This window comes from Sturnus vulgaris, chromosome 5 (assembly GCF_052056855.1).
Source record: "Sturnus vulgaris isolate bStuVul1 chromosome 5, bStuVul1.hap1, whole genome shotgun sequence".
NCBI lineage: Eukaryota > Metazoa > Chordata > Aves > Passeriformes > Sturnidae > Sturnus > Sturnus vulgaris.
In genome coordinates this window covers 29,033,147-29,174,492 of record NC_142247.1, presented here as the reverse complement: position 1 = coordinate 29,174,492, position 141,346 = coordinate 29,033,147, and the positions used below count along the sequence as shown (strand labels likewise).

Genomic DNA, 141,346 nt, shown 5'->3' with positions numbered 1-141,346 from the left:
CGCGCCCTCAGCCCCCGCCCGCACCTGCCGGCGCCGGAGGGGGAGGGGGCGGGGCCATGGGATGGCCCCTCCCACCGCCCCCGCTCCTCCGGGCCCCTGCCGCGCACGCGCGCGGAGCAGGACGGGCCGATTCACGCATCCAAAATGGCGGCCGCAATGGATGTGGATACCCCCAGCGGAACCAACAGCGGCGCCGGCAAGAAGCGCTTCGAAGTGAAGAAAGTGAGGCCCCGCCGGCGCGCTCCTCCGGCTGCTCCCAGAGGGACGGGGTGGGGCTGGGGCCGGCCTGATGCCGGCGAGCGGGACGGAGAAGGGCGCGACTTCCTGCTCCCCTCACGGAGCCGGGCGCCCGGTTCCGCACCGGAGAGGCGGGAGGGGCGGGGCGAGGCGAGGCCTTCGGGGAGTCCTGGCGTGCGTCCTAGCCAATGGCTGAGGCTGGCCGCCGCACGTGCAGCGGGAGCTGGCCAATCAGCGGGCGCGGCTGGCGGGGGCGGGAGCAGGAGCAGGGGGCCCCGACAGGGCCGTGCCGGCCGGGGGATGCCCTGGTCGGCGCTGCGCCGCTCGCTCACCTCGGACGCCACCGCCCCGACGGGCATCGGCTGTTCCGTACCCAGAGCCTCCGGGCAGCTCGGGCCGGCGAGCAGCGCTGGAGTGCTTCAGCCTCCCCATCACCCCCGGCCGCTGTGGCCCAGCCGCCCGGGCTGCCCCATGTGCTGCGTAAAATGCTTTATACAAATGTCTATGACTGACTTTTCTTCTCCGTATTTAAATCGATCCATAATAACGTGTTAGTTAGCGAATGTTTTCATGCCACCCTGGCTTTGCCTCCTTTCTCAGAGCAGCCATAATATCTCTCTCCTATCCGGTGCCACCAGTTTGTCAGCTGGGTCACAGTGATGGTCCGAGGCTCTTCATGAGGGGATAGATTGTGTGGGCTAAGGTATAATTTGAGGAGAAGTGTCCCCTTGACTGAATATCAGTAAACATTTTCAGTGATTCCTGCTTGTAGATGAGTTTGTTTGAAATGCAGCTGCCATCAGTGATGGAAACCCCTGGATCTGTGCAGAAGGAAGTGTTTGGGTGACATATTTGTCATTTGGAAATAGGGAGAGATATAATGAGAGTGGTAGGAAGTGGCATAATTTATGTGTCAGTGAGATTCCTCCTCCCCAGCAAGATACCGAGACCTTTGTTGCACGTGTGGCTCAGTAGAGATGTGTGGGCCATCACATGTCCCATGATGGGACAAGAGATTAAGTACTGGAGTGTATGGGAGAGATAAGGGTGCTGAGAACTTTTATCTCAGCTGCCTTGAAATATGGATGAAGTCCATGAGAGATGAGTACCTCAGCCAGACTTGAAGTTGGAAGATTGGGAAAAAAACGGGATCACTACTGGTGCATGTCCTAAAAGATGTAGTGGTATTGTGAATACTTTTTATATCGGTACTAATGAAAAATTGAAGAGCTTATCAAAGGCGATATTGCCTATCAATACTTGGAAGTCGGCATTCCTCCTTTAGTGTCTCAAACTCAGGGAAAGCAATGAAAATCTTGAGATTGAAATGGAACACGGTAGAGAAGATTTACTATACTACAGTCAGTGCAAATATATACTGAAAAAATATAAGGGGAAAAAAATCTATATTACTTAAGTGTTGAATGAAGATTATCCTGATTACCAGTACAATATTTTGGATTGCTTTGGATGTTGAAGGCAGGCCCATTTTAAAAATGAGTTTACAAAAGACCTGATTATGGATTTTGTCTGGAGGAATAAAAAGGTACCATGTTTTTTTCTGCATAGCTTGCCCTAAAGTCCTCAAACCCTTCCCCTGAAGTAGCATGGGACAGTGCTATTGCTTTTTTATATGTATAAAGTAAGTCTTTGAAAGGTTGATTTGGTAGTACTTTGAAATTTTTATATCCAGCCTTGTTGATAGATTGTTGCTTATCAACCTTTTGTGGGGAAGATTATTCAGGAGTCAGTGGAGAATAGCATTAGAGATTTAGTTATTGACCCCAGCTGCTCTGAAGGGTGATTATTAGAAGAACTGCTGCAAATTATGAGAATTCCTCTTAACAAAAATGGCATCTGAATTGGTCTTTCTCCAAGGGACTGTCCTTTCCTACAGAGTTGGGGATTTGGCATGAGCTGCATCCTTTGGATACATTGGATCTTGAATAGAAATCCAAATGTTTGTATTCCTATCACAAAAAAAAAAGGGGGGTGGAGACTGTGGGAGTTACCTTGGTTTTGAAGTGGGAAGGAGACTTGTATCTGGGAGGTTTGTGAGGGGAATGTACCATTGCTTCCTAGTACCCTGAACTCAGGATGAAGAATGACTCTGGACTTCTAAGATTTGTTTTTTCTTAAATATCCCAGCTTTTCTATTTCAAAAAATACATGGGAGCTTGAAGAATAAGCGAGGATTTCTGTCCACTGTAAATTGAATGAAAACTATGTTTTTCTTTTTTCCCCCTCTCTCCAGTGGAATGCCGTAGCTCTGTGGGCATGGGACATTGTGGTTGATAACTGTGCCATTTGCAGAAACCACATTATGGATCTATGTAAGTAAATGGGGGTGGGACACAGTTTGGACTTGTATGTGATGAGCAGCTGAAATTACCCCGGCTGAGGATATAATTCAGCAAAGCTTTCAGTTAGTAACTAACTCTTCTGCTAATCTCTATTTTATAATACTGAAGTCTCATAATCTATTTTTGTGACCTCTGTCACCATACTGCTTCTTCCTCACTCTCTTCTTGTAAAGGGTAGGATCACTTGATGCCAGATCAACAGACATGATGCTGCTGAGTGTGTTTTAAATGCAACAAAGAAGAAAAGGAGTAATAATAAAGAGGAACTGAAATTATTCAGGGTTGGCAGGCATTACTTAGAAAGAGAGGATTTATATTTCGGAGTTGGGGAGGTTGCTATGAGTGTCAACTTCTCAATGACACTCATTAAGATGAAATCTTGTAACACTCTCTGTGTCTGTTCCTGGCAAGGAAAGGCATGGACTAGCAAATTAATTTGATTCTTCATTCTATGAAACTTACCTTGCCTAACTAGCTTAGTACATGTTATAGTAGGGGGAATTTTGTTGCTGCCTAGAAAATTATTTGTTCACTTACAAAGGAGGATAAGCAAATGCCAAAGTAAAAAGCAATATATTGTTAGTATTGGTTTGATTTTAATTTTTTTTTCTGTATAATCTTGATGGTTCGTTTCTGTCATGAAATAGGTCTGTATGCATGAAGTCACTGTTTTCAGTCCCTTAGAGTATTGGTAATGAGTACAAACCCATTTTTTTTCCTCAAAAATGACAAAGTACTGTTGGCACCCTAACTGTCCATCTTGTTTCAACCATGAAGACCTTTTAACATAACCCAGATAGACATTTGCCTATATTCCTAAAGTGTGAGGCTGGTGGAACCCCCCAAAACAAGACCCAGTCCAAGGACAGTACCTGGGCATGGCCTGTCCTGATCCCATTGGAATAGTTTTGTTGTATTTTGGTTTTATGCAGTTGCCCTTGGAACCAATAGTATTGGTAACTTCCTGTCAATAAGACTGTATGGAAATAAAACACTTCAGAAAAATGAGACTTCAAGTTTATAGGAACAGCTACTGAGAGATGCACCTGATTTTACTCCATATTTAAATAATAATTACAAAATCACTTTCAGAAGCTTTGTTTGGTTTGGGGTTTTTTTTGTTGGTTTTTTTTTTTTTTAATAAAGAGAAAACACACCTTAACACACTGGTCTGAAAATGGGTTAAACAGGTTCACTTCTCTTCCTGGGGACAGATATGTTTGTATTTTGAGCCATCTGCTGCCTATCCATGCTTCAGTTTATTCTTGGTTATTAGACAGGGGATGATAACACTAAAAAGAGCAGGGATTATGAAATAAGTTGAGGTTCTTTAATGTAAAGATTTCCTTTTTAAGTGCCTCTAACTTGTACTATCTTGGAAAGAAGTTTCGAAAGAAGGTGGCCACTGGACTGCTAATTAGTCTCTCAGGTTTATAATATATTAGAGAGGAAAGCCTTTTACTGACAGGCAAGTAAAATTTCAAAGATTCATTAGAACATAAGTTACATTTATAGAATTTACAAATGTATAGAATGAATATATAAAATCCTGTAATTCAAGATAATTATTCATGATAAGAGGGATGTATTTTAAGATTGGAGATGCTGGTGTGTTTCATTCTATCAATCTGCCTGAAAATTAATTGTACCTTCCATGACAGACCAAATGCAGTCTCATATATTTGCTTTTTTTTTTTTAATAAACAGCAAATAGGACATATGGGATGAAGGAGAGTTGTGGAAGAGCTGGAAGGAGAATGGACAATGCTATTTTTCAGTAGTAAATTTTGTTTATCAATTTAAAAAAAAAAATTTAAAAGTCCTACCAATATGTGGGTCATGGTTCAGAGTATATAGCTAGATTAGGAAAAACAGTAAAGGAAAAGGGCATAGGTAATTTTTTTTCTTTGTTGAGTTGCTCGAGCATAACATGTTATTAATTTGTATGGGCAGTTATAAGGAGCCTGGACTGCAAATGACAGAGTAAAATTGACAGCATACAGAGTAGAAGGGATATCTAAATTGGTATTCCGAGATCAGTGTTGGCTCTGGATTTGCTTACTTCCTTGTTACAGATCATTAATGTTGTTAAAAAACTCTTTAATTAGATTTTCAAACATAGGATGTGAAGTGATGGCAAATTGAGAAAAAATTAATAGAATGTGCAGGGAAGAATAACACAAGATTTGATTTGATAAAATGCAGGAGACAAATGTCTCCCACTCCTAGCAATGAAGAGAAACCTAGAATGGGAAGACACTAGAAGAATGATAAGTAATGCCAGTCATGGTAATGAAAGTTTGTTAACGTTGTAAAGTCAGGCATCAATGTTAAGGTGTCATGCAGTTCTCCCCATGCATGTGCCTTATGACTAAGTAATAATGTGATTCAAAGGATCCCCTCTGCCCTCCGTTTGGTTTGTATTCAGTGTACAGAAGGAGTGAATAGATTTTCAGAGTTTCAGTTTCATTCTTCTCTGGAAAGACAGATTCTGTTCAGATTTTACTTCAGTCTTTCTTCAAAGGCTTGCTGTCTGGTGTTGTCACTGCAACATGGTAAGTTGGAGAGTGTTAACAGTGTGTTTAGTATATTGGATTATCTTCTGGTCTAAAATGTGTGATGTCTTATTGTAAAAGATGACCAGTATAGCTTTGAACTGCAAAATGTGCCATCAAAATCTTGTCCCCTTGCTTTGATGGTAACATACCAAGTACCATGAATCCAGCTTCACAGACATAGATACGTTACATAGAATCCCGAGAAGAATCTCAGGATGTTTATTAGATGGAATGGGTTTGGATTTTTTTCTTGGTGTGTAAATATACAGGTGATTTCTGCAATAGAAAATGCATAGAAAGTGGGCTGGTTCTTACAATGTCAAGATTCAGAAGCTGCCATTATATAAGATGCATTTCTGCAACTCCCTGAGTTGAAATGCTTCCATTGCATCACAACTATTTACAGGTATTTCAGGTTTTAGCTGTATCTTTCTGTCCTCACCTGCAGATACTCTGTCAAAAGCAAGGCAACAGAAGAGTAATTCAGATTTGCTCCAGTACCTGTTACTATGTGACTCTTAAGGCTTCTTTTGGGTCAGCAGATGGTAAATAGCTTCTCTTTCCTACAAGAGCCAGGATCATCAGCTTTCATTCTAGGATGGAGATTGTCCATGTGGTGTTTTTTGGTTTTTTTTATTTGTTGATATATTGTCTTTTTCTGAAATAAAGCAAGTACAAGACCAGAAAGTGCTTTGGCTTTTGGGAGGTCCTTTTTTGGTAGCCAAAGGCAGCAGTGCTAGAAGTAGTCTCCAGTGTATTTCATAAGGGAGCTAAACCTTGGTGTCTTTTTGGAAGGGCTTTCCAACACCACCAGAGAGCTCCTTCTCAGCCACTTCCACAAAAGTTCATCTGTCTCTTAAACTTTTGGGACTGTCATGCTTTAGACTGTCAATGAAAGTTTAGGTTTGTCAGTGAAGGTTTGAGTAACACTGAAATGAATGTCAGTGCTGCTTCTTTTCCTTACCTAAAACATCTTTATTCACTCTCACTCCCAGGCAAAATACAGAGTCCTTTTAATCCTGAAAAATTAAAAATTGTGTTCATGCGGCTCTAATGTTAGGGCCTCTTAGAGAGGAAAAAAAATAAGACAAAATAACATAAAAAGTGGGCTAGATGGTCTTCAACTCTAATATGCCCAATATTTTGTTTCCAGCAGGGAAAGAGAAAAAACAAGATAAATATATTGTGTGCTAGAGTATTTTCCTTGCTTTCAGCAGAGGCTTTCTGAGTTAAACTTAGCTTACTCTGACTTTTCTCTCTTCAGATGAATTTCCTCATCTTTTCCTACTATTCATCTTCTCACTATTATCTGTTACTGTACAGACTCTGGCTAGATATTTAAAAGTTAATATACTATGTCCCATGACCATGAGTCCATACTGCAGTAAGAGTAAAATTGTTGCTACAATCTCAGGTGTAGAATTTTATACAATTATCCAAAGTAACTGAAGTTCTCCAAGGGTCTTGAGCATCTTCCATATTCTTAATCAGATTTAGTTTTATTGCTGTATGTATTGAGAGATTCAGGAATTGAGATATCAGATCTTTCAGAGGTACTGGATTTTGTTTTCTTCTATAGGCAGGCAAGGGATTGAGCTTTGGACTTCCTGCTGTGGTATATCATATCTTTGATGTAAACCATATGATAAATACAAGTTCATTCAAATCTTGCAGAACAGCTGTTGCTACTGAGTTTCTTTAGACATCACTCTTGTTTTGAGTAGTTCCTCATGACCAAGGTTGATATCTCTTGCATCTCAGAAAAAACGGGCCTTTCTTTTATTTTGTGCACCTCCACACCTAAAAAGTGTGAAAAATGGAGAAAGGGATGAATGGAGAACAAATAGAGATCACATTTTTCAGCCAAACCTGTGGGATTTGAAAGTTTTTGAATCTTTAATTGGTGAATCAAATTCCTTTTCCTCTAAGCATATTCATGCACACAAAGAGTGAACAGAGAATTGGAACTCATTCAGACATCTTCTTTGCCAGGAAAAAAAAAAATCTGTAAAACAAGAAAAAGCAAGCCCGTGTATTGAGTTCTAAGATGATCCTCTATAAGCAGATCTTTTAAAATCGTTTAGGCTTGACTCTTAAAGTAGGCATCCTTTAGCAAGAAGTAAAATTTTAGTCTCATAGGTTTGTGCTGCTGATGGTGGAGGAGTTGGAAATACTTTTTTTACTTCTAAAGTTTCTTCTTGAGCTGGTGCAGAAGTGAATTGTTCAGGCTTTAGAATGGAGATTTATTTTCTCAGTGTTGTTCTTCTTTCCTCACTCTTTTTTCGTCTCCTTTATCCACGCTATCTGACAGAAAAGCCCAAAACAGAACCCAAACTGCTAACTAGTTAGGGTTGGGGATCCTCCTGGGTACTCAGCTCCAAGATATAAAAAGTCCAAGCCATACTGTACTTCCTATTCTGGATTTTTGGGATGTACTTGCCCATCACAAGACTATAAAATAAAGACAGGCAAACTCCAGCATTACATGAGCAAATTAATTTGCAAATGAAGTTGAAATGTCTGACAGGGACATAGAAGACTTTGTATTGAGAGAAACCCGAGTAAGAAGTTAAGGTAAATGTACTGTCAACTCGTCGTCAAAAGACATCTCTGTGAGCACAAGAGATAGAAATGAAAATATTTATCCTTGAAATTTTGGAAGCAGACTCATATTTCCAGCAGATGAGCTATGTACTCTTGCACTCTGAAATTTTGGAATACTAAAAAAGTAGAGGAAGGAGGAAATCAGGATTAAGTATGTTTTGCTGTTATACTTTTGAAAAAACAGTACACATTAAACCATAGCCCTTGATACTTTCTGGTGTGTTAAATACCACAACAGAGCTCCTCCTCCCCTGCCTACATTTGCTCTTAGGAAGGAATCTTCCAGTTATTGTTGCATGTACTTCTTCAACCCCTGTGTATATTTGTTCAATCTTTATTTTCACAGGCATAGAATGTCAAGCCAACCAAGCATCGGCTACCTCTGAGGAGTGCACAGTTGCATGGGGCGTCTGCAATGTAAGGAAAACTTTTATTGTGGAGCTTGTGTGGGGTGATGCTGTCCTCCTTTTTTGAAGATGTGGGACAGAATGAGTTCTGTAGCATGTTTCACATAATCCACCAGAAATAAGAAATTTAAAGCCCTTATGTTTACTAGAATATAGAAAGGAGACAAAGAAGAAGATGAAAGATGGAGAGATGTAATAAGATACAGAAGAAAAGGGAGGAAGATTTGCTTTAATTTTTTTTTTAAGGAATAATAGATCTTTCATTCTGAGCATGATTTTCCTGATCATGGTTTGCCTAGAAGTTATACCTTTTCCTTTCCCCTGGTAATAGGATCACTTGGATGTCAGCCTGTTTGGTTTGTCTATGTGCAGGCTAATTCAGAGAGTCAGTCTGGGGTAACCAAGTGATTAGCTTCCAGTTTAGGGTAAAATCAAATCAATTGGTTCCACTAGCATGCGAACTCCAAACACTCCAAACTTGAATACCTCTTAGCTAGCCTGGACCTGAATTGGAAAATAAACTATTCCATAGTGAAATAACTTCCTGATCTTCAGTCCCATCTGTACTGTGCTGTGGGATTGAGTTATAACATGATAATGCTGGAACAGGACTATAAATGTTGCAATTCTGTTTGCAGAGGACAAGAACAAAATTTTAAATCATGTCAGGATATTCTAGTGTCAAGATTATGTTGTTGTGTGTGAGAGTCACCACAAATGAAACCTTGGTTTTAAGTAGCTGTATAGGTAAGAGAAAGGATGCCCTTATTAAACACATAAATGAGAATTTTTTTTCTTTCTAATTTTGCAAACTCTTTTTTATTATTTTTATTATGCAGGCTCTGGTATCTCCTGCAAACTGACAGAAAGCTTCCTTCAGCATGTATACATTCATATCATCCCTGCTACTCACTCTGAAATCCTCTCTTTTCTTTCTGATTGTGCTTCTTATCAGCATCTGCTTTGCCAATTTTAGCAGCTGCTAAACTCTGCACTCCCTCCTTCATCAGAAGTCAGTCAGTTGCCACTGCATGCACTGTGGAACAGGCTTTCTGCTGCTGTTTCACTAATGTTTCCTCCTCTCCAAAAATGTGGATCAGTTCCTTGGTGTTGATCAGCTAATTGAGTGATCAGTTGTCCCCACCTTTGCCTGCAGACTCTTGCTATTCTCTTTGATGCTTTCAGTGGTAGTTTTCACATTGAGATGCATTCATGCATTCTGAAATTATGTGATCTGAACTTTGTCTTCCAGCACGCTTTCCACTTCCACTGCATCTCTCGCTGGCTCAAAACTCGCCAAGTGTGTCCGCTGGACAACAGGGAATGGGAGTTCCAAAAGTACGTATCCTGCACAGATTTCAAGATGAAAAGTCCACTTGTCCTGTAAATATAAATGATCAATGTCAGATTGGTGTGTCTGAGGACATAGTTGTTGTTCAGAGAGGTTCTTTCCTTAGTCACCTGGTTCTAAGCGAGCTCTGAAGGAAGTCTAAACAGCTGTGGAATATGTGGGAGCTGTTGAAAAGTAGTGGTTTCTACTGACATTCTTTCTAAAGAATGGAGAGCAGGAGAGAAATGGCATTAGGTAGAAGTGGAGTCTCAGGTGAATACTGTGCTGCTGCATGAGCAATTTGGGTTTAGAGGATGACCTGAATTCAGCTGTTCGGGTTCCAAAGTGTTTCTGCTGAGGTGCTAGACATCTTATTGGGTCCCTTTTTTATCTTGATTTGGTTTATAACTCAGCCTCAGAGATTAATAGAGCTGATTTCCTAGCATCTGGAAATCAAGTGTCCATGTAGCCATTCCTGCAGTTTTGGCCCATTTATTTATAATTGCTGTATTGTTTGTTCTATTTAATATTTTTTAAAGGTCTCATGTGAAGAATAGTGGTAGGAGATCCAAGAATGGGTTTTTGAGGGATAATCATATTTTGAGAGGTAATTGTCCATTGAGAATAGTTAGGAAGTTTGCCTACCACTTGCTTCATTCTGCACCACTGATCTAGTAATCTTTTCTTAACTGTGGATTGTCCCTCTCCTCACCTACTTTAAAAAAAAATAAATTAATTCTAGTCAGAGTCCAGATTTAAACAAAGCAAAATAGGTATTATAACTGTTGAGGATTGTGTTTGGGCTCTGATACACAGTCAATTGTGCAAATCATCATTTACATGACAACTGAAGTACCATAGTTTTGATATTAAGATGTTTTCCTGAACAATGAAAACTGAGTCCATGTTGCCTGGCTAATCACTTCATATTGCATGGGCAGCATGATGAGAAACAGAAACATGAATTAATATCTTCTGATGTGTGCTCAGTGTTACTTCTGGGGCTGTGACAAGCTTTGGCCTTGTTTCATGCCAGATATATTTGAAGTGGGATTCAGGGTAAAAGATAACTGGTACTGAGATCTATTGCACATGGTGTTGTGGATTCCTCAGGCTCACTTCTAACTGGTGTCTGGGTAGCCTTTTGGGGGAAGTGAAATGTGAAGAACTTCCTAAGATTTCCTTAGCAGCATTTCACCTTCATCTCATTTACATGTTAATTATGCTGTGGTAGAATGAACATAAATCCACCCAAACCAGCACTCCTATGAATTGTGATTTTTAAAAAAGCATTAACATGTTATCTATTTGCAGGTATGGACACTAGAGAGATGGTCACACGCTTCTTGTTATGTCATCGAACTCAGTTGTTCTTGTCGCTATGAGTTTGGTTTAGTGACTTGGAAAGTCAGTAATGTATACAATTCTTCTTTCATGCTAATTTCTTCCTATTGTATATCATTGAATAAAGTCTTGCTGGAGCTTCCTGTCAAAGTCTTTTGTCTTGTGTTCAGGAGCAGGCAGTCAGAGCATGAGGAAGGAGAATTATCTGCAGACTGGGGACCTTATGCTAAGCTTAACTCTTCAGTGGGGCAGTGCTTCTTTTTTGCTGTGCCAGACTTTTGACTGTGAATTTAGTCCTACTCCCACACGTCTGAGAACCACACCTTTGGCTCATTGAGGTTGGTGTTAAGCTCATTGTGTAGTGCAGTGTGTGCAGGACTTGGCCTGGCTAAGAGTAGTTTATGTAAATAGCTTTTTGTGTGGACATGTTTATTACAGCAGAGTTGAAATGATCTATACAATTATGGGTTGTGTCATATTAGAAACTGTTCTCTCACTTCTGGTCTTGTGTTTGACTAGACCACCTCCCCTGCAGAGGAAATTTTCACTAACTTCCCAGTTCTAGCTGTTTAGCTTTGGGGAACAGAAACAGGATGTCACTTTTTGTCAGCGTTCATAAGGCACTTTCATGTGTTGAGTGAAAGTAAACTCAGGAAATTCATGTGTTAGATTGACTGGAAAGCTAGAAGTAAGCAGTATATAAGCAAACCAATTCTTGGTTGGCTTTCTAGTGGTATTTTTCCCAGTTCAAGTCCAACTGGCCAAAAATCATTCCTTTGAAAACTATGTAGTGTTCTGTTTGGTGTCTCCTCTGCCAAATGGCCTGGTATCCTACTCACTGCATCAATTTTTGCCCTCTATGTCAAGAGCCTCAGCAGATGCTGGGAACTGAAACTGCATCCAATAAATTCTTCCTGCTATAAAAGGCTCCCTCTTTATGTCAGCAGTGGTAGTGGCAGACATGGTAGATTTCTGTCCTTGGCTATTCATGATGCCATCTTTGGATGTCATTTTTTTACTACATACTGAGGATGGGAAATTTGATAGCTGATATTAAACATTCGTGTACTCTAGTGATAGGGAATAGGGCCATTGACAGAACCAAAACTTGCAGGTTTTTCAGTAATTGCTGGGGCTTTCTCTAATCTGCAGCAAGCAAATGTCAGGATTATTTTATCAGTTGGTGTCATTGCTCTGAAATTACATGGCTCTCTGTTTTCCACCCTTAAGAAAAAAGCCAGGAACAAGTAGGACTAAAAGAGTTGATAGCTAGACAGCTTATTCATCATGTTTCTTGATAGAAAACTCATCCTGAATTTGCCAGGTAGTTTTCGTGATGGAGGCAGGAAGGGAACAGAAGAGGAGAGGGAAGATGATCTCAACAGTGGTCAAAGTATTCATCCAGGCAACAGGGTATCCAGGTTAAATGCCATTCCCTGAAATTTGAACTCCTATTTAATGTCCTGTCGAGATGAGTGAAATGTCAGATGTCCCTGTTTTTGATTGTCCATTTTGTTTGCAGTGTTTGGTTTTTCAGGACCTGGTACCCAGATGCTCACCAATTTATACCCTTGAGAACTTTGTTTTGGGTCCAACTACATCGGTCTGATTCATCCTCCTTTCATCTGTGCATATTGCCCTGAGCATATTTTTTTAGCTGGGACAGAAACGTTTTCCTCTCCTCTGTGGCTTCGTGTGCATTTGCTTGAGGCTGTGCCGGCAGAAAGACAAGGGGGTTTGGTATTTTTTATTGCCTTTTTTTTTTTAATGTACCCTCCAAACGGCTGGCTACAGGCACTCTCTCCTAAACACCCTTTGAAACTCTGTTCTGCTGCAGTGCGTAAAACTCTGCTAAATTTGATTTTAGATTTCCTTTGTAGTGTCTATCCCAAACCTGGTTTTCCCAAATGGAAAAATACAGAGCGTAAAGCACCAATTGCTTACATGCCCAGGTAAGAAAATCCTTTTTCAGCTGCTGCCCGTTGCAGTGGCCCTGCTGCCACTTGCCCTGCTGCAAAGGTGATGGGCCACGGCTGCTGCAGCTCAGGGCTGCTGGTAGCTCTGTTTTCTGTAGTGCATTAAGGGCTGTGTTTGGAGAGACAAGGAAAAGCTTCAGTGGGTGAGCTCAGAGAGAAGCTGTGTGGCATAGGCAGCACCAGGTGAAGGTACAAAAGATCTCTTTAATCCAAGGGCACAAAGTGCCCCATTTCTCCAGGGAATGCCTGCTTGCTCGGGCTGGTATCGCTCTTTCCTAACTTTTACTGTTCAGCCTCTCCACCTCTGCTAGATGTGGGAGAAAGCCCATTTATTCCCACTGCCTTTTTTCCTGAAGCAACAATCATTTTTGACTGCAGCTTCCCCTTTTTGCAAAATACAGAGAGCTTCTTGGGGAGGAAGGAGGAATAGGGCACATTTCTAAGTATCCTGTGGTGAAGATAGGTGCACAGGGGAGAAACGACCATGCCAGTGTGGTTTGCCCATCCTATAAATGGAGAATGCATTTGAAAATAAAATCAGGAGAGAATGACAGTTAAAACTGCAGAGAACAGTGTATCCTGCAGCTGCCTGGCTTAGAGAAAAACAAATCACTGGTAGACCTGCTGTGGAGCAGAAGGTAATTTTGACATTTCTGATTCTTTCTACAAGTCTGTCAGCTGAAGCAGGCTGCATTGCTGAGCAGGCCATGGCAGAGAGCAGCCAAAATGACCAGACAGTGACTTCCTTCTCTGCCTTTTACACAGGAGACAATGAGCTCCAGGTGCTGTGTGCCATCGGCTGTGCCTCGTGCTCGAAATCCCTCAGTGGTCTTGCATTAAAATGCCAGAATCAGGACAATGTGACCCCAGGATGACACAGCACTTTGGGCTGTGTGGAAGTAGGAGGGGATGGATGGGAATTTTCCTGTCAAAATTGCTACAGACTGTACATTAAAAAAATGCCAGGCTGTCAGGAGTCTGCTGGTGGAAAAATGTCTGATGTCTGAGAAAAATGGATGAAGCCTCAACCAGTTTCCCAGGCTTGTAGTGACACACTATGGAGTGAACTTCATCATTATGTCCTCCTGCTGCAGTCAGATAGGGAGGGGTACCTGTGGAGATGCAGCTGTTTTGACTGGGATGAGGAAGCTTTGCAATTGCTTTGTGTAATCCTGTGTGCAAATACCCCTTGCAGGGGAGCCCCAGAAGCTGCTCCCACTTCTTTATGGTTAGGTGTAATGGTGAAACCACAAGCACACGTGAGAAAATACACCTTTGAGTGTGGAGTTGTCTGTGTGCAGGTAAGAAAGAGGCTCGCAGCTATCAGCCCTCTCCCATGTCTCCTAATAAAGAAGCTAATGGCATCCCCAAGTGGTCTGGGACCACATCAGCAAAGCTGATGCAAAGATGAGCTAAGCAGCACTGGTAATGTGAGCTGCAGCAAAGCCTGTGCAGGCAGAGAGCTGAGCTTCCAGGAGGGGAGCACCCACTTGGGAAGATCTGCACTATTTCTGAAAAACTTCCTCCTCCAAAGGCATCAGGGCAGAAAATGGCAGTAATGCCATTTCCCTGACTGACTCTGCCATGAGTTTCATTCCTTGAGCTAAAAATGAGCAGCCAGGAATGGGGAGGAAGATAACTCAAAGCTGGGCAGAGGCAGAGACCAAGACTAAGTCTCTGTGCTTGCTCCATTGTCAGGCAGGCAAGGAGATGTTCCAGAGGATGGGGCCTACTCTTGGTGAAGAACACAAGGTCTTCGCTTTGTCAGTGTAGGGGTGATCCCACGTTGTATTTGGGCAGCAGGAACGTGATGCTGTTGTGGGACAGCAGAAAGGCACTTGCAAGGTGTGGAGGTGATGCCTGTGAAGCATTGCTTGGCCAGCATGCTGCCAGCCCTTTTCTGGACCACCATGAACTCCCATCCTTCTGCCCTATGGCAGCTGCTTTGCCATCCAATAAAGGGATGAACCTCTAGGCACAGTAAGAGGAGGCACTGGTACCCAGGTTGCTCATCCCAGCCTGGGTGACAGCCATCACTGCCTGGAGACCCCTAGGCCATGGCTGGAGAAAACGAGGGGGAGGTGACACTGCTGGGTATTTTCCTAATGCAGGTTCCTCTGGGGGCTGGAGAGGAAAAGGAGGGTGAACGTAGAGAAGCGTCCTTTGTCTCCCTGCTTTGCTCGCCACCTTCTCCCCACAAAACCTGTGAGAAGAGCGAGCTCTTCTTGTCTGCTTTTGCTTTTCCTCACAAGCTCCCTCTGCCAATATCGCTGCCAGTTTAATCTGCTGTGAGGAAACACACCATTCCCCCACCACAGGCTCCAAACATTGCTCAGTTTTCCTCCCCAGTGCAGCAGGCTTTGCAGTGAGCCTGTTATTGCTCACCACAGGGCACCTTGGTGCATGGATCACCCCATCACCACCCTCTCCCCATTCCCACTGCTCACTCTGGTCTGCTCTCTGCTCTCCTCTTTCATTTCCCCTCTCTCTGATGTGGTTCCCATGGAGATCCAAGGTACCAGTAGTGCCCTTCCTCTGCAGCCTGAGGGAGGGGGTTAGTGGGATGATTTTGGGCTCACCTGGGCTGACGTTGCATTCAATCCCAGAAGTCCAGCTACAAGGTGCTAGAAGTTCTGGTTTGTCTCTCTGCTACTTGACTCCTTCACAACAACTGGGCATTGGCCTGTTCTTTGCCTTTTTTAGCAGCCCTCCAGCCTCTCTCCATTGGACATAGAAGGGGTAGTTCACCTGTTCTTTGCATCCTGCCATACCCAGCAGTGGTCCCAGTTGTAAAAGCAAAAAAAAAAAAAAAAGACATTTGAGGTTTGATTTGAAAATTCATGTGGGGATGCACCACTGCCTGTTGCCTTGAAGAATTTACCCACTCCACTGCAGCAGCCTGGCATTTGTCTGTTTGCTACCTTTTCTTTACATATGACTGTGAATATGACTCAGTCACCTGATTTCTTGGTCCTTGCATGAAAGGTGAATCTTGACCTCACTGCTCCAACACATAAACCGGGAACATAGCAGAGCAATTTCCTCTGGAAAGGAATCAGATGTACCAGCATGGTAGGTATCAAAACTCAGGATGGGAATGCAAAGTGCCAGGGTACTGATGGTGCCCTTGAGAATGAGTCCTTTTCTTCTGGTTATGCTGTTCTTACTCTCATGTCCTCTTCATCTTCCTATGCTGGATCTCAAATGGATGCTTATTTGCTGGGAAAGGAATTAAGTGGAATTTTCTTCTCTTGAGATGCAGCCCGCCTAATATCTTTTTCATCCCCCTTCTTCTCCCATGTCCTAGAAGTCACCATTTTCAATGCAGATCAAAAAGGGCATTCATCTGTCCACTCACAGTGAGAAGTGTTGTGCTGCTGGATCAGTCTCTTCATCACAGTTATATTGGATGCATTGAAATAATTCATTTTGATATTTTAGACATGAAACATGATTTTTTTAATGAAAAACACAGGCTTGGATGTTTTGTGTGCTCCTCCCCCTCCCACCCTTCACCAAATGTCAGTATTGTGGAGTTTTGAAGGGCATGTGCTTGCCAAAATCTATCCTAGATCTGCAGCCTTTTCTGTAAAACATGAGTTCAGTTTTGCATGGTTTCAGTGTACAAGTCATTATGCTTGTCACAAAACCCTTTTATTCACGTTTGGTTTTGGGGATGAGAGATGACTCCGAGTGCCAAGGCTCTCATGTCCCACTGGTCCATGCAGAGTGAGTGGCCATCCATCTCCCTGCTTAGCTAAGTGGAGACCAAACATTTAAATACTCATAAATCACCAGTCTGTATAATGTTTAGAGATGAAAGTCTACAAAGAAAGACAACAGTTCTGTGAGGATTGTCCTGAGCCTCTGGTTTCTACAGAAACCTTCCAAGACTCCCTAAAGGGACTAGTGTGAGAAGCAACACAAACTTGTCCTCAGCAGATATTTTGGGTGTCTCTTGGTGCCACTATGTGCCTTTCCAGTGGGGCAGGAAGAATGGCAAAGAAGTGTTGCTCCCAGGTAGGAGGTAAAATGAGACGCCCCTTCCTTTTTGAGCCATTTTAGGAAGATATAATTTTATCCATATGGAATCTTCTTGAAATGTTTCATGTAAATATGCATCCAAATGAGTCTATTGGACACAACTTCCAGGAGGGTAAAATTCAGAAAGCAGAAAGGCCCATGCTGGATTTGCTTCAGGGGATTTTTACCTATTTTCCAGACCTTGTTCCTGTGCCCCCTGATGTCACCCATGAGCCTCAGCTTCATTTCAGTCAATAGTTAGCTGATGATAAACTCAAACCACAGTCTCTTTTTGGTCCAGGCACTACCTACCTTTAAAACCTGAGACCAGCACCCAGAGCTGCTCCTTCTGCTCCCATATTACATACGACATCTCTCTCAAAAATTGCTTTTGCTGTTTCTGCAACCACTGTGCTCATACAATATTTCTGTCCTGGGTTGTGACTGCCTCCACCACCTCACTGACATGGCTCATCCTACTTACAGCTGGAGACCTCCAAGGGGTGGGAGGGCATCCATGGGAAGGGACACAACAAATCCTCAAACTCACAAGCAGCTGCAGTGTTTGTGCTGTAAATCACTGTTAGAACCTCAGCTATTACTTGTTTTGTGGCCATTTCCTCACCTATGCTGTAGGTTGCATCGGCAGAATGGAGCCACAGGTGATGACAGTGGCCCTGGATTTGAGGCCACTGTTGATCAACCATCTACTGAAGCACTAAGAGCAACTCCTGGAAGATGAGGCTGCCTCATTTTCTTTCTCCTTTCCCGCTTCTCTTCTGGGATCAGAATACTAGTCTGGGCTCTTTCTCTTGAGTGTGTTGTCAAGCTCTTTGAGCTGTCTGTAACTGCAGTATCTTCATTAGTGTTTCATAATCCCTGGTCATCCCTGAGCAGCAGCCCATGAAGATGTCGTGCTTCTGACAGGAGGCACCTATGGCTGGTCCTATCTATTGTGGCAGCACGTGCTCATCAGAGCTTTGCACATAGAGTAGATGTGCCTGAGGAGGGGATGATGAGCTCAACTCAGCTCCTTTCTGCTGCCCATAAATCACATTAGAGTAAATCAAAGCCTTGAACTGTCAGCGCTACCTAGATGTAAATACCATAATTATCCTAAGTAAAATTAACAGTTTATCAGACTTCCTGTGTTGAATCTTTTTATTACAGTTTTTTTTTTTTTTCATCACAGATTTGATTTGCCATAGAGCTTATGTGACTCTGGATTATGAATCTCTGGCTTTCAAACACTACCTGACTACAGCAGCTAATTGGCAGCTGCTCAGAGGCTTGTTTTGCTGAGGAGAAGGCTTCTCCCCTGACTACCCTGAAATTTTCTGGTCCTTTTCAAAAAGGGTTTTCCCATACAATAAGTGGTGTTGGATCCTTACCAAGGCCCAACGGGATCCAGGCACGGATGCAACCCTACACAAATGAAGCAATGAGCCTGTGCCAAGGAGAACATGGGGTGACAAGTGTGTGGAGCAGAAAGGGCTCAAGCCTTCCTCCACAGCAAAGCAGAAGGCGGCAGCGTCACACAGTGAACAAAAGGATCGTCTCTCCAGGCCACCATCCTCACCAGTGACTGCCATCACGGGCTGCCTCACGTTAGGGGAGGCTCCTGACAGTGGCTGCCAAGGTAGGAGCTTCAGAGAAGCACCTGCACAAAGCTGTGCTAATATCACAAATTATTTAGAACACATTCAAAGCTTCCTAATGATTGTAGTGGGCTGCACAGTTCAAGTCATATGAAATAACCTTTTTTTCATCCTATCAGGACAGCCATTGAGCAAAAAAGGGAAACACTTGACAAAGTCCAGTGCTGCATTTTCCACTGCCCACCTCCCTGCAGCACAAGACAGAGGAGAGTCAGCACAGGCATTTCACCACGAGTTACAATTGGTAAAAAAAAGGGGGAGCTGTAGTTTGAACACATTAAAAAATGAGCCTTTTTCCTCACACACCTTTGCACAGCACTGGGAGACAAGGAAGGTTATTGCTTTTATCCCAGTGGATCCTGGCATGAGAAGTTCATCTGGTGTTTTTCCTGCCTGTTCAGTGCCTTTCCACCAGATCCATACTTCCTGAAGATGATTCAGAACATGAAACGTGACAAAACAAAACTCATTGTAATAACTTGTCTTGGCCAAAGCCAACTAGGAATATAGCTGTGCTATTATCATGAGCTGGAACACAGAGCTATTTACTTCATTCACAGGAACAACAAAATAGCAGCCCGTGGTGTTGGCATGGGTAGAACCATAACTAAAATATTGCATACAAAATAGAAAAATACCGGAATAAGCCCCTTATTATGGATCTAAAATATTTTTTCTTGGGCAAAATAGGCTCAGAAAGCTTTAACAGCTTGTGAGAGTCTCCTTGAAAAGCAGAGTTTTGTCCAATATCTGACTGGAAACCTCTGACACCCAGAGGATGAAACACTGACACTCTTGCCTCCAGATGAAAGACAGGTCTGAACACTGGCTTTCACTGATGAGTGAAAGCTTCAAGGCTGGAGACTTAAGAAGGAACAGAGCATTTAACCAAAGTGATTTTACATTTTGTAGTGAATACAGTTCTGGAACCAGGATGAGCATGAATATGTATATCCATTCCCAGCCATTGAAAAAGGAGAGCTGCAGGTAGAGTAAAGTAAGAGTAAGCTGAATTCCTCATCATGAGACTAACATAATTAGGTTGGGGTTTGTTTTCCTTTGCTTTACTTTTCTTTTCATTAAAAGGCTCTCTGTACAATTTTGACAAGCATTTTCACAGTTTATAGATAACTTCTTTCCAGGGACAGGTTTCATTCCCCAGCTGGACCTGAGCAGCTTCCCCCAGCCATGTGGATATAGAGGGGTTTCATTCTCTGGAGACAGTACTTCATCTGAAGTACAAAGCAGAAGGATATAATGTAGAAATAACTATAATAAGATCTGCTGAACTTTGAAAGAGGAGCAGACTGTTTATCTGGTTGTAACAACATCATGTCCTTCGGTTTTATTCCAAACTTTCAGTCATTTACCTTGGACTATCTTTTGAATCTTAAGTAGATCAAGCTGTCCCTAAATGCCTCATGAACATAACTGAAACCAGTATGTTCTTGTACCTCGAGCATGTCTTCTTCTTCTTCAGTCTACTGGAGAAATCTTGTAAAACAGCCCTTCAAAGTGCCTTCCAAGAGAAGGAAGGGTTCCCTCTGTGGGATTTCAATTTTCTCTCTCTGTTCTGGACACTTGGTCCATCCACCCTCCTCTGCACCTCCCCGTTTCCCAGTCATGCCTCCTCCTGCTTCTCATACTCTTGCAAGCACTGCTGGAGGAGACAGGTGCCACCAGCTATACTGAGACAGGAGGTGACTTCGGGAGGCAGCCCCAAAGATCTCCAACAGCTCATTTAGGAAAATGGCTTGGGTTGGGGGTGATAGATCCTCTTACCCCCATTCCAAACTGCTGTGAGCAAGAGACATGGATACATGTGCTCCTCCCAGTCTGTGTATGTCCATGTCAACTTTAGGAGGAGATATAAAAGCTGCCAGAGCTGCCCTGGCTTCCTTCTTTCCTTGAATTTCCACCACCATTTTCCCCCCCCACTCCTGCTTTGGGATCAGCTGCAATATAAGCCATAGAGAGGCTTGAATAAGACAAGGTAATGTGCATCTCCTGGAAAGTATGAGCTTCAAGGTATTTAGTCCATGGGCACATTTGTGTGCAGAATGGTGTTCAGAAGGACAGCAGGAAGAGAAATACAGACAAGTCCCGGCTCTGCCTTTGTGAAAAGTCTGTGTGCAGCAAGAGGAGCTGAAAAGCTCTGCCACACCCACGCTCTCAGTCTGACTCTGTGGCTCTTCCAGGACATCAGGCTCATCCTCCACCTCAGCTTTCGGGTTGGCAGGCCCGGGAAAGCAACACAAACATCTGTAACACAGGTTTAGAAGTGATTACTCAGAGTCTACAATGCTTTGGATCAGAAAAGTGCAGGGCAAGCACTTTTATTTATTTAGGTGCTCGGCATGTATGGTAATTACTCAGTGCTTGTGTGTTTGGGTGGCTTTCTAAGTTTGAAAAAATCAGACTGTCACGGATCAGTCACCAGTAAAGATGTCTCAAGAAGACGAGCTGAGGTAGGGAAGTTTCTGTAGTGAGTCATGGCAAGATCACAAGTAATTTGTCAGTGAGTTCCTATCCTCATCCTTGGCTGTCCAAGCCATTTCCCATCCCGTTGGGTGGCCTACAGGCAGTCGTGTGTTGCTGGTGCCAGCATCCAACATCCCTGCACAGGGCTCCCATCCCCACCTGTCTTCTGTGAGCAGCAGCGCACAGGTCCTCCTGCACCCCTCTGTGTGCATCTTTTTTCCTCCCCAAAATCTACTCTTTGGGATATCTTTCAAGGATTATTCAGAATGTAAGAGAGATATATGTTGGGGCTGAAATGTAAGCTCTTCCTTTAGCAAGCCATACTGTTTCTATACAAGGAAAACCAAAATAAATTTGCTCTCCCTCCTTCTGCACACATATTGTAAAAAACCATAGACTAAATTAATTGCAAGGACATCAGGCACCAGAGGGGTAGAGAAAAAATCCAAAGCCTTGTAGTACAACTCTAACAGCATTTCATGTTCTCTGGGGTTTTCACTTACAGTGACTCTGAATCAAAGTTTCAGTCACACAAAATTTAATGCCAATTTTTATTCTGCTCATTCCATGCTGGGGACGTGCACTCGACCTCTGTGAAAATACGTTTTAAGGCCTCAATGCATCAGTGCTTTTTGAGTCTTGGGTGTGAGCAGGCCCTCAAAATTATTTCTCTCTTTATTTCTCTAACGACAAGCTTTTTCTTCCTTTCTTCTATCTGGGTCTGGATTAACAGATAGACACTATCCATCTGTGCCAAGGTCCCAGCTCCTGGGCGAGGTGATGAAATTGAAATTTCAGCTTCGGGAGCTGAGATTATTTCTTTTAATAAATTAAACTTTCAGTCTTTCATCATACTGAGAGGAAATTTGAAAACATCACCTACAAGATGTTGGCTGAAGTCTGCAGAGATCCTGGAGCTGTAGATCAAACAAGAGATGCACTGCAAAGTGCATCTCAACCAGGACTTAATGAGAAGGGTTATTTCTACAAGGGCTTCTTCCTGGTTTATGGCTAGGGTGGCCTTTCACTGGCCTATACATTTGGCTGCTGGGATAGAAGATTTGGCAGGAGTCTCTCTTAATCCCAGAGGTGTGGGAGTCTCGCAGCCCAATGATACCATGCCAAAGATAGGGGACATTGACGTACTGAAGACGGGAGACTCCCCAACACTGAATTGCCAGCAGAAGGTATTTTGGATCACCTTTAGAGGTGATTTGAAGGCTAGAAGATTGCAGAGTGCATCTGGCTGCCGGTACAGAGCAGTGAGCCCTGAAAATGTGCCGTATTGTCCCTGGGGGCTCCTGCTGCAGCCTCTTTTGCAGGGCTGATTACAGGATAGGAAGACCTGACAATCTTTGAGAGCCCTGCTTCATGCCTCCTATCAGGAGTGCTGTGATTACTGAAATCTCTACCTGTTTGTTTCTGGGGGTGAATTTTTCCACTTCAGTGACTAAGGTGGCAGAGCAGGGGGCAAAACGCTCTGATAAAGCTCTCCAGGTGCTTGTGAGCAAAACTCCTGTCTTGGAAAATGGATCCACCAATATTTTATGAAGTCAAGCATCTTAAAACACTTGATGTTGAATGTTGTCAGTTGATCTTCTCTATAGGATTATCTTCCTCTCAGAGCATGTTGGAGCCTGGATGTGTCAGTCCCCTGGCCCATGGAGCTTTGTTGAGGAGACATTTGTTTTCTCAGCTCTGAGTGAGGAGCCTTGTCAGATAAAACTGCAGCAAGCAGTTAGTAAAATTCTGATCACTTGCTTTGCCATCAGTGTGTGCACCTTCTTGAAGAGATTTTGCAGCCATCACTCAGGCACTTTCAACTCCCATACCATGCCAGTAGATTGTTCTGGCTTTTCTATAACAAAGGAGCTCACTTTGGATCCTGCTGAATTCAAATATTCGCTTCCTCTTACTATCTTTTTTTGTTTGTTTGCTTGTTTGCTTGTTTGTTTGTTTGTTTGTGGTTTTTCCCTTGAGAAAGTGAAAGTAATGTGCCTGTTCTTGCAAGATCTGTTTTGCACACTCCGTTCTCCAGGACTGACGCATGGCTGCTGGGACCAGGAGGTGACTAAGGGCTTTGCTGCAGCTGAACCCCAAGCAGAGAGCCCTTAGCAAAGTTGTGTGTTATATAGCGGGAAATGCTAAATATGACGAAACAGTTTCAGGGCTCTGCATTTCAGCAGCCGATTACTCCCAGTCCAGGATGAATCACCCTGGAGCTGCTGCAACCTCAGGCAGGTGCCGCCTCCAGAGCCCTCCCACCACCTTCCCCATGGCCTTTCCCATCCCCTTGCAATGTTTTATCCAGTAGCAGCAGCAGCCACGCAGGCATTCTTCTCACTCAGCACTCCTCTCTCCTTTCATTTCCACGATGGCTGGAACCTGTCTGGCATGGTGGGACATCACCATGGACTTACTAGACTGCACCAGCAAAACTGGGGAAGCTCGAGCTGGGAAGTTTTAGCATCTCTCAACCATCTCCGGGTTTCCCTGAGCCTGTGCAATTTCCTGAGAGCAGAATCTGCTGCTGTTGGATATACTCCACTCTCTGGAGAGGCAGAGGGATTCAACAACCCTAACAGCAATAAATCCCAGCTGAAGTAAAAGGGGCTGTAGGGTCAGCCTCACTCAGAGAAGCACAGAAACCATGATCACAGGATAGGGGTGATCTTGAGAAGGAGCTGATAATCCCAGTGAGTTCTGCAATCTGTTCATATGCTGCCCACATCACCAGCTGCTCTCCGTTTCTGGGGTTTATGGTGTTCATGGGGTGTTTCTGAGGAACTCAGAACACCAGCTCAACCCTGCTTTGTCCTGGTTGCATAAATGACCCCAAAACAACACACCTCTTGGGGTAGTAAGGGGCTGAACATGCTCATTCTCAGGTCTCCCACTGGCAGTATTCTGAAGATGACTTCCCTGCTTAGCATAGGTGCTGCCAAACAGGGCAGTCCTCTGTTTCACACAGCATCTTCTGGATCCCCAGGGCTCTTCCTTGTCCCACTGTGCCATGGAAACTGGGATTAGTATCAGCTGCAGAGCCTGTCCCACCCAAAGGCATCACCATCCACTTCTGGATATCCTTCTCACACCACTCTGTGACCTACTTGTAGCTGCAGAAAACAGACTTTTGAGGGTCTACTGCAGGGTAAGCTTGTGACTCAGTCCGTTTAAATGGTGTTTTGTGATTGAGCTGGAAACTGTTTGAAACTGGGTCCATCAGTAAACTTGGGTGACCAGAAGAAGGTTGGTTTTATAGGTGGAATCAGGTTATTTAGAAAAAGAAATCTAAAACCATCAGATTTGATATTTAATTATTTTGTCCTGAATTCAATTTCTGTTCTTTCAATTTCCTAAGATGAAGATACAGTAAAATAGGGGTTTTTTTCAGCCTTCTTTTCTTTATAGCAAAAGATAAGATTGATACTGAGTCTAGGGACCGAGCTCTGCCATGAGATCCTGGGTGCAAACCTGGCCCTCCATTTCTTGCCTCAGGCCTCTTCCCATCACCACACCAAGGACTAGATGAAAAAGAAACTTCCTTTCCAAAGGAATTCAACCAAACAGAGTCCCAATGTTTTGATTCTGTACATAAAGCTGAAAAGTTTGTCAAAACCTGCTGCTTAGATACCCTGTGCCATTTAAGCACATTTGTTAAGGAATGCAGCTATGTTTTAGAATACCAAATCTAAGAGCATCCTGTCATGCTCTGTAAATAAAAACATTAGGATATCTAAAAAGAAAGTAGTTTATTTTGACTATCCAAAATGAATGAACACTAGTAACCAAACTACATGAAAACACAACTAAAACCATAGTCCTTATTTTCTACATTTGAAAGTTTCAGTTTTTCTCCCAATAATCTCTCAATTTCATGTCTATACATTTTTATTATTAGTCACCTGGCAGCTCTTTTTAAACTGCATTTTGAGAAATAAGATTTCCTCATTGATAATCTCAAACCTTCAGAGCAAACCATGAGTTCCTAACCAAAGAGCTCTTCCCATGTCAGCACAAGAGGCGAAATTTTTAAATGCAACCAAGGTGAGGAGAGGTATTCCTTTGAAATTCCTTTGAAAGAAAATAACTCCCTAAAATACTACTATCAAATGCAGAATTACTAACTTTTATCAAAGCTGAACAGATCTTCACTTCCTAGGACTGCTGTGGCAGACGGGTCAGAGCAGGTAGAAGAATATGTAGAAGGCAAGGAATAAAAACTCTCTGACAAAGAGGCACAAGCCTTGGAGAGGGATGGGCCAAGTTGTGAACCTTCATTAAAATAATTGTCAAATCAGAAGTGCTATGACCTGGCAGGTAAAAACTTTAGCTTATAAGCTGGGAGGAGTGACCACCAGGGTTTGAAAAGTCCCTTGATGATGAATAAGCAGGTGAGCAAAGGTGGGTGCATTTACCATGTGCACACTCTGAGGCTTCACCATCATTGCTCCTCTGTTTCTTTCATCCCCTGGTTGAGTTGGGAGCACCAAGAAGGAGATCTCCCTGGGCTACCCACATGTCTGCTCCAGGGCAAAATTGCCTTTAGCCCTAAGGGTTCTGGTCCATCCTGCCTGGCTTCTATTGGTCCCCTGAGAATCAGGGCAGGGGAGCATATGGGCAGCTCTGCTGCTCCTCTTAGTGTCAAAAGCACCTTAGCAGGGTCCTGGGGAGTAATTTGGTGAGTTTTGCATTCAAAGCAGGGGGTGAAGTAAAAAATTTTCTCTTTCTCTCTGTTGTTCTCAGAGCAGTATGACAATGACACAAAATGAATATAAAATCAAGAAAAAGTATATTTTAATCATTACAAAAATAAAAGAGTGCAACAGTGAACCACATAGGTTTCTGGAAGTTTTTCCTCACAGTGTATCATTTCTCTCTTGAATTCAAAACCACCCACTAGTGAATTTGAATGAAAATCAATGAAAATATAAAGGCTCCAGAAGCGTTTCTGATCGAGAGAAGTGGACAACAAACAGATCATAAAGCTGCATACAGTCGCCATAGCGACAGGGCTTCCAAAAGGACGCAGGGGAGCCTCAGCCTTCGGGAGCATCACCAACTTCCACCACACCAGGAGAAGCAGAACCATCCGAAAAGGGACACTGGGAGTTGTCCTTCAAAGGGAGGATGTCCCTTCAGAGAGACAAGTGGGAGGCTGTGCATGCAGAGTCCTTCTTGCTGGTCCCCTTGCCAAAAGAATCACTGAGCAGGTGTGGAGAGTTTGGGATCTTGGGAAGAGACCTTCAGAAACATGGCCTTAGGACAACTATTGAGCTGTCTGGGCTTACCTCAAGTGGTGGGGATGGGAGGTGATCTCAGTGTCCTTAGCAATCCAAATCTCTAATTGAGTCTGAGCCCTGAAAAACTTAAAAATAAATAAATAAATTTTAAAACATCAGAGGCCAGAAATCAACCAACTTGGTTCCAAAAAATCTTCCCTGTCATGCACTGGTTAAAAAAAGAGCACTGAACACTCCTGACTCCAGCATGGGGCACCGTTCACAGAATGCATCTGATAGGGTAAAAACAAGATGAGTAAGGGAAAAGGTTGCTCTGCTACCCAATAAATAGCAAAAGCTATTGATAAATACTTTCAATAAAGTCAAAGTCCTTAATACTTTTTTTATTATCAGCCTACAGTGAATATATTGCTGCTGAATAGGCAGCCAAGAAAGGGAATGAGATGCAAGCCTGAAAGAAAGCAGTGGTTAGAGAGCACACAGATGAGGTAAATGTTTTCAATTTCATTGTGCAGGAGCAATTTTACCCACCACTGATTGACAGTAGTGGTTAATTTGGGGAGTTAGTGATGGATATGCAGGACCCCCCAAGTTTAAAAAGGCCAAAGGAGTTCCTATGAGCAGAAAAGGGAAGACGAGAAGCCAAGGGAATCATAGACCAGTCAACCTAACTGTAACTCTTTAGAGCAAATAATGAATTTATTTGTAAACATCCAGGATATGCCAACTTGGATTAGTCAAGATCAAGCCATAGCACACCAACCAGCTTTCCTCCCAAAGCAGACCAACAGCAGAAGCTCCAGAGGTGCAGCAGCTCAGCTCTACACAGGCTGTGGCCCAGTCTCATGCAATGTCCTGCTAAACCAGGCAAAAAAACACACTTGATAAAATTAGTGGAGGGCTAGTGGCAAAGCCCTGTGCTATTCTGAACTTTAAAGATTATTTATTTTCCAAATGAAAGACTGGACCAAGTGAAGGTGAGCCAGGATCTGTCCTGAGCACAGGCCTCTCCGTGGCTTTCATGTAAATTATTTGCCTGAAAGATTAGGTTGATTAAACCTGCAGATGACCCAAAGCTGTGTCATGTTGCAAGTAACACAGATAACTCTCCCTAAAAATAATAAAGAGGCTTTATAAAATAAAATAAGATATTCAAATTTCAGCTATGCTTACTAATAACTTCTCGGAATGACTGAATATACATATAGATGAGATCAGTCAAAATCCTTAGCTACGTATCACCCTAAATCAGGAAATTACTTTCTACCAGAGCACTGTGCAGAGCTCACCCCCCCCAGATTTGTGCTGCCTCTCTCTTGTGCAAAAGGAGAACCAGAGCATCCTTTATTTTACATTTTAATTTTTTATTTTTAAGGCCCACAGGCATGCTGTAATTCACATCGGTGACAAAGAAATGTAAAAAGCCTTCCACCACATTACCAACAAGCCTGGGGCCTCCATGAACTGGGAATTAAAATACATTTTGACCCTTGCTTGGACAGGACATTGTGGGATGAGAATAGACCCAAAGTTGAGTCAATACTGAGAAAACTTTAATGGTCAAATAGTAATTAATGTAATACTGTTTTGTAGATTTAGATCAGAAGCCATGAGAGTAAGGGAAAAATTTCTTTTCCAAGAAGAAATTCACTATATTTTAACTGTAGGAGGAACTAGTGCAAAGAAACTGTGCCAAGAATAAAGTGTGCTGAGCAGGATACCAGGTATTTTCCTGAAAGTTGGGAGATTTCCACTGACAGCATTTGATACTCCCTTTACCTCTGTGCAAGACAAACTTCCACCTTACTGGCAAGGCTTCCTCCTACACATCTGTATTTTATATTACAGATATATGATCAAAACTGATCAGGCAAAATTAAAGGTCACTTGCTCATGGGACTTCCTGACACAGCTTATGAGGGACCTGGATGACAGATACCATCCAAACCACCAGGGTTCATAACTGGCCAGGCAGCCCTACAGTGTGACCCCAAGGCTGATTTAACTAGAAGTTATACCTGTATAAATGATAATGATAAGAGAAACATGATTCTTTTGTATCATCCGCTGCCCAAAATAAAGCCATGAACATGCTGCCTTGGTCTGGATAATGCATGCAGAGATGAGCTAGACTTGAGGGAAGGCTCTCACGGGGCTGGCCAGGCTGCAACCTGTTCTGGGGCCACGTCAGACTCCAGGCTGTGTGCCCAGAGGAAGCCTTCAGTGCTGTGCTTGGCGTAATGAAGAAATATGGATGTGAATTAAACCCTCTAAGGAATGATAAAATTACATTGTTTGTTTTTATCTGTTTTAATGATTCAATTCAATTTCTTCTTGGTTTTCTGTTGGTATGAATGGGTGACCAGGTGTGCTTTTGTGAAAAATACCCTTGGAGGAATACTACAACAAAGTAGTAAATTAGTTAAGATGGCAGGTTTTGGAGCTGAAACCAGGATTACTCAGAAGTAGTCAGGTTTACCTCACTTAGTTTCTCTTCTGCTTTAGCAGTAGAGAAAAACTGGACCACTTGTGAAATAGGGTATGTACAGACAATAAATGTTAATACATTTTAAAGTAAAATTAAGGTTTAAGAAAGATGGGTTAAAGGGAAGTTGCCATGGTGATGCTTGCCATGTTACATCCCCAAACACAGTGAAAACAAGATTACCCTATGCCCTGGGTCATACAGCTTGACAAAAAATCCAAAGAAAACTGGACATCTCCCTTCTATGCAGGAGAGACATCTCCTTCAATATCATTTTACCTTTCAAAGGCCTGTGTTCTTCACTGCTGGAAAGCTCACTGCGGTTTTAGCCTGAAAAGACTCTGCCTCCTCCTTGAAATCTTCCTAGACAAGATTAAAATCTAAGTAATTCCTACAGCGGCAACCTCACAAGTCACTTTGATAGATATACAACCTGTTGATCAACCATTTGAATCTACTGATTTATTGATTTGATCTTAATCGTGATCTCAGTGTGATCACTTAATTGATCTGCCTTTAATTAGCTTAGCAGAAATAATGAATTAATCTGGTGATATCCTTGCTCAGGTGTTCCTTCGTGTGTTCATCCTTTTTAATCACCTCTGCAGGGTATATACAAGGTAGGTTTACATTATTAGATAGTCACCGAGGTCACAAACCTGAGGGCAGGAGTAAATTTGGGTAGGGCATATTCCAGCAGCTCAGCTCTGCATCTCTCCAGCCACCTCATACACCCTGTGAATAAACTCATCTCCAGGCACGTCTGGTCTCCCAAAGAACTTGCTGCATTGCTGAATGAAGGGCAAGGAGGGCTTCATCTTAGAAGCAGTCAAACATTTCAAGGATGTCTTTCTCCATGGTTCACAACCAAAGTGGAGCAGACAGGGCATCCTGGGCCTCACAGTGGATGATTTATCCTCCCTTAGTCTTACTCATGAGCACAGAAAGCTCTGACTCTTAAAGTCCTTAGGGAAAAAGTTGTGACTGAATTAAACTGAAATACAAGGTAAGATTTTGAACTGCAAGATTTTGAACTGTAAGATTTTGAACAATACAGTACTGGGGTGGCAAGCATCCCATTCTGTTCTATATTTTTTGCATTGTCACAGTTCTTGGACACCAGGAGAGACCACACACTCCTGTGGGATAGGTAACACATAAAAAACGAGTCTCAATGAACTTTTATGTGGGGTGGATGGGTGGTGGAAGGAGCTGAAATCACACCAAATCACTCGGTATTTGCACCTAGATGGTTAAAATTTGAGTAGAAGAGCTGAGACTTCATGCTTGTCACACGATATGAGTGAACACAGAAGGAACTGGGCTGGTGCCCATGGAGGAATCCACCATCAGAGTGAGTTTCCCAGTGCCCAGACAACTCTTCCTTCAGGATTGATGCTTTCAAATTCAGGTCAAATGCATAACCACAACAGAACGAGCAGGGAGGGAGAAAGAAAGAAAAATAAAAAAAGAAAAAAGAAAAAAAAAAGCTCATATTACCAACTCTGCGGGTAAGGGATGCAGCTTTCTTGACCACTCAGTTAGCTAATTTTGTTCTTTACAGGTACTGCTGTTAATTTTGTGAGAAAGTTAGAAGACATCATCTGAACTGGCTTAGAAATTATAAACAAGCATTTCAATTTTTATTTAAACTGGAGAAGCTGTTAAAAGCCTGTTTTGAAGGCAGTTTAAGCTCATGGAATGATTTAATCGGGCTTTGTTTGCAGGCGTGGCGGCAGCCTCTTTTAAAGTCATTCTTCTGCTTATAATCAAGCCTTGCCCCCGTCAGATTTTAACCACTTCTTCCTAGGTCAGGCACCGAGATGGGCTGGTGAGGTCCCTGCTGCAGTCGCATACCACTCGTGTGGTGCTGGCGTTTGAAGCAAGGCTGCTTCACTGTTTCCACTGCCGACTGTTTGCAAACGCAGGAGAGGAGCTGGGAATGAACAGAGCAATGCAGAGTCGGGGAGGGAGGGGTTTGGTGGCTGGGCTGGAGTTAGTCACCGCAGACTTCCATTTCCAGATCGTGAGGAAGGACTCAAGCCATTTTAGGCATTTTCTTGGACTTCCTTCTCGGCTTTTAATTGAAATACCCAGGAGGGATGGAGGAATCCACAGGCCCATTTTGCACTGATGTGGGATACTTCTGTGCAAGCACAGACGTGCTCCCCTTTCGTATTGTAGAGTCAGACCACTGTTGTTAGTCCTTGGCTTGGTTCCTTTGCATGGCAAAAGGGAATCATCCACACATCTTACCTTCTGGAAGCTGATGCACTCCTCTGTGGAAGATGCTCACTGTGGTGAAAATAATTTTAAAAGAATTTTCTTGCAGGAGCTGACTACGCTGAGATGGCTTGAATATTCAAAACAAAACACATTTCATCCCGATACCTCTGAGGTATATAAATATATATATACATTTATCCATATATATCCATGAGTGACACAGGTAGGAAGACATAAGAACCAGCAAATTGCAAAATCACAAGAGGCTTTGAACACCCCTGTTCCTTTTCAGCAGGAATTCGGATGCCTACATCTAGCAGAGCAAACAAGAAAAAAACCCTGCATAGCTGCCAAGACAACTGACACATCCAGCTGCCAGACTTTTCACTACGCTTCTCACTCCGGTGTTGCAAGTTTTGCATCTCCTCTTGTCCAGCAGCACTGTCCTTTCTGCCGGAGCAGCTGTTTGGGACATCACCTCCAGGATGTCCCAGGGGAGGCAGGCAGCAGGCATGCTAGGAGCACATCCAGCACAGCCAGGCAAAATCCTCTCTGTCCATTCCCAAGCATGGGGCCAACTCTTACTGTGCAGGGCAGCAGCAGCAGAAGCAAATGGGATTTTTTGTGGAGTTGATATTACAACGCTTTTTTTCTCCTGCTGGGACAAAAGAATTTTCTCTGTCCAGGGGAGCTCACTGTCCTGGTCACCCAGAGAAGCTTCTCCCGGGCTTGGTGCTTGGCCTAGCAGCACCATGCAGAATGCCTATGGCCAAGTGACTTCATACTGGGCCCAAATATCTGCACAAAATACTTACTTAGTACGTGATGAAAGAATCAACGTCTCTGGCCTTCTGTGATGCAGATTGTGCACCTCCTGCTTTGTGTTTTGCTTTCTCGAAGCCCTTAATTAGCAACAACGTTGCAGTCATAGAAACACTGAGAACAGAGGAGTAACATCAACCTTGAAATTGTTACTTTTCTGACCACTAGGAAAGCTCTCTACCTTCCCCTTTAAGCTACTTAAATGTTTCTTCACTTCTAAACAATGATAAAACAGTCCTTGCTGACAAAGTATCATGACAACCATGACCTTCCTTTCTGGTCGGGGCCTGCTGGGGTATGAAATGATGACCGGTCCAGCCATCTCAAAAGGTTTTAGTTTTACTCCCAGGTGGTTGCACCTTTATTACGGTGCCTTGTGCTGAACTGGGTGACTGGCCTTTCCCTCACACCCCATTAATGTGGTTTGTAACCACTTCCATGCTCTGAATCTGGAGCGTCCAGACACCCCTCTCCCATGTTGGTCCTGCAATCAACAGGAAGGCATCTGAGATGGGAAAAGAGATTGGAGTAAGTGTCACAAATCAGCCCATAACACTGCTCTACTAAAATGATTTTTCCAGGGCTTAAGGCAATCTAGGAGCATAAGGAGAAAAAGTGTGCTGCATTCTGGTTTCTGCATTCTGGCTGCTCTCTTGGTGCCTTTTAACAGCGTTGCACCATCGGGGTGATGCTCCCTTCTCCAAGGCTCCCAGGACTTGCATGAGGGACAGGCAGGAAATGAGAGCTGAATGCCTGATGTCGCCTGGTGTCAGCATCCCTTGCTACAAGAAACCAAAAGAAGAGAAAAACTCATAGGCAATGAAATGTGAGGGTTCGCAAGGAAGAGATGTGATAAATCTGTATAAATAAGGAAGGTAGAGAATTGAGGATTAACCCTATTGTTTTACACACAGTGGTTGCATTAGAATCAATTGTATTTTAGTGTTTGTGGTTAATAATTGACTTCTATTTGCATGTAGAAGGAAAGAATTCATGCCAAAAAGCCAAAAATGTACAAGATCTTTTTAGAGAAAAGCAGAAGAAGAAAAAAACCAACCAGACCTATATTTTCTGTGGAATTTTTTTCTTCCATGGCAGCTGTAAAATCAGCTCAGATTGTGTAAACTAAGTGTGCTGTCCTGTGAACAACAGGGTCCCATTAGCTCTGTCAGAAGGCCAATACCCTCTGTACTGAAAACCTCTTGATTCAGTACATTTCCCAGTAACAGAGTAAATTTCTGCTTGACCCCATTGAAGGAATCACTTTAAATCTTAAAACATAAAAACCATTAAAGCAGAAAAAAAGTTACTTTTTCCCTCTCTTTGCATTTTGATTGCAGACATCAAACACCACGTTGTAGTTCACCATATAGAAAACTGTTGTAGCAAGTAAAAAAAAAAAAAAAAAGAAATACTGAGAAAAAAAAAACAAGCAAGAAAGGAAGGGATTGTATGGCAGTAATAAATGTATTCTTTATAAACATATGTGTGGTGTGGATTTGTGTCTGTGGGACAATTCAGGAAACAAATGAAAAGATAAGTTTTGGGTTTAAACTCAGCAGATTTCAAAGTGCATTGTTTATACCTCTGCAGTGCAATAAACCTTATCAAGAACTTTTCCATTGGATACAAGAGTCAAAAGAAATAAGAGGAATGTGAACAGTATGCTTCCTTTGGGTTGCTACAATATCTGTAATTCTTTCAGCACAGATTTCCCATGTTAGCTTAAGTTCTGTCTCACCACGATCATTTTTAGCAGATAATTGCTGAGTTGACTGAGTTGTTCAGAAATTTACCATCATTTCACTCTCCACAAGCTCAAAGCATGTGGCAAGTTCAAGGGCCCTTAATTAAAGATATAATACTTCCATTTTAGAAGCTCTTGCTTGCATCCCAGTAATACTCTGGGATAAATCAACTGCTGAAGTAAACGCATTAGTTTCAGTGCAATTTCATTTAGAAACTACAAGAGTACTACATTTTTATTTAATGATTTGAATGTGCTTTTTGTAAGGGGAAATAGGATCACCTTCCCTTTACAGAGGGGAAAGCTGAGCCTGGGAAGTGAGAGGCAGAGATTTGACCTTGGTAAAAGCTGGGAGAGCATGCGAACGTCTTGCTCCAATCCATGTTTGTGCTTTCAGCGTGAACCAGGACATGAAAACAACACATGGAGATACATACATTTCAAACATGAGATTTGGCTCTAGATCATCAGACCTCAAAGCTGCAATATTTCCTGGGCAGAATGTATTTCTGCCCCTCTCTTAAACTGAGAGGTCAATTTTTGTCTTCTTTTCCTATTTTGCTCTTGTAAGGGAAGACAGCATGGCATGTTTGTTAGAACTATACTGTTGCATTTGCTAATTAAATAAAGTGGGGTTTTTGGGAGAACTTCTTTTAAGCAAAACCATGTGTTCCAGGGAGGAAACATTCTTCTGGTAAACAGCTGAGCCCTTAACATTTAGCAACATAACTCTGTGTTTGCAGCTATTGAAAACTGTGTGACCGAGGAAGCCTGTGTTTCTGAGGCTGAGGACTGAAAGCATTTTGCTTGCTGTCAGAACGCCAGCCCTTTCTTTTATGTATACGCTAAAAGCAAGAAAGAACCAGCTATTGGACGGTTGCTTCTTATGGCTTTAATAAAATTTATCTCATATCAAAACGCTGCTGGGTTTTAACGTTGAGGCTGTGCTGAGCAATGTTCTCTGCTCAGCTGGCTCTTGCTTTCCAGAAATATAGCTGCACCCTGGCAATACTTGCAAAAATTGCAGCCTTCAGTCGTTTCCTCATCCCTCTGACCTGTGCCAGGAAGGACCCTCCATGCACAGATCTCCTCGCTGGTACAAAGAAGGGGGTCATTCCTCCTCCCTCCCCAGCTGCCGTGTGAGCAGAGTGCTGTGGTGGCAGGAGGTAGCTAGGGAACAGAAGTTACCTGCCAGACATGAACAGCAGCCCTGGAAAGCTCAGGCAAAAAAGATAATAGAGCTGGAAACTGCAAGCAGAAACAGGACTGAGAGAATGGGAGTGCCCTGTCCTTGGCTCCTGCTTTCCATTCCAAGAGTCTACATCTTTCAGAGACACTCGAAGGGCCATAGGGCTGTGGGACAAATCCTGCTGAGGGGGAGCAGGGAAGTTTTATTTGGTAGAAGTGATTTCCCAAGCAGCAGTAGGGAGGGGTGGAAGCTGGCTGGGTGATTTCGAGATCTTACACCTCTTCTCCATCCAGCAGCTGGAAGGGAAAGGCCACAGTCCCAGCTCTCTCTGGGCCGAGGGAGATGATTATTCCTCTGCCCGCCCATCTCACTGAAGATGGGCTGCTGAGCTCTGGGCATCACGTTGACCTTTGCAGTACAAAGGGATCTTATCTTGTTCTTTGTAGCCCTCAAAGCAGCTGGGCATGCTTACAAATTTCAGTAGCGACCAGCTAAGGCCAAACAAGATCCCACGATAAAAGTTCAAGGCTCTGCATTCCCTCTCTTATTGCTTTCCTGAGTAGATTCTCACTTTAGCTGGACTTAGGGTGCTTTCATCCAGTTATCTTGAAGTACACAACGATTACTGTAATTACTGACAATAATGGGCTAATAATTTCTTCTAGGTATTATTTTTCAAGGGATAAATATTACTATCTTTGCTGTAAGAATGGGGAAACTGAAGCAAAGAGGAGAAGTTTTTGGATAATAGGTCTGTTTTAATATTATAATATCCTCCTGGTTTTATTTGTATAGGTTTATGTATTTGCTTCTTAGTATGCTTTGTGTTCTGTTGTTGTTTTCCAGTAATGTTATCTGTCATGGGTTGTGTGTGTGTATGGTTCATTTAAGAAAATTGCAGTTATTTCAGAAAACTTAACAGATATTGAAGAGTTTTTTTGTCATTGTTTGTATATATATTTTTGATTTATCATAACCCTATTTTCCTGACTTTTCCTTTTCTTTCTCCTTCTTTTACTTTTGATGCCTTCTTTTTTAGAAAAAAACACAAATAACATTCTTTTCTATTTATGTTCCATGTATGTCAGCTTGCATTTAAATCTCTAATATGGAAAGTCAACTGAATATCACCTTCTGATGTCTAAATAACTAAGATACTTTACTGGGTAGGAAGCTTGCAAGGTAGAGCTATGGCTTTACTAAAGTATCAGTTAATCACTTATATATATATCTCATTAATACTCAGAAGACATATGTTGGTTTGGTAGCATTTATCTAAGAGTTTAAGTTTCCCACAGCTCAGATCTGCTTCCCTGAACCCTTTTCAAGGATAGATAGACAGGTAGCCAGGTCAGAGGTTAAGCTGCACAAAAAAAACCCCCAACAAAACAAAACAAAACAAAAAATACTTTTTTTTTGTTTGTCAGCACAATTTCGGGTGAACTGTGTGGTAGGATCTAGTCTCTACATAGAAACAAGTGTCACAAAACTCTTACTTGAAACATTTTCTTTGCTCTAAACTCGTCGTTTAGTAAGGCCCTGATTTCTTTTATGTCCACTTCAGCATCTTTATAAAGCCAGCACTAATTCCTTATTGAACTGTGGACTAAGGGCCTTCAGATAGTCTGACAACCATTGACTAATTTCAGTCAACTTCTAATTCTAAGGAGACCAAAAAGTGAAGTCTCAATGAGAAAAAATGAGATAATATAAAACCTCTATAACTGGAATTATTTGGGAAATTTAGAAACAATAAAGGGCAAAAAACCTGTGAGAAGTACTAACATAGTTTCTAAGGTGTCACTGCTAAGTTTAAGGCTGCTGGCCCTGACAGCTTTAGTTCTGAGACTTCCTACTCTACAGATTATTTTCCTGAGGCTTATTTGTCCTTAGCATACTGCCTATGCCTTCAAGACTTTTCAGGAAGGCTAATTCAATCTTTGGGCATTTTGGAGTGGTTTGTGTTTTTCCTTTTGCGCTGGGTGAGACAAGAACAATCTTGCTTAAAATAAAACCCAAACAAGGGAAGCTGAAGAGTGGGAGTACGTGAGGGAGCTGGTGGATAACTTACAGGGCTGTGAATCTCCTCCTGCCTGTAGGCTCCTCTTGTAGACTGCAGTATTGATTCTGTGTTTAGTCTAGGCTCTTCCCAAATACCTGCTTCGGCCTTTACGCGGATTGCAGAGAGCTCAGCCCTGAGGGAGAGCGGCAAGGGAAGTCCTCCTTGCAAATGTCCGGTTATGTATCAACACCCCCTGATTTTCCATTAAAAACATGCACGTGCCTGCATTTCCCTTCCACTCCTATCCCGTAATGGTGTGCGGCCCGACGGAGCCCAAATGCACCGAGAGGAAATGCCGGGATGGGGCATTTCCTCACGGATGAGCCCTCAGAGATTTAAGGAAAACTCGTGGCGGGTCCATAACCTCTGGGACGGCTCAGGGTCTGAGAGAGCTGGCGAAGGACCGCGCCAGTGTCACCTGTGCCTGCGACAGCCCCTGTGAGGGCGGGCGCGCTGTCGGGCTCTGCGATCCCTCACAGCGAGCCCTGCGCCATCCCCGGCACGCGCGAGCGTCTGGCAGAGAGCGCGGGGCTTGGGGGCTTATTTACCCTTTGGCATAAAAGTGCGCAGTTTGGGGGCTTTTTGTTTGTGTTTTGTAACGCCGACGGGAGCCTGAGGCAGCTCTGGGCACCCTCAGGATGGGCAGTACAGAGCGCCCTCAGATTCAGGGGAATTTATTCACAGAAAGGGCAATTAGGCATTGAGAGATGCCCGGGGACGTGGTGGAGTCTCTGTCTCTGGGGGTGTTTGAAAGACTGGACGTGGCATTCAGTGCCATGGTCTGATTGACATAGTGGTGTTCGGTCACAGGTTGGACTCCATGCTCTCAGAGGGCTTTTTTTCTAATCTAACTTATTCTGTGATTCCCACATCCACTCGCCCGCTTCGGAGGCCTCGGGGGGCGAGCCCCGCTCCCCAGCCCCTTAGCTCGCTAGCCCGGGGCTGCTGGCCCGGGCTGCCATGTCTGTGGCGCAGCACGGCCCAGGACCGGCGGCAGGAGCGCCCCGCCCGCTGGCGCCGCGGGGAACCGGCGGCAGGAGCCGCCAGCCGGGAGGGAAGGAAGGAGGACGGTGGAGAAAGAACCGCGCTCTACTCCACGGCGCCTCAGCCCACCGGGCCCGGCAGCAGGCACCAAATGGTGCAGCAGGCCGGGACGGCCGAAGGTCCGGCCAGGCTCCCCCGGGCCTACACCGCGCACTTTTGGGCCGACAGATAAGGGCGTGCGGGGCGGGGCAGGAAGAAGGAGCCTTTTTTTTTTTTTTTTTAAATTTCTTTTTTTTAAAGGGAAAAACCCTTCACCTTTAAGGGGCGGGCCTAGTGGAGTTTGCGGAAGAGCCCGGCGAGAGCCGAGCGCTGATTGGTTGAACGCTGTCTCGTGACGGCAGCTGGGACGGTCCTACTCCCCCCACCCCACCGGCGCCCCGCGTTCCATTGTGTGCGCTAGCGCCGCCGCGCCCCGCCCCGCCGTGTCCCCGCCCGCAGGGCTGACCACGCCCCCGCGACGGCCCCGCCCCCCGTGTTCTCTTGGCTCATTTCCGGCCGCCGCCGCCACCGCCGCTTCCCTCCGAGGGCTCGGGAGAGCGAAGGAACAACAGCCGCCATTTTGTTTGTGTGTGAGCGACGGAGGGAGGAGAAGGGAGCGAGAGGCCGAGCCGGACGGGGCGAGCCAGGGGGAGGGCAGCGCACAGAGACCCGGGGCTCGGACAGGGGACGGGGAGAGAAGCGAGGAGCCCAGGCGCCCCCCCCCCAACCCCAGCCTGCCCGTCCCCTCGCTATTCCCTCTCTCTCTGTTTCCTTTTCTCTTTTTTCCTTTTCCCGGAATTCCCTCTCCCCGCACTGCCCTCCGCCCCCGCTTTGCTCGCTCCGCACACACGCCCCCGGAGCGCCAGGCAGGGGCAGTAGGGAGCCTGCGCTCGGCCCCCGCGCTGCCGCCGTCCCGCCCCGGCCCCCCCCTCCGGGCAGCGCCGGGGACCCCCTCCCCCGCCCGGCCATTCCGGGGCGAATCCCTCGCCCTCCCCCGCCGTGATTTTTCTCCTGTTTTATTATTTTAATTTTACCTCTCGCTCCTCTTCTCGGAGGGGTCGCTGCGCGGCCTCCTCTCCCACCCCGACTACCAACCTCTTCGCTCCCTTCCCCACCCTCGCAGAGGCGAAGGGGGAGTCCCCACCGCGCCCGAACAGCGGCCGAGGGTCTCCTCCCTCGCTCATCGCGCCCCGCATCGCCCGTGGGTCCAGGGAGCTGAGACAGGCAGCCCCCTCCCTGCCACCGTCCTCGGCCGCCCGGCAAGGGGGAAGGTAGGCAGAGAGGGCGGGAGGGGCCGGCTTCTTCCTCCTCCTCCTGCCGCTGCTGTGGGATCGGCCCCTCTGCCTGCGCCGGAGGGGGGGGCAGCTGCTACTGCGAACGAGAGAAAGAGGAAGGGGAAAGAAGAGAAAAAGGAGGGGGGTAGAAAGGGTGTTGAAACCCGCCCCCCACCTTCCCATCCCGCGATCGGTGCTGCCTCCATCAGGACAACAACCCCTCCTCCTTCCCTGCACAACAAGATGTGAAGCGGAGACTCCTGGGACTTATCCTCACCCTCCTCATCCTTACGGCTCCCCTTTCTGCAGCCATTAGCGACGGGCGAGGAAGAAGCGAGTGGAGCTGGGGACCCCGCGCACGCCGTGCCACTCCCCCCGCCGCCTCCCCCCCAGCCCTGTCGCTGGCGGTGGGTATTTTTTCGCAGGGTGGTGTTGGAGGGGGAAGGAGCCGCTGCTAGAGGACGGTGATCTTTTTTTCTTTTTTCCTCCTCCTCTCCCCTCCTTCGCCCGCCTCCTTGTGGCGATGAGGAGGAGGAGGACGGCGCCGAGGAGGAAGAGGCTGATGGCGGCGGTGAGGAGGCAGCAGGAGGAGGAGACCCCCAGAAGGATGAAGATGATGATGGTGGCGGCGGCGAGGAAGCACCAGCACAACAGCCGGGATTAATTTTACTAAAAAAAAAAAAATATAAATATTCACCAGCCTCTTTTTTTTTTTTTTTTTTTTTTTTTTTTTTTTTTTAAATTTTTTTTTTTTTTGGCGGGGGCTTTACCTGTTCTTCCCATCTTCGTTCAGTCCTTTCGCCTGGGGGAAGAGGCCTCACCCCCGCCCGCCGCAGCTCCCACCTCTCCCAGCTTCTCCGCTGCCGCCCTCCCGGAGCCCGAGGAGCAGAAAAAGGGGAACTTGGCCCCCCTTCTCCGCCAGATCCTCCTCGCTCGCTCTCGGCCTTATTGTTGTTCTTCAGCTGACTCGGGGCCCCAGAAGAACGTGAAGGTTTTGGGGTTCACCCCCCACCTTCTCTTTGCTCTGAGTGATTGTCTAAAAAATTAAAAATGGCCGAGAATGTGGTGGAGCCGGGCCCGCCTTCAGCCAAGCGGCCTAAACTCTCCTCACCGGCGCTCTCCGTGTCCGCCAGCGACGGCACAGGTCAGTCTCGGGGCCCCAAACCCTCCCCACTCCTCGGTGCCGCAATTACTGCCCTTTTTCCCCTCTTTTGCCTAAATCTCCTCCTCCCTTTTACTGCTGTTAGCTCGAGCCTGCCTTTCTCCTTCCCGTCTGTTTCGCCTGTTCTCGCTCCGTTTGCAGCTATTTGTGTTAGTGGCATAGGGAGGGTGTTAGGATGTTTTTGCTCTTCTGTTTTTTTGGGAGTGATTAAAACCAAAGCTGTTCAGTTTATTGTGCCTCCGATGAGCTGCAGATAGGACTTAACAGTTCGTCATTTTCGTGTCTTTCACAATAGTAGCGATTACCGAGCTCCTTGCTAAGCATAATGCCAGTTGCAGAAATACGAAGTAGTGCTAAAGACGATGCTTTTGTACACTGTATTGCTGAATTACGTGCGTACACACAAATGGCATGTTTTTGTATTTTATTTTGCATATGGGGCTTCTTTTACAGTTTGTTTAGAAACGAGAAATTTCTTTCTCTGCTCTTTTTCTTTTTTTCTTCTTATGTGCAGTCTGCTTATATGATTTATTTTTCACGTTCCTTCGTTCTTCTTCCTTGCAGAAGTGTATAAAAATACTGCTTTTCTGATTCAAATAGACCATCGGCTTGAGGAAAAACAGCTAAAACCAAAATCCGGATGCCATGCTTGTGGCATAAGGTTTATTGTAACTCTTATCTTCTTAGAGATGACATTTTATTTCACCTTATTTGCATTAAGAATCAATATGGAGTGTAGTTAATCTTGCATCTCCTGTTTCTTTGCTGCAGCACCAAAATGTCTGAAATTCCCCTGTAGACTTAAGAGCTGTGAAGAGAAAAGGGGCTGCTCTGCGGTCCTACAAAGGTCTTTGGTGATGCTGCGAAGGCAAGCTAGAGCATGGAAATTTTAGGTGTCCCAATCCCTAGCAAATATGAACTGGTTATACTGGGGGGGGGAGGAAGTAACAAAGGGCTGTTCAGCTTTTTAATGCTTCTTGCGAAGCAAGTGAGTATTTGGTGTCGTTTTGCTATGAGAATACTCGGTTACCTGTCCCACAGGAGTTTCTTTGAACTCGCATTAGATCTTATTAGCCTATGGGATGTGGAGGAGGCCTCCTCCTGCCAGTCTGGTGAGCGGTGGCATTTCTGAAGGCACCAGTGCTCTTGTTCAATGCAGTTAACAACTGGCAAGAAAAGGGAAGAGTTGTTGTTGTTGTGGGTTTTTGTTTGTTTGTTTGTTTTCTGAAAAGCTCTCTTTGACAATTAACACCTGGTTTTAATAGCAGGTCTTTGAGCAGTGTATGTAATTCTGCTTGGGATCATCTCCAAAATTTTGATTTTGCCTTTTCCGTTGTCGGTGAATGACGTATTAGTTTTGAAAAGTTTGTGTGTGACTTTTAGTGCATATTAAATACAGCCAATATTATGTTGTAATTGGAGGACATGACTATTCCTAATATCAACAGGTCTCTAGTAAGAGAGTAGAAGAGGGTTGGAGAAGCTACTCTTTAGCTAGAACTACTTGTTGGCTGCTTTTGTGCTAGATTTGGAAAACAGCAGTTAATTCAATAGTAACTGTTTTTAATTTGTCTTGATAGTGGTTATTTTTCTTTGTTTAGAGAGGTGAGATAAAAATATTTTGTGAGAAGTTCTGATACTTTAAAAATATGAAAGTTAAAGACACATTTTTATTCAAATGAACACACATCTGAATTCAGACATTTGTGATCAAATAAGGGTTGGATAATTTGTGAATGTATTTCAGTTGAACAGGTGCAGACTTTCACAGAATACTTCGTCTTTAGTTGTTAATGTACTGGGCAGCTTTTTATAGTTAATAAAAGAACTTTACAGTTTTGGTGACTAGAGACTGGACAGTTGCAGTAAGTTTCAGTAAGTTTCAGTTTTTCCCAAAGTGATTGGGACTGCCATCACTTGATAGCTATGCAGAGGTTTATGGTGGTGCAAACACTTCATATGTGCTACATAAGACCTATTAAAAAGTTCGTAATCTTCTGGCTTTTTTTAGTAAAATCCAACCTATGTATGTATTTTGAGGGTTGTATTTTTTCATTTGCTGCTTGAGACTGCAGTTTGTTTTGTCATACTTCCGTTGTGGGAAACTGCTCTGAAGTTTATAATTTTTTAACCTATCTGCTGGTTAAATCTGCTTTGAAATAGTGCAAGCAGCTGTCATTAAGTAAATTCCACTTATAGAATCTTGTATTGTCCCCACTCCTTGGTTAATTATAGGAAATAAGTAACATGGTGCTTATGTACTTACTCAAGCACTCTTTTTAAAACTGTTAGATTCTCATCACTGTCAGAGGGAAGGAGAAAGGTAAGAAACTTGTGTTGTCGATGAAACTTTTTGCAGCACCTGTGCACAGTGCTGGTTTTGCTGTTTACTTTTTGATTCGTTTCTTAATCTGAAACATTTTAGTTTGTTAGATACTTAAAAATGATGATTGACTCCTGTTAAATTATTCCCAAACTTGCAGATGTTAAGTATGTTTATATTGAAGACTAAGAGGAGTCTCTAACTCATGTTTTCACTGTTGACCTGTATGATATTCATATTCTGGGCCTGGAATGTACTGAACTCTAATGTTGGTGGCTTTCTTCTAAAAAGAAGTAAGCAGGGATTGTCCTAATATGATTTATATATTGGCAGCAGCCAAATACAGCTGCATTTCCCACTTTTGTTGCAGTGCTGCATCATCTTCTGTCTGTCTAGTTATAGATGGTTCATGTGTTCCTTGCTCAGAATTTGCTTTGCCATGGAACATACTGTGTTAGTGTGCTTTTAAGGTGTTTTATTAATATCAGTTCATCCTTTAGGAGGCAAACGGAATGTTTGTAGCACGTCTTACTGTAATAAACATTTTGAAGTAGTTTAGAAAGTCTTGGTACTTTCAGTGTCCTGCAGTATATTAGAATTTTTGAATGGATTAATTTTTTCTTTAATGTGTAGCTCTGGAATAATTTCAGAGACAGGACTGTGTGGGATTTCATTGAACTACACAGGTTTTTCTACAATTTTTTTTTTTCCCCCTTTCCTCCCCTATTTGAGTGTTGCAAAGAATGGTAAAGATCTATGTATCTTGTCCGGCCCTTAAATTTTCTGAAGGCCATTACAACTCTACAGTGGGATCATCTTTTGGTGACAACAGTGGCTTTGTTACACTTCTGTACCAGCACGGTTACATTGCCAGAAGACGACACTGGCTACATTGCCAGTGTAGCTCCTTTGCTCGCCTTTCCTAACTGGTAGCAACATTTTTCATATGTTGCACCTACTTTAACAAGACTTTCTTAAATGTTGTTAGCAAACTTGTGCATGTTAGTTCCCTCACATCCTGAGGAATTACCTGTTGGAGTTAAATGAGTGATAGTTGTTCATAAAGACAGGTTTTAAATTGGATGCTTTAAACTACTTGTTTTGGTATTTTGGGGGGGGGAGTGTAGGGTGAGGAGATGTCTTTTATTTGTGGATCGCTCAACTTTTCCTGCAGTAATGCAGGTGTGCTGAAATTGCTATGTACAGATTTCTGGCATATTCAGGACAGGAGAGTTTAATTGTATTTTACAATCCCCCCCACCACACACACTCCTACTCCCACTTAGAAATAACCTGTTTTCTGTGAACTGGGAAAGTGTTTTGCGCTCTGGGGTCAGAACTGGTGTTTCTTCACAGAATAAAAATGGAGTACCCACCCCCCTTGCTGCAGTGTGTTTGTATAGTATCATGTCTTTAGTCTGCTAGATCTGAAAATAAAATTTAAAGTGCTTGGTGTTTCTGGCTTGCTGGGACACTGGAAGTCAGTTTTCTACAATGAGTTGGCACATGTGTTACATCAAAGATCAGACAATGTATTTGTGGTATGTACCTTAACATCCTTCAGTTTACTATATCCAAAAGTCATGTTTTTCTGTGCAATAGCGCATCTTCAATCTCTCTTGAAGTATCTATCTTTTGTGACGTCTGGACGTTCCTTTTTGTCAGGAGCTGTTTCTGAACTTTTTGCATTTTACTCTCCATCACATCAAAGGTCTAAGACCTGTAATGAAACTTCTCTTCTGGACTACGGCAGTTTTGACTGATACTCATCTTTCATTTGTTCCGAATGGATCAGGATGTTTCTTTTCTCAAAATGAATTGTATTAATCTTGCCTCACTGCCCTTCTCAATTCTGTTTTCTGAGAGCTGTATGGTTTTTGCTAGTGTTTGTATAAACTACATTTAAAATTAACAACTTTCCATCAGTCTGTTTTCTAGCTAATGTTAAAGACCAAGTGATTAGCTACATTTTAACTTACAGCTATCAGTTAAATGCTTTCATCCCTTGTTAAAAGCCATATTTCTTGCTAGTTTTGCCTTAAAGTGTCATTTGATGGATGGCATATACTGTAAATCAAGTATTGCAGTGGTGGATGCTTGTGTGATAAAAATGAGTGGCTTTGCTGTGTAGCTAAACACACTCTCAAGGCAACTGTATTAGGAATAAATATAAATTAAGAAAATTTAAGTCTGTGAGACTTCTTTAAAAAGTAAGGAAATCATTCATATAGTACTTAGTGATTAAAAAAAAAATCATGCAGACTTTTGAACATTGTAGTTTCCAAACTGCTGTATCTATTATTTTTGTCTTTCACCATGGCGTCTCTGTCTCTGACATAGGTAGGAACTTCTTCTGAGCAGTGTTAGAACGGTACCTAATTAAAAAAAAAAATACTCCAAGACGGGGATGATACATACAGTGATGTAAAACTGAGTGTTGAGCACTTATGGATAAAAGAGCCTTTGAGACTGGAAAACCAGTTTGAAATTGCAATTTGAAACTAGATTCACAAGTTTAATATTGTAGGGAAAAACCTTTGTTTGGGAAAACACTTGAGAATTTAAATCCTAGATTACAAAAAAATCTACTAATTTTTCCATCTTGTTCCTCACAGTCCTAGAGCAGAGCTTGCCTTGAGTTCAGGTTATTGGTCACTTGTGCATTTGCAGAAAACCAAATTTTGTCTGGGAAGGGTCTATCAGACTCTAGGTTTTAGTATATGTTTTTGGGGGATGTGTGCCTAATAAAATACTAGGACTAAATGCTGAACTTCTACTGTAGGAATTATTATTATTTTTTTTTTTATCTTTATAACTTGGAGGAAACCACTTTATTATTAAATTTCAATTTTGTATGTTTTAGTGTATGTTTCTCTGTAGGCTTCTTGATCATCTCCAGTGTGTCACCTCAGTGTCTTGCTTAGCCGAAGCAGCCTTTCAGTGCTTGTTCCAACTGTGTAACGATACTACTTCAACCTTGCATTTGTGATCTTTCTGAGAGGATTTGCCCAAAAATCACTTAGATTTAGTATTTGACAAATGGAGTCATTTTGCTGTGTAGATTTTACTGACAACTAAACAATGCACACCTGTCTCCAAGGATTTTGCTTTTCTGTTTTTACTTAAACTGTAGCAGCAGGCTGAAGTAAAATACATCTGTCTCTGCATATGGTGGTGTGCCTGAAAAAATCTTCCATGGCTGCCTTGAATTTGTAGAACTTTAAGTAGAACTTAAAGTAGGGTAGAGATCCTTCCCCTGAACAGTATCTGACAACCTCTTGTTCTCTTCCTTAGTAGCAACAAGTTTTCTTTAAGTGGACTGGCATATCAATGTACTTAAAGTTCTCTTAAAAACTCGGTATGTAATATTCTCCTTCAAGCACCTATTTCTTCCAAGTCTTTTTGAAGAAAATTAGAAGTGCTGAATTCTGATGGAGTCAAATCACAGTAACTTGTTGCTCAGTTGATGCTGTTCCTATAAACACACCTGACATCAAGCATGTGAAGTTGAAGACTAGTCTAAGATTTTCATTAAAAAGCATACATTAGATACAGAACCTTGAAAAAACAGGTTATTTTCTATTGGTGGTCATTGTGAGATGGGGAAGATAAAGATTTGGCTCTTTCCCATTCGATGGTGTGAAACACCTCTGTACCACATCTTTTGTTGAATTCCTATAGGAGATCTAAGGATGGGAGTTTTGAAAGGTCTCTGCTTGCAGAATCAAGATTGGCTATTTCCTTTTTTTGGTAGGACTTCCAAATACCACTGAATAGACAATTTCTCTTGTTTTAAGAGAGATTGTAACACACTCCTACTGTTTTAATGAATGAAAAGGCATTCATTTTCAAGGATTTTTGCTTTTTGGAATCCTAATAAAAACCAAAATGCTGATAAATGGCTTGCTCAGTACAAATTTTGGTGAAGCTAAAACTGCCTTTTACATGTTGCTGAATGTAATTTCAGGAAATCTGGATATTACTGGTTTAAGATAATGAAGTATGATCTGCTGACTTATTTTGTTTACTTGAATATTTTTTTGTACATAAATTCAGCATTGCTTTTTGCTTTTACTCTGGAGTAATGTTAAATGAACTCAGAAAAGTGACTTGACTTTTTAGTAATTGTATATGCAGATTGCATCATTTCAAAGTAGTTGTTAGCTGGACAATTAAATGAACTTTACTCTTTTCTTGAAACTGATTTATAATTGCTTCTAAAATGAGTTCAGTGTGTTCTGTGCACATAAGGGTGTCCCATCCTATCTGCATGTACCCAGTTTTTGTCCACCAGCTTCTTTAACTTTCTAGACCTTTGTGCATACACAGATGCCGCTGGGCATAAGAATACTAATTTAGAGACTTTTGAGTAAAGTTAAAGGTAGCCCAATGAAATTTATGCAAAAAGCAACACGTTCACAGGGAAAATATGAATGGTGTGACTTCAGCATTTTGGAATTAAAATGTCAAAACTTCATCTTACTTGGGTTATCAGTGATGACTAGTACCTTTGTATAACAGCATGAATAAACAGGTACTTAAATAAAAATATCTCTGAAATTCCTCCTTAAGTAATATTAAATCTTTAAACACTGACTATTCATGAATTTTGACCCCAGTTTTTTCCATATGATTACACCACTTCAGTTTCCCTAGAACTGTTACAATTCTATATTCCAGACTCATAACCATTGCATTTTTGCTATGGTTTTCTGTGGTTAACTCCTGCTATCATCTGTATCTCTAAATACTGTTTTTTTAAAGAACTTTGAGTATGAAAGTGAAAAGTTTGTTATAAATACAATTTTCTTCTGAAATTGCAAAAAAACATGTATCAATCAGAGTCTACTAAAATAGGTATTTCAGTTGATAGTAGTTTGGGAAAAGTATGATTTAAACTTGCAGGTTGAGACTTCACAAAATTGAGACTATTTTCCGTAAGCGAAAGTTGATGCTTTTGACACCGGTGTTTGCATGGGGATTAGGATAGCTTAAAGCATGGAGAGAGAGAGAGGTTCTAATTTTAGGACTTCAGTAAATGTTGAATGATATGCTGTTATGCTGTTGCTGCTTTAGAATGATTTTTGTTGTTGTTCACACTTGTAAAATACTTACATTTATGCCTGGTTGTTACAACTAATATTGCAATCACGTGCATTCGAGATGGTGAATTGGACTTTGATCAACAAATATTTGTTTGTTTTTAAAAATATTTGTGCCAGAAATTGTGTACTACCATAATGTGTTAGCATGTTTTGAGCCTTTGTGTTTGTTATCTTCCAGGTATTTTGAATAAGGTTTTTTTAATGTTTTCTGTCTGTATTATTTACAATGTTTCTTGATGTAGTGAAAAAACAGGTCTGTTCTAGATTGGCAGGGAAGAAAGGTGGCAGTGCTTTCCCAGTTTCTTACAGGGAACTGGATTAATATCGAAGTCTAACGTTGAAGACTGTTACTCAAATAGCATAATACAGAACACGAATTCTCAGTTGCTGTTGAGCAAGGGATCAGCCCCCATTAGGGTTATACAGGGAGTGCTGTCTGAGGATTTTGGAAGCAGTAGCTGCAATGATGACTCTAGACCTTAATAGCTTAGCCTGATGTGAATGTTTTGCCCCTGCATTTTGAATTAATTTAGTAGATGAATTTAAATTATTTCTATGTTTTAAGTTAGAACATTTTGGCAGAGCTTGTGTTACCATTGGGTAATTGTGGCTTCGTAGAGGATCTGCATGAAAAGGCCCCTCTTTTAAGGGGTTTGATGGCCTGGTCTCCAAAGTGCAGTATAGCAACGTTCCTACCAGGTTGGTGTGTGCCTCTTCCTTAGGCATGTGGGTTTTTGTTTGGTTTTTTTTTCTTCTTCCTGATAAAACTGCCTGGACTTATCTAGCTTAATATCCTGTCATTGTAGGAGCCTTGGGAATTGATGACTTTATTAGCACTTTATTTCAACTCTGTGCTTCACCTTTGCTTCTGCATTTTCATGAACACTTGAAGCTTATCCTATGAGATTGTGTCTCCTTATCTTGTCCTGCCTTTTTGGTTTTATGTTTTGAGTTCTGGCTTTCTGTTTTGAGGGCATTTCAGACTGCGTTTTGGGGCCTGTAATGCTGGTGCTTGACTGCAAACCTGAATGGCTGATTTCTCTGGAATACTGGTGGGATCTTCTGGGCACTTTCTCTATTACATGTAGAGGAAATACACTTGATTACATGTATTACATGTGACTGTTCAGTTATGGGTAGCTTTTGTATTGCCATGCAGGGAAGATGCTGACCTCAGCACCTTACAGTTATTCTTTGTCTGAAAGCGTGGCAGAGGTGTTGTGTTTTCCATGTGCTCCAACATCATCTGTGGTTCCTGTCAACCCTGTCACATGCATGCTTTGTATTCAGTGTCCTGTATTAAGCCTTGTCTGCTTGTTTTGTTGTGAACCCAATGACTGTGATATGAGTTGATCCACTAAGAGGTTGCTGGGCTTCAGAAATATTTGTGTAAAAAAGGTGGCTGTTGAGTAGCTTTCGAAGTTGGTGTGTCTTGGTTTGGAATGGAATGAATGGAAAATGGGACAGGGACTGTTGAGTTTCTTATCTCTTTGCTGGTCTGGCAGAGGTAGGCTCAGGAGTCAGTTGCTGTCTGGACTATCTGCCATGCAGGGTTCTTGAGGCATTGCTCATCACACATGATGCTTTTCCTTCAGCTTGTACCAATTCTTCTCAAGACTGAATGCTCCAATGTCTTGAGTCTGAGCGTTTGTACCTGTGAAATAAAGTGTTACTATTTTGTAGCATGTGGGGAAGTTTCTAGAAAACCAGTATTATTCACTGCAACCGATTTGCTGGGACCAGATAGTTTCCATATAGACAGAAATTCCTTTTTTATTCTGAAAGGTGAATAAAGGTCTGTTGTCTTAATCCAGAAATGAGAAAATGATGGAATCCTGACTGTAGGCTAGAAAGCATGTAAAAAACTCATATGTGCCACCAGAATATGTGTTGATTTCCTTGCTAAGTAGTTAGTATTGATACATTTTCCCTGCTCTATAAGCACTGTCATAAATTGCTGCATTGCCTGCTTTGAGAGCTATTGCATCATTGGTGCTACCAGGTGCTCTTGCAGTAAAACTAACTTGAAATAAATACTTTGTAGCTAATTTGAAAATTGATCACTTGATAAGACACTGAAGTCGTATTGACTTAAGGATTTTGATTGCACATTCTGTATGTGTCAGTTTAAAGTCCATTTTGGTGGCAGGTGGCTTTTGAGCCCAGGCTGGCAGTTTTCTTGCATCTTGCAGGTTAGACATTGTTAAAGGCAGACTTTTAGAAGTAGAATCCAAAATCAAGAAGACAGTCTATAGTATGCAATGCATGTTAGTACACTGATTTTTGAAGTTGTCTTCTCACAGTTTATACTACTTAATCCAGTCTAACTGAATTGCCACTGATAGAGATGGACCTGTTCCTGCTGTCTTTTCTGATTTTCTTACTATAGATCTAATGTAGCCAGGGCAAGTTAGGTCAGTTTCCTGACTTTTTTTCCCTAAAGACTTGCTGAGTGTTCAGTAGTGGTACAGTTCCTAAAAGGAATTGTGATAACCTGTGATAATCTCAACGTGCAAGGGATTAAGACTTTGGGATCTACTACTTAGATGTTGTTTTGAGGAGGTTTTCTTTTCTTTGCCTCTTGGGTGGCAGTAGCAATCTATTCTATATGTTCTTGTTAGCTGTAGAAAGAAATACACTAATAATACCATAAACAGCATAATGGGGAATCACTCTGTGCTGCTCTACTGCCATGAAGATTCAGCTCTACCACTGCCACTTCCGCCCAGTGTATTGTTGGATGGTTTTGGGCTTTAGGCCAGATACTGTCTGTTCTGTTACATCCCAGTTTTTCTGTGTCAGGATGTCTAGAGATGATGAATCTGGTGAAGAAACCTTTGCAGGACTAATCTTACTCCTCTGCCTTCCCACAAGCTTGATTTTGTTAGCGAGAAACCTTTGTGCGTATCCTTAAATATTGCAAGAGTAGCAGTGGGCTCAGTGTACTGGAAAGTCAATCTGTTCTCTGGATACTTCTCACCATTGTCATAAGCTATGTCTTTGGCTCTTGTGTGAGTATATATGATCTTGTTTTCACATGGTTTATGAGCTGCCTGGCCCAGCCTTAACAGTTTTTGACTTGGTCATAGATAGAACTCTCTACAGTGGCCTTTAGGGCACCAATTCTATGTAGAAGACTGAAATGGATTGCAGCTGTTAGATATACACAAGGTCCTATTCATCTTTGTGGTCATTTGAGATTTTGTTTCAGTCCTGTATCAGAAAATTTCTGCCTCCCAGCAGTTGACTAAAAATGTAATTTTCATAGCTGACCAGACAATTGAAAGCGTTTTTCTTTATCTACTGGCTAAAGCAGACTTTGAAGGTTTATTTTTGGAAAAGACTTCTGAAAAGAGCAAACTCATACCAGAATATTGCATTCTTGGTGTTTACTACTTAAAATTCTGGCAAATAGTTGACAGTATCCTTTTACAATTACTTGTCTGTAGTATATTCTCTAGGATTAAAAATCCTAGCAAGTTAGTTTTATGTGGAAACTTTTATATGGAGCATCTTAGATGTTTTGATGTAAAGAACTAATCCAATTTGGATTATTTCACAACTATTCAGATTTGAGGTGGGTTTTGTTAGTGTAGCTGGTGCTACATTGTGTTTTATGGCATTAATAAAAAGAATTAATGGCAGAGTTTTTCTTCCTGTTCACTGATGTCACAGAATGACCCAGCCAAGGAGCTCAGATAGCTTGTACCTGGATGCTCCAGTTAGTAATGGGCTAGTAAGCCTTAAAGCTGGAACTAGCTCCTCATTTATGAGGAAGGAGAATTTCAAGAAGAGTGAGGTCTTCAGAGAAGCAGATTAATATTTTCTTGTGAGTCAAGATGACCAAATCTTTGTCTCTCAAAACAAGAATTGCACTGCCCCTTTGTGGTGTTATATCTGAAATCATCTATATGGGTCTTCCTGAGAAAATACTAGGTGGTAGTTTGAAAAACAAGTTAGCTTTTTGTACTTAAACATTTACCAGTCGCTTTCCAGTGGGTTTTCTGAAGGGCTTTATATGCAGTGGTCTGAACTCAAGAAAGGTGAAGTGAGGACTTTTGGTTTGGGACTTGCCCTGTACTGGAAGTTGTGTTTGTCCAAGAGCAGAAATTCTTTTCCCAGTACAGTCAAAAGCGTGGCCTTTGGACTGTGTGGGTGCTGATGGGAGGTGTCTGGACTGCCATGATGGTTATGTTGTAGGTTACAGGCTTTGTGCTGGGTCATGTTTTTTCCAGTCACTTAACTTTTCAGTTTTGTTTGGTCATCATTGAGGACAGCAGACTTAACTTGTGAGTTCCTGATTGTGTCTTTTACTTCTTCCTCACTCATGGTCTCCTTGTGAGACTATTAGCAGAATGTTTTCAGGATGTCGTGTTTCAACAGATGCCTGTTAGACGTGTCCTAACAGTCTTCTTAAGGTGCCAATGGAAGCTGATTTAAGGCGTCATCAATTTTTTAATTACGTTTTCCATTTCCTTTATCTTTGAGAGTCTCTTCCACTAACTCTTCCCATGTTCATCGAAATGTAATTCTTAAGCTAAACACTGAGCATTGTAAGTTTGCTTTGGCTTTAGTTTTTTGTTTTAATTTTTTTTGGGGGGGATGGGGGCGTGTGTGGTGTGTTTTTAGACGAACACACAACATTAAATTCATAATTTTAGATGACAGAGAACTTGGACAGAGATTTATTCTTCTGATTGTTCTTTCACTTTTGAATCTTCAAAAATACCAGTCATGCAAATGAATGATCAGTCCTTAGTGTGTCTTGCAAAGCATAACTTCTAGCATAAGATACATGATAATGAAGAATGGGCTACCTGATTTTAATAGTTTAAAAGTTCTTTAATGGAAATTTTCAGTCTGTCTCTGGTGGTTTGTAGTAATGTAGAGTGTATAAAAAGAGTGTTAAAATCCCTGTTGTGGTGTACCTGCATTCTTGTCAATCTCATACCATATTTTCAGAATTCCAAAGTCATAATCTTATCCATGATAACAGTTGTGAAGTTGTAGAAACTCTGTTAGTCCAGGTGTTTGGTAATTTGGGTAGAGTATAATGTGAAACATTTTAAACAGATCCATAATGCTGATGAATTTTTCTTATATGCTGTTCAACTGTAGTCTTTTTTCCACTAATATTTGGACCATTTTAATCTTGAGTTCCGCCATCTGTGGTCACTGCAGCCAAGGCTGCATTTGAGCTTTGCATTCCTCACCAGACACACATTGTTGGTGAGAACAACATAAAGGCTCCCCTCTCACTCGAAGAGGGAAGTTGTCCTTAATTCATGTCAGGAACCATAAGCTTTCCAAGTTATTTTTGGTTTAACTTCCGTAAGGTTAAATAGACCAAGGTACTTAACTACTACAGCAGACTTGAGAATTTCTTGTTCTCTTGAGCAAATCGATTCTGGGTACTGTGTAATATTCTTGTATCTATATACTCCAAGTAGCAATCTTTTGCCACTTAGTTACCTCAGGGATTGCTTTGCATGGGCTCTTGAGATGGGAATTTGTTTTTTCATCCTGGCGTTTTTCACAGTTTTGTGGCAAGGAGGGTTACTTTGTTTTCTGACAGTATTTGTTGTGGGAAGATACTGGCTGTCCAGTGAAGTTCAATGAAATTTGACAATTCAATGCTGCTAATGACTGCATGTGGAAGAAGAAAAAAACCAAACAGCTGCCCAAAATAAGAAGTCAAAACAACCAACCAAACCAAATACCAGAAAACCCAATTCAACATAAAACCTTATAACCAAATCTCTATTATTTTATAAATAGTAAAAATTATTTTTTAAATTATGTTGCTGTATTAATTATTGTTGTTCCAAAAGTGACAGAGTTTAGCAAAAGTTATAAAGACAGTGTTTTCCCACCAACCTGCTAATTCCTTCTCATAATTGCTGTTTAATTCCACTGGCTATCTCTGAGATATTTCAGTATGTATTTTTCACTCTTCTCTTGTCAAAATTCTCAAGTTGGGAGATCACAGGCTGAGATATCCAGTGGTCTTTCAACACAAATTGTAGAAGGCTGATGTAGAATGGTTTTCTCTAGTTTGGACCCAAAAAGTTTAGAATTACTTTTATCCTGATGAATTAGATAGCTTTCAGTAACAACTGATGAGGGAATTTTGCTGAAATATAAAAAGTCAAGTTTTGCTAGTTGCTGGAAATTAAAAAGTAGAAACTTAAAGTCACTTAGTTGCTCTGACCTCATACGCAATCTATTTTGTTTTTCAGATTTTGGATCACTCTTTGATCTGGAACATGACTTGCCAGATGAACTGATCAGCTCCACAGAACTTGGACTCAGCAACGGTGGTGACATTAATCAGCTGCAGACCAGCCTTGGCCTGGCACAAGATGCTGCCTCTAAACACAAGCAGCTGTCTGAACTTCTACGGGCTGGTAGCTCCCCAAATCTCAATATGGGGGTTGGTGGCCCTGGCCAAGGCATGGCCAGTCAAACCCAACAAAACAGTCCTGGAATGGGAATGTTAAATAGCATGGTGAAAAGCCCCATGGCACAGGCTGGGTTGACTTCTCCCAATATGGCGATGGGTGCAAGTGGACCAAACCAGGGTCCTTCTGCTCAATCCACAGCAGCAATGATGCCAACAGTGAACAGCCCAGTTAACCAGCCTGGCATGGGAATGAACACAGGGATGAATGCTGGCATGAATCCTGGGATGTTGGCAGCAGGCAACGGACAGGGGATGATGCAGGGGCAAGTCATGAACGGTTCAATTGGAGCAGGCAGAGGGCGACCCAATATGCCGTACCCAAACCCGGGCATGGGCAGTGCTGGTAACTTGTTGGCTGAGACATTGCAACAAGGCACTCCACAGATGGGAGGGCAGGCTGGACTAAGAGGGCCACAGCCTGGAGCCATGAACAAGGTAAGACAAGCTAAATTTCATTACTTTTCCTCATTGTTGACTTTGTTTTGTAAAATTAATCCCCTGCACTGTGGATTCTAGAGGGTTTCTTCTTTAAGAATCCTGATGTATTAAATAGTTTATATGCTGCTAAAGTGGAATTTGTGATGGTCATAGGAAGCAAAAATTGCATCTTGCACAACAAGCAAGACTATGGCTACATTAAAAAGCCTATTTTAGAAATCTTGTGACAGTGCAGATTATCCATAACACTGAATAGTAACTTGATTGTGTTTTATTCTGTTTTTATGCTTTGTCTGCAACCATATTTTCCCATCTAATGTGATGCTGGTATTACAAGTGTGATGGGAATCCATCAGGACCTTTTAGATGTTGTGGTGCTTTTTTCTGTAGGACAGTTAATGCAAGTATTTGTCGTCTGAGGTCAGCTGAGTATTTGTGCTGTAGGAGATGCTGAGAGGTGCACACAGGTTTGAGTTGTCTGATCTACTCACTGTATGTGCTGGGTATTTGAGTTAGTAGTGGAGAATGAATGCTTTGTGTAGACGTCCAAAGACAATGTTGGGTTCTTTAGAACTGAGTCAGATTAACAGTCTTGTTTTAAAATTTGCAATGGCTTTGTCTATTGGAGAGTAAGCTAGAAAGCTAAATTAAAAAAAAAATACTGAGAGAGAAATAAATGTGCTTTTGTAATTGAGAAGGCTGGAAGAAAGTTGTTGTCATAAGACACAGAAAAGATGAGAGATCTACTGATTTAACTAACAAAAAGATGTCTAAATTTAATTTTTGTAAGCACAATTAGCCAGCATAGAGTAGGAGCCATTAGAGTATTCTCCATTCTTTTGTTTTGATCAAAAGCCTAGAAAATACTTGAGTGCTTTAATTCACTTTAAGTGGGTGTTTTGTTTCTTGGCTAATGAGGGGAGAGGTTTTTTTAAGGTGCTTTGCAATACCTAAATCTATCTCAGAATGCCTAAAGTCCACTTGGAGGACTTGGAATGATAAGTAACAGTCTATAAGTGTATTTGAAACATACATAAAAATTATGCTATGTATTAATGGTTTTGTCATGCTTTAATACATCAGGTGAAATTACTTTGGTGTCTTGTGAACATTAATTATGAAGTTCTTTGGTCTTAGTTGCTTGCTTAAGCTCAGTGTGCTAACTTTAGGGGGCGTGTATCTGGGTGTATGTGTATATATGTATATGTTTAATAATGAGTTGGTTCTGTGGTCTGGTCATTTCAGATATTTTTGCCTGATAGGAAAATTGATGCAAAGCTTGATTACTACAGTAGGAAATTTATATGCAGCTTACAGTGGTAAGAAATATGTAGCTGCTTGAAGTATTCTTGCATTCATTATTCCTTGGCTCAAAAAAAAAAATCTTCAGAGGTCAAAAATAGACGTATTGAGTGTTTAAATGAAATGCAACTTCATCCTTACTTATTAGAGCTAGAGTTATGCACTATAATAAACTCATTTATCTAAAAGTGAAGAAAGGACATCAAATCAAGCTTTTGACTGATTAGTCTAAAATTAAATTTTTTTCTTTCCTTACTTAAATTCCAGAAAGTCCATACATCTAAATTAAGAACACTTTATGCTTTTGTGAATATTCAGACCAAATACACAATAACTTCTGTTTTTTAGTTCATAGTCCTAGACTGGTTAAAAATACTTAGGGTTCTTTAATTACTGATAAAACAATCTTGAGACTTGTTTTGTGTTAAGTTTAGTGGATATAGTCCTCATAAAGGAGCTGAAACTGTTGGATGAGAAAGAACAGTCTGAAATGGAGGCTGAAATTCCAGAATGTCTTCAATTGGTTTGGTTGTTGGCAGGGAGCCTGTGTTTCACTTCATACAGTAGAGTTAGCAAAGGCTGACAACAGTAATGTCTGACCATTTTATCTCCCCACCCATCTGCTTTTGGATTTTCCCACCTACAAATCTTCAAAAAGTAGATGAAAACAGAGGACCTTAAGCAGTTGTTTTTAAAAGCCAGTTTTTCTAATTGGTAAATTTAGTAGTGTGTTACTGTTAATGTGGGAGTTTGTGTAATAACGTCTGTAGGTTTCCTTCATTGCTGCAAAAAATGCACATTATCCAGAAGCTCTCCTTCAGTAGGAGGAAAAAAAAAAACTGACGAGATGCTTTGGTTATGATTGTTCAACTTCATCATGTTAGCTTGCCAAAGGCAGCCCCTTTAGATGAGAGGGCTGCTTCAGAGAGTTCTCTCTCAGTGAAATAGAAGTGTTGTGTGCAATGGTTTGTATGGAATAGCTTAGGTTTCCTATGATGCAGAGCAATTGAAAGGGAGGATGTTATGCTCTTCTAACAGGAAGGATGAGCTCCAAGGGGCTAGTCAATTTGGAAGGTGAAATTGGTTATGTTTCTGCTTTGTTCTGTTATCCTGTGGAGTTACTGAAATTTTCTTCCTCTCTTCCCAAAATGTTGACTAGCAATAGAGTGGAACACTTGCTTTGCTCATTATCTATGTACTTCTGACCTTCTCTGGTTGTGCATGTTACTTTTAGGACTTGAAATTCCAAATGTCACTGTAAATTATTTCTGTTCATAAACTTGTTCTGTCACAATCTGATGCTTCCATCCTGTGGTTTAATGCTGTAGTTTTCTGTCCTGATGTTAGCAGTCACTGACATAGGAAGAAGCAGTTCTGTACGGATGCTGTCTCTGTGCCAGTTGCATGATAGCCTGGGTTCAGGAACTAAACCTGACTGAAATTGAAACTCAGGTAGTCATTAAAAAAGATTAATTTGAATTGTTTTTCAAGTCCAGTTTATACTCATCAGTTGGAAAGCTGGTGTCCCTGTACGAGGGAGGGGTTTTCTTAAAGCAGTTAATCTTGCCTGTCAGAGGAGAGTGTGAATCCTACTTTGGTGACAGTACAGGTGTAAAAACGTCTGTGAAAGTCTACCCTGAAAGGAAGTGTTAGAAGTTTGGAGGGGATGGAATTGTAACAAGTTTTGTGTTCTTGAATAGTTTTGTTTTCTATGTGCTTGGTTTTGTGCAGGTTAAAAGGATAACAGACGTGCCTTTTACTCTTGAAATAGTGTTTTGGAAATTGCTTGTAATGCTTGTGTTCTGTCATCATTTAAGTATTTTTCAGGCATTTTGTTTCACTAGATAGTTTTACAGCTTTGATTTAAATGCGAACAGGTAACTTATTACAAAGCTTGAATTTGGTAAAAGCTGATTCATGTTTCCGGTTTTGAACCATTCTTCATTTGGAATTTTATCTAGTTAAAACCTTTGTTTTGTTCTTCACTGGGTTCTGTTGAGAGTGTCCCATTTAGGGTCTTAACTGTCCAGCCTTGTATGAGGGGAAGAGGGTATTTTGTGTGTAAGTTGCTCTGTGCATTTCTGTCATAGCAGTGCTCTACCACAGCGATAGACCTGACCTTCAGGTCGCTTACATTTCCTCTCTGATTCAAGAAATGTTGCCTTACTCCAGTGATGAAGTGGATGTGTAGGCAGTTCAGATTAGTAAGGGCATTACTACTGCCTCTGCTATGTGAGCATTTCACTTGAAACATTTAGTTCCAGTAGTAATGCTTGGTGACTTGGTTTACTCTTTCAGTAAGTAAAAAGCTCTTTGCTATTATTGGCTTTATCAGTTTAACCTCTGTTTAAAAGATTCAATGGCAATATTTTACAAAGACAAACCTAATTTGTCAGAATCTCCTTAACTTCCTCTAAGTAGAACAATAAGAAATTTCATAATGATAGATTTATGTTTGAAGAGACTGAAGATGTCACCCTCAAATTATGAAATTAGATTAAGAAAATAAAAGCATCATATGTTTCCTTAGTGTTAGCATATTCAATCTCTCGTTTTAGATAGGTGGTTAATTGCCTTTCTTTTTTCAGTAGCTATTCGATTTAACAGGTAAATGTATCCATATTGTTCAGACTCTGTGACTAAGCATACCATATGATCAAGTGCATTAATCCATTCAAAGGGTAGTGTTGAGTTCCAGTCCTTGGCTTTCTCTTCTTTGGTATACGAAGGTGTAAAAAAAGAGAATAATTGCTCACTTTATACCAAAGAATAAGAGAGGAATGTTTGTTTATGAGGGAAAAATGGAGCAGTGAAGACTTGGAGTCTAAGTTTTTGGAGTGGCATGGGGATTTTCTTGCAGAAATAACTGTGACATAATGCTGGTGTTTTGGAATAGGCATCTTAAAATACTATGCAGTTAAGTGCAAAGAATAATAGTCAATAACAGTCCGTGGAAAGAATGCAGTGGACACCACTGGCAAAATGTAGTTAGGATATGCTTGAGTTCAATAATGCTCTACCAGTCAGTAGAATGGCACTAGGAAGTGATGTACAGTAAATTCTTGTTTTTGAAGACCCAGCTGGAATTTACTTAAACTAAATGTCCTGTTTGAGTAAAGTTAATTAACTTTCACTTGTGAACTTGTGGATATGGAAAGATACTAGATATCATGAGTATAGCCTTAAACTAGTCCATGCACTGCAGTTTCCCTCATAAAGATACACATAGTTGGTACTGTGAATACTAGATTCTGTGAAAGAATGCTATTAAACTGAATTCTATTTGTTTACTTCTCCGTGCTTATATTACCTTTGCAAATCTAAAAGTTTGTCATGGTTCAATACTACTGCTGATATCTAGCTGTCTTTCAAATATTAGAATATTAATGACGCAGTTCTTACAGAGAAACAGTAGAATATTTGCAATGTCTGTGTGCATACCTGTAGTAGGTATTCCTTTTCAATTTTACTCTGTGGTATTAACAGTAAAACTGGAAGCAGAGATGGTCACTTGACCTTCCTCTTAACTGAAGATGCATGTGTTTCATGGCATTAGAACAAAACCTTGGGGAATTTCCTCTGCTTTTGTAGTTACTGCTCTTAGATGGGGGGAGTACCTGAACAGCCCTGTCTGATGCAGCTTGTAAACTAGGATGTTTCTGAACTCATATCATCCATGGTGAGAGATACACACCTTTCACCATTCTGGTATTGACAGCCCCTGCTTCCCTTAGATGCAGGAAAGTCAAGTTGTTTTCTATTGTGTATGTAAAAGGTAGAATCATTTGAGATTACCTTTGCTTTCTGTTAGCCACCTATCATCCTTTTATGATCTTCCTTGTGTTCTTCTTTACTGTGAATTGGATTTCTATCTGTTCTTCCTTGTGTGCAAGTTCTTGCATGTGTGATGAAATTAAGTGGAAGCTGCGAGGTGAGGAGAGGAAAAAAAACTTTGGATGAATATGAAGAGAAGTAGGAAGGACAGTGAAAGGAAGGGGTGACCAGGAAGAGTAAGTAGAGGTTGTACTTGCTGATTTGTAGCTACTAATTAAGCCGTGTATGTTTTTGCATTGTATTGCAGATGAAGCTTTGTACTTCTCTTTCGGTGATACTAACACCATCTTTTTTGGCTGGTTCTTCTGCACTTGGTTGTTTATCTATCCCCTCTCAATGAACAGTAATGTGCTGATGAACTGTATGTCAGTCTTTTTGGTTGTTGCCTACTGATAAAATTGTACAAGATTTTGATCTTCCTTCTGTAGTCACAAGGCCATATGTTTCTTCCTGTTACATGTTTTCTTTTATTCATGTTTCTCAATATGTCACAGCAAATAACATGAGCATGCTCCTGCTTCTTGTGCAGGATCACAAGGCCGCCTTGTGCCAGGTGGAGAATCTCCCAAACGACCCTACTCTTGACTCGGTCTGGAGTTGCATGCAGGTGATTGGTGTTAGGTTAGTCTGTGATGGCAGAACTAGGGGGCATTGCTGTGAGGTTCAGCTGAGGATCTGGCAGGTGTCAGTCTCACCTGGATCAATAATGGCTGCTGATTTGTTCAGGGAGACCTTGAGAAATTTGGTTTTAGCGTCTTAGGTGTTGCTTGAATGTCTGGCTTTGAGTCAGTTTGGTGTGCTTGCTTGTCAGCCTGGCCTGAGCTTCTCTGGTCTTTGCCTCTCCTGTAACCTGGAATGGGAAGATATTACCTCTGTAAGGAGCAGCTAGGCTGAGCTGGGCACGAGGTGTTCTGCTGCCACATCCCTCGGCTCAGTGGGGTGGAGGGGGAGGGGAGCCCTGTGTTTCTGCCATGGAGAGCGCCCTGTTAGAGGGGACTCATCTTGCACCCCTCTAACAGTGCCAGTGGCTGATGTTTCAGAAAACATCAGACATCCTTATACTGAATCAACTTGATGAGTAATTTGAAAAAGTCAGAAGCTTCACACAGAGTCTGTGTTCAGCTTTATTGCAAATATAAATGTTGATTGGCTTGGTGAAACCTCATCTGAGTTTCATTACAAAGTTGTTTTGGGTGACGTAGCGGAAATGTCCTTTTTAAGTCTGGGTTTGAGTTTCTTACCTGTAGTCAGGACAGAGCTGGCTCACAAGGGCACAGTTAATCTGAACCCTTTGTTATCAGTGTGTCAAGTCTCCAGTTGTCTGAGTTGGGTGTCTTGATTTCTCCCTGTAACACCAAGTTGTGAAAATGTGCCTTCAGCCTTTAATTCTGAATTGTTTGGTTTGTTCTTTTGTTTTTTTAAGGCTGATAGCAACAGAAGTTACAGAAGTCAAATGAGGCTGGTGATAGTGATAGCCAGCATAGTCTGTGCTTTGGTGTACACTCAGATGTCAACTGACTTTGGGAGCTGTGATTGTTAATGAACTTGAAAGCTTTGCTCAGAAATTTATGGTTTTGGGGATGTCCTTGCTTTCAAAACTCTCTGGAGTTTTGAGATCCCCTCAAAGGGATCAGGCTATCTTAGTGGAAAACATAGCTTGTTTTCTTAAGGGACTAATTCTCACTGTCAGGCCTTCACTAAGCCTTGAAAACCTGTTTGTCAATTTGAGGCAGCAGTGACAATGGGGAATATTTTTGAAAGTGTGTTTGCTGACTCCTTATGCTTTTGTTCTCCCTTTGCCTTCTGTTTAACTTGCATGTAAGATCTTATTAGTTGTTCTGAGGGAGAGGAAGGAAGTATTTGGGTCTTACCTGTCCTGGTTTTGGCAGCAGCTGTTTCATTGGTTACCATAGGTGTGTATTCATGTCGAGACATGGCAGTGGGAAGGAAGGCTTTTAGTTCTGCTTGATCATTACATAGTTTGTTTTGATGCCATGTGTAGAGATTCTTTTCATTGCTCTCTAATGAATTACTGCTGTGTGATTACGGTTATTGCTTATGTGTGGAGGAGGGGGGCTGTCCTCAAGCGAATTCACTTGTGCATATCAGATGTCTAAAGTGGCAGGTTCTTTAGTGAATTTTGTATTCCTTTACCTGTACCTTGAGTTTGATCCTGCCTTATTTTGTAAATGTAAACTGAAGGCTATTATAATGGATTGGAGGTTGTTACAGCCTGAAAAAGGGACGTGTGACTTAATTGCAGGTAATCTCTTAGCATGTTGATTACTTCTAGTGCAGGTTGAAGAAGCTTGGTGAGCAAAAACAAGGTGTTTTTGCTAGGGGATGATGCTTTGAGAATAAATGTAGAAGTGATTAAAAATAAGCCTACCATAGGAATTATGTTCTTCTTTGAGTTCAGGAAAATACTTTGAACCAAAGAGCATCAAGGAGACTGGACATTGTCTAGTCAAATGCTAATGTGAGCTGAAACAACAGAGCTTTTTAAAGTATTTTTGTGCCTTTGTTTTTGAGTTATGGCTCCTTGAGGATCCTGCCTGAGTGATGGTGAGAACTTGGTAATCTTAACAAAAATCTCCAGTTTTTCTGGTCCTCTATGTCTAGTTCTTTTGGTCTTAGAAGGCCACATTTCCCGTGGAAAATAAATGGGAATGCAAGGAGTGGAAAAAAAACCTCAAGAGGACACACAACTTTATTCTCAAGATTGCTCCTTGTTCTTTAGGTTCTGGGCGTTCCAAGACAACAAACAGCATATTCTGGTGTACTAACACTGTTGAATATGCCTATAGCTTGTATGAAACATGAATCTATTTCCCCTGTGGGTGAATGGTTCAGTAGATTTGTTTGTTGACTTTCCACCTGTCTTCTCCTTTGACCTCTAGTACTGCAAATGAGTTGGTGTGACTGTGAGGTGTTACCTATCACTGGTATAGTCTTAAATTGAAAATGTTTGTGTACTGATAATGCAGACATGCATTGTTGTGCCTGTCTGGAGAGGAACTGAGAGTGCAAGCAGTTGGCTAGGATGTTTTTGGGATAAACTCTGCTGATATGAGTGAAGATGGTATTTGTCTGCATTTGGAGTCTGTACAAGTGCAGGGAGGAGAAACTCAAGTCTAGGAAAATTATGTAGTCCGTGGTACAAATTTGTGATTCAGAAGGGTAAAATGAGAAATCTGTAGAACCAAATATTTTGTGAAGAAATAATCAGGCCACTTCTGTCCAGTGAGATCTCTAAGATTGTTAAGTTGGCTTTGTGTTTACAGGAACTGTCTGGGTGAGGAGTTAATGTTGTGTGATGAGTAAATCTGTGAACCTGAAGGATCAGGGGAAGCATGTGGATCAGTATTGCATTGCAGCCAGCTGGTGGCTGTGATCACTCTTGCTTCTCTGAAGTATAAATTTGCCTTTTATATTGTGGACTTTAACTATCTTACTTGAACACCTTACCATTTTAATTCCTAGATTGGAATGATGAGCAATCCCAGCCCTTATGGCCAGCCCTATAGTCAAAATACTGGGCAGCAGATTGGAGCCAGTGGACTTGGCCCTCAGATGCAGAATAAAGCTGGACTGCAGAATAGCTTACCACAGTTTCCCATGGACAAGAAACCAGTTCCTGGGGCAGGAATGCCTAACGTGGTAAGTGGAATGAAAGGTGTATTCAGAAAACGTTGTGATAAGGAGGAGCAATATGCTCTGGTCTTTCAACATTCTAAGTTTTTTGCAGCTGTCATACTCAGTGTGCATATGTGCTCAGAATCCACACAGAATGCACTAGTGTCAACCCCTAAGACTGATATGAGTTGGCTTTGTATGTTGATGAACTGCATCTCCATTCTTTGGCCTTCAAACGCTGTTAACAGGGAAAATGAAATGGAACTCCTTAACTGAAATGAGCTTTGTAACCTGTTTTGACACCTCTGCTCTCCTGTCCCATCCTTTCTTTTGTTGTTGCTGTATTGGGCCCCTTCTCCTCAGAGTATCTCTGTCTGGAGAATTGTTTTCCTGCTTGTACTCATTGATGCTTTTGGGAAAGAGAAGTGTCCCTTCTCAAGCAGGTATTACCTATGATAGGGCTTAGAAACCCCAGCTGTGTGTTTGTTCTTGTGAACTACACAAACACTCGTGACAGTCCTGATGTTGGAGGTGATTCCCTGGCAACTGTAGTAGCCTTGGTGCCTTTCCCTTTTACCTCCACTCTTATTGCAGCAGGGCTTAAGAAAAGGGAATAAAAATGGTGGGAAAAGTGGATGACACAAGCTTGAAAAATGTCAGTGCCTCACCACATGCCTTAATGTTAGATTCCCTGGCTTGAGCTTAACACTGATGCCTCAGTTTCAAAGCTTAAATTGGTTAGGGGTATGACATACAACATGTCTTACAGGGTTATTTTTTCCTATATTTTTTTTTTAAATTTAGGAAACAAATTCATATTTCTGAATATAGCTTGTGTTTCTCCCTGCTTCAAATTTCACTCCCACACACCCCCTGGGAGGGTCCATCTATTGATCTTACTAACTGTTGCTGAAAAACCATTTCCAGTGAACTTTAGTACCTTTAAATTAAAAAGAGCTCCATCCTGTGAGTTTTGTTTAATGTTTTTTTTAAATTGAGCATGAAACACTGGAAGATGAGCAAACCTGTTGGTTGTATGAATCAATAGAAAAGCAGCCAAAACTTGTTCAGAACCCCAGCTGTCAAGTTTGTGTTCAGTGCAGAGTACATAAGTCTTTTGAACCGGTACCTAGCTGAACACAGGAACTTAAAGTTGTTGCTATCTCAGTTGTTATTTAGAACACCAGGCTGCAGACAAGACAGTTATGGTGATATTGGAACATGCACAGACCCTGAGGGCCTGACTAATTGGTGAAGTCGCCTTTTAAAATGAAAGATTTATACTAGTAGTCAAGAGCTGCAGGAGAACTGGGGTTTAGAAATACAGGTAGCTGGGGTTTAAGCATCTGGAGATCTCCAGAAACATCCTGTAGAACCTCTGGGAAAAGTCAGTTAGAAACTGGAGTCTGTTGAACTGAAGTAATGCAAGCACCATAGAGTACCTAAACCTCTCTTATTTGAGTATTCCTCTAATGTCATCTGAAAGGAATACAAAGAGTTCTGAACAAATAAGCAGAAGCAGAGAAGACAAATTAAATATTGCCATATCTGACATTAGTTCTGTGCTGTTTATTATCCTTAAACTGTACTTCATCTCTAGCAGAGACCAGGAGACACTTATTTCTGAATGCCTATGTGCAAATTTGCTGATGGAAAAAGGTTAAAAACTTCCCAGAACTTCTTTCATTCTCCTTTTTTAGGAGCAGTCAACTTGAGATACCTTATACTGAAAGGGAAAACCCTATTCATTCTAAAATGAGCTTTCTTCCGTTAATGCAAGAATTGTGGATGCGACTTTTTAGCCTCCAAAATTAGGAGATTTGAGATTTAAATGCTATTAATATTTTCTGGTTGGTCTAGCACTGCAAATTAACCTGTGAGCATGTGCAAAGGTCTGCTGGCCATTGATAAGGCAAGAGCTAGGACTAATAGAGTGATATGGGGAGGAAATTGTGGCTGGCAAGAGAATTGCCAGGACTGTTGCTAAGGGACATTTTTAATGAGTCCTCCAGAACTACACATAGGTGGGCTGCTTCCTTAATCAGAGAATGTAGTAGTACCTATTTCTCTTACTCGACTTTTTCTTGTGTTGCTGTTTACTTGCTAAATGTATTATTTTCAAAAATATATTTCTTTCTGGGAATTTCTTTTTCACCTTCTTCAGGGCCAGCAGCAGACTCCCCAGGTGCAGCAAGCTGGGATGGGGCCCGCAGCTTCTCAAGGGATGGGGTCTGGAGCACCGACAGCAGATCCAGAAAAGCGCAAACTCATTCAGCAGCAACTCGTTCTCCTCTTACATGCTCACAAGTGTCAGCGTCGAGAGCAGGCCAACGGGGAGGTGCGACAGTGCAACCTCCCGCATTGCCGAACCATGAAGAATGTCTTAAACCACATGACACACTGTCAGGCTGGCAAATCTTGCCAAGGTAAATGGGGGAGTGGTTACATAGATGAGGTCAACGTTTGAGGGAGGAGAAAGAGATGGATCAGTGGGTGACTTGGGAAATAAGTTAAAGAAATTGTCATGTTTGCTTAAGACAGGGAATTGTAAGCGACTTCTGAGCCTCTGTAAAGTTTAGGCAAGTTAGAGGGGACAAGATACAGCAAAGAGATGAGTAAAAATCTTGTGCCTAACTTTGTAACTCACTGTAAAATCTTTTGGATTCTGCCTTTTTTTAAAGGTAGGCACAAACTAGGGATCTGCAAATAGGAGTCTACATGTCTCCCTTAAACTAAAGAGATGAATCTCAAGCAATGCCAGACCATGAATTTGACTGCTACTGGCACTTGTAGCCTCTTTGTCCTACTAAAATGTAATCTCCCTTTTTGATAGCCTTGGCTCATCTGAATTGTGCCAGTTGTTGGCATCTCAGTTGCTTGGCACAGTCTGCCTGATACCTGAGTAGATGGGAGGTATCCTTCAAGCCATGGAGACATAGGCTTGGTTATATCAAATGGGGTTTTTGAGTACACTTAGGTTGAGCCAATAGTGCTAGAAGAAATTTGGCTGCATTTTCAGGGCTAGTTAGTGCTGAACTATTTCAAATAATACGTCTATATCAAATGTGTTGATATAGATGTGTGCCCTGAGAGAAAATGCCACTCTCTACTCAGTTTGTGATGACCATGTGGAGATGCTGGCAGCAGTTTGTAAATGCTTTTTGTTCCTTCTCTTTTTCAGTGGCACATTGCGCATCTTCCCGACAAATCATCTCACATTGGAAGAATTGTACAAGACATGATTGTCCTGTATGTTTGCCTCTCAAAAATGCTGGGGACAAAAGAAATCAGCAATGTGAGTCTACTGGGGAGTTCTCTGTGTTAAATAAACCATAAAATGAATGTTGAGAGTTAAACTTTCTTGCACCCACGTGGTAGTGGTGATGCTCTCAGACCTGCGAACATGTTAATGTGCTTTTTTCTTTTGTTTTAACCTCAGAGTATTTTTCTAACTCTGATTGCTAGTGTTTATAAAAGCTTTCTAACTTTATTTTTTTTTATTAAGAGAGTGGTAAGGGTGACCAAATCATAGCTCTCTCAACCAAATGATTGGCTTTTCATTACTGCTTCTTCCAGCTGGATGTTTCTGGAGACAGATGTGCACACATATGCACATTGTGTCATTTCAGCCCTGATACTTGGTTCTGGTTCATTCTTTGTTTGCATCAGGTGTCACTTTCCCTTTTCCTTTGTGTCCCTTTGGTCTCCCTGACAAAATGTTTGGCAAGATTTTTGTCATTGTGTTACCTGTATGGGTTTCTTTTCCTCCCTACTTCGAGAGCCTACTTACTGTAGGCCCTTCTCATGACTAATGTGAGCTATTTCTTTAAGAAAACTAAAAAAAAAAAAAAAAAAACTGAAAAGGGCAAAAAAGGCGTTGCAGTGGCTGGTGGAAAGTTGTATGTACACATCTGCCTTTAGCCTCTGTGACACTGTGTGCCTCTGTTTTCAGTTTGAAGCAAGCAGACGTGTCCTAAATACTTAAGAGTGGGATTTTCTGTGAGCAGCCCAAAGGAGATAACATGTTGGATTGTCTGGTTGGGTCCAAACTTGTCTCTCTGTTTCGTGATAGGTTTTTAAGATCTGTTCCTTGCATGCTTCCAGGGTGCGATGTTTCAGTTCTGAGCAGCCAGTGCACTCTTTGTCTGTCCCTGTCCTAGTGGGCCTCTCTGGCCGCCCTCTGCTCTCCTCCCTAACTCCGTGTGTCTCTCGCAGCGCTGCTGGGCGGAGCTGCGGTAGGACTTGCCAATACCGGCTCTGTGGGCGTGGGGCAGCAGACAACGCCCAGCATCAACACTACCAGTCAGATAGACCCCAGCTCCATCGAGAGAGCCTACGCAGCCCTCGGACTGACCTATCAAGGGAACCAGATGCAGACACAGCCCCAGGCTCAAGTGAAGAATCAGCAACAGGGACAGTCACCCCAGGGTCTGCGCCCTATGAATCCTATGAGTAAGTTTATCTGTTAGCCTTAAAATGCAAACTACAGGCAACTTCCCCATGCTACATCTAATGCAAATTTTCTCAACCTACTCGCTTAATACTGCTGGTTAATTTGCAAAAGGTAGGGCTTTGTGATATTTTAGACTTGAAATAGCAAGTTACTCAGTGGAACAGGAGCGTTAGAGGGCCCAGGTACATTCTCCTGGAAAACAAGTTCTCTGGAAAAACTAGTTTCTTTGGAAAAATAATAATTTTCCAAGCCTTGTTTTTTTGTTAGCTTTATAATTGTACTGTAATGCGAATTTCAGGCTATTGGGGAGTTTTCAATTGGATATGCAGGCATTGGAATGCCAGCATTCAGGTATACTTCCCTGTCACTCAGAGCATTTTACATTTGTATCTCAGATATGTAAAGTTTGTTTAAAAAGTGAAAAATAGTAAATAACTGACATCCTCCAAAGATCCTGTCATGTGATCTCACATAGCTCTAAATTGTCTAGGTGGCTTATAGCAATATCACAGGACTAGATAAGAATTTCAATTCGAAGTGCAATTAATTGGAATCTGGCTATCAATGGTGTCAGATGAAGTCACCTTTAACCACCAAATCTAAGTTTGATAGTTTGAGATTACATCACAGGAATTTTTCTCACTCTTAGCTGTTTGCTTAAGTTGCATAAGTAGATGTGGCTTTTTTAGTGGAAAAGAGGAATAAAGAGATGGCAGTGGTTTATCAAAAGCTTGTATGGGATTGCAGTGATCATGCCTATGTGTCCCAACACAAGTTTGTGTGCAGAGTAAGAGATCGGTGCAGAAACACAAACTCCAGCCTGCAACCAACTTCTACCTTGCTCTGCAAAGGGAATGCTGCTCCTGAGTTACTCAGGAAAAGGCTGCTGGGTAGAGTAGTCTTGTTAATGACACGACTGGCCCTCACAGATGGTATGTTGTTTGCTAAAACTTTATCTTGCAGTATGTAAAAACAGAGGAAAGGGCAAGGCTCCTGAGAGCTTAGTATTAAAACAATTAGATTAAAATAATATGATTTCTATTGTGACTTAGAGTTTTTTCTGAAGCCAAATGATTCCTATTTTTACATGTATGTCATTACTTACAGACAGTGTTTTGCCTGTGCATTCCTTGCAGAACAGTGGGTATTCTTTGTACAATTGCTAAGAAAATCCAATGAAATGGGGTTGAAAAAGCTCTTGGAGTGTGAAGACCTGCAGTTTAATGTAGAAAGGACAAGCACGGCGAGTGTAGACTTCTGACTGTTGCTTCCTTATTAGGAGTGAGTGGCTAAGGAGGGAATTAGAAGAGTTGAGATGAGGAGTTACCAGCTCATGGCCCACAGGACAACAGGGCTAGTTTAGGAGAAACAGCAGGATTTGATGAGGACTGCTATGTGAAAAAATGCAGTCCTAAGTAGCTCAAACAAATGGTAGGTTTTGACAGTTGAGACTTAAGGTAAAGGTTGACTCTTGTCTTGCATGCCAGTGTGCTTTCAGATGACAAAGTTGATTTGGGAAGAAGACAAAGACTAAAGGAAGGGAGATTTTGAACAGATTTATAAAAAATCTGTTAAATACTTGGTTGTGATATTAGGGGTATGTATTAGGCTCGATAGACTTTATTTCAGTCAGTTTCTCCTGTATGCAGTGTGTAATTTTGCTTGAAATACAGATTTATAGGATTCAAATATCCTAAATACATGTGAAGCTTGTTAATGGCTTTCATGCTACTCTCAGCTTCACAAAACGATCTGTATGGAAGCTCCAGACAAAAATCTGCTGCATTTTTCTTTACTAATAAAGAGGTAACTGCAGTGTGTGAAGGAAACAGGTGATTCTTATGGTCATTAAGATGTGGTATGACTCAGAAAATCAGATTTTGTTATACATAAATTAGAGGTGTTTCCTGCAAAGGATTGTCAGATTTTCTTTCTTATAAGCATTGGAGTTAGTTCTAGGATAATTAAGTATGGAGTGGGTGAGAAGGGACCTTGTCTGAGGTAGGTGGTAGCTGATGTTTTAAGTTTTTGAAACCTCTGTGAATGTATATCCTAAGATTCTGAATTAAACAAACCAGCTACTTCTAAACAAAAAAGCAGAAGTGGTTGAAATCTTTCATTACAGAGTCACAGGAAAGGACTGTGGAACATATTTGCAGCAAATTGAAATCACTTGTTTGCTGATAAGTTCAGGAAGATGTGCAGAGTAATTATGGGGTTGATGCTTCACTTGAGGGTCACCACTGTTGTGCCTCAGACTTTTTCTAAGTTTGTAAAAGAAGGAGGGTAAAGAGAGCAATGGGTAATTAAATTCCCTTCACAAAAGTCCAAGTACTTGAAAGTCTGAACCCTTGTTATTGCTGAACAATTAGTGATTTTGTATGGTAAATGGGCTCTTCATTTTTTCTGTATTCTTCTGTTTTCTAGATGCAAATCCAATGGGAGTGAATGGAGGAGTAGGGGTTCAACCCCCTAATCTGCTGCCTGACTCAATGTTACATTCAACCATGAATTCTCAAAAGTAAGTTGAATCCTTTGTACCCCAGTGATGTTGTTTTGATCTCGTGGCATTTCTTGCATAAACAGTGGAGTAAATGCCATTGATGGCTATCTCTCAGTTTGGTTTTTGTAGCTTTTGTTGCAGTTTTCCAAGTCCTTGGGTAGAACAGCATGTACTCTTTCATGGTGGTGTTTGGTGTGTGTGCAGCTATTTCTGCAGTTTGTCCATTGATTAGGGAATGGCTGAGCTAGCACTTTGTCCTAACATTATCCTAAAAGAGGCTGTGACTCTACAATGATTAAGCTGGGGCTAGACTTTTGCACTCAATTCTTGCTCTGTTTTTGAAGCCCCATGATGAGTGAAAGCGCCAATGTTGCCAGTTTGGGAGCCATGCCAACAGCTCAACCATCCAATACTGGAATTCGAAAGCAGTGGCATGAAGACATTACTCAGGATCTCCGAAACCACCTTGTTCATAAATTGTGAGTAGCTAATATCAAAACAATCTCCTGTTAGGTGAGGTGCTGCCCCAGAAGTGTATTGGAGGCAGAGGGGTTGCAGAAGGAAGCCTGACTTGCAAAACTAGAGGGCCTAGGAGTGAATTTTGTCAGGATGCATGAGAAGGGAAAGCAGAAGCTGGAAAGATGGAGCTGCATCTGCTGGTGTGGGGCTGTTGTACTGGAAGTTTCTCACTCCATACTCAAGCCACCTGCAAGGGCTCAAGCCATCTAGAACATCTTCTGCCCCTGGAAGAAGTAGCAGTAGATGCAGTCTGTCAGGGGATTTGCTTGCTGCTTTTGGTTCAAACTACTGGGGTTAATGCTAGTCTGGGAACATTCTAATCATTTACATGCATTTCTTTAATATTTTTTTTTCTTCCTGCTCAGAGTCCAAGCCATATTTCCTACTCCTGACCCTGCAGCACTGAAGGATCGGCGTATGGAGAATCTGGTGGCGTATGCTCGGAAAGTGGAAGGGGATATGTATGAATCAGCAAACAGCAGGGTGAGATGCCATCCCCTGTAGTCTAGTTCTGCATATTTCTACCTTGATCCTGTAGTGATTGGGGAGGAAGAGGAATGAAAACACAGATGAGACTCCCAAGCTGAGGGAACAAGTGTTTAGGGGCTGCTGGATGGTGTCTAGGAACCAGCCAGTTGAAGGCTGCTGCCTGGGTGTGCCAGGAATTGAGATGTGCTGTGCCTGAGATGTTTCACAGTCCCCTAAAGGCAGTGTTGATGCTCTTCACTGTGATTGTCCCAGAGGAGTGTTGGACACAAGAAGAGAAATATCTGATGTTGGTCTAATAGTTGAGAGCAGTGCTCTTAGCAGTGCCCCTTTCCCCGCTCTTATCTGTCTGACAGTCCCTGCAAAGGGGAAGACTGCCTCCCACCCCAAGCCAAAATGTGTATAAAGCCACTCTGCAAGTTTGAATCCCTGGGACCAGTTGCCTTTTAATGTGTGTCTCATTTCCTTTCTCGGTTTTTATTCCTCCCCAACAGGCAGAGTACTATCACTTGCTAGCAGAGAAGATCTACAAGATTCAGAAGGAGTTGGAGGAGAAAAGAAGAACCAGGCTGCAGAAGCAAAATATGATCCCAAATGCTCCAGGCATGCCACAAGCTCCCATGAATCAAGGACCCAATATGGGACAGCCACAGCCGGGAATGTCTGCAAGTAAGAATCTTTGGGTTAGTGATTACCTGGTGCAGGAAATCCTGTACTGTCATTTCAGTAGCCTGGTGACCATTTAGCTGTTCACAGGTACCCGACTTGTTTGTGAGCTACTGTTTGTTGTTGTACCTTAATAACATGCTTTGAATTAGTCCCCAGTTTCTGATAGCTGACTCTAAGAGGACATTTCTCTCAATGAGATGTACTTCTATTTTCAAGGAAGTTCTTGAGTTTACCTCACACTTTGAGGGCTCTTTAATAATGCTTAGTTACTGTATGTATGTATTTACTTTGTTTATACATGTGTAATTCTCACTAAAATGTTTGGTAGATAAATCCTGGTGGTGTTCTGAGTAACACTATCTTATTTCAATGTCTCTTTTTGCAGATGGTCCTCTTCCTGACCCAACCCTGATACGTGCCAATGTGCCAAACCAGATGATGAATCGCATGCAGGCACAGCCAGGTGAATATTTGAAGAAAATTTGCTACTGTGATTTTTAAAGGAATCTTGGATTTGGATAGCTCTTACTGAAGCATCAGAGACTTTGTATCATGTGCAGTTTTAACATTCAAGAAAAGAGCTATCTGTATTACATAATTCTTACATAACGATATAATAAATATAAAATAATATCTCTAGTAGCATTTCATCTTGTGACTTTGAGCTGCACATTTGCTGCTTGCTTTGTTAAATAAAGACCTTGATGCTTTTGGAATTTCTGATCATGTGTGCATAGGATGGGGGGGATCAGTCAAACATGGTGAGCCCAGGCAGCTCAGGTGAGGATATGTTGGTGGCAGAGGGAATGTGGTGAGAATTATTGCTCAGAAAAAAAGGGCAGAACCTTTTTTACATGTTCAAGATGTGATATAGCTAACATGCAAAGTACATGAAGTTAAGATGCAGTTTGATATTCAATAAGTGAATTTCTAATAGGTAATTAAGATAATGCAACTTCCTGTGGAAAGTTGATCTTCAACAGCAGGTGTGACAAACAGTATTTGTCACATGTTACAGAGATCTCAAACTTAATGAGTTTTAATAACAGTGGAAACAGATGTCTTGAGGAGGGAAAAGCTGGTTTGTGTTCTGAAAGAGTAGGTAACTTGAACACTGTATTTAAAATTCTTCCATGTAACTAGTTAATAGAAGGCAAAATTTGATTGAAAGCTGGTTGCTGGAAAGCAAAATTAGAAAGAAACATAATTTCTTCTCCAAATGTTGAATGGTGCCTAAAGGAGATTTCAGGCCGTTGTTTACATGTGTTTTTTTGGCACAAACTCACAGGAATGAATCAGTTTGGCCAGATGAACATGCAGCTGTCACCGATGGGACCCCGACAAACCCCTCCTCTTCAGCACCCTGGACAGCTAAGTCAGGCTGGGGCCATGAACCAGGTCAGTGTGCCTTCCCTCCAGAGTTGAGTTCGCAGGTTTGCTTCTCTTGTCTGTGGTTTCCTTAAAATCAATAAATAAAAGAAATTTGAAAATAAATCAAGCATCACTTCTTCATTCTCTTGGCCCTTTGATTTCTGTCTTTTGCTTCTCCTATAACATTTGCCTGATATATCTTTAGATCTTTGTGGTGAGAATAGCCTAAAAAATTAAGTTGAAGTGGCTTTTTGTTGCATACTTAAAACAAGGAACCAAAATGAATCTTAAGTCACGGTCCCAATCTGAAATCAATATCCTTTTACTTATCTTTTAAGAGAAATCATCATAAATTCTGTATTTTGAGAGGAGCTATGAGCATGCTTTTCACATTGTATCCTACAGATAAGTGGCAAGCATCAATTTCTGCAACAAGATAAATGTTTTTGGGGTTTGGTTTTTTTCATAAAATGTTATGAAGGTGTATGTGCGTTGTGTGAAATTAGTTGCTCTCTTTTCCACCAGATGGGATTTCCTTCACGTATGCAGCAACCAGGAGTTGGCCAGCCTTCTGGTCAGAATCAATTTCTACAACAGAATCAGTTCCCTGCTTCTTCCCCAGGAATGAACACAGCGAGCATGCCTATGACTCAGCCTGGCAATCAGACACCAGTATCTCAAGTAAGTTTCTGATTTCTTGAAGTGGTTTCAGTGACCTTTGTCATATACTGTTTATGATTATTCAGTTTGTAGTAATGGAGAGCAACTCGTTTCCTTGAGAGACTTTTGGAATTATAGTCAACCAAATTGATTTATTGAGACTTTTAATTTTCCTGGTGTAGCACTGGGAATGGCAAGAGTGAAATATTGTTGACTTGTTCTCAGACTTAAATTTAAGCAATTTAAGAGGAATTGTTTTAGGTTTGTTTGTGTGGAGCAAAGAAGAAATTGTGACTCAGCATGCAGTAATTAAGATTCTCTTGCTGAACAGTGAAGCAGCAGAGCCTGAGAAATTAAGAGATGGCAGAATAAGTCATAAAAAGGCATGTCTATCCAGGCCTATGTGTTGCTGGCTTTGGGGAATTAGGAGGGTTATCACTACTGAAGATCTGAACTTACAGTCTAGCAGTTTCCTTTCTGTCCTCTCCCTCTCCCTTTTCAGCAAGAACCTTTCAGGCCAGGAAGAAGTAGGGAACGTCAGTTTGCTTCTCATTGATGCTTCTTCCTAGTTTGCAGGCAAGATTATTGTGGAGTTACAGTTTTTTATCTTGACCAATACGACTTTTTTTTTTGTAATTTTATAATGGTAGCATTACAGCTGTACATATTTGTGATGATAAATTCAGTTTCTCATCTTGGGGGTGGAGGCATGGGAACACTAAGTGTATTTGAATGCAGTTCTTCACTGTGGTGCATTGTCCCATATTCAGGATGTACAAATCTGCAATTTTAGAAAGAAATGTTTTGCAAACTGAGAGTGTAGGTGTGCTATTCTTTATGTATATCAACAAGTAGAAGTGATTCTATTGAAATTTCTCTAAGAGAGATGGATAAATTATAAAACAGCCTTATGTTTGTGTAGAACAAAATAAATCAAGTAGACCATTTCTGCTTTTGAAAGAGTTTTTAAAAGTGAAGGAGATGGTTTGTCATGTGTTTTAAAGTACGCTGTGGGAAAGCAGACATTTGAGAGTAATTTCTCTTGCTTTTCTATTTCAAGTCGTTGCAAATGTGTACCTGTTTTCCCACAGGCACAAATGACCAGCGCTTCCTGTCCTGTGAACTCTCCTGCAATGGCTCCAGGTTCTCAAGGGAGCCATATTCACTGCCCACCTCTGCCACAGCCTCCCATGCACCAAAATTCTCCTTCTCCGGTACCTAGCCGAACCCCAACACCTCACCACACGCCCCCAGGCTTGGGATCACAGCAACAGCAGGCAGCAGCAGCTGCTGCCACCACTGCCCCCACACCTGCTCCTCAGGCAATGCCGGCTGGACCACAGTCCCAAACTATGCACCCCCCTCAAAGGCAGACTCCAACGCCTCCACAGACACAGCTGCCTCCACAAGTCCAGCCTCCAGTTCCAGTTACCCCTTCTGCAGAGCAGCAGCAGCAGCCCTTGTCACAGCAGAGCACGACTGCCTCTGTTCCCACACCAACAGCACCGCTGCAACCTCAGCACCCCACAACACCTGTAAGGAAATGCTTTAATTGTCCTTTCCCTGCAAATGTTTGTGTGTAAGGTTTAATTTTCAGTTGTGTGCTCCAGGCATGTTTAGTATTAAAATAGGGGTTTTTTTTTGTATTTGGGGAGTAAACTTTTTCCATCAAGACAAGTCTGTAGATCATCTGCTGTTTCCAAAGAGGAAGTATTTTACAGTATTCTTGTATATGTTTTGAAATTCCCTGTGAAACATGGATGAGGCTTTTGGTTACCTATACATACATATAAGCATAATGCTTATACAATAGGGGAAACAATGTCATTTTCTGTAGACAAAGCCTTCTAGTGCATGCCTCTGATATGTATTTTCCAATAGCTGAGGTTGTGGGACATTGTATTCTTCAGGGAAGGCAAATAGAAGGACTAGAATGCTTTCAAATTCAGTGGAAATGTAACATAGGTAAAACATAGAAAAGAAAAACAGGTTCATTAGAAGCCCGTTTGTAATGCGTTTTGTTCCCTCAGCTTTCACAGCCAGCTGTGAGCATTGATGGGCAAGTATCCAACCCTCCATCCACCAGCAGCACAGAGGTGAACTCTCAGCAAACTGTTCCAGAACAGCAGCAGCCACCCTTGCAGGAAGTGAAAATGGAGATTAAAGCAGAAGAAGGGGAACCAGAACAAACAGAGATGCAAATGGAGGAGAAATCTGAGGTGAGATTATTGACCAGACGTTGGGTAGAATACCATCATAGTACTGCTGGATGCTTTTGGTCATTCCTTCCAGAATTCAGTGAGCTGTAGGTGCTACCTGCTGCTGCTGTAGTTTTGATTGTTGTCTTCTGTCTTACTCCTAAAGAAGGGTCTGTGTTTTTGAAATTGTGGTAGAAGTCAGTGGCCACAGGAAGGACCATTATAATGTGGTTGCTATGAAGCTTTGCTTTGGTAAATGCCAGTGTGTGAATGTGCTTATGTCAGTCCTACAGCTGTTAAAATAGCAGATACTAGGATGAGGGGAAATGGCTTCAGGTTGTGCCAAGGGAGGTTTGGTTTGGATATTAGGAAAAGTTTCTTCACTGAGAGGGTTATCAAGCATTGGAACAGACTGCCCAGGGAAGTGGTTGAGTCGTCATTCATGGAAGTCTTTAGATGATGTGTAGCTGTGACACTTTAGGATGTGGCATAATAGTGGACTGGGCAGTGTCACATTAATATTGGACTTAATCTTTAAGGTATTTTCCAAACTAAATGATTCTATATGTACACGATTTACTGGGCTTTGACAGCTTGTCACCAAGGACAGCCAGGAGTGTGGTTGCCAGTCGCATCATCCTGGCAGCTCTGCTGTATGAGAGGCTGTTAGAAGTGCCTGAAGAGGTACCCATGTGTCTACTTGCAGCTCAGAACTCGTTAGCAGCTCGTCATTGCTACTAGGCAGTGTTTAAAGACGCATTCTAACACATTTGCTCAAGTTTTAGGCGAGCTTTGACTACAAAGGAGATAGAAGAGTGGGTGGGCAGCATGACAGGTTTAAAGGACAGAAATGTGGATGGGTGGCCTCCCAGAAGATTTAAGTAACAGGCTCCAAACTGCTTTCCAGGCTAAAGTAGAACCAGTTGTGGAGGAATGTAAACCAGACCCAATGGAGCAAGAGGAGAAGAAACCTGAAATGAAGACTGAAGTACCAGAGGGGGAAGAAAGACCTACTACTCCAGCAACTCAGTCTTCTCCAGCAGCTGGGCAGTCTAAGAAAAAAAGTAAGCAGAAAGACTGTTTTGACTTAAATTCACTGCATCTCCCTAGAGAAATCTCTGCAGGGGAAAAAAAACCTGGGCTTTCCTTTTTGGTACTTAGTGGATTATGTGGTACTTATATGGATTGTTCTTTGTGGCTTTTGGACAAAAATATCTAATAATACATGTGCTTATAATTGGCTTTGGGCAAGTTCTTTAAGCCTTTAGAATTAGACACTAAGCCGGAGTAAAATTGTCAATACAATGGAGATTTGAAATACTCAGTTACAGAGTCTCTAGACATTTTTTTTTCTCGGGGCCACTGAGAGGGGATGTGTCTGGAATGTGAACCATCTCTACTCATCAATGTCATCTTATGATTGCCTTTTCAGATGATCATTTTAATATCCTCCTCGCAACTCACTGTTGCAGAGGATAAACAAGCCATGCTAAGTACCTTAAACCCATTGTCTGTCTTTTTCCACACATCACATTTTCTATCAGGTTTCTTCCTTCCAGCTGTTTCTATCTTTCTAATGTTGATTATTTTCCAAAGTTTTCAAGCCAGAAGAGTTGCGGCAGGCGCTTATGCCAACACTGGAGGCACTTTACCGTCAGGATCCAGAGTCTCTTCCATTTCGACAACCTGTGGATCCCCAGCTACTAGGAATTCCTGTGAGTGTCTTAGGAAGATAATTTCCTGGTTTTAATTCAAAACTACTGTATTTTCACGTACCTGTTTGAGAACAGCTTACCTCTGTCTTGTAAACGTTTTCGTATTGATGTGTTTGGGGAGGTTTAACTCAGACAGTGGAACATCCAAGGTCTGACTTAGGAATGTTTGGTTCTGTGTTCCTTTTACTAAATAAGCAGATACAGCATGCACTGGAATGATTCACCAACAGAACCCCACTGCTGTATGGCCTTTTTATGGCTGTTGCTTCATGTAATGCTTTTATTGCTCAGTTTTGTAGGTGTTTCTCATGTATAAATCTTGTCTGAAGATGTGGGAAATTAGGCAGCTCAAACCAACTTAATGTCCATTAATGATTATCTGTTATAGGAAAGGAAGAAACAATTTAAGTTAGAGGTTTGTTTAGGTGAAATTCTCTGCTTGATTTAGAATTGTCTTGAGAAGACAATTACCATTCAGGGATCTGTGTTTTTAAACTTTCTGAATTGACCACACAAGTTTACAAAATATAAATAAATGCATAGATGCAGAAGTTCTTTTTAGGTGTTTCAGACAATATTTTTTTGCCTGAAAGAGTTATTTGCTATTGGTGTGGGGTTTTTAAGGCACATGCTGCAAAATTTCAAGACCTACTCTATTACAAGCATGTATACACTTGCTAGTATTTTTAACAAGTTTTTAATTGACTGTCATTCTGCAGACTTTTGTAGATGTTTCACTGTAATCAATGGTGGATTGGGAAAAGGCATTCTTTAGAGGAGACATAAGTTTTATCATAGAATAAAGTTATTTGTTTTTGTTAGGTTTTCTAGGCTACTGAAAACAGTTGCTTTACATTAATGTTCCTGTGTATGTCTTGGGATCACAGTGGCTGCAAAAGCATTGGCATTTTCTGTTATTTTTGATTCTAGTTTTGCTGATTAAAATTAGAGTGACTTGATTTCATTAGTTGTGAATACAATAGCACCTGAGGAAAAAAAGGAATAATGAGAAGAAAGCACTGCGGAATTATATGGTATTACTGAGAGATTGCATTCTATGTGTCACAAGCAGTTTGACAATCAAGTCAGGGAGGAACCTGCTTTTCTTCATGAGAAGAATTTATACGCTGAGAATACACATGCTGTCATGTCACAACATAGTTCTCTAGGAGGGTTTTGATATGCTGTGTTTTCTTGCAGGATTATTTTGACATAGTTAAGAATCCCATGGATCTTTCTACTATCAAGAGAAAGCTGGACACAGGACAGTATCAGGAACCGTGGCAGTACGTGGATGACATCTGGCTCATGTTCAATAATGCCTGGTTGTATAACCGCAAAACATCCCGGGTATACAAGTACTGTTCCAAACTGGCAGAGGTGTTTGAGCAAGAAATTGACCCAGTTATGCAGAGCCTTGGTTATTGCTGTGGTAGAAAGGTAAGAAAGTAAATATCCTTAGTCTGTTGCTTGCTTCCTTGAATTGAAGGGGAGAAATACAGCAATTGCAATTGTTATCAGTTATGGTGTGTCAAAAATTTCTGATGTTTACCAGGATTTAGCAATCCTGAGTAATCTGAGTTTGAGCATTTTGTGGATCTTCTAATTCTGTCTAGTCCTTAAATAATCTATTTGTATGTAAGTCCTTGGTGGTGGGGGGGGGAATCAGCAACAGAAAACTTACTTTCATAAGGACAAGCTTTTGCTATTGCAAATTAAGCACGTGTGGTTTTATTACTTAAGAAGTTCGGTATTTCACTGTATACTGAAATTCTGTTTCCCTTGTTTTAATGTGCTTTCTGTCTGTGGAGATAACTTGAGAATATCAGCCCACTTAATGTCTTTTGTGACTAGCACTTCATACACTTTGCTGTACAGAAAGATCTGTGCAGAGAGTAAGGTGGAAGTGTTCACTGTCTGGGTCACACTTGCTTCCCATGGAGAGCAGGTGTGAATACTAAGGTGACCCATTCCTCTTTGCAGTTGGAATTCTCGCCACAGACTTTGTGTTGCTATGGCAAACAGCTATGCACGATTCCTCGAGATGCCACTTACTACAGTTACCAGAACAGGTAAGGAAAACTCCGTTGGTGCGGTTTTGTGCATGCTGCAATCAATCTGTTACAGGCATGCATGCATTTACGTAGACACCCTCTTTATATGTGTACATCTTTATGTTTTAAGATAAAAGTTTTTGCTGAAAGTGCTTTTGAGTAGTTTGCCTTGTGTGTTAATAATGATTTCTTTGAGCAAAAGTTCACTACAGCCTTTGCTCTTCCCTCCTTTGTTTACAGAAATGTGTTGTTTTACTACATTTTGATCCTGTGGTTAATTAAATCTTCAGTTACCTACAAACAATATATACAAGTCTGTTGCCATTGTTTTCTACTGTGCAGCAGTATTTTTCATGCAGATCACTTAATAGACTATGGAGAAAGTGTATTAATAGTCATAATACATATTGTTTTTGTCAAGTCTGTTTTTCTCGTGATGTTAACACCGAAGAGCAAACTTATTTCTGTATTGCGCATCTTAACTGGAAGATCTGTGTATTCAGATCTTCAGCAGATTGGTGCTTGCTTTTTCTCACAAAGTTTCCTAAAGGGAATTGTCTTTGCAGAAGCTATCAGTAGCACTGTAAAATGCTGTCCCTTCTACAGCTCTTTGAGTATCTTTTTTACTTGGGGTTTATTAAAGGATTTAAACTTCACTTCTGAAAAGAGGTTCCTTGCTAGTCATCTCTGACAACTGGGGAAGTGAGGCAGGAAGAAGCAGGCAGACACATGCTTTAACATTCCCGTATTCCCTTGCCTGCCACCAGAATGCACCCATTAGAGCAGAGAGTTGCTTAACTCCAAGATACATAGATTTATCTAGTTCCTGCTCTCCATTAATTCCAAAACCTCGAACAGAAAAACCTGCCCCAAAACAAACCGGAATAACAAAAACATGGAGGATTTTACCTGAAAGCCAAAATTTTCCAAGAATTGTAGTTTAAGCATCTGGTCAGAGGAAAGCAATCAAAGATTATACAAGTTATAGCTTAACCTTTTAAAGCTTCATAAAGATTTATAAAAGTAAATGGTGGTTTTTAAGCTTCTACTTCTTTAGTCCTATAGTAGCCCACAACAGCTATTGTAGTTTTACAGTTGTATGTAGTGTAAAGCATGTGATGTCAGTATCTTCTGCTTATGTTTGTCCGTGGGCAAGTACTAGGTAAAGCAAGGCTATTGCTCAGAAATCTGACATTTGACATGTTTTCAAATGTTAGAAGGGAATGTCTGCATTGTAACAGGTGCCTGCATGTGACTTGTAGATTATTTAATGTACACAGATGCATATGTCTATAGATTGAAATGTATAATTTCAGAAGTACCATTCTCTGCATTATCTCAGATGAAAGCTGAGAAAGGAGGTTTGAGACCTGTCTTTTTAGCCTAACAGTTGCTAATAACATAGATTAGTGTAGCTTTATAATGAACTTGTTTAAATTTTTTAATTTCTGTCTTGTGCACTCAATTAGCATGCCTTATAATGGAGAAGCCACAGCTTTAGAACATTTTTGAAGGCTAGGGTAGAATCCTGAATGAATCTCTATTTTATTGAAGTACAAATGAAACTGTTCTCTGTAATGCTTGCTGTAGTGATGGTTGGACTGTTATGTGTGCAGACTGGGCCATGACAGAATCATATCCATGAAGAGCGTTATGTGTCTAGTTAATGTTAGTCAACATGGAGTTTGACAGTTCTATTAGTCTGTAAAAATTTTGAGGACAGATTTCATTGTTCCTAAAGTTTCTGGTATTTAGCTTTTCCTTTCAACTGGGAGAGAATTTTGTGACCTTTCAGCATTTATATATTTAAGATGGAAGACTTCCTCTCTTCCACTGATCTCCTGCAGATCCTCCTCCCAACAGAACTGCTGTGCTGATGTACAAGTCAGAGTAGCAGTTCCTCCTTCCTTCTGCTCTTTCCCCTGTCTCATTTTAATTCTTTGCTGTACGTGGCATGGATTATTAAAATGAAGAGGGTATGGGTATGCTAAAATGGAATACTCTTGTTTAATTTGTTTTTATCGTTTGCTGCTTGTGAACCCATTTGAGAGATTTAATGCTAATCTGTGCTTTGCCTTGGCTTTCTGCTTTGTGTTGTCTTGTCTTGCTTCTATGTTTTTGTTTTTGTCCTGCAAACCCCCATTTCTTTGTTCGTGTGTGTTATTTTTTTTAATTTCTCCTTCATGCTTGTCATTGTCTGCACTTGGCTTTGATTGCGCAAAAAAAAAAATCCAAACCAAAAAACCAAACCAACCAAACACAATGTGGGGCCCATAAATCCGCATCATTGAATATCCTTGTCGCCGTTGATGACCTGCTCTCTGCTCCTGTCCCTTCCTTGGCCTGCTGTGATTGGTGGCTCCGTTGCTTGACTTGGGCTGTGTTGTGTGGACGGAGCAGTTCACCCAAATATGGCCTTCTTGCTGACAGGTATCATTTCTGTGAGAAGTGCTTCAACGAAATCCAAGGGGAGAGCGTTTCTCTGGGAGATGACCCATCACAACCTCAAACGTGAGTTATTTGTGTTTGCTTGGCCTGTGCTTTCATGAGCTGTATTATGGCCTACAGTGCTTTCTGTAGGGAAAGGGGGGGGTTCAGCAGTAGGATTTTAGGCTAGTAGCAGGTGGATGATACATCCTTCATAAAAGCCTGAACTTGTGCTTGTCTTGAAAACCTGGACTGACTGAACTAGTGAAAAATAAGCACTTAGTGCTTAAAATTGCAGCTGTACCAATAGAAGGGAAAGAAGAAAATGGCTCTTACCCTGAAAAAAAAAAAAAAGTGGAAGTACTCTACTGCAGAAAAATAACCATGCCTGAAGGCAAGTGTTTGACAGACAAAGCTTGAAATGTCAAACGTACCATTTTCTTTATACCCTAGCTATGCTATTAAACTTGTATTCAACATCAGGTTGTTTTTCATCCAAATTAGAAGCAGGCAACCTCCTTTTGCCATACAAATATTTCACCACTGGAATGCCATCTGTCTGAGAAATGCTGTACAGTTGTTGAGGACACAATAAAAGGCTGTGCATGGATTTTACCATGTTGGTGGCAAACTTTTGGGGCAGTCTCTCATTTTGCTGTATCTTCCTCATACCTCTCCCCCCAAAAAATCTTGAAATTTTTGGGAAAAAAAAAAACCAAACAAACTTGAAATCTCAGGATTTTTGGAGACTAAGGAAGCCCTTGAGGGACAAATGAGTGTCAAGCAGTTACTCTTTGAGCTATTCAAGAAATCCCTTTGGGGGAAGGCAGTAAAAGAACCCTGCAGGGAGAACAAAATGAGGAATTCAGCAAAGTCTGAAGCCAGAGGGAGAGTTGTTGAACTTGGTAATTGGACAAACTTAGTTAAGTTTAATTTAGAACCAGATCCTGGATGCACTAATGGAGACATACAGAACAGTACTGGGAGTATCTGTTTTGGCTTGGGATGATGTAAGTGTACTGTGAAAGAGAGTAGATGGACATTGGATACAAATTCTTCACTAAGAGGGTGGTGAGGCACTGGAACAGATCTCACAAAGAAGTTCTGGATGTCCCAGAACTGAAGTGTTTAAGGACAGGTTGGATGGAACTCTTGGTCACCTGGTCTAGTGGAAGGTGTCCCTGACAATGGCAGGGGGTGATGATCTCTTAAGGTCCCTGCCAGCCCAAACCACCCTAGGATTCTGTGATCTACCTTTCTAGGTAAAAAAGGAAGAAATCATGTTGTATGCTGGTCAGTACAATGGGCCATGTCATGTACTTGTGGATAGGTGAATTGCTATTCTAGTAGAAGCAAAGATCCAAAATTTAATCAATGTAGAGTCAGTGCTTCTCAAATCAGTATAGAGTACATCATAGGAATATATACATGGTAGATCCTGTTTAAGTTCCATGCATCATATTATAAGAATAATTTGAGGTAATTGATATATTTAACTTCATTTATTTTATAAGGAGTTTCAAGTATTCTGCAGGTGGTACTCTTCATAGTAAACACTGAAATAAGAGGAGATAGGAAGGTTAATTCATCTCATGGAATTTGGAATGAGTCTGTCATTGCTTCTCAGAGAGGGATATACTGATCTTCACATGTTATGCAGAACACTCTTTGGGGTAAATTCTCACAGATTTGAGTATTCTTGTATGTTCTGAACCAGGTCATTTAAAAGATTCTTGGGACCTCACTATCAAAATTATGGCATTTTAGACCTTGAAAATGATGTAGAGAAGGTAAAGATAATGTATAGTAGTGGCTGGGCTGGGGTTGCAGGGTTTGGAAGCTGAAATTTATCCTTTGAAGTTGATGTAGGAGGAGGGTTAGGGGAATCTTGAAAAAGATAGCCTACCTTTCTCAGCAATCAAAGATAATTGGAATTCTCTGTCTGCAGAATATGAGAGGCATATCAAGTAGTCTTTTCACCATTAAATACTGATCAGATCTATCCAAAACTTGAATTGTCAGCAAGCTTTAATATTTATCCTGTAATAAAACTGAATAAGGGAACAATGTTGTTCTCTACAAGAGAAAAATAATGTTTTCCATGGACAAAGTGGAGTGGCATACACTTCAGTTGTCACTGTGTAAATTACAATTACTTTCCTTGTAGTACCAGTGAGTATTTAAAAAAATCTGCTTGTAAGTTTTGGTTTGTGGATAGCTGTGGTATTGCATGAATGTTTGTTGTCTTATGTTAAAACTGAGTTTTATTGCCTTTTTCTCCATAGCACGATAAACAAAGAACAGTTTTCAAAAAGGAAAAATGATACACTGGATCCCGAGCTGTAAGTATTGCTGTCACTCTTTGAATGATCCTCATTTTATTATAAATACTTTGTAAGATACATGTTATTCATTCACCATCAGCTTTGTCTTTGAATGTTTTCCAGTTTCATGTTGCTCTGTTAATTGGTAGGGGCTGCTTGCTCAGTAATCAGAAGATCTGGCATTCAGTGCTGAGAGCCCAAACCACTGTGGCTGTGCTTGAGAAATATGTAACACTGGATGTATGGGCTGAAATGACTCCATTTTGTTGTCTTGCCTATGGATTCAACAGAAGGATGAATGCAGATAGCTCTGCTTTGAAACTTTGTTGTGGCAAATGCTCAAGTCCCAGAACTGATTTGAGTCATTTGGCAGTAGCTCTTAGTGCTGTTGGCATTTCTAGTTGCTGCATTTTACAGGCAGCTGTAGTAGAAGAAAAAGTTGCTATATTTTGAATTAGCCACATACTATATATACCACTCTGAAAGCAGAACTGCAGTCATTCAGTAACATTAAGATGATGATGACTCAGCTACTTTTCTTGATATTCCTGAGCAATTTTTTGAAGCTGCTTTACTTTGTCCTGCATTATACACCTATGCTGCTATTTTGCAAACATTATCTCAGTTCTCAAATGAATGAGCAAAAAGAGTATTTATTGCTCCCACACCATCCTTGTAAAGGCACAAGGATCAGCCAGTTCTTCTGTTTTACAAGGGCTGTGGGAAGGAAAGAATAGTAGCTTGATTCATAACTTTTCTTTCCCTTTGTTAAAGGGGAAGATAGAATATAAGCCCAGCTTACAGTGGGATTCCACATGATCCACATAGATTACAACGGTTCATTCAAAATCTCCGACTTTTAGACAGGCACATTCAAAAGGAGTCAGATTGTCCCAATACCTGAAGCAACCTTAGGTATTTTTGAGAATTATATTCACCAACATCTGGGAGCTAAACCATATGACTTATCTCAGTTGTGCTTAAATCTCTGCTAATCTTCTGAAAGTGATTTAGACATTTGCTTCTATGTTCTTCCTTCCCACCTTTCTGCAGTATATTTATAATACACCCCAGGGTTCAAACATAGTGAGGCAACAAACAGCCAAATATTTCACCTGGTTCTTCCTTTCTGACATATGTGAATCCGTTTTCCTCTACTCTTTATAGCAACAAGCAGTTTACAGATTTTATCCTTAAAAGGGCTTCACTTGGAAAAAAAATGAGTGGATGGTGGTAAGATAAGCAAATGGTAATGTGTCCCTGCATAGTCTGCCTGATTTGAGCTGGCAGGTTCTTAATTTCTTCTGAAAGCTGTTCTCATATAGATGTGACTTGTGTTAAATAGACTCAAAAACTTAAATGCTGGAAGTGCTTTAATAAAATATTACAAAATATACAAACAAGCAATGATGCTACTAACCTTTGCTTCTCTTTGCCTTTTTTTGCCTTGTACAGATTTGTTGAATGTATAGAGTGTGGAAGAAAAATGCACCAGATCTGTGTTCTTCATAATGAGATAATCTGGCCTTCTGGGTGAGGAATTTCTCCTTATTAAGTAGATAGGATGTTTACTATTTGGTAAAGCTCATGTATAAACTTCCTTATATTGGTTATATTTAAAAGACTGTTTAATGGAAGAAGTTACGTTCCCTGGAAATTTTACACAATCTATAGAGTAATATCAAATTTAAAATAGTATATCTTACATTGTCGTGTGTGAAGTTTTCTAATCTTTAACGTTTCCAATGCTTCTTTGTGTGGAAGAGAGCATTTCAGCCTTATGAAAAGATTTTTTTAGTTCTGGTAACAGTTTCAGACTGATCTGTTTTCTGTACAAATCATACTGCTTTGTGATCTTCAAAAGATTTTTTAACAAGGATTTAACATGTGAATCAACTTTTTTGACCTCAGTGATCAGATTAAATTTAAAAACCAATATAGTTTTCTTTAGATGCTCCATGGTGTTTGATCAACACACGTGTTTTCTTCTGATTTAAAAAGGATGATAAATGTTGATAAAATTTTAAAGAGCTTAAATGTCCCATTTCTTGTCAAAAAAGCTTTGAGCTTAGCATTCTGTTGTCCCATCCACATTGCTGCAGAAAAGGATGGATGTTCTGTAAGTGAGGAAGAATCATAGAATCATTTGTGTACAGTGTATTTGGGCATTTAGAAAAAGAATTAGCCATATGCTTGGTGTTGCAGTGTCTTACCATCATCAGAGACAGCAGTTTGAGCCTATTTGCTCGAAGAATACTTTGAGCAAATACTGTCAGACCTTCCAGTGGAGACTTCCCTGGGTGTTCCAGTGGTGATGGGGGTGACTGATAGGGTATGCAGCACCTGGAGCTTAGATCCACCTCTGCAGCTGTGAAACAGTTGGACTGTTTTTTGTGCTTTCCTTTCAAATTTCAGTTAAGGTATTTTCCAGACCAGATAAGATCTGGTGAAAGATTTTCCTTCTAATGGTAAGATGCTAGAGAACTTGGTGGTCTGACATGAGGTGACTTCACTTTCTTTTTTTTTTTTTGCTTCAGTTTCGTCTGTGATGGCTGCCTAAAGAAAACGGGACGAACCAGGAAAGAGAACAAATTCTCTGCTAAAAGTAAGATTCTGACACTTGCACCAGCAAATTTAAATAATATGTTAAGAATGGGGAAGAGGTAGCTGTTATGTGTTGTATTTAAGTTTTTTGGAGCTCAAGGAGGATACTTTTGGTCGGTTTTGACCATCAGTTCTGTAGTGTTCAGAATGTTTGCATTCAGAGGTGGTAGTGTTAGTTAATAGTCTGTTTTAGACGGCTGACATACTGTTTTAGAGCACTTCCATTACTGAAATACATTCTTGTGGTAAGTGGAGGCACTAACTTGGCTAGTATGGCTTTATAGACAGAATATACTTCCAAGTGCAAACTTCAAACTGCTTGTGAAAATGTCTGAAAGCAGTATTTTGTAACCTAGTTCAAGTAATTAATAATATAAATTCAGGAGAAGCCTTAATTGCGATTGACTTTTAAGACAAGATAGAAATTGGGTTGAAATACTGATTCTTTATTCATTTAAATAATGTATAAGCCATAAATGTGCCTGCAGGGGAAAGATAGCTCACCCTATCAAAAAGTGGTAGGGTTTAAAGATAAATTCTAATTTATGTTAACATACACTGCATGTGTTAAAAGTGATTTTTCATCTAACATGTGAGTAGAGAAATCAACTATGAACAGTGCAGTTTTATATATATTTAGAGCTATATTTTCCTCCTGTAGGGTTACCAGCTACAAGACTTGGTACCTTCCTGGAGAATAGAGTCAATGATTTCCTAAGACGACAGAATCACCCAGAGGCAGGAGAGGTCACAGTTAGGGTGGTACATGCATCTGACAAAACTGTCGAAGTAAAGCCAGGAATGAAAGCAAGGTACGTTCGTTTCTAATTTTGCTTTCTTTTGGCAGAAGTGGGAGCTGTTTGTACTTACGTGATTAAATTTTGATTCAATAGAATACTTTAGATTGGAAAACAGTTCTAAGCTTGAGTCCAACTGTTACCCAAGCACTGCCAAGGCCACTGCTAAACTATTATCTTCACGTGCTACATCTACACATCTTCTAAATATCTCCAGGGATGGTGACTCAAACACTTGCCTGGGCAGCCTGTTTCAATACTTGACAGTCCTTTTTGTGAATAATTTTTTTCCTAATGTCCAGTCAAAAAAGACTGCTGTATTCAAAACCTCATCATCAGCCAGTTTGTGACAAACAGATGTTCCAGCAGCATAATAATTTTTTGTGATGAGTGTCTTTTTAATGGTGAAAAGTGAGTGTCTCATATTTGAGTAGGTTGTAAACTTTTAACTTTGAAATTGCACTAGAATTGCACTTAGAGTAGCCCTCATCTTTGTTACCTTCACGAAGTAACATGCAGTCTCTAATATGTGAATATATTTGATATTCCTCTTTACCCTCTGCTCTGCAGGTTTGTAGACAGTGGAGAGATGGCAGAGTCTTTCCCTTACCGAACAAAAGCACTTTTTGCCTTTGAGGAGATTGATGGTGTAGACTTGTGCTTCTTTGGGATGCATGTGCAGGAGTATGGCTCGGACTGCCCTCCACCCAATCAAAGGTGAGGAACCCCACAAAAATCTATTTTCCCTTGGTGCTCTCTGGTTTGGATGACCCTCCTGTAGTTCAGTATAGAACTTCCCTGTTGCTCATGTGAGTCCCTTAGTGCTGTTAGGTTCTAGATACAAAATAGCTTCTGTAATGTTAGAGTTGTTTCTTACTGGAGATGCTGGCTGGCAGACAGTGTTGCCTTAAGGATCGCTTTCCTGTGTCCTCAAGGAAGGGCTTGAATAGTTTTAGGGAGGTGAGGCTACGATATCAAAAGAAGGCCAAGTTTCTAGAGGTAAACTAGGATCAGAGGCTTTGCAGATTGCTGCTGTAATGGATGCTTCAGATGTATAAAATAACATTAATAAACTTGCAGAATTGCTTCAAAATCTCTCCTCTTATGCTTTTTCTTGTTTTTTGTTTTTTTTAGGCGAGTGTATATATCTTACCTTGACAGTGTTCATTTCTTCCGCCCTAAATGCTTGAGGACTGCTGTCTATCATGAAATACTAATTGGATATCTAGAATATGTTAAGAAACTAGGGTAAGTATCTTATAATATTTTCTTCTGTACAGCATTTGTGCTGAGTAGTTCTTGCTGCAAATTAAATTACTACACCCTATAGTAAAGAATATGGTGCCTAAGTATCAACCTGTGATAGAATAACTTGACAACTTGTGTACAGTTGAAAAGGAGAAGAGGAAAAGGGATTGTAGGCTTTTCAGGAGAGGCTGCTGCTTCAGGTATTTTTATGTTTCCAAATTATGTAAAACTTTCTTAAGTTTAAGTAGAAAGAGTTAGCTTCTTCTCCAGTCCATAAAATGTTGTCACTGTGTAATGCCATGGCTTTAATTAGGTCATTCCTTTGGGCTAGAAAATGAGTTCTTACCCTTGTTTATAAGGAGAAAGTTGTGTACTTTGTCTGTACTGATTAACTCTGTAGCAGTTGTATAAGGCCACTAAGAAATCTTGAGTAGCTGAAATTGTGAGAAACTGAGGAGTTAGGAAAGAAAGAGGAAAATATACTTGGACAGCACAAAAGAACACAGAACAACTGCAGTAACAAGAAAGGTGGAAATTAAATTACTATGATTACTGAAGTAGAAAGGCCAGTGAAGTAAACATCACTCTATTGTCAAGGTACCTAGTGTAGGTTGGTGAAGTTATTTGTGGAGAAATTTTTAGGGACTATGTTTAAAGCAGTTGATGAGAAGTTATGGGAGTTGAAATGGAGGTAAGTCGTACTATCTTGAGTACTTCAGTACTCAAGGTGGTGAGTTCTTTATTACTTCAAAAGCATACATTAGGTTTCCTTCTGCTTTTTTTGTTGACTGTTTCCTAACCTGTGAGTCTGTACATTTGGTGCATAGACCTCAAGCCTCAGCTTTACTTAATGCTATTTTCTGTGTTAATGAGTAACATCAGGTTCTCCTTTTGGGAAAACAATCTTGGTCAAGCAGTATCATCTCTATTCTCAGGCAGAAGGAATGACAACTGGCTGCAGCTCCCAGGGCTTGGGGAGGGTTCTGCAGAGCTGTTTCTCAACAGGGCATGGATGGTTATTTTTCTCTAACTGGCTATTCCTCCTACTAGAGTTCTCTTCAAAAACTGATAGAGGGGAACTGAGGATGAAGAAGTGATCTTAGGTGTTATATGTGCTGCAGCTGCTACCAATTGGCTGTCATTTATCTTAATTGTACTCTAGATTGTGCAGCCAATCCCATAGGTTAGCAGCACCTGTTTATTTCCAGATATAATTCTTAAACTTTTTCAAACCGATTTTTAAAAACCAGAGGATTTACAATAGAAAAGTGAATTCTGTCTTTAAGTAAATCTGTTTTTTAAATGTTGGTAGATAAAGTATTACTGCTCTGCCTTAAGATTTCACTACTGAAATACCTAGACTTGATCTTTCCCTGATTAGTTAACTGGGAGATGGCAGTTGCAGGTTTGTGTCAGGCTTTGATTTTTATGTAGGCTGTAAAATGTGCACCCTTTACATATAAGTGCTTCATATATAGTGCTGGATTTTTAGAAAATTAGTGAAAAGATGGAAATGTTAGGTCCGGGAACAGCCGCCAACTCGGTGGTGGCGCCACCTGGTGTCAGAGAGGGGAGCGCACGGGAGTCCATTGTCAGCTCCCACATGTCCCGGTTTTGTCTAACCACGCCAGGTATACTACTGGACACATCTGGGCGTGCCCGCCCAGTGAAGGAGATGACTACATCTTCCACTGCCATCCTCCTGACCAAAAGATACCTAAACCCAAGCGACTGCAAGAGTGGTACAAAAAGATGCTGGACAAGTCTGTGTCAGAGCGCATCGTCCATGATTACAAGGTATGTTAAATGTGTGCTTGGGAGAGATTGACCGATTTCCTCCTTGCCTTATGCATTGTGCCTGATTCTTGGTGTTTACTGCATTAGTTTTAAGTGAATTGAGCACCAAAAGTTTAGAGTTAAAATGCACTCTCAAAAACATGTAGCTTCTGAAATAGTTTTAGCAAAAGACTTGAAATGGTTCCTTAAAACAAACTGAATTCTTGAGGAATGTTGTAAAAGATCAAAAGAACATATATGGAATTCTAAGTCTTCTTGTATTAGATCAAACTGCAGTGTTAGGATGCTGATGCAGTTAGAAGTATGTAAAATCTTTGGAATTATCAAGCCTTGCATGAGTGTTGAGAATATGGGGTGATTATGTTGTCCCAGTTGATAAGAATGCACATTGAAATCTAGCACACAGTAATGATTTCTTTCTTCTGAGTGGGAATATTTGAAATGTATTTGTCGAACTGTAACTGATACAGTGTTAAATTTGCACTTAGAATGTGCACTCGTAAAATGAATTTAAATATTAAGCTTTCCTTTGTTTAGTGTGCTGATGCCTTTTCTTGTCACTCATTGAGAACATTGCTCTTCATTATGTCATTTGTAATAGCGGTAACTAAAAGTGAGTTTGCTTTCTTGTAGGATATATTTAAGCAGGCAACAGAAGACCGTCTAACAAGTGCGAAGGAGCTCCCTTACTTTGAAGGGGACTTCTGGCCTAATGTTCTAGAGGAGAGCATTAAGGAACTAGAGCAAGAGGAAGAAGAACGGAAGAGAGAAGAAAACACTAGTAATGAAAGCACTGATGTAAGAATGCTTCTGTTTTTCATGATCTAATGTAAAAGTTCTGATTATATATGGTTAATTGTAAAAAAAGAGGAGGGCAAGGCACTTCAGTTAACTGTGTTTTTCACTTTTCACTGTAATATAAATTTCAATTTTACAGTTTAAAAATTAGAGATGGTAAAATACCACTAAGCTACATTTGGATGAACAGCAGGTGTTCATATGACTATAAACTATCTAATTACCAAAGGCAATTTTGTTGAAACGGCTGCTAGTTGCTGAAATCCACTTGTTATCAATGATCATGTTGCCACCTCTGCCTGATTTGGAAGTTCTTTCCTTAAGCATTAGCTTTTAAATAGAGTGGCTCACTCTTTTCTTCTAAACTTGTATGTTACAGTCTTAGCAGAATGTTCTGAGAAAGTAATGGAATGCTGTGAGTTGGTACTTGACTCAGTAGGTTTGTTTAGTAGGTTTAAGGTGTTGAGGATCTGAAGCACAAATAGCTGCTTAATTGTTGTTGGGCTACTTTAAACTAGAGAAATTTCTTGCTGGTATCTTGCCCAATTTTTTGAGAGTGTACAGGTGTGTTATCAAGTTCAACAAAAAAAACCCCTCAAAAATAAAAGAGATGCCTCAATTCAACAATAAGTTTGAAAGTGAACAGATGCAGAATTTGTGTCTGTCTATTCTTGAACGCTCTGAGCTTTTATGGAAAAGGTGGTGAATCTAGGATAAGATTAGTAGTTTTGTTCATGCAGTAGTATTTTTAGTTAACTCTTTAAATACTGCTGCTTTGTCACCTTATCAGATACTAGATTTTTTGGGGGGTTAGAATTTTTTTGCTGGAAGATCTTTGGAACAAAAAATGTTAGGTTTAATGTTACAATTGAAAATTGTGATCCTCCTGTGCTGCTCTTTGCAATACTTTCTTTCAAGGACTTCGATTAAACAAAGAGCAGGAAATTAGGCAACATGATATCAAATTTGCATGAAGTAACATCTTTCTTAGGAAGGTATTGTTTGCTTTCTACAAGGTATAGTTCCAAGTCTTCAAGTCCTCATCTCTCTAATATACCTACTTGTGTAGAAACCACTTGTGAAGGATCATTTAGCTCTGTGTGTGAGGCTGGTCATTACTTAGTTGAGACTTCACAGCACTTTGGCCACAAAATCCTGAGATAGGGCCAACTTGCAGTACATTACTATTTAACTTTATTATTAAAAAATATTTTTAACTCTTTATTGATCCTATGCTTCCCTGTTGAAGAAGGGGCAATAATAAGCTGTACTGTCAAGTGATGTGATAGTCATACATGTTCACTGGGAATTTCCATTCTGTAAGCTTAGGAAAAATGCTTGTTTGGCTGACAATTACTTTGATCCTTGATCATCTCATGCTGTGGGGTTTTGAGGGACTCTGAGCAGCCCAGCGAGGAATAAACAGTGCATTGCTAACAGAATATAGTTGAAATGAAGCTGACCTTTTTTGTTTGATTGTTGTGGGGTATGACAGGTGCATGCTAGAAGTTGCACTTCTAATGCCTTTTGGACTCAGAACAACAGCTTCATACCAAAATCAGTTTAATGCAGTCTATTAAAAGTAAATCTCTCAGAGCTGTAGCAAACTAAATCTAGGTGGTTTAAGTCTTTCTTACCTTTGTTTAGTGTGATATCAATTTTACTTCGCAGTTTTTACTTTTCAATTGCATTGAGAATTCATCCACTGAACCCCTTTGTGATTGTGCAAGAGTGTGTAGTTGTAATAGACAAACAAGTTTAATTATATAATGTTCTGCTTGTATGTCCTGAGCATCTGTGCTTGTAGTATTTTTGGATGTATGTATTGCTGATATCTTGATATCTTTAGGAGTAATTCCAATGGAATTAATTTAATGTTTCTGGGGATCCTAGTATGTGTCTTCAGAGTAAATGGTTGTAAAGTGTGTTTTGTCCTGCCATTATAGAATATGTAAAAATAATGATGGGATGTTGCTTATATACCTGACATAAAATGTCTTTAAAATTGCTAGGTGAGCAAGGGAGACAGCAAAAATGCCAAAAAGAAGAACAATAAGAAGACAAGCAAAAACAAGAGCAGCTTAAGTCGTGGCAATAAGAAAAAGCCTGGTATGCCCAATGTATCCAATGACCTCTCCCAAAAGCTGTATGCCACTATGGAGAAGCACAAGGAGGTAAGAGTTGATTGAATGAGGAATGTTTTTTATTTCAGTAAAGAGGTGTACAAAGCTTTGATACTTCAAACAGAGTCATGCCCTGTAAATTATACAGGTTTGGCTGGAGAATAGAGTGGTTCACCCAGACAGACCAGTACCAGTAAGTCTGGGTGCTCTTTGCTGCAAGGGCAGTGGGAATAAATGTAGCTGTGCTTTTGCAGAACTTCCTAACAATCTAGATTGCCACAGCAGTTCTACTGTTATTACTAAGTCCAGTGCCCCTTTACTATTTCTTCGGAGGAAAGTGAAACCTGCAGGGCACCCAGAAGTCTGAGATTTCTTAGGCCTCACAAGCACCCCACCTGGTGGCAGGTCATTCAAGTGCTAGCTGATCCTGGAACTGTACACTCTGTGATGAGGTTTAGTGACCAAAACATCTTGATAAGTGCTAGCATATTAAGCCTTTTTATTTTTCAGGTCTTCTTTGTTATCCGTCTCATTGCTGGCCCTGCAGCCAACTCCCTGCCCCCCATCATTGAGCCTGACCCGCTCATTCCATGTGACCTGATGGATGGGCGTGATGCTTTCCTAACCCTTGCTAGAGACAAGCACCTGGAGTTCTCCTCGCTACGAAGGGCTCAGTGGTCAACCATGTGCATGCTGGTGGAACTGCATACCCAGAGCCAAGACCGCTTTGTTTACACCTGCAATGAGTGCAAGCATCATGTGGAGACCAGATGGCATTGCACTGTCTGTGAGGTATGTTTGGTGATGTTTTCCCTGCTTCTATCCCTGTATCTTTGTGCCCAGAGTGCTCTTTACCTGAACTGATTTCTCATTATTAACTGATGGAAAAAGATCTGTGCAGCTCATCTGGTGGCAGTTCAGAAGGGAGGGAAAACATTTTCCTTAACAAGTGGTTCTACTAATGTGCTGCTTGGTGTGATTTCTGCCTTGTGGAGAGCTGAAATAGAGCTGTGTTCTGTAGTTTATATAAGATGCTGCTGCCTAAGAAATTGGGAACCATAGCCACGGCTTGAGCTGGAATGGTAGGATCAGCTGATTTTTCTGAAGAGCAATGCATACATTTTCCTTCCAGAGTCAGAAGTGTGGGGCTGCACTATTTCTCTAAAGAGGACTCTGTTGGTTTACTGGCACAGAGGTTTTGCTGTGCTGCAAGTCAGATCCCAATACTCCTGTGACTCATTCACTACTCTGTTGTGTTTCTATAGAATGCTGTAAGCAGCACTTGTGTCTTCAGAAGTGTTTGCAAAACCAGTGTGTTTGAAGATCGAGTCCAGGGTTTTGGTTCAATGCCCACTGGAAGATGGATTATCATATTTGGCTTCTCAGCTTTTCAGCTTGCTGGAAGGGAATGACTAACTCAGATTTGATCCTAATTACAATTTGATACTTCAGTTTCCTCTGGTTACATATGTGTCTATACACACACACACACGTGTGCTTTTTACCCTCTTGGTATATTCTAGAGAGCAAATTCTAAATTTCCTATGCTTTAGTGAATCCTAGGAACTTAGGTCTTTTTCTTAAAGATAAATTACCCAAATTCATGTGCTGATGCTTTCACAGAATGCTTTCTGTTCTTTCAGCACTCTCTGTTGTTTTATTTGCAAACTGAAAATTTGAAGAAAAAACTGAAAATAAGCATTTCATTCTTTTTTGGAAGCTGGTACCTCTTCTGCCACTCCTGCCCTCTTCTTTTGAAGCAGGAGCAGTTGAGTGGTTATTTGTCCCCTGCCTATTTATCCTCCTTTCCTCTTGGGATTTTTCTGGCCCATCTGAATAATGTGTGACTTACTAGCTCAGAGCCAGCTTGTTTTTCAAGGTTTATATATTTGTGTAGCTTTCAGACACCTTTACACCCACACACTTTCCCTGGCCATAATTTGGATTTATTCCTTCTGTAGTACCTCAGCATGACGTGAAAGATTGAATTTTTCCCTAGAGCAGCAATTTGCCTGGAATAGACTGGGAGTAATTTGTTGAGGTGGCACAACATCATTTATGGTATGGAGTTTCAGGAACTCGGATAACTTATCCTTTTTTGTCTTTTCAGGATTATGACCTGTGCATCACCTGCTATAACACTAAAAACCATGACCACAAGATGGAAAAATTAGGCCTTGGTCTAGATGATGAGAGCAACAACCAGCAGACGGCCACAACGCAGAGCCCCGGTGATTCCCGCCGCCTGAGCATCCAGCGCTGTATCCAGTCTCTGGTCCACGCCTGCCAGTGTCGCAACGCCAACTGCTCTCTGCCTTCCTGTCAGAAGATGAAACGGGTTGTCCAACACACCAAAGGCTGCAAACGCAAGACCAACGGAGGGTGCCCCATCTGCAAGCAACTCATTGCTCTCTGCTGCTACCACGCCAAGCACTGTCAGGAGAACAAGTGCCCTGTGCCCTTCTGCCTCAACATCAAACACAAGCTCCGTCAGCAACAGCTCCAGCACCGCCTGCAGCAGGCGCAGATGCTCCGAAGGAGGATGGCAAGCATGCAGCGCACGGGTGTGGCAGGCCAGCAGCAAGGATTGCCCTCACCGACGCCAGCCACACCGACAACTCCAACAGGCCAGCAGCCCCCGACACCACAAACCCCACAGCCCCAGCCTCCGCCCCAGCCTGTGTCACAGCCTCAGCCTGCGCCTCCCAACAGCATGCCACCCTACACCATGCCAAGAACTCAGCCCCCCAACGCTGTGTCCCAGGGCAAGGCAGGGGGCCAGGTGACGCCTCCAACTCCACCTCAGCCACCACAGCCGCCAGTTCAGGGTCCTCCTCCAGCAGCAGTAGAAATGGCCATGCAGATCCAGCGGGCAGCAGAGACCCAGCGCCAGATGGCACAGGTTCAGATCTTCCAAAGGCCGATTCAGCACCAGATGCCCCAGATGCCACCGATGGGAATGAACCCTCCACAGATAGGCAGAGGTCCCAGCGGCCATATAGATCAAGGAATGGGGCCAGCGGGAATTCAGCAGCAGCCACCATGGGTGCAGGGGGCCTTACCCCAAGCTCAGCTGCAGCCAGGAATGCAGAGGCCATCCATGATGTCAGTAGCTCAGCCGGGTCAGCCGATGAATATGGCCCCTCAGCCAGGGATGGGTCAGGTACCTGGCGCTGCTCAGTCCAAACAACCACCTCTGCCCCAGGCGGCCTTACAAAACCTACTGCGGACTCTCAGGTCTCCCAGCTCACCCATGCAGCAGCAGCAGGTGCTTAACATCCTTCACTCCAACCCTCAGCTGCTGGCCGCTTTCATCAAGCAACGGGCAGCCAAGTATGCGGGGTCCCAGAACCCGCAGGGCATGACAGGGCAGCCTGGCATCCCGCAGGGGCAGCCAGGGCTCCAGCCGCAGCAGGCCATGCAAGGGCAGCAAGCAGGGGTGCACCCCAATCCAGCCATGCAGAACATGAACCCCATGCAGGCAGGAGTGCAGAGGCCCAGCATGCCCCAGCAGCAGCCGCAGCAGCAGCCGCAGCAGGCCATGGCTGGGATGAATCCTCAGGCGCAGCAGATGAATATGAATCACTCGGGGATGGCTCCCCAGTTCCGAGATCTCCTGATGAGACGGCACCAGATGATGGAGCAGCAGCGCCACCAGCAGCAGCAGCAGCAGGGAGCGGGACCGGCGCTGGGGCCAGGGATGGCCAACCACAACCAGTTTCAGCAGCCCCAGGGTGTCGGGTATCCCCAGCAGCAGCAGCAGCGAATGCAGCATCACATGCAGCAGATGCAGCAAGGAAACATGGGACAAATAAGCCAGCTTCCACAGGCCATGAGTGCAGAGACAGGAGCCAGTTTGCAACAGGCTTTCCAGCAAAGGCTGCTTCAGCAGCAGATGGGGTCCCCAGCTCAGCCCAATCCTATGAGCCCCCAACAGCACATGCTCCCCAATCAGGCCCAGTCCCCGCACCTCCAGGGCCAGCAGCTCCCTTCATCGCTCACCAATCAAGTGCGTTCTCCGCAGCCTGTACCCTCACCGCGGCCCCAGTCCCAGCCCCCTCATTCCAGCCCATCCCCTCGGATGCAGCCTCAGCCTTCTCCACACCACGTCTCCCCGCAGACCAGCTCTCCACATCCAGGACTGGTAGCTGCCCAGGCTAACCCCATGGATCAAGGGCACTTTGCCAGCCCGGACCAGAGTGCAATGCTTTCCCAGCTTGCTAGCAATCCCGGCATGGCAGGCCTCCATGGTACAAGCGCCACGGAACTGGGGCTCAGCTCCGAGAACTCAGACTTGAATTCAAACCTTTCACAGAGTACACTAGACATACACTAGACACGTTGTAGCATTTTGGGAGCAAAAAAAATTAAAAACAGAAAATAAAAAAAACCTTATTTTCGCAAGACTTTTTGTACTGAAGACAAATTTTTTTGAATCTTTCTTAGCGAAAAGGACATTTTTCCCTGGAACACATCTGAACTCTGCAGCAGTAGTTTGTGGTTTTAAAAACAAACCGACAATGAACCTGAGGGACAGTAGAATACAAAGAATATATTTTTGTTATGGCTGGAATCATAACCAGTCCTTTTTCTTGTTTTTTTTTTCCTCGTGTGCGTTGGGGAGGTCGGGGGAGGAAGTTGATCTTTTGGTTGCTCACCAAAGGATGCCCTGCTCATGCCTCCAATAGGTTTTATTTTTTTTTAAATTAATGAAAATATGTAATATTGATAGTTATTATTTACTGAGGCAGATGGTAAACATTTTCCCTATTCTGGTTTTTCTTCATGTCACTGCAAAAAAACCACCACAAAAACAGAACAACAGAAAAACACAGGAGAATCTTTCCTAAAACCGGAGGACAAAAGGGGTTAATGTTGCTTTAAAACTACATTACATATATAAATATATATATATAAAAATAAATACCAATCTTTTCCTCTTTGGTTGGAAATATGTCAATTCTTTGAAAAATGTAAAAATATTAAATAACTCAGTCCCCTCCTGAAGTCTACTTTTGTCCTCCAAGAATTTTCTATACAAGAGTCTGAGCTTAAAAAAACTTCAAGTATTAAAGTAATTTGTACATGTAGAGAGAAGAGAACATTTTTGGAAATACACAGGGGCAGCTGCCAAATGGATGTAGTATATATATTGTGGTTTCTGTTTTCTTGAAAGATTTTTTTTTGTTATTTTTACATCTAACAAAGGAAAAAAAACATAAAAAAGAGGGTTAGAAACAATTCCAACAGGATTATTTCAACCTGAGAAAAAGTCCCTGGGGTTTCTTCTTTTTGCTTGCTTTCTCTCTCCCGTGCCCCCTTTCCCACCCTCTTCCATTTTCTGTAAAACTTGAAAATAGAAAGCAAAAAACCCTCAAATGTTGTATATCATGCAATTAAAGTTGGTTACTTATAAATAAGAACTTTCAATCACTGTATAGACTGTTAAAATTGATTTCTTATTACCTATTGTTAAATAAACTGTGTGAGACAGACAGCCTGTTTTTAATGTTTCCCTTCTCTCCCACATGTGTTGCTTGTTCTTAAAATGGTGGGGGTAGCGGATAATGTGCTACTTCAAATGTTTGCTATTTAGACGTTGGAGAGCTATTTAATGTATATGACTGTTTTAAAATGCAAATCTCTAATAAGGGATGTGGAGAAATAATTAGTCTTCTAAACGGACTCTTTTGGTACAACTCTGCATTTGCGTTGTTCCCGGCATGTATCTTACCAAAGAAACGAGGTATGACCTCGACAGTTGTGCCAGTCAGCTGTGCCCCACCCTGCTCACACAGCCTGGGAGCAGCTGATCTTCAAAGGACCTATTTTGCATTTTGAAATGAGAACTATTTGTTTGGATATGTGATATTAAAAGATCCTATTTCACTTGGAGTATATTGTGCGCCTTTTGGCACTGAAGTGTGAGCACGAGGCAAGCTTGTGTGGATGTCCTGCAGGCAGATGCTGCACCAGGATGATGCGTGGGTGTCCAGTCACCCTGTGTCACATCTGGTGACCTGCCGGATGCAGGGGCATTCCCAGCAGAAGTGCAGTCGCCATGGAGCGTGTGTGCAGCGACCCCAGTTGTGTGCTGCCCGCAGCTGCGCTCACGTGGAGCTTATCTGGTCATGTCGTGTGTTGTGCTCAAGCTGGTTGTGGTGGATGGGGCTGGGTCATTGAGGGCTTTGATGTGCATGTGCATACAGCTCTGGCTGCCTAGGGAGTAACTCACCACCAGGGCCTTACGCACCTGGCAGACCCAGATGGGACCAAGGATGTGACCAGAGCATGATTGTGTAACGCCGGCTGTGTTGGGAGCATCAGCATATCTGCAGATCCCAGACAAATAACACAAGCAAGCTGATCTCAGGAAGCTGCTGGTGGAAGATGATGGAGGGGTAAACGTGGATCGATGGGATACTCAACCAAGTGTCAAACAAAAATAGTGGTGTGTTACTATGTGAATGGATGTCAGAGATCCTCAAAGGCAGGAGGAAAATGCTTGGGTTTTGGATATAAACACAGTTAGGACATTGAAGCTTGTATTTAAAAAGGGGTTGGTGACAAGCCTTCAGCAAAATGGTGGAAAGTTTGTGGCAGGCTTAAGGAAAGCAGCCCTGGGCTTTGGTATTTGCCCTTAGCTAAACCTCATGCTGCTCACCCCAGCATGGTGCAGACCAGCTCTGCACCAAGCCCACAGTTACCCTGGTGCATTGGGTGAGGGGCTGCTCTGATCTAAAGGAGAGCAGGAAGCAAGAAAACCCCATGTGGTGAATGCCAGGGCAGAAGGCTGGGATTGTTTAGATTTGTGCTTTCTCCAGTAAGCTTTCCTCTTCCTTTCCTGCCACCAAGAAAAGCCTGGTTTTGCTTTCAGCCTTCGGGAACTTCTCAGGATGCAGCATAAATAAAATTTCTTCTGACCACATACAGGCTAGTGAAATGAAAAGTGTGCCCAGCCTTCTAACTTAATGTGCTTTTAGTGCAAACGGCTTTCATTTGTGCTACTGAGTTAGCACACAAACCGTGGTTAGAATTTGTCCTGACCTGCATCAAAGCATCTGAAGTAGGGAAGTCCTGGGACCTTGCAGAGCACACTACAGATCTTCAACTGTTAACATAAAGACCTGCTTGAAAGATGCCATGATGTATTCTATGTGACAGCACAGCTGTTCTGTCCCTCTTTGTAGGTGCTGACTGAGCCAAGTTCAGTTTTTGAGGTGGTGTGGATGATCAATAGTCTTAAATTTGCATAGGGTTTCTTTTCCTGACATCCCTCCACTTCTGCTTTCTCTGGTTCTGCTGGAGAACCAGAACCCACCATTTTGAGAACTATTATGGCTGTTTCAAGTAGTGGGAAGATTTCAGGGTGACAGTAAAATTGGGGTGTCATCTCTCTTGCCATTCAGGTGAGTCCAAGTTAAGAGTAGGTTGTTTCACTCCTATTTATTAGACTCTTGGACGAGCAAAAAGAATTCACATCCAAAGTTCTAGCAATCCAGTCAGATATTGATTGTCCAGTTACAATGATGCTAATGGTTATACTCAAATAATGTGTAGATCACATTTCTAATGTCTGACCTTGCAATGTCCCAACTCTCTCAGCTTCTCCCCATCTGACAGAGGCTCCAGTCTTCTCATTACTGTGCTGCCCATTTGCTGGATTCACTACGCCCACGTCTCTCTTGTACCAGGTAGCCCAAACACCAGATAATTGCACAAAACCTCAGACAATGTTGGTAGCAGTCACCTGGTCATTACAAAACTGTTGTAACAGCAGAAAAAGCTACAGCAGCTCCTGGCAGGCCAAGACAAGCCCAGGCAAAGCCTGACAGCCCCACGTAGCACAGCTTGTGGCCTCTTACTGGAAGTGGCAGCACCATGATAAGGCTGAGGTAGATGATGTGACAGTGGCAGCCATTCCAGCTTCTGTTTCGTTTTTCCAGTGTATGATACACAGTTTTTCTGCAAGAAACTCCAGCTCCTGTTTCCAAGATAGTCTTTTTGCTGCTTCCAGTTTCAGCCAAACTCTAGGGCTCCAGCCCATCCTCTCTGGACAGTCTGGAGCAGGTCCAGTAGTGAACAACAGCAGCAGTCAGAAGAGTCTGCTCCTAATGACCAGTTCTGCCTAAGTGTGTGATGAGGCCTCCTACCCTAAAAATGAGCCTTTATTTGAAGACCAGCCATAGGATGTTCTGTCTGGGGAATGTTTATTTTTACAAACCCTCTCAGCTGCCTTCCTACAATATAACACTGGGGTTATCTGCCACTTTGCCCGAGGAGCCATTTCTCCTCTCAGCTTGACAAAGCAGATTGTGTGCCTGAGACACATCCTAGCCTGGCCCCCGAAAGTGTAAAAGCACAACATGCTCCATCCACAGGGATTGCAGCAGCATCTGTGCCTTCATCATGGCTGGAGAGCTACTGAGTTGCTCTGTCAGCCTTGCAGGCATGGCATGTGCATCAGCATTTGCCTGTGATCTGGCACTTTGTTTAGAAATGTTTTGATGGTTTGCTCAAGTTGCCTCAGTTGCATTCCCTTAGAACAGGGTCTTGCTTTCAACTCTTCTCAGGGGATATTGGATGTTTGGAAGGGAAACCTGTTCTGTGACTAGTGCTGTGGGTAGCTGATGGGCAATCAGCCGTGGTTCTGGTCTACTCTCCCTGTTAAGAGAGTGTGGTGGATTTGGGGAAGGTGGAGAAATTACTGTTGGCACCATCTCCCTCAGTCATCTTTAAAGCCCTTCCTAGCTCCTGGTGAAGTTGGCACAGCTCAGACTGTGATTTTCCCCAGGTGTGCTGGGTGGTGGCAGGCTCTGGCATATCTTGGGAGCACAGAGCTATGTGAGATGCAACCACAAGCACTGACAGTGAGTATTTTGCTTCTCCTCATGCCCCTGCGGTCCTCAGGGCAAAAGCAGGATTTGAAAGGTCATTACCAGAAGAAAGCTCTTTGCCAGCCCTGCTACTTGACTGAAAGTGCAGAGCTTCTGTTGCCCTGAGAAGCAAGGAGTCTTTCATTTTGTTTCCTCTTCACTTTTGTTTTTCATTGTCTGTGTTGTCCCACACCAGTGTGGCACTGAAATGAGCTCCTAGTACAATGTCGTGGTGATGAAAGCTTTGGGAGCCATACAGTGGATATCTCAGCAGGTCTGTTGATGGAAAGCCAGAGCAGTCTGAGGCATGACCTGGGTCTAACACCACCTATACTGCCACGGCTTGTAACTACATTCATGGCCTGAGTTACAGCCACCAGAAGTTAGAACTCCAAACTCAAGAGTTTAAAAAACAAAACAAAACAAAACAAAAACAAAACAAACAAACAAACAAAAAAATCCCCCCCAAAAACCCTCAGGTGCTCTTCTGTTTGCCTGCTGTTATCTCAGTTCTAGCTTGTATTAAAGGATTTCAAGCCTTTTTTTCTGTCAGGTGGGCCCAATTCTCCCATGTCCCCACAAACAGTGAGAGAGAGCCCTTAACTGGGACTCAGGAAAGGTCATATAAAGGGATTTCCACCTTGGTAAACTGCATATTAGGTGTCAGGCCTTGTGGATGGTGTAACATCTTCTGCTATTACCTGGACTTACTGGTCCAGGCTGTCCTTTCTGCTGGGGAAGGTGACCTGGCAGGACACAGTGGTGCCCCATGTCTCTCTTGAAAAGGGATCGAGAGGCAGCACAGGTCAGCTTGCAAAAGCCAGATTTCCTGGGTGTCTGGGATGGGATAAATGCTTCAAACTGAGATTTATCTCCCAGGAAGTTAATTCTTCCCTCTCCTTGTCGGGATAGCCTTGGAACTGGGTGTAGTTGCTTTATGGGGTTTGGTTTTGTTTTGTTTTGGGGTTTTTGTTTGTTTGTTTGAGATTTTTTAAACTTGGACAAAAATATTTACTGCCTCATTAGTATTTGTATGTAGAGTTGTGTTGACATATATTGACAGATCTAATGTGGTAGTAAAATAGCAAGGAAGAACAGGGTAACTTAGCATTTGTGCCCATAACTGGCTTGCCTGTTGGGTCTGGGGTTGGATTATTTGTTCACTATACAAACTGTTCAATTACTATGTCTATTGTACAGTGTAACTTAGTGACAAGTGGCCGTAAGTGCAGAAGAACATCAGTGTAACATTAAGGATGATCTGACAAGGGCTTTCTGGAAGCTCCTCAGCCCAGATCTAGAAAACAGCAACTGCTCAAATGTGCCACCTGAAAGTAGGATATTGCCTGTTCTTACACAGTGCAGGAATGCCTCTCTTCATTTCACAGTTACCTTGGTAAATTAGTTTGCCAAAGGTTAAGCAGAATATGTTTTTTTTCTATTATTCTTTCTGTTTGCTGGTTGGTTTTCCAAGCTCATCTACCCTATTTTTCAAAGACAGTACCGTGAATGTATAGCTGAGGCTTACGTGTCTATAGATACTTTTTTCTTCAAAATTGTTCCCTTCCCAGTCCTCATGACAGAAATTAAACCTTTCAATGTCTTTTGGTTTTTCACAGTGTCAGCTAGGAGGAGCCTTACAAAAACCATGTGCCACTTCCCACTGCACACAAGAATTTGGAAGTCCTGTAACCGAATGGCTGCCACTTAGTGCTGGAAGTGAAAAAAGGCCCCTGGAGCACCAGGATTCTCACGGGCGCCTTGAAATAACTGAGTAGAAAACTGAAAAGGGAGGCTCTGGACAAGCAGCAGATGAATTTATGAAGCCTGGGGACCTGGAACATGGGCTCTGCATCCCAGAGCATGGGGGAGAAAACAGTACCAGTAGACAAGCACAACGAGCCAGTGAGACAAGGCTCCTCAAGGAAGTTGTGGTAATGAGGGACAGAGCAGATGCTGCACAGCTTGGAGCTGAGTGCCTGAGGAAGCAGCCTAGCCTCCTGTCCTGCAGCAATAATCCCTCCCATTGCAGCCAAGACTCTTTCTGTCATTGCACCTGACAGCAGCCCTTTGATACTGATCTTTTCTAAAACTTTTATTGCAGATGGTGTCAAAACACAGACCAAGCCCAGAACAGCAGTAGGGAAGGAGATGGGAAAAGTGAAGTCTAATCTAAGTGTTGGGTTTTAGTTACCTGAGCTTGTTCAATCAAATTGAACCTAATTCAGGTTAAAATTAATTTATTTAAACACTATTACTTACTGTTATGAATGTCGTTCTATTTGTCCAATTTAATCAAACAACAAGATTAAATTTAGCAACAATTTTTAATAGCAACAATTGTATATAAATGAATACAAAGTATATTAGATACATATATTTGAATATATACAAAATTTGGTAATGAGTAATTTAGTATAATTGAGGTTCGTTTACAGCATAAGCAAAACCGACCGGGGGTACAGGGAGGGGGTCGCCCTTCCTCACGTACCAAACAATCAAGCCAGAAATCCCACTTATATCCTATATGCTAAAACATATTAATACAGAATTTTCTGGAAAGCTCCTCCTAGTTTCTATTCCTAAAATCTACATCACTATCTTGTGTTGTGCATGCTCTCCTAATAGTTAGGGGTCTCTCATCCTTTCAGGGGTCTTATTTCCGATGAAGGCTCATCATCTTCATCAGGGTCTGCTGTGTAACCTTGCAGGTAGCCCAAGCACACTGAGCTTGGGGTTATGTAACTAAGCATAAATAAATAAAACACAGTATAACCTTATTCAAGTTCCATGCCTGGAATCACCCCAATTTGGCCCATTCCAAGGTCGAAACTTTTTATGTCTAGGTGCTACTTATCAAACCTACATCCTTCTACTACTCCCACCTAACATCTGGAAGATTCCATCTGCTTTGTCTCACCATTTCCTTTTTTGCTTTGTAACAATTATTTTCTATACAATTTTGCTAATATAGTTGCAATTTAGTTAGCACAAATCACATTTATCACATTTACTGAAAAGGCTTATTTAGAACTGCAATGAAAAATGAACAGCCATGGTGTGGGGACTGCCTTTAAGCTTGTTCTGTGTCAACACAGAACTCGTTTCTACTTAAGCCTTGAAGAAGCCTTGAGCCAGCCTATGTGTGACCTAAGGGAGCACTGCTGCTTGTTCCACTCTGGGAAGGGAGCAGGGGATGCACACCAGTTACAGCTCACAGTGTGTTCCATGAAAGATTATCGCAATAGAAAGACTTATTGAGCCTTAATTTTGTATTGTGTCTTTTCTGGAAACAGCTTTGCTGTCTTTCATACCGTGCAGTGTCTAGCAGTATTTACAAGGGAATAACAGTTATTATTATTTATTTCATTATTAACTATATCATCTTAAAGCAATTTTCTATTTTTAACATTGCTGAAGGATTGTTTGAAAAACCTGAAATGTGGAGAATCCCTGATGCTATAGAAATTTGCTGATCAAGTTGCAGACTGGCTTTGCTAGCTCCCCGCCACCATCCCTCTGTAATTAGGCTGTGAACACTATCCCAATTCTCAGTGTGTTTCACAAAGATAGTAACACTCCTTTGTGTTTAGTTCAACAGGCTGTAGCCTCATGTTAGAGCCTTTAGATTGTCTGGAAAAGCTATCCATGTGTAAGGTAAGCCTTTGCAAAGAACCTTTTCCATGCTGCTTTACTCCCATCGGCAGCTAAAACTGTACTGAGCTGTGCTTCACACATTATTTGTTCAGCCTCTCACTACAAAGCCTATTGATACGTGGAAAGGCTAACCTGGAACTAGAGACTAGACAGAGCAAAAGGAATAAAACAGGTATTTATTGAAAGAATACACTTTGGGCAGTGCAAGAGCTCAGCAGGGGTTACACCCAAATCAAATCCAAGATGGATCCTAGCAGACTTTACGCTTTTATGAGTTTTGGTTCATCTACATATTGGGGTCAATTATCCAACCACAGCCCCAGGCTATGAGGTATCAACCCCCCGGCTTGCCCCCTTCCCTTCACCATTGTTTATGCTTTTTGGGTAACGAGTGTCCTTGATTCTCTAGCTGGGAAGGGATTGTTTTGTCTAACTACTCTGTGAAGAGAACTTACTAACACCTAATACGAAGTTTCAGAGTTACACACTAAGCAACAGAAAATCTGAAAAATATAAAAGCTAAAGCCCAAGGCATCATTTCATAAAGAGTAGAAATGTACAGTTCAGCCTTTTTTTTTTTTTTTTCTCCTACAACATCAACACAGTGACAGTGATAACAAAATAGAAGGGATGAAGTGGAAAATAGGACTGCCTTCAGGGACTTACCTTTACATAAGCTCCTTGACAGGCAAATAGAGATAGGGTTGTTCAGCCTGGAGAAGAGAAGGCTCTGGAGCGACCCCACTGCAGCCTTCCAGTACCTGGAGGGGAATTCTAAAAAGGAGGGAGATGGACTTTTTATACGAGTACGTAGTGGCAGGACAAGGGGCAGTGATTTTAGACTGAAATAGGGCAGACTGAGATTAGATACAGGAAGAAATTCTTTACGATGAGACTGGTGAGGTACTGGCACAGGTTGCCCAGAGAAACTGTGGAAGTCTCATCCCTGTGAGTGTTCAAGGCCAAGTTGGATGAGGCCCTGAGCAACCTGCTCTAGTGAAAAGTGACCCCGCTAACCGCAGGGGGTTCAAATTGGATGTTCTTTAAGGTGCCGTCCAATCCAAGCCATTCTAGGACACAGGGGGCTGATCCCGAATTACAAGCAGGAACGGAGTCGAGCAGGCAGCAGCGGGGCCCGGCCCCTTCCTGGGCGGGACCACCGCAACGAGCATTGGCTGCGGTAAAAGAACTACAGGTCCCGTCATGCCCCGCGGGCAGCGCAGTGGGAACAAGCTCCCCGCTGATTTGCTGTGCTTTCCACTGCTCTCACCAATCAGACGCACAGCTAACGGGGGACGCTCTCCACGCGCGTGAGGCGGGCTGGCGGCGTTCGGGGAGCGATGGAGCGGGACCGGGACGGGGGAGAAGTGAGCGGGACGGGAGGGGAGGGGACGGGACGGGACGGGACGGGACGGGACGGTGGTTCCGCTGGGGCCCGGGCTGGGATGCTCCTGGGGGCGGCGGTGGGTCCGTCTGATCCCGGCGAGATGGGCCCCCACGTCCCCCTCAGCTTTCTGAGAAGGCTCAGGATGATGCTGCCCTTGCTTGGCAGCCCTGGGGACTTGTAATGTTTTCACAAGTTTTACTCACCTGTTGTGGAAGAGTAACGATGCAATGGTGCTCACGTCCTACGAGCTGGTGTAAGGTGCACCCACACAGGGACTAGAAGGCGATGAAAACATTTCTTTTTTAACGGAGTTCAGGCCTTTCGGATGTCAAGAATGCTATCTGAGGGCCTGGATCCGCAGGAGAGAAGCTCTGTGTTCAGGGACCAACCTGGGAACCTTGGGTCTGTTTTGTGTGAAAGCCAGGGAGGATGCGGGGAGACAGCAGTGAGTGAAGTCTGATCTTCCTGTCCTGGTGTCTATAATGATAGCCAGAAGCCAGGGATCAGAGGGAATTTAGCACTGGAAGGTGATGGGCTTGCTGTTGATCTTTTGTTGTTGCTCGCTTGGAGGAACAATTGTATCCTGCTTCGTGTATCTGTTTGAATCTGCCTCTGTTCCATCACTTCCTGTGCTGATGCTGACTTCTTGCTGCTCCTTCATGAGTTGCTAACACATTTTCCCAGCTTCTTTTGTGTTTATTTGCAGCCTGGTTCAAGATTCTTCTAGTCTGAGACACACTGTTTTTCTGTGCTCTTTCTTCAGTCTCTTCCTCACAGTTCTCCTGCTATAACAGCAAGTACAAAGAGCTAATGAAAATGTTTAGCTGTGGAGGCATCTGGTTTTAGGCAAAAACCTGTAGCAAATGTTCTGCCATCCTGCTGGTGTAGTTTCTGAACCAAGGTCAGCTGTGGACTGTTGACTGTGCCCCTGCTGACTTCCAGGCTGTGCTGGTCTTGTGAGCTGTGGTGGCAGGAATGTTCAGCTTGTGCTTCGTTCTGGAAGCCTGTGCTGGCTTTACTGTGGTTGTGTCTGCACTGCTGTGCTGTGCAACTGTGTTGGGAGGAAAATTGCCTGGAAGGACACAGTCTCATCTGTCCTTCATCAGCATGGCAGTGCTTTGCCCTGTATTTTTCCAAGCTGTTTTCTATGTAGCTACAACCCTGTGGCACTTTTCTCTTGGGAAGCAGAATGCAGCCTGTGGAATACCAGTAAAGGGACCTGTTTGGGAGAAAGCATTCAGTGTCCTGTCTTTGGGGTTGTTATGTGGACTCCTTGCTCACCCTAAGGTCACTCCCTGGCCCAAGAGGGCCTCCCGCAGCAGCAAAGGCAGGTTTATTGTGCAGTGCGGTGTAAAATGTCTATTTTAAAGCAAACTGGTTCTTTTTGTAGTTGGTGTCTGCCTTCAGCCACAAAACAACATCTTTGGAGCGGATGGAGGAGGAAGGCAATGACGATGAGGAGGATGATGAATTGGACATCTTTGGGGGTTATGATAGCCTCACGTGCTACAACAGCAGCATGGGTAGTGACAGCAGCTCCTGTCTGGAGGAGTCCAGCGATGATGAGGTGGCAGACCGGGAAGCTGGAGAGTTTTCAACCTCTCTGATGCACCACCCATCCACAGGCCGGCTCACAGAAGACAGTGGCTCTGAGCCAGGTACTGCTTGTGCTGCCTGAAACAACTTCAGGGGCAGTGAAGGGTGTGTGGCTGCATCTTGGGGATGCTTTGGGTTCAGACTGCATTTTCTGGGCTATATGGGGGATCTTCTCTGTATAATGACAGTTAGCTGGTCTCAGCTCTGTTCTTGTAGTGCATTGACTCAGCCAAATGCTCACGTTTTTGGCCTTCCTTCTCTCAGCTGTGTGCGAAATGTGTGGAATTGTGGGCACCAGAGAGGCTTTCTTCTCCAAGACCAAACGTTTCTGTAGTGTGTCCTGCTCCAGGAGCTACTCCTCAAATTCCAAAAAGGCCAGCATCTTGGCCAGACTGCAGGTGAGTTAAAACCTTTCCATCTAGCTCTCGGGCTCCATCACGTTGGCAAGGTCTTGTCATGCTGGGGGACTTCAACCAGCCCTATACTTGCAAAGTAGCATGACAAGCTGTAGGTAATCCAGGAGACTCCTGGAATGCATGGGAGATAATTTCTTAAGCCAGGGAATAGACAGCTGTAGCACAGGGAATGCAACAGTAGAAATGATGGTCACCAAGGTAAGTGAACCTGTTGGGGATGTGAATACTGGAGGCAGTGGCTCCAGCTGCAGTGGTCATGCATTGCTGGAATTTGCAATCTTGAGGAATATGGATCAGCTAAAGAGTAAAGTCATGTTCCTGAACTTTAGGAAGGCAGACTTCTAGCTCTTCAGGGAGATTCTATAATTCCGTGAGCTTTCCTGGGGATGGAGCAGGATGTGCCTTATGTAGGGGTAGGTGGTTGCTCTCTAATTAAATATCAGGCTGACATTCCCAGTGGCTTGTTCTTCCTGCCTGAAGTCCCCAGAGAAGGCATGACAGCTTAAAGGTGGTGTTCCCTAAAAGCTAAGAAAGGACACACTGCTATTTTACTTGCTGTTTCTTGTTCCTGTGAGCGTTAATAAATATTGTAGTAACCTGAAGATTAGGAAGAGATGCATACCCAGTTGCAGGAGGTGACTTAGTTTCCTGTGCCATTAATGTTTCTAATGTTTGTTCTTTTGTAGGGGAAACCACCAACAAAGAAAGCTAAAGTTCTGCACAAGGCATCCTGGTCAGCCAAGATCGGGGCTTTCCTCCATTCGCAGGGCACAGGACAGCTGGCAGATGGGACACTGACAGGTCAGGATGGTGAGTGTAGGTGAGGTGTGAGGAGGTGCAGCTGCAGGAGTCACAGAAATGGGGACACCTTACACCTGAGGGCTGTAAGCTCTGCAGTCCTCCTCCTCCTCCTTTCTGGTACACTGCTTTGTATGATGTGTATGGATCACTCTGACACAGTCTGGCAGAGCACATGGCACATCTTTTTTCCTCTTCCTGCCCATCCAGTCTTGTAGCCTCATCCTCACTCCTCATACGACTTGACCTGGAGTGTAAGCTCTCTGGTCCCAGCACCCACGAGGTGCTGACTTCTGCTGGCTAAGGTGACTTAAAGGTGTCCTGTTCTCCCAGCCATTTGTTGTCCCACTGCTCATGGGGAGTTATATTTGCCCTCACTGATCAACTTGAGCAATAACCAGTCACTTCAGCTGAAGGAGCAGCACTTTACTGTGTTAGGGAAAAGGGAAGTGCTGGGGCACGGCAGCAGCAGGGAGTGATCCCTGAGCAGACTACTGCTGCAGCAGAGCCATAGCCTTCAACCAGGACTGACTGTGGGACTGATCGCTCAAATTAGTATCTCTGATTTTCTCAGCATTCTCTGGGAAAGCAAGTGCTGCTGATATGACCCTTCAGTGTTGCTGCTGAGGGGCAAAGACGTGAAGTCATTTAACCCTGAAAGGATGCACTCTTCCCGGAGTGCTTTATCCCTGGGCTGGACTTGACCTCTTTTATTGCCCTTTCTGCTCCTCCTTTTCCAAAAGCAAATGACAGCAAATATTGATTAATAATGTATTTTGCCTCTTGTGGGGGTTAGTGACCATGCACTCACACAGAGTGCAGTTTCCCACCAGAGAAAATGCAGTGGAATGCATAATCCCTGTGTGCTGTGTCCTAGTGACTGGAGGCTGCAGGCTGTAGTCCAGAGGTAACTGATCTCTATGCCTGTTTTGTGATCTCATCTGATTTTCTGCTCTCATGTCTGCTTGTAGCACTCGTCCTGGGCTTTGACTGGGGAAAGTACCTGCAGGAGCACAGCTACAAGGCAGCTCCTGTCAGTTGCTTCAAACACGTGAGTTCTACTTTGCTGTGCATGACAGGGCACACAGGATGTGTCTTATACACAGGGCCTTATGCTCCTGTGACAGGTGGTGAGCAGGGGGTTATTGAGACCCAGGTGATGCAAGGAAAGAAGTTAGAGTTTCTTGCAGCTGAGAATGGGAGTCTCACAAAGGGTCCGGGAGTCTGGGGGGAAGGAAGCAGAGGGGGACTTGATAGAAGCACTGCTGATAGTGATGCCTAAGATTTTTAGCTTTTTATGTTTTTCATGTATTTGTAGCTTTGTAGATTGCTAAAGCATGGCTGTAGCTTCTAGTATTTTTCCAATTCTCCCTACATTTAAGAACAATAAGTGAACTTTATAAACACATTCAGAAATATCATAGTCTTATTCCAAGAAGAGAACCAACTACAAAAACGTTGTTTTCCAACCAGAATATGAACCAGACATAACAAAAGTGGGCAAAAGAAATCTCTGGACTGCTTCCAGTGGGTCAGAACCCCAAGAATTATTATCTAACCAACTATGGTTTTAACTGGACAGTATATGATCTGTATGCTAATCGACTAACCTTATAAAAATTGTAGAATTTCTATACTACATGTGATTTTGCCATATTGTGTACCTGAAAGCCTTCAAGTAAAGGTTTCCTTTTGTATTCACTCTAAGATTGTTGGGAAGATCTATTTTCTAGCATCAGTAGCAATGGCTCAGTGCTGACTGGGAACAGAATTAGTTCTGACTGAGGATGATAGTGGGAAGCTAATTTTGTAATTTGTATGGCTGAGTACAGCCCAGGATCATGTGCAGAGAGGAATTCAGTTTATGTGAGCCTGGCAGTAGCTGCCCCTCCAGCATGTCCCATTTTTATGAAACTTGTTATATTCCTTCTGAGTTGTGGTCTGATAATACTGACTGCATTTCCTTTTTCTTGAAGATAGGTCAGGCAGACATGGCATTTTTATTGATTGTTAAGTGTTTTTATGCCATAAAGGAACAGCAGCAGCTACTTTGGAATAATAGGACATCTGGTAGTGAAACAGTTCAGTGTTACTGTATGGTATTCTGCCTTTTGGATCCTCAGTGAATATCCCAGTGAGATGTTTGGGACAGTTCAACTATATTTCAAGATGTTGGCAGAACTAGGAGGGGTAAAGCATGCAAGCCTGTGTCTAAGGTGAAAGTGTAGCTGCCTAAGACATGTCTCTGAAACCTAGAAGGGCCTGAAGCCTGCCCTGATTCCCACATCCCTCTCCCAACATGGCTGCATCAATCTTTCAGGTGCCTCTCTTTGATCAGTGGGATGATGTGGTGAAAGGTATGAAAGTGGAAGTGTTGAACAGTGATGCTGTGCTCCCCAGCCGTGTGTACTGGATTGCATCTGTCATCCAGATTGTAGGTAAGTCTCCAAAGTAATCTGTGACAGCTGGGCACATCTAAGCTCTGAGGGAAGCTTTAGAGAGCTGAGGGTAGCTGGACAAGCAAAAAAGCAACTCTTTGGAGCTCTACAACTGCTGAGAGATTTTGGAACAGGAAATACCATGGTGCGGGAGTGAGAGGAAACCAGCACGTGGTTCCTCTTCTGGGTTCTGGGCAATTTGCAGAAATAGTTGCTGGAGAAGCTCTGGTAACCTATGCAGAGCTCTGAAGGCCATGCTTTGGGTACTAAACCTGTGGTGCCAAATTCTTGGCCTCTAATGCCTTTGGTTGTCTGCTCTGTCCTGGCAGGATACAGGGCCCTTCTGCGGTATGAGGGCTTTGAGAACGATGCTGGTCACGACTTCTGGTGCAATTTGGGCACAGTGGATATTCACCCCATTGGCTGGTGTGCCATCAACAGCAAAATCCTGGTACCACCACAAAGTGAGTGTGGGGCAAGAGAGGTCAGCTTGTGCCAGGGCGTGGAGAAGCTTTGGTTTGTGCCTAGCACAGGGTGCTCCCACTGCATGTAGGACTACAGCTCAATTTGTGCTTTGAGTTACAACCAGCAGTTTGAGTTTGGAAAGCTGGAGACTGCTTGGATTGCTCCCTCTGCATCCCCCTATCATTGACCTGGGAATGCTGCATGCAGAGCTGATGTCAGACCTGTGGGAGCTAATGCAGGTGGCTTTTCCTCCTGCTAACCCACATGGTGGCTGAACTTTAACTTTGGGGAAACTTTTTGGTCCTGTATTCTGGGCAGCGTCTCTAGTAAGTGCAGTGGCTCCAGTCCCTGCACAGCTAGCAGTTCGGAGAGGGATGCCAGTTTAGTGGAATTCTGGCAAGCTGAGATTTGCTTGATATAGCTCATGTGTTTTTGCTCTATTACCACTTCCTCATCTAGATTAGTGGAGTTGAATGCTTGGCCCAGTTCATTCTGTGGTGGTGATCCCTTCACCCAGATGTGAGGGCAAGCTGGCAAAACAGAGTACAGAATCTGAGTGTTAAGAAGGCCTTTTAGTGCTAGTGGGCTGTCAGAGAGATGAAAGGTGTGATGCTGTAATTATTTTGGTCATAAAGATGGACTTTTTCCCTGCCCATATATAGCTATCCATGCCAAGTACACTGACTGGAGAAGTTACCTCATGAAAAAATTGGTGGGAGCTAGGACCATCCCAGTGGATTTCCACATGAAGGTAAATGTGGGGGGCTGTCATTTTGCATGGGGGAAATGAAGCTGAAGTCAAGACATATGCTCAACATGTCTCTTCTGGTTCTGATCTGTGCAACTTTTGTATGCCTTGAAACCTGAGCAGGGCAGGGGCAGTGAGTGCTTCCACATGCTCCTAAGATACCTGTCATGATGCTGTGAGTAATGGATAGCACAGCCTCCATGCCCTCTCTCAGCACCACAGTTTCTGCTTTGGGTCACAGGCAGGCTTTAAAAGCTGTTGTCACGTGGTCTGCTGGGAAATACTGGGGATAAGGTTTGGCACTTTGCTGAAGGGAGAGGCCAGTGCCGCTCCAACCTGGCCTTTCTCTGCCCTGTTTGAGTGCCAGGGAGTAGCTCTCAGAGTCAAAAGACTTTGCCTTCAATGTGCATAGCAAAACAGCCTGCAGAGAGGGAGAGGGGCACAAGCTTCCTTTAAGTGCCATGGCCTTGGCATCTTTATAGCTGTCATGATTGTTTTTGTCTAGTCTGCACTGAGATTAGACCTTGTTAAAGGGAAGAGGGTTTTCTGTGGCTAGGAGCTTTGGAAATGGCAGATAAGGAAGACAGTCCCAGAGACAGCAGGCAGGAAGGCAGAGCATAGCTTGTTCTTTGTGCAGGGTAAGTGGTGACACCGAGCTGGAGATCTGCATATAGTTAATTCTTCCCATGGTACTTCTCAGACGGTTAAGAGGGTGTTTGTAGCTGCTTGTTCCTGCGCCCCAGCTTGTAGCTGGAAGAGAAGTGGTGGAGGGAAACAGACATTGCTTTTGTCTTTCTCCCCTCAGCATCTCCACTCCCACCTAATAAACAGGAGGTAGAAGGGGAAGATCTTAGTTTAAAAGTTCTTCTGGATTCGGGTGTAGGCTGGTTTGGGTATCTGTTTTGTGTTTCCTAGTTGCTGCACAGCATCTTGGGATCACAGTTCCAAAAAGTCTGAGGTTCTATAAACACCATTGGGTATTTGTGGATGAGTAGGACAAGGCTGTGTGAACAAACTGAAGGTCTCAAAAAAAGTCAGAAAGCGGCCAGTGACACCACGTACCTGTGCCTTTGGGTCAGTCTGCAGAGTAACTGGCTTTGGATGTGGAGTTGGCAGATAGATCATCATGTATTTCAACCTATGATCAGAATAAAAAGGTGGAAATAAGAACCTGACCTCTTTTGAAGTCAACTAAAAATCCTGTTGCCCTTTGGGAAGCTACACCTACAACTAATTGCAGCCTCAAGACCCTTGTGATCTCTTTCATGGACTGAAAAAGGCACACACAATTCCTTATTCAGTTCCTCATGAACAGAAGTTCTCACTGGGAACATTCACACAACGTGGTGGCTGGGCATCACTGCTGAGCTGGAGTGGGGGAGCTTTTATGAGGCCACGTGACAAAAGGGAGACCCAGGGTGTGTGCCCAACCACATTTTAATGTCTGGGGCTGCAAGCTACCTGTTCCACCAATGAACCAACTCCTATGGATCCCTTCCTAGTCAGCTTTGGGCAGTACCAGGGTGCATGTCTGTGGGGAAAGCTGTTCTCTGGAGTGTTTGGAGAACTGTGGTTGATCTCACCTCTGTTGGTTGTTGCCAGATGGCGGAGAGCATGAAGTACCCGTTTCGGCAGGGCATGCGGGTCGAGGTGGTGGATAAGAACCATGTGTCCCAGACACGTATGGCAGTGGTGGACACAGTAATTGGGGGCAGACTGAGACTCCTCTATGAGGACGGTGACAGTGATGATGACTTCTGGTGCCACATGTGGAGTCCTCTCATCCATCCTGTGGGCTGGTCACGGAGAGTCGGCCACGACATAAAGAAGACAGGTAAGGATCATGCCACTGCAACCATCTTTTGATTTGCTGGGAACTGCCTGCACCCTGCTGTTGACACCAGTCTTGACATGATGGGAGAGAGGCAGTTTCCTCAAGATCTAGCAGGTGAAGTCTGCTTAGTTTTGTGTCTGCTTTTTTTTAAATCTGGATAGATAAAAGCCCTGTGATCACAGGTCAGAATGGGCGACTGTAGGGTTTCTTACCTGAAGCTGGCAGTCTGTCCCCTTAGTGTGAGAATGCAGACTTTGCAACATGAGAGATGTTTATAGTCTTTTTGAGAAAATTCATGCTGGCTTCTGTAACACTGGATGCCATCAGGTTGTGTTTTTCTGGACTTTACCAAGAGGAATTGTTGATTGGCTTACTCTGGCAAAGTAAAGTAAAAGACAAAGAAAAAAGCAAGACTTGAGCTCTGCTGAACCTTTTGGTTGTGTCTCCATTCCTTACTGCGTCTCCCTGATGATTACAGCTACATGTAGAGGTGTTGTCAGTAGTGCTCAGGAAGCTGAGCCATCTGCTTTTGAGCAAGCCCTTCATCACAGCCCATTTTAAGAGAAGTGTAGAAGGACTGACCTGTTATTTTTATTAAATGGTCTCATACTGAGGGGGATTATAGAAGCTAATCTCTCACAGAAAAATTAATAACCAGTCTGTTTTTTTACTGCAGTTGCTGCAAGTTCTTTACCTCTCTGTGTTTCTTCCATTCCTCACAGAAGAAAAACGTAATGACATGGCAAACCATCCCACCTTCCGGAAAATCTACTGTGATGCTGTCCCCTATCTGTTTAAGAAGGTAGGATAAGTCTGCCTTTCTGTGGGGGTCACAAAGAAGGAAGCAGTGATAGCACTTCCTTGCTTGGGCATACATGCTGCTGTGTGGGTTGTTGAGGGTGGTTTTTCTTATAGCTAAAGGCAGTAAGATATTTGGGGTATCAAGGCTGTTGTTAAGCAGGAGCAGGTCAAACTAGAAAGCTGAAAGAATTAAAGGATAGAGACAGATTAAGGGACTCAAATGAAGGGTAAGCAAAGGAGCTTTGAGTTGGAGAGGGAAGAAGATTGCATGGGAGAGACCAGTTCCAACCAGGAACTGGATCGTGATGGTAAGGACTGAGAAGGAGGCTTGCTTTGTTGTGGAACAGCAGTTGGGCTTGGCTCTCTGACTGACCAGAGCCGTGGCAAGAGTTTGCTGACACAAACATAGTGTTGGTTTGACTGCCTCTTTGTATTTCTTATAATATTTTTGCTTTCCCCTCCCAAGTTGAGCCAAGTGAAGAAGTTCTAATCCTATTTGTATTTGCTGTCCTTGGTGTTGGGATGGGACTGTCCCATACCCCTGGCAGCACATGGTAACCCAGAGTCTCCCTTAGGTACGAGCTGTCTATTCTGAAGGTGGATGGTTTGAGCGAGGCATGAAACTGGAAGCCATTGACCCCCTGAACCTGGGCAACATCTGTGTGGCCACTGTATGCAAGGTAAGTTCAGTGAGCCTAAGGGAGTCTGCTTTGTTTGCTTGAGATAATGCAGCTTCTCCTCAAGTCTTTTTTAAATTAATGAGACCAGGTGGGATTTTGCAAGGGGGAGCAGAGAAGGCTGTCAAGAGAGGCGGATAGCTGTTGTGTGGGGGGTTACCCAGGGGGGTTACAGGTCTGATAAGCTGTTGTCCGTGTGTGCTTAAACAGGCAGCATGAAGATGAGCATGCTTGGTCTGCAAGCTAGTGTCCAGTGTGCGTGACCTGCAACCACCCACTTTCCACCCTTGGGTGTACAGTGGGGAAGATCTGTTCTCCAGTTCTGAGAGTGCATAGAGAGGCCCCTGTGGAAAGAAGGGAAGAGTTGTGAGGTGACCTCCATGTGGGGAATAGCACGAGGAAGCTGAGGATGGACTAGTCTCCATCAGTTTCTATTGCTGAAGTAATTGTAAGCTCTACTCTTGTGCTAGTGTTGAGAAGTAAATTCCTTGTCCTGGTTTTCTCAGCTAAGTGTGTTGAATGTTGAAAGTGTAGCATCTATCTGGGCTTTTCCTGCTTCCTCAAGAAGCTGTTTGCCCTCACAGCAAGCTGAGGACTTTAACACTTGGAGTTTGGCAGTGGGTTGCTAGAGCTGTTTGTGTCTGTAAAATGTTCCCTTCAGCCACTGCTTGGAAATGGCAGAGTTTGGGACAGGCATGCCTATTGCCTTTGGTAGGCACCAATTACCAGTGAGTGACAGCATGGGACAAGTCTCATTGCTTATACGAAGTAGCAAATCCAAGGATGGTGCTCCTTCCCTTCTACCCAGTAACAAATTCATGATCTGGCTGGTGTAGAGGGGTTTGGGGCTGCCAATAAAGTGTTTCTGGGGGAGAACAGAGCTCTTGACCATTTAAGGCTTTTCACATAGTCCTTTCACAAGGCTGTTAGTGTTGGTCCCAGTCTTGCAGAAATTGCTGCTTTGGGGATTAGCTTGTGTTGACTAACGTATTAGGAGAAGCTTGGGGCATATAACACTGCATTTTACTGTCTAATGGCAATTGTGATCGATATGCAGGGACTCTAGAGAGAATCTTTTGTGAGGAAGAGAGGCTTTGGAGCAAATAGAGCTCTACACTCATGCCTTTCCTCCCATCTCAGGTTCTCTTGGATGGGTATCTCATGATCAGCATTGATGGAGCAACATCTGATGATGGCTCTGACTGGTTCTGCTATCATGCCTCCTCACATGCCATCTTCCCTGCCAACTTCTGTAAGAGGAACAACATTGAGCTGACCCCTCCAAAAGGTGAGATTTGGACTCTGCCCTGCAGTACAAACCTGCATGCAGAATCTGATGGTTGGTGTGTTTCTAAAAGGAGTCAGGCTCAGATGAATCAAAACAAGGTCCCAATCTGCTTGTTTTTCAGGAGACAGGGCTAGTTCAGAGACCCAGGCTGTTTGATCTCTGCTCATATACCAAGTCTTGGTTAACTCCTGGCAGATCAGAGGGAGAGGTGTATGATCCCCAAACTGAACAGAACAAAAGCTTTTAAAGGACAAGAAGGATGAGAAGGGATAAGTAGAGCCATTGCTGCAGGAGTCAGTACTTAAGGTCCAGAGTCATCTCTATTTTCTCTATTAATAGATCTGACATGAGTATTTCTTCAAAGTCCTAAGAGACGATCACCCTAAGAATGTTTTTGCTGCCTCATCTAGCCATACCCAAAAAGTCCTGCTCTAAATTTCTGTGTTGCAGCATTTTTGTTCAGTGCTGTTCCATCTTCCTTTGATGTTCCTACTGCTGGGAGACAGATTGGTCTTAGTGGTGTGTTTTGAGCATACTACTTCATACTTGCTGCTGATCCTCCCCTTTCTCTGTGGTCTGGGTCTATGGCTGATGCAGGTGTTCAGAGCTGCAACTTGCACTTTCCTGTATTTGCCTGCTGGAGGGGGTGCTGGACTCCCATGGAATCCTTGCACTAGGTTCATGTCCAAGATCAGGCTGTATGTGCTGGTTTACTGACCTGCTCTGCAACCAGTTGCCATGCCTCTTCCTGCCTACTCTGCCTTTTGTCCCAGCTAGTCTACCCAGTGGCTGCCTTTTTACCTCTTAGCGTTTCTTCCTTCTGCAGGGCATGATGCCAAGACATTCAGCTGGGAGCGTTACCTGGAAGAGACCAAATCAAGACCTGCTCCATCACGTCTCTTCAACACAGTGAGTACTGCCAGGAAGAAATGATGTGTAGCAACACTTGGAGTAAGCAAGGAAGAGTGCAACAGCTCTGGCTGTCACAAGATCACTGAGATGGAAGTGACTTCATGTCCAACACCCGTGCTACAGCAGGGTCACCTGTAGCAGGTTGCTCAGGACCGTGTCCAGATGGATGGAGACTCCACAACCATGTGGGCAACCTGTGCCACTGCTCATTGACACTCAGGGCAGAACGTGTCTCCTGATGTTCACAAGGAAACTCCTGTGTTTTAGTTTGTGCCTATTAACTCTGGTCCAGGCACTGGGCACCACTGAGAGCAATCTGGCTTCATGTTTGCACCCTCATTTTAGGCATTTATACACATAAATAAGGTACCTTTGAGCCTTTTCTTCTCCAGGATGAACAGTCACAACTCTCTCAGTCTTTCCTCATACAAAAGATGCTCCAGTTCCCTCATCATCTTCCTGGCCCTTTGCTGGACTCTATCTAGTATGTCCATATCTCTTTTGTACCAGGGAATAATTCAGGTGTGTCCTCATCCATGCTGAGCAGAGGGAAAGGATCACTTCCACTCATCTGCTGAGAACAGATTGCCATTAGCCTTCTTCGTCCCAAGGGCATATCCCTGGCCCATGTTCAACTTCATGTCCACTGGGATGCCCAGGCCATTAGCAGCCATACTGCTTTCCAGTCAGTCTGTCCCCAGCTTGTGCTGGTGCCCGGGGTTCGTCCTCTGCAGATATGGGATTCTGCCATTTCTCCAGCTTGTCAAGATGCCTCTGGAGGGCAGCACAACCATCTAGTATATTGTCTCTCCTCCCAATTTGAATAGGATTGGATCCAGTAATGACCCCTGGGGTACACTGCTAATTACTAGCCTCCAACTAGTCTTCATGCCACTAATAACCATCCTCTGGGCCCAGTCACCCAGCCAGTTTTCAGTCTATCTTGCTGTCTCTGCATCTAGCCTGTATAGTTCAATCATCTTCTCTATGAGATTCTTATGACAGACAGTGTCAAAAGCCTTCCTGAAGTCAGGATGGACAATATGGAGTATATGCAATATGTGCAGTCTCTACTGGGCTGCAGTTTGCTGACTGTCAGCACTTTAAAGAGAGCTCAAAGGCCCAGGAGTTATGTGCTCTCCAAGGTGGGGCATCAGTGTCCTGCCTTTGTGGGTCCCTCTAAATGTCACCTGTGATTCTCTAGTGTTTCTGTGAGCTCCAGGCTCCTGGTAGGCTCTGCATTGCTCATTGCCTGTGGATGTGTGGCTGGCATGTGAGAACTGCTTTACATCAACAAAACTGCTGCAGCACCTGGGCCTATGCTGGTCTTTCTGGTTTCCCAGGGGTATGTCAGGTAATTGTTTGACTGTGTATTCCTGAGCTGCTGCTCCCCACACATCAGGATCTTGCTTCTGAAGGCTGGGCTGAGTTTGACTAAGGACACAGCTGGCCTTGGATCTGGTTTTGGATTTGTGGGCTTGTTGTCTGTCTGCTTGCTTTAGGCTGGAGGCCAGCCTGTGTGAAAATGTTGTTGGCCAGATATGGGTTTGGACTGAGTGCAATGGCCTTGGCTTTTCTTTTTTCACATTTTCATTTTTTATGCACCCAGGACTGTCCAAACCATGGCTTCAAGGCAGGCATGAAGGTGGAGGCAGTGGACCTGATGGAGCCCCGGCTCATCTGTGTGGCCACAGTGAAGCGTGTAGTCCAACGTCTCCTTAGCATCCATTTTGATGGCTGGGACAACGAGTATGACCAGTGGGTGGACTGCGAGTCTCCAGACATTTATCCTGTGGGGTGGTGTGAGCTGACAGGCTACCAGCTCCAACCACCAGTGGTTCCAGGTGACTGAAGATTTTATTGTGAATTCTAATGCTAGAGATAAAAGTTTCCTTCCTGCTGCTCTGTGAGTGGCTCCTTTGAGTTTTGGGCCTTGTAGGGAGAAGCAAATGGCCTCCTTGATTTGCTCTGGCTACCATAAACTTTCCTCTATTGCCACATCCTAGCAGCTGGCAGAGGGAGGAGCCATGATGGGGAGAAAACAGCCTGAGTTTTGAGATTGGCTCTGTTCCCCTACACCAACAGAGAATTAATTGCTCCTGAGGAAGTTGGGTAGAGTTCCAGGTGGTCCTATCCCTGCACAGCTCCCTTTTATTAAGCATCTCTATAACCTTAGCCAGATAGCTGCAGGAGCTCAACCCATGCTCCCTTTTCTCATCAACTCTCTGACTCTGTCTGTAAAAGGTAAGAGCGTCCTCTCAAGAGTTCGTTCCTTCCCTTGTCACGGGGAGGCCACTGCCTCACCTTTGCAGATGTTGTCCTTCTTGTCCCAGACTATGAATCTTGTTTCTTTACTGCCCCCTACCAAGTCTGTACTGGGCCTCTCTCGCCTGTGCTGTCCCAGCCTGCTGCCCTGGGCCCTCACTTGGAAGCACAGACAGCAACTGCACTAGAGCCTTGCTTTCCCCTCAGCTGGTTGTCTTGGGAAGAGGGCTTTGGCTTGGGGGGACGGGTATATCTGTTTCTCGCTTATGTCACTTCATCCCAGTTACCTACTGGTTATGGGACTTGGCTTTCGTTTCCCTCTCGTCTCTATGACAGAGCCCACAACTCCAGCGAAGGCCAAGGAGGTGCCCAAGAAGAAGAAGAAACCCTATGGAAAGAAGAGTGAGTGATGTTTGATTAGTGCCCTCCCGCTCGCTCGCAGGCTGGGCCCAGTTAGAGGAACCCTGTCCATGTCCCATCAGAGCAGGAGAGAGAGGCCTTGTGTTGCTGTGGATGCCCTCAGTTGGCTGTGGGTTTGCCAGCACAGCTTCATCCTTCTTACCTGCCCTGTTACCTAAAGAGCAGAGAGCTGTGTGCAGGAAGGATCTGTTTTGCAGTTTGTTTTCTGTTGGCCGAGGTATATGTGGCAGTTGCTTCCAGGTGTGAGGTTGTGCTGCTTTCCATACTGTGTCCGTGGTTAGAGGGAGATGTTTGCTGCAGCTGGAGGGTAGCTGGAGAGCAACCCTGCTTTGTGCTGAGAGAAAGAAGGCCTTAAGATGGCTGAAGAGGCCATTTTATTGTTTCGTCTTGTCATTGTTATTATTATTATTGGAGTAGCTGTGGCAAATCATGTAGACAGACAAAATATTTCTTCCTGAGGGATGGAGGGGAAAGGAACTCTAACGAATATAAGATTTTAAACCTAAATAAAAAGGTCAGCTAAAAACCAGAACATTACGGTTACAATATCTGCGCCTTGCGGCAACTAATGCTCATTGCCTAGGACTAGACCCAGACAGGTAAGCAGAGCTGACTCCACATTGATTCCAAGAGGACCTGCTCCTTGGAAGTTAAACACATGCTGAAGTGCCTTGCCTTTAATGAAGGAGAACATGAAGGAGCATGTTTTGAGGTGATGTCTATAGAATTTTTCTCCAGTAGGCAATTTCTGTTGTATAACCAGTTGGCAGCTAATGACCATGTAGCTTTCTGTTCGGTTGTGCTGGTCCCTGGCCTGTGGTTTCTCAGAGGAGCAGGGTTGCTGATTTTCCAGGGGAAAAGAAACACACTTTTGCTCATACTCTGTTATCTCTTTGTTAAGGAAAAAAGTTACCTGCCAAAGCCCGCAGTGTCAAGCAGACTGTCAAGAAACCTTCTGCCACAAATTCAAAACGAGAAGCAAAAGCTGCCAGCCAGGCTTTGCCAGAACCAGCACCTGATGAGAGTAAGGGAATGAGTTACTTTACCCTGCAGCCACATCCACCTCTCCCCATACACCCTCTTGGCCACTAAGTCATGGATGCCCCCATGGGGCAGGAAAAGGCAGCAGCATGTCAGATGTCCTTCCCTACTCCTCCAGATACAGTCCAGAGAGTAGAAGAAAACATTTGTTTTCCCTGGAAAGGTTTGCCTCCTGAGAAGGTTTGGTGGGACCAGTACTGCTCAATATCTCAATGCTGCTAATGCCTGCTGAGAGCCTGGCTGCCCTGCTGAGCACTCTGGTTGTGTGAGGTCAGGGAGGAGAGACAAAGTAGATATGTCAGAGGTGGCTGTCACATCATAATCCCCATAAGGGCTGTTGCAGCATGTGGACACAGTCTCTCGTGCTGTGGTGACCAGAAGAGCAGCTGGGTCACCTGCCAACCCTAGTGGGTAGGGGGAAGGAGGGTGGGTGAGGTGCCTTGTGCACATGGGGATTGGAGAGTCATGAAGGTCCCTTCTGTTCATTTAAGTTCCCCTGTGTGAACCCAGGCAGATTGAAAATGGACCACACCAGCTTTTCCTCCCTTAGGAGTTGTTCTTGGAAGCCAGCAGTTGAATGCTTCCAGGGTTTAGTCCCATCCTGATTGCTGTTGTGACCGTGGATAGATTTGCAGTGGCATGACAGGGCTGCCTGTGGTGAGGGACCCTCAGGAAGCAGGCAGGCCCCAGGCCTCGGGTATTTTGAGTACCTGCATTGACAGAGCTGGTTTGGAGGTGCTGCAGATAAGTCGATATGGGTTGATTTTATTTACTTATTTTTCCCTCTCTCTGTCTGTCACTTGCTAGTCATTGCTGTGCGGGTGAAAGAAGAAACTATTGACCCTGCAGATGCAGAATTTGGAGAGACAGAGCTTCCTGTTCCCATCAGCAGCATAAAACAGGAGGACACAGACTGATTTGGAGCATTCTCCAGCTGCCCACGGCACCTTCACCTTGTGGCTCTTTAGGGAAGGTCCTGGCAAAGGGAAACAGGACCAAAAGGGCCTTCCTTTTTCAAAGCAGACCACCCTGCAGCATCATAACTCTGCTTTTCCTGGTGTGCAAGAAAATTTCCCCCAGACTTGTAATATTAAGCCCTGGCAAACAGCAGAAAGACCGCAGGCATGCTGAGGAGCATGACCAGGGTGGCTGCTGTGGTTGTGCATGCCTGATTTTGAAGGCACCTTTTGGAGCAGGAGCTCCAAACGGAAAAAGGCTGCTGGAGCACAAAAGGCCAGTTTGGATTCTTGGCTGTGGCTGGAGGTGACAAGCTGCTGTCCAACGTGATGAGTACAGGACATATCGGGCAAGGAGCTGCCCCCATAGGCCTTTGGTGCTGTGCTCTCTGGTCTAAGTGCTGCAAACCCCAAGAAAATCAGGATGGGAAGAGTGGAAAGAGGCGAAGAAACAAAAAGAGATGATGATGCCTGCTGAAGAAGAGAGACTTTTTTCATAGAACGGTTGGGTTGGAAGAGGACCTTAAAGATCTCAAGATCTTCATCTAGTTTTAATACCCCTGCTGTGGGCAGGGACACCTTACACTAGATCAGGTTGCCCAGAGCCCCATCTGATCTGGCCCTGAACACTTCCAGGGATGAGGCATCCACAACTTCCCTGGGCAACCTGTTCCAGTGCCTCACCACCATCACAGTAAAGATTTTTTTCCTAATACATAATCTAAAACTACTTTCAGTTTGAACCCATTTCTTCTTGTGCTGTCACTAATGCTCTTGTAAATGGTCTTGTCCCATCTTGCCTGTAGGTTCCCTTCAGGTAGCAGGAGACTGCAGTTAGGTTACCTTGAGACCTTCTCTTTTCCAGAGTGAACAATCCAAATTCTGTCAGCATTTCCTCATAGGAGAGGTGCTCCATCCCTTTAATCATTTTGGTGGCCTCCTCTGGACTTGCTCCAGCAGGCCTTTATCCATTTTGTGCAGAGGACCCCAGAGCTGGATGCAGCACTGCAGGTGGGGTCTCACCAGAGCCCAGGGGGAGAATCCCCTCCCTCACCCTGCTGGCTATGCTGCTTTTGATGGTTTCACTCTTCTCTTGATGCTTGATTGCCTTTCTGGGCTGTGAGTGCACATTGCTGGGTCATGTCCAGCCTCTCATCTGCCTGTATCCCCAAATCCTTGGCAGGACTGCTGTTGATCCCTTCATCCCTCAGTCTGTGTTAATACGGGGGTTGCCTCAACCCAAGTGCTACACCTTACACCTGGGCTCGTTAAACCTGAGATTCCCATGTGCCCACTTTTCAGTCTGTCCAGATCTCTCTGGCTGGCATCCTGTCCTTCAGGTGCCTGAAGAGCACCACTCAGCTTGGTGTTATCTGCAAACTTGCTGAGGGTGCACTTGATCTCTTCATCTGTGTCATTAATGAAGACATTAAATAACACTAGTCCCAGTACAGAACCCTGAGAGGCACCACTGCTCACTGATGCCCACTGGGACTCTGAGCTGTTGACCACTGCACTCAAGGCAACCATCCAACCAGTTCCTAATCCACCAAACATTCTACCCATAGAATCCATCACTCCAGTTTGGAGGGAATAGTTGTGAGGGGCTGTGTCAAAAGCTTTACAGAAATCCATCTGGCTCAAGAAGCTATCCTCTATGCACTGCAGGAGTCTCCTGGATTGCCTGCAGTTTGCTTCAGTGTTTTCCCAGTACATGTGAAGGTGGCTGAAGTCCTTCCCACAGGACTGGAGTGTGTGAGCACAATGCTCACACGATGCCCTCCTGTAACTGGGGCAAGAAGGCTTTGTCCATAGGCTTCCCTTGGTCAGACAGCTGTAGCAGACCCCAACCACAAGGTTCCTTTTGTTGCCTCAGTGTCTGGTTTTTATCCAGTCTTTCAGTCTGCTCATGGCTGTTCTTCAGAGACAGCTCTTCACACTCAATGCACCTCTTGACGTAGAGGGCAATCCCTCCACCTCTCCCTCCTTTCTGTCTCTTCTGAACAGCTCATAGCCATTAGTAGTCACACTCCAGTCACACAATTTGTCCCACCAAGTTTCAGTAATGGCAGCAAAGTCGTAACTTCAGCATGGTGGCTTCCAGCCACTCCTTTGGTTTGTTGCCCATGCTGCATGCATTGGTGTAAAGGCACCTTGGCCAGGCTTTTGGCTGCATCACCTTCCTAGAGGAACACCCCTTCATTCCTTTGAGCTATTTCCCTGCTGGTATCCTTGTTGGCTTCTGTTATCTCAGGAGTCCCTGGTAGCCTCTGTAAGACTCCAAGTGTGCTCCCCTGTGTCTGCTACCTCTTCAAGTCACCTGCAGAGAGACTTGCTAGCACCCTGTCCCACTAACCTTTTCATACCATCCCACAGCTTTCCAAGGAAGAACCTGAAATTGTCCCACTCACATCTGGTTTAATCAAGCAATTGGATTACCCAAGAAGGAGTTTAGGAGGATTCACCGCTACCATAAGCACTTTCAGTGGTAGCTCTTTGATGCTCATCTTGAGGAACAATCAAGGAACACCTTTCACTGCACTGATTGGTATGATCTACTCCCCAGAGGAAGCCATGGGACTTTGGATCTCACCTGCACTGAATTCTTAGGTTTAAAGTCCATCTCACCAAAAATTCTATTGCTTCTGCTGCTTCAAAAAATTCTCTAACCCTTTATAGACAGGTGGATCCCATCCACCTAGCATGTTATAATCATTAAAGCACACCCACCCTAATATATTACAATCACACACTATTGTATATGTTACAAAGCACACACTGTTGTCACAAAAGGCAAAACCTTGTCCATGGCACCAGCCTCAAAACCAGATATTCATCTGTACTATGTGTCTTCTGTCATTTCTTGCTTTTGAACCAAGAACTGCAGAGGACTTGGACCATGGTTTGAGTTTTTAATTATTTGAACAGTTGTACTGTAAATTTGATCTACAATCTGTACCCTAAAGCCCCGTGACCAACTTCAGGAAGAGGCCCAAGGCTTGCGTATTGCTTTCCAGGCCACCGAAATGCAGAGTTAGTCAAAACATATCTTTACCTGTAAATTTATCTTTTGAAGCCTTTTCAATTTAAACAAACTTCATAGGTCCCAACCTATGCAGTCATGTGGAGTAGGTTGAGCACATTCCAGATCATGGGATCACTTATGGATCACTGATCAAATTCTGCAGGAAATAAAAAGGCTTCCATGTGCATATATTTTAATTCTGATGAACTGCTGGGAATTAAGGCAACATTTTGACTAATAATTTTTAAGCTTTCAAGAATAAGATTTGTGCCAGTGCAGGACCTTACTGGATGGTGCTGGTTGCAGTCCCACTCAGGGTTCTTCTATGATTTTGGAAGCTGTGAAAATGCTCTCAAAAACAAAACCAAATTTGTGGATAGCAGCTTTTCCACATGGCTGGAGGAAGCTTTGGAAGGAAGAAGCAAGTATTTGGCTTCATTGTTTGCATCAGCAAAGCATGCTGCAGACTCTATGGAATGTGCCTCTGTGTCCTGCAAAACCAAACCCTGCATATTTGGCAAATCAGCATTGTTTTGGTGGCACCAAGCTCTCCTTTGCACCTTGGGCAATATTCATGTTTCCATGGTGGGGACAAATCTATAAAAACTGCTCTAGCCAGACTGTAGGTATGGCCCTGTTGTGTCCAGCACATATCTTACACACTTTAAGAAACCCTAAACTTTGCTCTTACTGAAGCCTCTGGCTGGAGATTTTCCCGACCTCTTTTTCTTGCTGGACTTGCTTGCAGCCGTATTCTTGTTAGGATTGGTTTCCCCAGCCTTGCTTTGTCCCCAGCCAGGACAAGTTTGGAAAGTGGTGGAAAGCTTCACCTTCAGCCCCTTGGCTTCCTCAGGGGACCCACAGATGGCCCCTACACGGAGGTTGAGTTGGTTGATCCACCTGGAAATGTGGCAGAAGATCAGGGAAAGGAATGAGGCAGAGCGAAAGGAAGGGCAAAAGTCTACGCCCATAAGTGGATGATCACTTCAAAGTAAGGCCAGGTCACCTGGGTGACCTCTGAATATTGAATGCCTAATCCAGCTTGTGGCCGCTTTCTCTACACCTAGAAAGCTCAGGCGGTTTCCATCCTTACACACAGATGTGTGCTACATCTCACCAACTCTGGAAAAGACCAAAAATGGCCAGTGTGCTGTGAGCTTGTGCCTTCAGCATGAGAGGTCCAGCTGCTCCCCCAGACAGATCCATGAGGCTGTTGTCCCCTCGTGGCACTCACCTGTGCAGCGGAAGGAGCTGGCAGTCACAGTGGAAGGGCACGTCCCGCAGGTTGAGGATCTCCAACCCCGTGAAGTTGCTCATGTCAGGTATGTTACTCATTTTGTTGCTCTCCAGGTGGAGGCTTCTGATCTTGGGACCGAGGCCAGTGAAGGCATGGGGGGAAATCTGCAATGGAAGAAGTTTAAGTGAGGGGCATGCTGATCAAAGCAGGGGAGCAGATCTCTGATGCTACACTTCTGATCATCATGGAGGCCTGACAACCTGTCCCGAACCTGGCGGCTCCACATTTTTTAACTCCTTAGACTCTTGTTCAGTCTTCCTAAAAAGGTCACATGCAGGAGGTTTCAGAGTGAGATCTGGGTGCTCTTAAGATACACAGTTTTTATGAGGGTGCTGATAACACCACTTCCTTGAGAGGATGGAAATATTCAGGGTAATATCAGTGAAGAGTCCTGCAGGACAGCCTGTAATTAGAGAAAGAGAAATCTGGCCAGAGCTAGGGGAAGGAGGTGATTTAGGGAATGATCTGGACCCCAATGAAATTGGGTGTTTAAGGACTGGAGGAAGTTTCTCCTAGAGGAGTCAGGAGCAAGGTTGAAGCAAGGCAATGCTACAGTTGAGCCTGAAGAAATCTGGCTTCCCAGCCAGGCTATGAAACATCTCCTGAAGGCATGGGAATTCAGTGATATCTGTTTGGATGCCCCTTTCGGGGCCACGGGCCCTGGGCAATGAAACTTGTAATATGCTCTGTGGTGCCACTGCGCCTTGGGAGTCCCATAACACACTCACCCGCTCCAGGCCCATGTTGTCCAGGTAGAGATGCTGCAGGCTGGAGGCCACTGGCAGGAAGACACTGTCCCCCATGTGCTTGATGGGGTTTCGGGACAACTTCAACTCACTCAGGGCAGGCAGGCCCAACAGGGCTGCTGTGGGCACCTCCGATAGGTGGTTTCCTTCCAGCTGCAGCTTTTCCAGCATCTTGGTGGGAGCCAGGGCAGCAGGGGCAATGTGCCTGATGGCATTCCCAGCTAGGTAGAGCCAGCGGAGCCCCTTTGCTCCAGCCAGGTCACCCTCTGCCAGTTCCTTGATGGCGTTGTGCTGCAGATGGAGGGAGATGAGGTTGGGCAGGAGCCGGAAGGTGCCTGCAGGCACACGGGTGAAGGCGTTGTGGTCCAAGTCGAGGTAGGCCAGCTGCGGGGCCCCTTCAAAGGCAGCAGCTGCCAGGGTGGAGATGTGGTTGTTGGTGAGGTACAGGTAGACCAAGCTCTCAAGCCCCCGGAGCGCCCCGGGGTGCAGCACCCTGATGCTGCATCTCTGCAGGTGGAGTGACACCAGCTCCTTCAGGCCAGGGAAGGCATCCGGTGGCACTGTCCTGAAGGGGTTTCGGCGCAGGTCGAGAAGGCGGGTGTTCTCAGGGAAGTCCCGAGGGATCTCCTGAAGGTTCCTGTTCTCGCAGGACCCATGATGGAAATCGGGGGAGCAGACACATCCCTGGGGACATTGCCTGCTGCCGGCTGCCCTTGGTTGCTCTGGTGGTGCCGTGGGGCTAGGGGGTGGCCGAAGGCGACTGCATCTCATCTCAAGGGACTTCAGGGAGTCAAGGGACCGGCCACGGAGGGTAGGGGGTGCAGCACAGGCACCCTCGGCCTGCACCCGTGCCCTTGCCAGCCACTTGTGGAAGGGGCGCAGGAAGCAGGAGCAGAGCAGAGGATTCCCATCCAGGCTGACCCTTACCAGCCCCCCAACCCCAGCTAGGGGTGGCAGCCCCTGCAGCTGGTTTTCCCGGAGGTCCAGAATACGGAGCTGGGGACTGCGGGCGAAGGCATCGGGTGCCACATCCTGGAGGGAGGCATGGTCCAGGAAGAGGTGCCTCAGCGACGCCATAGCCAGGGCTTCCTCGGCCACGTAGGTGATGGGGTTGTGGCCCAGGTCTAGCCAAGTAGCCCCGTCCAGCCTGGCCAGGGCCTCACCAGGCAGTGCCTGAAGCTCATTGTGGTCCAGGCTCAGCCTGCGCAGGGCAGGCAGAGCAGCAAAGGCCTCACTGCCCAGCACATGGAGGGCATTGTGGGACAGCCGGAGCCATCTAAGAACCTGCAGACCCTGGAAGACCATGTCTGGGAGGTAGACCAAAGCATTTTCCCTCAGGTCGAGGACAGTGAGGGACCCCAGATGGCCAAAAGCACCAGGCTGTATCTCCTCAATGCGATTCCCCGCCAGAATGAGCTGCTGGAGGGAGGAGAGCCCGTCCAGGGACTCCTGGTAGAGGAGGACTATGCCATTGGAGGCCAGGTTGAGGTAGACAAGCCTCCCCAGACCCCGGAAAGCCCCTTCCTCCAGCCTCTCCACCTTGCAACGCTGCAGGTCTAAGTGTGTCAGGTAGGGGGTGGCAAGGAAGGCTCTGGCTGGGATGACCATGAAACTGTTGCCCCGAAGGTCTAGTTCTCTGGTGAGCTGTCAGTCACACAAATAAAACATCGAGTTACCCCAGGGCTGCCATACCTATCTTCTCTCCCCATCCCTCGACCTTCCTTCCTCTTCCCCACCTCTGGGATGGTGTCAGGGATGGCAGTCAGGCTCCCATTGAGACACAGGACATGGGCACGGAGGTTATCGCAGACACAGGGTGCAGGGCAGCGGGCAGCAGTGGTCGCCCCCAGGGCCGCTGCGAGCAGGAGGAGCCCCCAGGATGGCCCCATGTTGGAGGGCACCTGTGACTGGGGGAGAGACAGCAGTAAGGCCAGGAGAGAGGCCAGGCATTCCCAAACAGCATTGCCTGCTTGGTACCCCCTGTGCCAAAAGGACTGCTGCTATCGCCTAGTGGGGCAGGTCTCACTTTCTCTTGCTCTCACACTACGATTTCACAAGTTATTAATGAGGAAGAGTGGAAGAAAGAGAGGAATGAAAAGTGAAGGTCACAGCTAGCAGGTCACACAAGGATCTGGCTTGAAATAGACACCCACCCCCAGATTTTCTTCAAATATCACTAACTTCAAATTGCCTTGGTCTGTGAGGACAATCAATACCTCTCCTACAATTGTTTTTCTAAGGCAAGCAGGTGGAGCCATTCAGGGAATGTGATCACACAGGCTTCTGAGCTGCTACCCTTCTTTGAATGACAAATGTCCCGTGTCTCCACCCATCCCGGTCATCTGCCTCCTAGCTCTCTGCCTACTATGCTGCAAGCTCCGTGCTTCCCTCCTAAACTATTCATAGCAGTGTTTGGAATAGAACTCCACTGTTTAGCTGCAGGAAGGAGAGGTTGGTTTTGGCTGGGCAGGAGTGATTCCCTGGGGCGAAGGTAACAGAGAGAGGCCAAAGCTGGGAGAAACATAGAGGAGGCAGCAGGCTGCAGATAGGACCGATGCATCCCCCTAAGCTTTGAGACAGCATCAGAAGGGTCTGCAAGGCTCAAACTTGTGGAGCCACTGTAGTGAACAGCCTCATACCCACTGTAGCTCATTGTCCCCTGTGGTCCCATGCCCCAACACTGCCCTCCTGCTGTCACCCCATCTAGTCCTGCTGCAGCCCACACACACACACTGGGGCAGCGCTCTCCTGCACACCCACTGCCCAGTGTCACCAATATAATGTTCCTAAACTCAGTCCCCGTGCTGTGCCTGCAGCACTGACATCATGCCATCACTCCCTCCCTCACACCTGGAGGGTTCACATACCTGGGGTTTGTAGTTCCTGGACTTCAAGATGTGTCAAAGAGAGGAAAGTGTCCCCTGCCCTGTCTAGCAGCTGACGAGCTCCTGCATCAGTGTTTGCTCTCCTTGCAGAAGTGAGAACTGAATAGACCCCGTTGTGTTGCTTTCCCAGCAGCTCTCACCAGGCAGAGCCAGAAACGTGGGAGGAGGAAAAGGACGGCGGGAGGAAGGGTAAGCCACCCCTGGAGAGAGGGCAGCAACCCAGACATTACCTCCCCCTCGATTCACTGGGGGCTGGGAGCACCAGCCCAGCAAAGACCATGTGGGATTTGCATTCACTGTTTCCAGGGTTCTGCCTTCACGTTTCAGGCTGTGTTAGTCACAGGAACTACAGAGGTGCAGGGCAGAAAGATGACATCCAGCCAGAATTGCAATGGTAATGGTAAACCTGAGCAAAAGGAGAGGCAGCTGACCAGTTGTGCCACGTTTACAGCCCTCCACTCTCCTGATTTTGCTTTTATACTTGTTCAGAAGAGGCTGGGTTGTCAGTGCCTTCATGACACATCATTAGCTTACAGAAGAACATGGAGGCATTCATTTTCCTCCCAGACTGTTGTTTTACTCTCACAGGGAGCAGGAATAGATCTGCAGCCTGACAAAAATCCTGGAAGATTTGATACTGTATCTTGTTCCCCTTCAAGCCCTTCTCCTATTCAGAAGCCTCGGTAGAAGCTGAAGCTGGTGAGATCATTGCTGGGTAAATGAGCAAAATAAAGGCCTGGGATGAGTCTGGGGAAGGGCCAAATGTGACATTCAGTGCCTGATATAACACCTCATCATCTCCATGGGTTCTCCAGCAGAGCCCAGGCCATTACAAGGGAGGGAGGTTTTGCTGTACAGGCTGTTGAAAAGCCTGGGAAGGGGGCTCCTGGCCAGGGAAGATGATGGAAGGGCCAGGAAGAGGGGAGCAGGATGGGCAGGACTGTGGCCAGAGTGGAAGTTCAGGTACACTACTTTCATATCCCCATGCCAATAGATGACAACACCCTCAGGCTTGAGAAGCTCAAGCTCCTGTGCCCGAAGGGAACCATGACTGAACAGTAAAATAGGGAAATCCTCAAGCAGCAACCCACAGACTCCCCAGCTGTAAAAAGCCCTCAGTGCTCAGACACAATCTGCCGCTCTTGCCTTGCCATTCCACTCTGGAGCTCAAAGCCACTGCTGGTCTTGTTCACTTACCTCGCTGTCCCTCAGCTTCTGCCAATGCACAACGACACACTCAGGCCTGAGGAGCTCCAGCTCCTCTGCCTGAAGGAAACGGCAACCCAACAGCCCCACAGCGAGATCCTCAAGCCACCAGCCACAGAACGCCCTGCCCCAGCTGCCCAAAAGCCTCCAACTTCAGGAGGACTCACTATAACAATGTCGGGCACAGCCCCATGCACTGCTGGGAGCCAGGCCCTCTGGGCATGCAAAGTGGTGGCTAAGAGGCTGCAGCCCTGCTTACAGGGGGCTCAGACCCCTGCCTGGACTGCAAAGTGCCCGGGACGCCAGAGCACCGGCCCCAACTTAGAGGGTGGCCCTGGTCCCCAAGGCCTACAAAGGCTTCTTCTCTCCCATTCCAGGGCACTCCCCACTAACAGGGTGCTCGCCCCACGCAGGCTGCCAGCTGAGGGAGCACAAAGGATCCCAGACCTGCAGCCTGCTTACAGGCTGGTCCACACCCAGGGAGCCACAGAGCTCAGCCTTTCCCCACGGCAACAGGAACTGTAGGGTCTCTACAGTCAGGCAGTCGGGCTCATGGCCTAAAGCCGAGGGGCCGAGACCCCAGCCCCGAGGACAGGGAGGGCACACACCCAGCACATGGCACCATGACTCCCGGCCCCATTGTCTCTCCTGGGGACAAAGGGCTCAACAAGGTTGTGACACGTTCCTGAGTACAGGGCTGGCACGCTGCCAGGTCACCAGCAGGACCAGGTGCTTAGGCACAGACACGGACCCTAGCTACAGGCAGCTCACAGTGCCCACACTGCTGCTAAGCGGCTTCACGCCCACCTCAGAAAGCAGGGGCAAAGCCAGAGGCTTTCTCCACACCCGTGCATTTTTAGGGACCTCCCTGTGGCTGCACAAAGCCCTCCTGGAAAGTCTTAAGATGCACTGCTCTCCTTCTAAAGGGAGGCTAAAGGGGAACAAACGCACTTGCTCACTCACACCAGCTAAGGGGAAGACAAGGGAGGGGAAGACAGGGAAGACAGTCCCAGAAGAGGGAGCAAGTTCGGTGCAGCCAGGCTGCTCTAGGGAGCCATCCCTAATGCTGAGTGGGAAAGTGTCAGACCTGCCCCTGCAGCACTGCGGAGAGGGTACAGGGGCCTCGATGCACTGAGGCACTTCACGGCTGGCACAGGGACAAAGGCTGTGACGTACCCCGAGTACAGGGGATCACGCTGGCCAGGGGCCAGCAGCTGGCAGAAAGCTGCCGGGGCTGGGCAAAAGGCCCCACCCTGCTGACAGGGTGGGTGGCTGGGCTGAAGACCAGCAGAGCTCCATTTTCCCCCTCAGGTGTGGAGACAGGGGCTCTCACCTTCCCTACAGGGTTGCTCCTCTCTCCGGGCAGCCAAAGGAGCACAAAGGCAAAAGGTCAACAGCAGCAAAGACCCAGCCCTGCTTCCAGGGATGCTGCCCAGAGCAAAGCCAGCTGCAGTGCCCAGAAGGCATCCTGCCCTGGCCATGCCAGGAAGGCCCTTTGCCCAGAGAGCCTCTTGTGCCCCCTCTTCAGCTCCAAGCTCCCTCTTCCCTCGCCGTTCCACTCCGGAACTCGAAGCCACCGCCACTCTTGCCTCGTTGTCGCATGGCTTCTGCCAATGGACGACCACACACTCAGACCTGAGACATGGTGCACACCATTCCTTCTGTGACCCTCATGCCCTCTCAGCAACACACAGGTATTTGCCACCCCTTCAGTGACACTCATATCTCTTCAGAGGAACACGGGGCACCTGCCTCCCCTCAAATGACCCTCATATTCCCCTCAGAGGAACACAAGTGGCATCTGAATCCTAAGCAGCATGTAACAAAAGGTTAACCACCAGTGATACTGTAACTAGATGTGCACCTAAAACAAGCAAGGTAGCAAAGCCCGTGAGAGAACAAGCACCATCAAGAGCAAGATAGCAAGTTTTAACAGAACTTGCAAACGGTAAAACTACTGAAAAACAAATTAGGCTGAAAAAAAGAAGCACCAGGCATGCACTGAAGATAGAGGTAAAAAGTTCAAACGTGAGGAAGACTACAGAAGTTTTCATCAACCATAAGACTGATGACCACCACAGAAGGAACTGATGCATGCACAAAAGCAACAAACAGATGACACAGCTTTGTGCAAGTATAAGTATGCTTATGAAATGGTGTGAGTGTGATGTTGCATGGAAGGACTTTTAAAATGTAACTGGAGGCTAAAGAAGATTGAGTGAGATTTTGGTGGAGAGATCCACCTCACTCCCAGCGCTGAATAAACAAACACCTGCTCTGTAGCCAGCTGACAGTAGAGTTATATTTTCTTGCCCAGTTTTGATCTTCACATTTACCTCCCCTCAGTGACCCTCATGGCCCTCAGCAACACGTGGGGAATTGGCCATCCCCTCAGTAACACTCATATTCCCTCAGTGACCCCCACATCCCCTCAGCATCACTTGGGGCACCCACCTCTCGCTCAGTGTTCATTCTGGTCCCTACAGATTACCTAAGATTTTCCTTCCAAAATGTTCTATTCCATTTAGATTACCTCAAATTTTCCTTTCATAATGTCCCCATCTGCACTTATGCATGACTTCTCATTTAAGCCCCAAAGTGCCACCTATTGATACCTCAGATTTTACTTCCAAAATGTCCTTTTTGTCCCCTACTGATTCCCCTCATATTTTCCCTCACAAGTGTTCTCTATTTGTCCCATACAGATTTCCTCAGATTTTGCCTCAAAAATATTCATTCAGTCCCTTGCAGATTACCTGAGTTTCTACCTCACAAATTTCTTTCTGGCCCTTAAAAATTACCTTAGGTTTTATCACAAAGTTTTCTCTGCCTGTACTCCCCAAATTACCTGAGACCTTTCCTGCCTTTTCTCAAAAATAATTTTCTCCTCTAGAGATCAGATTTTCCCACCAAAATATCTGCTACATGTCCTCAACAGATTACCAGATCTTTTGTTCCCACAGTCCAGTGGGAATAAAACTCTTCAACTTTACCCCCAAAATATTCATTCTGTGCCATCCAGGTGATGCCAGGGAATTCCAGCATTCCTCCCCTCTGAAGTTCTTGTTGTTGCCCCTGAGTTAGCTCAGCATTTCCCCTCACAAACTGAAACATTGTGCAGTCCTGTGACAGTGCAGGCTCATCTGTTTTCTACCCTAAGTTCCCCGTTCTTGGTTTTTCAATTGTCCACAATCATTTCTCCCCAGTGTAGCATTTCTTACAGTTCTTTCATTCCCACCCCACAGGTTTCCAATCCCTGTTTTACTAATCCATTTCAACTGTGCATCACGTTCTACTTCTCTTCCTGCCATCTGTCTTCCCCATTATCCTGTCCTGTTTTCTCCCTTTAGCATTCATGTAACCTTCTTCCAGGTTGCTCTGTTGTATCCTATGAACATCCCCAATCACACCCAAAGCTTTATTTTCCTCTTCTTGAAAATTAAGCACTTCACCCTTCTGGATTCTCTCTGGACAAACTCAGTTTGGGAACAGGCTGGTAGCACTTTGACACTCAGTCTGGATGACTGCCTGTAGCACTCACAGATGACTCCAGAACCATAACCATGGTGTTCTGCCATTCCCAGGGCTGGAGATCTCAGTCAACATCTTCAGGACATTTAATGACTAAATTACAAATCCATTACAAATGTGCAGGGGTTTGTTTTGTTTTTTTGGTTTTTTTTGTCTAAGGCTGTAAAGGCAAACACTTTTGTACAGTTTTGGTAGACGAAGAGAGTGTTTCCATCTGAAACAAAACCTACCCCTTCTTCCCCCTGATAATTTTAGCTCTCACTCCAGACTTTAGGAAATTTAGACAGGTTTACCATAGTGCTTTGAAAGTTTTTTGTACTTTGAGAGCACTGTTTAACAGCCTCACCTGTAGGATGGCTCTGTGCTCCGAGAAAATGCCACGAGCCTGGTGGAGCCAAAGTCACACTGCAGACCCTCACAGAGCTTCAGAGCTGCTGCAAGAGGAGAATCTGATCCATTGATTTGTTCCCCAAGTAGCAGCCACTGGGAGGTGCCTGACTGGCCAATACCTGTGGTGTTTCCATTACTGATTGAGATGGAGTCTGGTGCCAGGAGTCCTGGGGTGGTTTCCTTGACAAACAGAAGAAATGCACAATCGACTTCTCAGGTGCTGTTTCAGCTCCTCTGAAACAATGAGCTACCCCACCAGAACTCAGATAAATAAAGCCAAGGTGTACAGCCAAATGGTGAACAGCATTTATGTTCAAGGGTAAATTTGAGCTGAGCCTGAAATCTGCCATGAAACAGACCCTCAAGAGAGCAAATAGGCTGGAAGTATTTCTCCTATTCAATAGGACAGAGATCTTGCAAGATTATCTACTTTGTTATTTAATAGCCTTTAGATTAGTAATTTCAAGAGATGGAAGGTATTTCCATATGATAGATAGATAAATCTAATGTTGAATTAATTTGAATGTCCCTCTAAAATCCAAAGGCTTCAAATTTCAAAGTTTATTGCAGACAATGCACTGTTTATCAGAAGCATTAGGGGCATTTATTGAAATCAGAGGAAAATTTGAAATTACTCTAACAAGACGGTGTAAATTTTAAGCCAAATCATACAGCATCAATAGGAGCAATGGTATATTGTTACTCACTGTATGTAGGCATGGTTACAAATTTTCTATGGGCATTGAATTTACTGAAAAAAACCCATATTTTCATAATTCAAGTTACACTGAGAAGCATTTTAAGCTCAATTATGGCCAATATACTTTTCAAGGAAAAATGCCATTATAAAATACCGAAATACATACGAATTTCAAAAGGAAATGTTAGGTTTCATAGTTTTGACATTTTGTTTGACAAAATAGCTACTCTTTAAGGGAAAATAAAATACATAAAAAATATATTAAAAGAAAAAAAAAGACAACTCAAAGAAGTATCACCTACAATAAATTGACAAGTAGTGTTAAAATCGAAAATATGTTGGGTTTTTTTTTTGGCTATTGTTTTTAGCCCTTTTAAATGAAAGACTGAAACAGTATTATCCCAGTTGAACAGACTTTTATATTCCAGCTTAGTAAATAATCAGAAACATCCATTTCCCTGTTTTGTGCTTGGGAGGAATAAGCACATATGAGGAAGGCAAGGAGAAATTGAAGGGGATGCTGTGGATCAAATAAGCAAAGTAGAGGGAGTAAAGAAAGGTCTTATCAAAGGTGACAAGCCAGATAGCAAATGAAAACGTTTTTTAACTCTATCTGCTGACATCAGGATACCTCATGATAATTTCAGACCTTTCTGATAACTGCTCTTTCATTAATTCCTTTTCACTGAGGTAATAGGGAATTACTTTGTTTAATGAGTCTCTAAAGATTCAAGAAGGCTAAATATCCTAATAAGGCAGTTTTATTTCACAAATAATATTGCATTCACCAAAATAATTAAATTGTAACATTTTCTGCAGTAGGCCATGTCCCTAGCAATGGGGTATGCAACATCCTAAACCACAGGCAATTTTGGCAAAATGAACTTATCCTTTCCCAGACCTAAGTATCAGTCAGTGGAAAATCATCAAATAGATGGTTTACTCAGAGAATATTTAATATCCCAAGAAAAAGAGAGAAGAACCCTGATCACTGACTTCCTCTGGAGTAAAATTCCTCATGCTCAGGGTTTTGCAGTAGTTTACATCCTCCTTTGATTATAGATGCAGCCTCAGAAGAAGAAATTATTCTCAATTTGTCTTCCCCCTAATCAAAACCTTCCCTTCTTCATGACAAGAATATCATAGATGCAGACTTTGAACCAAGGTGTCAGGGATGTTTTCTGCTTAAAAGACAGAACTCACTGATACAGAACCAGAAAAATCTTGCAAATAACTTAATCAATTGTTCTTTCCCCTACATTACTTAACAACTAATTAAACATATAATGTAGAAGTGGCCTTTAATTTGCTGGCATTCCAGAGACATTTTAGGACAAATCAAATTGTCTGCTTAGTTTAGTTTACAGCAGGTTACTGCGGCAGGCACTGCCTCAAACTCAAAAGAGAAGAATTCAGGCAAAATATAACAATATATCCTCGGAAAAGCTGCTGGATGTGATGTAGGCTTTTTCCTAACCCAGAAGTGAGATTTCCTATTCTTTCCAGACCTTTCTTGTTCCACAATAAACAGGCTTTGTTAAAACAACAAGGGAAATGCATTAATTTCATGTTATCCCTTCTCGCTACTTAACCTCACTCCTTTGCTTTTATCATGAGCAGTAATTCCCCCTCACACACCCCCTGCTTCAGCCAACAAGTTTCCACATTACTATCATAGGGCTTGAGAGCTGTTTAACGTGGAAATTGCATCAGATTACCCATCTTAAAATAATATTTTTCCAGAGTTCAATAATTGTAGCCAAAGGATGTTTTATATGTATTTCAGGGAGTAAAGTACTAATATTTCCTCTTTATATTTGAGGGGAATTTTAAAATCCTGGGTTTAGAACAATCTATGCCTTTGTGTTGCTCAGGAGATTTGAAGTGTGTTTAAAAAAAACCAAACCAAACCAAACAACTCAACACTTTAAATCTTCAAGGGTCCAAGTCACACCTGTCCTGTCAGAGCTGGGGCTCAGCACAGAGAGCAGAAGGCAGCCCATAAAGGAGCTGTTGTGTGGGGAGCAGCAGGACAGACACAAACCTGCATTTATGGAGGATTGACTGTTGTCTCCATAGTTTTTATCCAACTTTGTCTAAGAGCACCACAGTCAAATATCCCGGCAGCACCTTTACCTTTCAAGTGCACCCTTCACTTGATGCTCAACATAATTCATCCTTCTGTAAAGATACTCCAGGATTTGTTTTACTGAGATCACCTTCTCTCCACTCACTGCCTTGAACTGAGCTGCTTTTTCAAGTTACCAGACTGAGTTTAGTGCCATTTTTATCATTCATTTTCTCTTTCTCAGCATAAGAACAATGACTAAAGAAAGCTACTGATTTTAAAAAGTTTAACTTTTGTGTCTTGCCAAATTACCAGTTTCTGGAGGCCTACTGGAACTTAAAAAAGAAAAAAAAAAAAAAGAAAAAGAAAAAAAGGAGGTGTAATTATGTTTTGTTTCTCTCCAAGTATTCTTTCTCATAAACAAATTTGGGAGAAAGAAACGTGGTGACAAAGATCTGCTTTCCGCAGGTGCTGAGTGTCAAGGTGCTCATTACCACAACTTTTAAAATTGGATTGTTTGAAACTGATTTTCAATCTCTTTGCAAATATTCTGTGGTTCATGGGCAAATTTTCTATATATTGCTAAATTCCACTGTCTACAAAGTCCATGTATGCTTTTGAAATCACCAATTTCCACAAAGAACAAACAGTCCCTGCTCAGGTAATGCAGTTCTGCGTCTTCTGTCTTTAGCTACAGACAGAAAAAGCAAAATTTCACTCCTTTTTTAGAGGGTTGTGTCAAGATTTGGGAATGGTATTCTCCAATTTAATGCTCCCAGTAAAACCACTCCCTCCTCCATGGTGTGGGATGGAGAGGAGAAATGGAGGAACAAAAGATAAAACTCTGGTTTTTTGTTTTCAG

The 141,346-nt window shown here is 43.4% G+C and overlaps 5 protein-coding genes across 15 annotated transcripts; 3 read left to right on the top strand and 2 right to left on the bottom strand.

The window, feature by feature from the left end:
• The first annotated feature begins 65 nt into the window (after positions 1-65).
• On the top strand, positions 66-10,993 carry RBX1 (ring-box 1). The gene is made up of 5 exons (XM_014882677.2): positions 66-222; positions 2,492-2,570; positions 8,109-8,179; positions 9,422-9,507; positions 10,814-10,993. The coding sequence occupies exons 1-5, from the start codon at positions 145-147 to the stop codon at positions 10,824-10,826; spliced, it is 327 nt and encodes a 108-aa protein (XP_014738163.1). The 5' UTR covers positions 66-144; the 3' UTR covers positions 10,827-10,993.
• A 14,763-nt stretch (positions 10,994-25,756) lies between these two features.
• Positions 25,757-39,925, bottom strand: LOC148223634 (uncharacterized). Of its 4 annotated transcripts, none has more exons than XR_015803864.1 (4): positions 39,823-39,925; positions 38,813-39,721; positions 29,369-36,888; positions 25,757-26,349 (listed from the first exon to the last, which is right to left on the bottom strand). XR_015803864.1 is itself a non-coding variant. In XM_088165262.1 (4 exons), the coding sequence occupies exons 2-4, from the start codon at positions 39,233-39,235 to the stop codon at positions 26,021-26,023; spliced, it is 597 nt and encodes a 198-aa protein (XP_088021388.1). In that variant the 5' UTR covers positions 39,236-39,721; positions 39,823-39,925; the 3' UTR covers positions 25,757-26,020. The 4 variants fall into 4 exon arrangements, 1 of the variants encoding a protein (XP_088021388.1); XR_015803863.1 differs by having other exon boundaries at positions 25,757-32,539; positions 36,765-36,888; XM_088165262.1 differs by lacking the exon at positions 29,369-36,888 and having other exon boundaries at positions 25,757-26,117; positions 26,273-26,349.
• A 132-nt stretch (positions 39,926-40,057) lies between these two features.
• On the top strand, positions 40,058-99,558 carry EP300 (EP300 lysine acetyltransferase). Its single transcript, XM_014882607.2, has 31 exons — positions 40,058-40,196; positions 53,882-54,540; positions 63,163-63,339; positions 65,480-65,741; positions 66,497-66,610; positions 67,531-67,767; positions 70,196-70,289; positions 70,616-70,750; positions 71,156-71,273; positions 71,771-71,945; positions 72,331-72,408; positions 73,234-73,343; positions 73,842-73,997; positions 75,068-75,511; positions 76,007-76,195; positions 77,082-77,238; positions 77,771-77,889; positions 79,090-79,329; positions 79,873-79,961; positions 82,374-82,454; positions 84,656-84,712; positions 86,150-86,227; positions 87,232-87,299; positions 87,960-88,110; positions 88,666-88,812; positions 89,230-89,343; positions 90,975-91,140; positions 91,774-91,938; positions 93,951-94,112; positions 94,572-94,853; positions 96,172-99,558. Exons 1-31 carry the CDS (start codon positions 40,103-40,105, stop codon positions 98,395-98,397), a joined length of 7,344 nt encoding a protein of 2,447 aa, XP_014738093.2. The 5' UTR covers positions 40,058-40,102; the 3' UTR covers positions 98,398-99,558.
• Positions 99,559-107,875: 8,317 nt separating this feature from the next.
• On the top strand, positions 107,876-136,077 carry L3MBTL2 (L3MBTL histone methyl-lysine binding protein 2). Of its 8 annotated transcripts, none has more exons than XM_088165247.1 (19): positions 107,876-107,961; positions 109,372-109,639; positions 109,842-109,975; positions 110,680-110,803; positions 111,763-111,842; positions 113,112-113,229; positions 113,559-113,693; positions 114,357-114,445; positions 116,045-116,276; positions 116,999-117,078; positions 117,653-117,757; positions 118,895-119,042; positions 119,869-119,951; positions 121,564-121,798; positions 122,556-122,621; positions 123,541-123,663; positions 124,488-128,983; positions 132,723-132,778; positions 133,178-136,077. In XM_088165247.1, the coding sequence occupies exons 1-17, from the start codon at positions 107,935-107,937 to the stop codon at positions 124,595-124,597; spliced, it is 2,157 nt and encodes a 718-aa protein (XP_088021373.1). In that variant the 5' UTR covers positions 107,876-107,934; the 3' UTR covers positions 124,598-128,983; positions 132,723-132,778; positions 133,178-136,077. The 8 variants fall into 8 exon arrangements, with proteins under 8 accessions (XP_088021373.1, XP_088021372.1, XP_014738095.2 ...); XM_088165246.1 differs by having other exon boundaries at positions 132,720-132,778; XM_088165248.1 differs by adding an exon at positions 108,745-108,882 and having other exon boundaries at positions 107,892-107,961; positions 132,720-136,077.
• On the bottom strand, positions 128,336-131,608 carry CHADL (chondroadherin like). Its single transcript, XM_014882687.2, has 4 exons — positions 131,441-131,608; positions 129,687-131,348; positions 128,896-129,062; positions 128,336-128,561 (listed from the first exon to the last, which is right to left on the bottom strand). The coding sequence occupies exons 1-4, from the start codon at positions 131,591-131,593 to the stop codon at positions 128,336-128,338; spliced, it is 2,208 nt and encodes a 735-aa protein (XP_014738173.1). The 5' UTR covers positions 131,594-131,608.
• Positions 136,078-141,346: the final 5,269 nt, after the last annotated feature.

Coding starts and splice junctions, on each gene's coding strand:
- RBX1 (XM_014882677.2), top strand. CDS start 145: ATGGCGGCCGCAATGGATGTGGATACCCCCAGCGGAACCAACAGCGGC. Junction 223..2,491: donor AGCGCTTCGAAGTGAAGAAA/GTGAGGCCCCGC, acceptor CCCTCTCTCCAG/TGGAATGCCGTAGCTCTGTG. Junction 2,571..8,108: donor AAACCACATTATGGATCTAT/GTAAGTAAATGG, acceptor TTATTTTCACAG/GCATAGAATGTCAAGCCAAC.
- L3MBTL2 (XM_014882608.2), top strand. CDS start 107,935: ATGGAGCGGGACCGGGACGGGGGAGAA. Junction 109,976..110,679: donor GCATCTTGGCCAGACTGCAG/GTGAGTTAAAAC, acceptor GTTCTTTTGTAG/GGGAAACCACCAACAAAGAA. Junction 123,664..124,487: donor AGAACCAGCACCTGATGAGA/GTAAGGGAATGA, acceptor GTCACTTGCTAG/TCATTGCTGTGCGGGTGAAA.
- CHADL (XM_014882687.2), bottom strand. CDS start 131,593: ATGGGGCCATCCTGGGGGCTCCTCCTGCTCGCAGCGGCCCTGGGGGCG. Junction 131,349..131,440: donor TCCCTGACACCATCCCAGAG/GTGGGGAAGAGG, acceptor TGTGACTGACAG/CTCACCAGAGAACTAGACCT. Junction 129,063..129,686: donor ACAACATGGGCCTGGAGCGG/GTGAGTGTGTTA, acceptor CTTCCATTGCAG/ATTTCCCCCCATGCCTTCAC.
- LOC148223634 (XM_088165262.1), bottom strand. CDS start 39,235: ATGGGAAGGTGGGGGGCGGGTTTCAACACCCTTTCTACCCCCCTCCTT. Junction 26,350..38,812: donor TCCGAGAAGAGGAGCGAGAG/GTAAAATTAAAA, acceptor TTTATTTTTAAG/TTTTTCAGGGCTCAGACTCA. Junction 26,118..26,272: donor TCCCATCCCCACCACTTGAG/GTAAGCCCAGAC, acceptor GTCTCTCTGAAG/GGACATCCTCCCTTTGAAGG.
- EP300 (XM_014882607.2), top strand. CDS start 40,103: ATGGCCGAGAATGTGGTGGAGCCGGGCCCGCCTTCAGCCAAGCGGCCT. Junction 66,611..67,530: donor GGACAAAAGAAATCAGCAAT/GTGAGTCTACTG, acceptor TGTCTCTCGCAG/CGCTGCTGGGCGGAGCTGCG. Junction 73,998..75,067: donor ATCAGACACCAGTATCTCAA/GTAAGTTTCTGA, acceptor GTTTTCCCACAG/GCACAAATGACCAGCGCTTC.